General features: G+C 32.2%; 3 protein-coding genes across 7 annotated transcripts; 1 reads left to right on the top strand and 2 right to left on the bottom strand.

Moving 5' to 3' along the window:
* Positions 1 to 1,660: 1,660 nt before the first annotated feature.
* LOC127739301 (DNA-dependent metalloprotease SPRTN-like) lies at positions 1,661 to 21,760 on the bottom strand. 3 transcript variants are annotated; one of them, XM_052250971.1, is made up of 7 exons: positions 21,700 to 21,760; positions 12,041 to 12,288; positions 9,952 to 10,060; positions 9,300 to 9,344; positions 6,284 to 6,358; positions 4,815 to 5,091; positions 1,661 to 2,935 (listed from the first exon to the last, which is right to left on the bottom strand). In XM_052250971.1, the coding sequence occupies exons 2-7, from the start codon at positions 12,280 to 12,282 to the stop codon at positions 1,839 to 1,841; spliced, it is 1,845 nt and encodes a 614-aa protein (XP_052106931.1). In that variant the 5' UTR covers positions 12,283 to 12,288; positions 21,700 to 21,760; the 3' UTR covers positions 1,661 to 1,838. The 3 variants fall into 3 exon arrangements, with proteins under 3 accessions (XP_052106931.1, XP_052106933.1, XP_052106932.1); XM_052250973.1 differs by lacking the exon at positions 9,300 to 9,344 and adding an exon at positions 9,228 to 9,272; XM_052250972.1 differs by lacking the exon at positions 9,300 to 9,344 and adding an exon at positions 8,869 to 8,913.
* A 56-nt stretch (positions 21,761 to 21,816) lies between these two features.
* On the top strand, positions 21,817 to 43,496 carry LOC127739300 (uncharacterized). 2 transcript variants are annotated; one of them, XM_052250970.1, is made up of 9 exons: positions 21,817 to 21,933; positions 29,542 to 29,655; positions 30,175 to 30,322; positions 31,526 to 31,740; positions 32,773 to 32,943; positions 33,687 to 34,057; positions 34,767 to 37,421; positions 38,601 to 38,615; positions 42,163 to 43,496. In XM_052250970.1, exons 2-9 carry the CDS (start codon positions 29,599 to 29,601, stop codon positions 42,164 to 42,166), a joined length of 3,636 nt encoding a protein of 1,211 aa, XP_052106930.1. In that variant the 5' UTR covers positions 21,817 to 21,933; positions 29,542 to 29,598; the 3' UTR covers positions 42,167 to 43,496. The 2 variants fall into 2 exon arrangements, with proteins under 2 accessions (XP_052106930.1, XP_052106929.1); XM_052250969.1 differs by lacking the exon at positions 38,601 to 38,615 and having other exon boundaries at positions 39,103 to 43,496.
* Positions 43,497 to 49,033: 5,537 nt separating this feature from the next.
* On the bottom strand, positions 49,034 to 64,095 carry LOC127739299 (peroxidase-like protein). 2 transcript variants are annotated; one of them, XM_052250967.1, is made up of 12 exons: positions 63,898 to 64,095; positions 63,508 to 63,739; positions 60,245 to 60,438; positions 59,805 to 59,993; positions 58,948 to 58,996; positions 57,979 to 58,079; positions 56,109 to 56,210; positions 55,611 to 55,697; positions 54,587 to 55,301; positions 52,557 to 52,726; positions 51,804 to 51,906; positions 49,034 to 49,180 (listed from the first exon to the last, which is right to left on the bottom strand). In XM_052250967.1, the coding sequence occupies exons 1-12, from the start codon at positions 64,091 to 64,093 to the stop codon at positions 49,105 to 49,107; spliced, it is 2,214 nt and encodes a 737-aa protein (XP_052106927.1). In that variant the 5' UTR covers positions 64,094 to 64,095; the 3' UTR covers positions 49,034 to 49,104. The 2 variants fall into 2 exon arrangements, with proteins under 2 accessions (XP_052106927.1, XP_052106928.1); XM_052250968.1 differs by having other exon boundaries at positions 63,508 to 63,700.
* Between the last annotated feature and the right edge of the window lie 58,803 nt (positions 64,096 to 122,898).

Genomic DNA, 122,898 nt, shown 5'->3' with positions numbered 1-122,898 from the left:
ACCACTCAGCCACCGAGGCCCTTTTGACGTTTTGATCATTTTAATTATATCAAATGCAATTGTTGAAGGTTTTTCTCATCAAATTAAATCACATACATGTATTACATAACATTACATTTTACTATGCTAATTGATAAGAGGAGATATTATAAGTTATCTACGTTCATATCTGTAGATATGGATATTTTAACACCCTAAAGTATCCAAGTACACCCTGAAGCGCAGCCGAAGGGTGTACAGGGTACTGAAGGGTATTAAAATATCCATATCTACGGATATGAACGAAGATAACGAATTTATCCCCGATCTTAGTCTAAATCTGGCAATTTTTAGAGAAGTTCGTCCACAAAGTTTAACGTGAAAACAACGTTTTTTTCATTTTTTAAATATCTTTTATTGAAATTTGGGAATTTGACATAATTTTCGGTAGAACCCTACAGGTAGACAAATATAAGACGTTTTTAATCTAGAGACAGAGAAACTGAAATGGGTTGAATTTGGCGCTCAATGTTGTGAGAGTTACATCATAGACAGCGTGACGTCAACGTGGGTCATTTGCATAGCTAGGTCAGTAGTCCCATTCATTGACAATGTGGCAGCATAGTGATGCATTTACTTAAATGAGTGCAAATAATCGACATATAATAAGATAATATCGTTAGTGGATTAAGTATCTAATTACACAGACATCATGGATAATCTACATAATTCGATATTTCATAAGGAACAACCATGGAACTAAGGAAAACACGTGTGAAGTTCCCCGATGTAATGGGTAGCAACGTCCTGGGATATGGGTTAGCAACACCCAGGGGCTATGGGTTTTGTAACGACGTGTGTTAACCAATCAAAATCCTAGAAATATACTAAGCCGGGGATAAGATAAGTTGAACGGTTTGCTAATGACTTCCTACGAATCTTTAGGAGATCAGTAGTGAACTGTATAATGAATTTATCTTACACCAGACTTTTCCTGCCAAGTTTTGTATAAAAATAAACAATGAAATCCATTAACATTAATAGATGATGTCACCATTAATCTACTGAACATTTTTCTGAACCCCAACGGATCCAAAGGGAGTCACCACTTGATGGTGTTTAACCAATCCCCAATAAGAGCCATTATTTGGCCGCTGAATTTGCAAAAATAGGAAACTATTCAAGCATTGATAAATACAGATTAATATAATCTAGACACTTAAGTGTAGAAAGGTCAATTATGATGCCACTATGACATCATAAACATGTCTTATATTATATATTGGTGTGCAGCAACTTTACCAAAAAGATATTTTACACATATAAATATCTTTGTAAAATACATTTGTAGAAAAATATCTTTCTAGGTAAAATGGGTAAAACGGTTGCTCATATCTAACTGTTAATGACAATATAAAGGATTTTTGATTTTTGCGAATTCAAAGGGCCAAAAACGTGGCCTTATCATACCTTCTACTTAATTACTTTGATCAATGCTTTATTTTACTGTGTTCAATGATGGCATTTTCATCACTGATTATTAAAGCCAAAATATGACTACAGCTAAAATATCCATATTAACTATATTGACACATACTGATGACATGTTGCAGGTTTAATGAACATTTTTTTCATTTCTTTATCTTGCATAACCTACACTATTCAGTACAAATGCCCTGGGACCAGTATCACATTTATTAGAAAATGTAGAACTCACATTAAAATTAATATCTCATTAATCATGTTAATTTATATTGCATTTATGTCCCATGTTCAACCATCACATAGATCAGGAATGTACATAATAACTCTAAACATGTACCATAGCAGAGGTAGAAAAACAAATGTTTTAATGAAAGCTAGTTCATCCCTAAACATTGATCTAAGTGTTGGTTTATATTGACAGAGGGTACAGATTTATTACACACCGGACAATTGGCATTACTAGGATCACAATTCTCATTTTGTTTGTTGTTTATTTTTCTAAAAACTTCATCGATTTTTGATTCCTGATCAATTTTCTGTTTCTTCCTGCTCCCAGTCATATCATCGCCTGATAATCTCTTTCCTGATGAATATTTTTCAGATTTATTTTGTCCGTTTCCTGATGGATAACTTTGAGATATATAATTACTGTTCTCTGATGAATGACCTTGATAATGATCGTTTCTGAATGAATGACCTTGAGATTTATTTTGACTGTTCACTAAAACCTGGCTTAGGGATATATTAGGTATTAATGAAGGACTGTCTGCTTTTGGATCTAATATTTTCAATGATGACCCAAACTGTTTATTTGCCCAGACACTGCGTACTTTAGAAGCTACCTCACTGTCCACTGAAGAAGTTCTAGTTAGTTGACTTATTGGGTCAGAATTTAATTTTGGTAAACTTTTATCATTATTTTGTTTCGAATTCACCTGCGTCATTAAATCCTTAGTTTTTATACTTTCAGTATGATCCATATTTGCTGAAGAGTTTGAATCATAATTACTTTCATCAAAACATTTTTCATTTGTAGAATTGTTCAGATAATTCTTCTGTTTTACATCTGCATTGTCATATTTCCCGTTTGATTCATTAGATTTTTCCCTTATTTCTGGCCCATCACATAGAATAAGGTCATCATCATCGGAGTCAGATAACATCAATTCTGCAAATTTTTTCTGCCGTAATAATTCTTTATCAGAGATTTCCCCTGATGTTGTGATTGCGTTAACACTTGTCCTCACAGTCTTTTTTGGCGAGTCTTTTACAACAGACTTAGAAGTAATGTGTTTATTACCATGGTTATCATTATCTGGCTTTGATGTTGATGGTTTACCAGTTTTATCAACTGTTGTCAAGACCCCATTAATAACCATCTTTTTCTGTGAACCTTCTGATTGTAACCTTTGCCCTTTACCAAGAAATGACCTTATATCAGGATTTGTCTTTTTTCCTGCTTTACCCAAATCTGAAAAAAATATATGATAAAATGAATTCCAACATTCTGACACATTTACTTTTACATTTGTGATTTGTAATATTAAAGACTTTACTTTATTGAATGTAAATCAGACGATTGGTTTTTTCATTTAAATTGTTTCACATTTTGTCATGTCAGGGCCTTTTATAGTTGATTATAAGGTATGGGTATTAAACTTAATGCACATCCAAAAACAGGCCCCAAAGATGTTTGCCAACTTTTCCCACACTTGTTCAAGTATAATCACACAAATATTTTCTATTACCGTAGTGATTTATGATAAGTTGTTGATGTGAGCTAACAAGTAAAACTGTGAGCTACTGCTCACTGATGATACCCCCGCCGAAATATTTCAGTAAACAGGAAGTTGTTGAGTGATGAATCTGAAAACGCATCACATGGTATAGCTGACTTATATAAACCCTGAAACCAAATTTCAGAAATCCTTGTCCAGTAGTTCCTGAGAAACTTGGCTATCATGTGTAAAATAATAAGAGTGTTTGGTAAACAGGAAGTTGTTGAGTGATGAATCTGAAAACGCATCACACGGTGTAACTTACTTATATAAACCCTGACACCAAATTTCAGAAATCCTTGTCTAGTAGTTCCTGAGAAAAATGAAATGAAAATATTCATGAGACAGACGGACGGACTGACCGATGGACTGACGGATGGACTGACGGAAGGACAGACAGAGGTAAAACAGTATACCCCCCTTTTTTTAAGCGGGGGTATAATTAAAAAGAAGTGTTTATCGTGAAATAAAGAATTTATTTGTGATTTTTTTTTTGCAAAATATTTCTGTATATAAATTATTCTGAATTAGGTGAGGGTTTTTTAATTTGTTGGTTTACTGATCTGCCTACCAAATTTTTCTGATTTTCAGAAGAAGAAAAAAGAATTTGAAATTTCATGCTTTTTTTATTTCTGCCTTTTCTACAAAATTCATTATTCCTGAAAATAAATTAAAATATCTGCAAAGTAGTATTTACCAAAAATGTTTTTGAATTATTTTACATGTATCGTGTTTAAACATAAACAGAAATGATAACGCATTGTCCGCTGGGCTTGTGTTCATAAAAATAAAAATGTAAAGATTAACGATAAAAACAAATCTATATATAGATCTGCTAATGTTAGCACTTACAAAATTTTTAGAACAAAAACCTATGTTCAAAGCCCTTTACAATAAGTTAGATTTTCTTATATGTCATACCAAGATTTTAGTTTGAACCATTTTGGGATAAGCTGTTTCATCCTCTTAAAATGGATCCATCATATCCAAATGGGAAAGATTTTTTTCTTTTAAACTATATAATCTGACAGAACAATCATCAGTACAAATAGTTATCAAAGGTACCAGGATTATAATTTAATACGCCAGATGCGCGTTTCGTCTACATAAGACTCATCAGTGATGCTCAGATCAAAATAGTTATAAAGCCAAACTCAGGGTTTAAGCTAGGATTTTGAGGACTTTAGTCACTTTTCCGCGAGATGAAAATCAACCTTATTTTGGGAAGCAGCAAAGGACCTAGGATGTTTATTACTATCTATACATCTTTGTCAGACTTTGAAGGACTTAGGCATACTAGGCAGTTACTGCATGATTTGACTGATGTGGCACTTTATATAAGAAGATTAGGATATAAGATCTAGAAATCTAGTTCACAATTTCACTTCAGTTAGTTTCAGGGTACATTCCTAATCAGCAAAAGTTGGGATCAATTTCTTTTAAAACCAGGAATCACAGCATAAATGAACTTGTAAGGACTATTTCACTGCATACAAGTACAAAGTTGAAGAGCATTGAGGACCAAAAAATTCAAAAAAGTTGTGCCAAATACGGCTAAGGTAATCTACAAACCTGTCTCTTTTCTCTCCTTGTTTGTCTCTTTCTTCTCCTTGTTTTCACTTTTATCTTTTGACTTCTTTTTCCCATACCCTTCTGGTTCCTTTATCTTAACATAAGTTCCATTACACATGTTCTTATGGTCCTTCCACCAGGGGTCTCTCTCTGACGGAGCTCGGTTCATGGCTCGCTTTACATAACCAAAGTATGGTTTTCGAGTTTGACATGGTCCGTTACATCTCCACCAGTGTTGTCTGAAATGGTCCACCTCGTCATGGAAATTATGATATACCTGTAAAGAATGAGAAGACACCATTACTAATGGAATCTGCTATAGTGTTAGGGGGAAAGTAGATAGAACTGAACATTCTGAGCATTTTTACACTATCAGATTTTAAACACATACTTGCATTTTACCCTGATGTTCTATAATTAGCCATGGCAGTGCTAGCCATGGTTGTTCATTGGCAGGAACAAGAGCCATGGTTGTTCATTGGCAGGAACAAGAGCCATGGTTGTTCATTGGCAGGAACAAGAAGCATGGTTGTTCATTGGCAGGAACAAGAGCCATGGTTGTTCATTGGCAGGAACAAGAAGCATGGTTGTTCATTGGCAGGAACAAGAGCCATGGTTGTTCATTGGCAGGAACAAGAAGCATGGTTGTTCATTGGCAGGAACAAGAGCCATGGTTGTTCATTGGCAGGAACAAGAAGCAAACAAGAATTACTGTGGATTCATTTATTTTCGTGGGTACCAATTTTCGTGGATTAAGGAAAACTTACATGTTCGTGGATATTTAATTTCGTGGTTTTGCTGAAGTCTGCATACAAGCCTATAGAACATTTGTTATTCGTTGAACATTTAATTTCGTGGTTAACCTGTACCCACGAAATCCACGAAAATTGGTATCCAACGAATAATAATGAATCCACAGTATACAATTTCATATAAGCTCCTGTTTGTTTGAAAATAATCACATAATTTCTGGCGTTCTAAAAAAGGTGAACCCACCACATTTTGTATGTTGTCTTTTTTTTTGCACATAAATTAGGTTTTTATCATTTAAATTGTTATACATTTTGTCATTTCAAGCTTTTTTATATATTACTAAACAGAATGGCTTTAGCTATTTGTTGAAAGACATACAGTAACCTATAGTTGCTTGCATCTCCATCATTTAATCTCTGGTTGATAAATTTCTCATTGGCAATCATACCACATCTCCTTATTTTTATATTCATAGAACATTTTTTATAGTTAACAAAAACAACTTTGATGACCAGAAAAAACACCAAGTGACAGTTATAGATCATATCTTAAAATGAGCATATAATAAATCTCTGATTTATCCTTCTTATGAACTTTGAAATTGAAGCAAAAAGAAAAAAAATACCAACTTCAATTATATATATAATGGTATTATCAATAATGATGCTCCCCGTTGAATCATTTAACCTTTACCCTCCTAACATAGCTATACTCACTGATATTTTAGTTCCTGTGGCATCATTAATCCTATACATGTGTTTATGGAATTCTGGCCCATGTCCATCATGGTCCTGTGAACAAACACATTAAATACAATACAAGCATTACATACAAGGAACAAAGTTATCTCCTCTCCATTAATATTGTGCAATACTTATCTTTTTGTTGTACAATTTTGGTAAATATATATATATTTAGTGTTAACCCTACAGATAAAGAGGACTCACTAACAGACAGTAAACAGATCAGAAAATATATAGATTCAAAGTGAATGCAAACATGCTGAGTGGTTGAATTGCTTTCAATTTGCATTGCAAACTTACAGTGAGGTGAGAATAGTTATCAAAGGTACCAGGATTATAATTTAATACGCCAGACGCGCGTTTCGCCTACATAAGACTCATCAGTGAAGCTCAGATCAAACTAGTTATAAAGCCAAACAAGTACAAAGTTGAAGAGCGTTGAGGACCCAAAGTTCCAAAAAGAGAGTTTGGTTTTGTTTTTTTTTGCTCCAAGTTGAAAGTCTCACTGTGACTATGATGAGGAACTGCAATAAAAGCGATGTTCCTTTGCTTTTTGTGTGCTTTTTTGCTGTGGATGTACTTATTTTGTGTCCTGGATATACCCCATATCCTTTGTTTTTCTATTACAACCAATTCTATTACAACCAAACATTACATTATATTGAGAAAAGAAATATATTTTGGCAACACTCTTTCAGTACTTTGTGCATATTTTGTCTTTTTGTTAGATGTTTTTGGTGCCTTAAGTCAATCTGATGAGTAATGCATTTTCAACTGATTTTTACAGTTCATGTTGAGTTGTGTCACCACTGACATAGATAAGGGGAGAGATTAGTGTTGCAAACATGTTTAACCATGCCACATTCTGTATGTGACTCCCCCAAGTCATGAGCCTGTAATTTAGTTTGTTGTCATCTGTCAATTATTTTTTTTACTGTTTTATGTAATTGTCTTTTACAGAAATCAGGGTTTTAGTTTTTTCTCATTTAAATTGCTTTACATTTTAATATCATTTTAAGGCCTGTTGAAGTTTAATTTATGGTATGATTATTGTTGAACGCTACTTTCTTTGGTGACCAATAGTTGCTTACATGTACATCTACGTCATTTTAGTCTCTTAAGGATAGTTATTTCATTTGCATTCATACCACATCTTATTATGTTTAAATCTTAATTGACTAGAATTGTCAGTTTTCCTATCGAAGGTCGGTGGTTTTCTCCGGGCACTCCGGCTTCCTCCACCAATAAAAGCTGGCCGCCACGAAATAGCCCAAAAGCGGTGCTTAAAAGTGGCGTTAAAACTTAAAATACCAAAAATCAAAATCAAATTATTATGTCTAATATATTTTGTTTGAGTTACCTCCCTTTGCAGTCTTCACAATAAACTTTTAAATCTACAAACCCCATGCTCAATATTTTGGGAAATTTAGTTAAGATTTCTATTGGCCTGTAAAGATGATTTTACAGGCCCAAAAGCAATTTTACAACCCTGGGCCACCTGGCCTGTGGTTAAGAGTGAAGACTGCCTTTGTCAATAATTGTTGATACAACAGATATTCTGTAGTATTTTTCAAAGAAAATGATGTTCTTGATATATAGTTATATAATTATTTTGTATCTATTCTAACTAAAAAGTTATATTTTTAAAGGTAGACTGAAAACAGCAGATGGAAAAGGGAAATTGCAGTCATTTAGAAAATGTTTAAAAATAGAAATCTGGATTTATCAGGGTTTTAAATGTTTGTACAAATCCACAAAATCAAATATTAAGGTAGATGGGGTGTCTAAATTATAATCCATAGAATTTTTTAATAATTTGCCAAAATGTAGTTTATTTCATGCTTTTTTAAAAAAAATAATAAAAAAATGGGTCACTGGGCTTATTTTCACGCTACAGGTTGTGCAAAATTGACAGATTTTTGTATAGATTATGCATGCAAAACCCAATTTTCTGCCATAAAACGTAAACTACACCATAGAATTTTGAGATAAAAAATGTGAAAATAGCTCTAATATAATGCTTTCAGATAAGAAAACGAAAAAATGGGGTCATGGGACCCGTTTTCTTGCTACATAATAAAATAGGTAAATTCCTAACACATTCTATTGTAAAAGTAACTTTATCTGAATTATCTGCCCTTACATTTGAGTTGCCTCCCCTTATGTGACAAAGTTGGAAAAAATTGAATCAAACAAAAGTATTCTGTTTTTTGTAAATTACAACCATAAATATGATAAAATATGTCATTTTCTATATTGAAATGAAAATTCTTACACATGAATTACCGACTACTCTCAAAATTTGCACATTTTATTAAAGATCAAGACCGATTGTTTTCTGGTATTTCAAAATCCAAGATGGAGGAAGACACCCTATCTACCTTAAAGAAAATATAAGTTTTCCATGAAAATCAATGAATCTGACATCATCTAATAAGTGTAGGCATGTATCATCTCATTCTGTAATAAGTGTATGTAATAACTAACCTTATTGTTATCTGTAATAAATATGTAGGCATGTATCATCTATGCTGTAATAAGTGTATGTAATAACTAACCTTATTGTTATCTGTAATAAACAGGTAGGCGTGTATCATCTCATGCTGTAATAAGTGTATGTAATAACTAACCTTATTGTTAACTGTTATAAACAGGTAGACATGTATCATCTCATGCTGTAATAAGTGTATGTAATAACTAACCTTATTGTTATCTGTAATAAACAGGTAGGCATGTATCATCTATGCTGTAATAAGTGTATGTAATAACTAACCTTATTGTTATCTGTAATAAACAGGTAGGCATGTATAATCTCATGCTGTAATAAGTGTATGTAATAACTAACCTTATTGTTAACTGTTATAAACAGGTAGGCGTGTATCATCTCATACTGTAATAAGTGTATGTAATAACTAACCTTATTGTTATCTGTAATAAACAGGTAGGCATGTATCATCTCATGCTGTAATAAGTGTATGTAATAACTAACCTTATTGTTATCTGTAATAAAAAGGTAGGCGTGTATCATCTCATGCTGTAATAAACAAACAAATCAATAAAAACAGGAAGTAGACAAATGTTAAATATCTTAACTCAGTATAAAATACTCATTTTTAGAAATTGCTTTCTAGTAATGAAATATTAGTTTTAGACTGCTGGCAATAAGGGGATATCTGTATTGTGCTTTTCTTTGCAAATGTAAATTTTTAAATTTTAAGTCTCATATTTGTTTACTACATTGCTGCCTTGCATAGCAGAGATGAGTAAATAAAAAATTGGGACAGTAAAATCAAGTCTTACACAAGCTCAATGCAGTACATTTATCTCCATTTAAATGCACTTCTAGAGCCTTTTGCATTAGTCCAGTTCCTAAATGTCATTAACACTGCATGTAAAGTTAATGTTGAAATGGCAAGATATCATACAATTTCATTTCAAATACTTTTTTTTCAAATTTCAATGTTTCACATTCTTTAACTTTGAATTAAATCCAAAAGGACCAACTTTTATATCAGGATAAAACACTATACATAAGTCTGTATGTTGACCTCTAGATGTCTTCTGGATATTTGTGCTATTTGGTTAGTATCTTTGTGACATATATCCCACATATCAATTTATTCATATCAATATAAACAAACCAGTAATGTTTCTACCAGATCTCTTCTAGGTCGTAACTTTAACAAAGGTAAGCTCAACCTGACAGAACATAAACCTCCTCTTCTTTCATAAACACAAAGTCCAGCACATCTGAAATATATAAAACATCATCATCAACACAAAGACCAGCACATCTGAAATATATAAAACATCATCATCAACACAAAGTCCAGCACATCTGAAATATATAATAAACTGTTAACACAGAGATATGTCTCGCCTATTTGTTATTTTGATAATGCAAATGTTGAAATTAAAATAGCAATACTTTAACATGTAAGTTATGCAAATATTCAAAGTCAATGAACCATGACTGAAGGTACAGGGCTAAACAATCTCCATGGAAATGAGATGTGCCAATGCTAATACAACTGCAAACCAAATACCACTGACTTTTCGTAAGTCGTTCCCTTTAAACAAACCTAAACACAAACATTAACTTGTAAACTATGTAAAAGTTTCAAAGTCAATGAACCATAATTAGGGGGTGGGGTTATATAATCTCCATGGAAATGAAACTTGCAAATGCCAATACATTTGAATACCGAATATCATTGACTTAACATTAGTGGTTCATCTTAAACTGACCTAATCACAAACCAATACATGTAAACTAAGCAAAAGTTTCAAAGTCAATAGATCATGACTGAGGGGTAAGGACCAAATATTCTCCATGGAAATGAGATGTGCTAATGTTTACAACTGCATACCAATTATCATTGACCTACCACTAACAGTTACCCTTAAACTGACCTAATCACAAACTAATACATGAAAACTAAGCAAAAGTTTCAAAGTCAATAGACCATGAATGAGGGGGCGGGGCCAAATAATCTCCATGGAAATGAGATATGCCAATGCTTACACAACTGCATACCAAATATCATTGACCTACCACTAGTGGTTCCCCATAAACTGACCTAATCACAAACTAATACATGTCAACTAAGCAAAGTTTCAAAGTCAATAGACCTTGACTGAGGGGGCGGGGCCAAATAATCTCCATGGTAATGAGATGTACCAATGCTAATACAACTGCATACCAAATATCATTGACCTATCACTAGTGGTTCACCATGAACTAGACCTAATCACAAACTATTAATACATTTTGACGCCGCCGCAGACGCAGACAATGGCATACCTATGTCTCCCTTTTTGACTCCTTCAAGGTGAGACAAAATCCTCATCATAAACACAAAGTCCAGCACATCTGAAATATATAAAACCTCATCATCAACACAAAGTCCAGCACATCTGAAATATATAAAAACCTCATCATAAACACAAAGTCCAGCACACCTGAAATATATAAAACCTCATCATAAACACAAAGTCCAGCACATCTGAAATATATAAAACCTCGTCATAAACACAAAGTCCAGCACATCTGAAATACATAAAACCTCACCATAAACACAAAGTCCAGCAAATCTGAAATATATAAAACCTCATCATAAACACAAAGTCCAGCACATCTGAAATATATAATACCTCATCATATACACAAAGACCAGCAACCTTAATTTCTCTCCTTTGCAAAGAGACATTAATGATTCCTTTGCAATTGCTGTTATCTTCAATCAACATCTGTCCTACTTCCATGGTTTTTCTTTAATATGTATATTTATGGATGGAGAGTTGTCTCATTGGCACTCATACCACATCTTCTTATATCTATATGTACTATTGCATTCAGGGGAATCCGATTTCACCATTCCTTATCATTTGTCCCTGACACAAAAAATCTCATCATGGATTAAACAAACCTTGTGAATTTAAGGTAATTCCACAAATAGTTTTTCTTAATGATGCTTGAACCAAAATATTTGTAAACCCAAACATCCAATACAAATGCTGAAGAGATGACAAAACCTAAAAAAAATCCAAAGTATTGCCAAACCCAGACAGTGAATCAGTGCTCTGCATAAGGGAGAAACTTTGCTTCATTTGTGTCATTTCAAATATATATGTTATCACTGCTTCCGTAACACAATATTCTCATGGCAATATCACAGAACTTTGATATAGTAATACCCTCTCAGACTAACAGTCCACAAGTATACATACAGGGTCATTCTTGGGCTCCATTTCACCTCTATTCCTGCTAATCTTCCCCAGAAGAATTCTTCATTAAATTGTAAGAAGAGTTCCCTGATGTCAGGGTTAGGGTCAATTGTTTCCCAACTCTCATCCACTATAGACAGGTTAGCACTGGGTTTAGCTACTGATTGTGAGGGCTGCCATGAGTCTCTGTCTAGTTGTTCTTGTAGTTCAAGTGCCAATAAAAAATCATCATCAATAAAGTTCATCTCGTTCTACAAAAAAAAAAAAAAATATTCTATTAATTATCATATACATGTAATACATGTATTATGGTATTGATGCCAAAGTACAATCATGACAATTGTTCCTTCTAATTGCTCTGGAAACTTTGTGATATTAATAATGCTATAATGTCTGTTCTTTTTGGAATAAATGTTCTATAGCCTTTATTCTGAAGGGAACAAAATTTGAAATACTGTTATATTTCTTCCAGTTTATTCAGAAGTTTATGGACTCCATATTGGACAAAGTTCGAGGAGACATGGTGCTGAAATCGTGTCTGTTTCATTGTCAGATCTATTCATTCCTTTGAAGCATATCAATCAATTTCATTAACAAATCTGCATGTTGCATTAATTATATTTAACAGCCAGGGGACTTATTGAAATAAGTGATTTTTAAATCACTTATTTAGGTAGCAAATTCGAAGTTTTGTCACAAATTGTGATTGTGTAGTTTTACCAAAATTTTAAACACATAGGTTTAGATAATATCTTTTCATTAGTAAAATTGAAAAAAAATGAACTTTTTGCTTCTTTTAAGCAGCAAGGTTTATGCCTTTGGTGCAATCATTTAGCTGCAAATTCTATTTTAGTTGAAAAAATGCTATAAAAATGGCTTTACATAATGAACTGATACTTTCTTAACAGATTTTTCCCAGCAGTGGGTGTATTTTTCCTGTAAAATTCACGGTTTCATCTTATAGATTATGTTATAAAATTCTACTGTTCCCATCAAAATTTCACTGTTCGGGGGGTGTTGAAATTATTGGGGGTTATTAAAATAATGATACTGAAAGAAGTGATATTTTGGAAGGAAATTGAGGTATGATACTTAAACAAGTGATTTTTATGTCATTATCCTAGATTTAGTACAAGGTCATCACCTGACATGACTCGGTCATCCTATCAACACAGATGTTGGTTCTGATAATTTTAGCAACATAATTAGTCCCTGGATCATTAGAATTCTATATTTAAAGCTACAATAAAATTAAATCACTTAGTCTAGTGATTAATTTGTACTACTTAAATAGGTGATTATTAAAGAAAGACAACTCTTACTTCCAACCTTTATGGACAAAATGTTACTTGAATCAGTGATTTAGAAAATCACTCATTTAAGTAAGTCCCCTGACTGTTTAAAAAGAGGCAAAAAATCTTAAAAAAAACGATTGCTTGTTAGAATTGGTTTCAAAGAGTAAATAAAAATTACTTGTACAAGTAGTACCCCTGGCTGATATTGAACTGTTATCATGGTTATGTTAACAGTAATTTGGACATAACCGATCGCTCACAACAGCTAGAAGCAAGATACCAGGAGACTATAAACGTACACTATCTTGACGTACATTTTCACTGAACTAGTACACATTTTTGTTTAGGGGTGTCAGGATTTTATCGTTGCTACCTGACACTTATGTATTATGACGTTTTATTATACAGTATATCAGTCAAGGGTCTATCTTAAATAAGTTATTAGAGAAAAGTAACATACATGTCGTTATTGTGGGCTAAAATATAAAAAAACTGTGATAACATATGTATGTTACATGTTTCAAAGAGGCAATATACTTCCTTTACTTTGTTAAATTGTATACAAGTTCTATAGGTATTATTATTGTCTTTATGTATACTAAGCTTTAGAAAGATATAACAGTTCATAGTTTGCCAATCATGTATAGTACACCTATGTTATTACAGAAAATATATGCCTGTAATAACTAAAGGGTGTTATTACAGCTTCTCTACATCTCTTCAAAGCCGTTTCTCAGACATATATCACAATATATTTTAATTCATTGTAAGAAATAATGATCAGAGCATGCAATGAGGTTCTGCGCAAGATTCCAAGTAATTCCCTAGTGTCTCATTTTATAAGTTACATGCCTGTAATAACTAAGCCTTGTTATTACAGCTTAAGTGTATCCCTTAAAAGCCTTGTCTCATTGATTTACCATGGTTGATCAAAAATGTATTAATTGAATTGGAAAATTAATTATTAAGGTTATGTATTAAGTTTCTGCTCAAAGTTTCAAGAAATCCCAAGAGCCCACTAAAAATAAAAATATTTTTGGTGTATTAACTAATAACAAACATATGTTACTACAGATTGAGAAAAAAAGAGCAGACAACTCTTGAAAGTATATGTAATAACACATGTATGTTATTTTTCTTTAATAACTTATTTAAGTTAGACCCTTGACTGTATATAGCAACCCTTATGGAACTGAATTGTTTGCCGCAAACTTGCAGCAGACTTGCTGCAAGCTTGCGGCAAACAAAAAGTTTGCAGGAACACAGAAAATAGTGTTTGCAGATGTTTGCCGCTAGCTGCAAACTTCTGGCAAACATTGCAGCTTTTTGCTGCAAGCTTGCGGCAAGTTTGCAGAAACATCAATGTTTGCCGTAAGATTGCCAGAAAGTTTAAAATTATAAAGAATGTTTGCCGCAAGATTGCAGAAAACTTTGACCATTCTATATGTTTGCCGCAAGATTGCTGAAAACTTTGACCATTCTATATGTTTGCCAGAACATTGCAAGAATTACACAATATTGACTGGGCATGCCTAGTTGGCACTTCCTGGAAGTTATCAATTTGAAATTGTGGCTAGGTCATGTTGGTTGTGTTTGGAAAATGCATTTCACAAATAAGAGATCAAGGAGGCATTTTGGTTCAATAGATAAAGATATTCAGTATGTAATTTTGTAAGTACAAATTATTCATAGAATGTTTTAATAAAATAATTAATGTTATCATCATACATAATAAAGTAAGCAACTATATATACATGTATGTGTGTAATGAAAAACTTTAGCTATTATAAGTTTGAATTTTGTAACTGATGTACTGTACCATGTTTATTAAAACTAAGTTCAATTCTGTTATGCAATTGTTACCTAGCTTTATTCTCAATACACATTTGAGATTTATCCTTTTTCATTTCTTAATACAGGTATATGATGTCATTTGAGAATGACCCCTGCCCCCTTTTTCAAAACTCAAATGCATGTATGTATTTCCTTAAATCTCGTAAGTTTGCAAGAACTCTTTCAATGACTGTTTGTATACAGGCATGAATTGATTTTTTAAAAATGTTGCTGTGTAATTTGAAAGAGATAAATTGAATATGTCTACACACATGACATTGATATAATGTGTAGTTCCTGCAAGTTTGCCGCAAGTTTGCAACAAACAATTGCCGCAAGCTTGCAGCAAACAATTGCCGCAAGCTTGCGGCAAATCTAATTTGCATAATTATGTTTGCAGCAAGCTTGCCGCAACCTTCATTTGCATGGTAAAATGGTTGCGGCAAGTTTGCAGCAAATGTTTGCTGCAAGCTTGCGGCAATGTTTGCTGCAAACTTGCGGCAAATGTTTGCCGCAGAGCTTATTTTTCGGTAAAGGAATGGCTAGACGTTGAATAAACACCATCTATACACAACACATTTATCTACTTTACACAACATTTATAAGGTCAGCCAGATGAAGCCTGCCTCTTAGGCTGAGGGATTTTCTCACTGTGATGAAGACCCATTGGTGGCCTTGGGCTATTTTCTGCTCTTTGGTCGGGTTGTTGTCTCTTTGCCACATTCTCCATTTCCATTCTCAATTTTTTTTATCACTTCATGTTATCTGTCAAACAGTATTTGTGTAGTAGAAAGGTCGATAGCAGGATTACCATTAACCATGTGTTAGAGGTCTAAATTTTGATTCATAAACAAATTCTTTTCTCACACAGCTAACTCAAGAAATTAAAGACAACTCTGATATTCTGTCCTCTACGTGTTCAGAGTTTTGAGTTACAAAATATCCTATTAATCTTCCTGGTCCAGCCAGTGGATTAACAAGTGAAAGGTTTATTATTCTAATGGCTTAGTTATGTCCCTTAGACATTCAGATTTTTTTACTTATACAAGTAAAAAAGTGATACTATCTTCTTTTCTTGAATTTCTCAGGACTTCTTTGCTCTAATAGAATTTTTAATGGTCTGTCCTTTGCAGATGTCTTTACTAATCATTTAAGTGTAATTTCATGGACAATAAAAATCTCATTTGTCTGTTATCTTCAGGACACTGCTCATTTACAAGCCTCCAAGGGGCAATTTTTGAAGCGTGCACGCAATTACTTAAGATCTTTGCGCAATTAGTTTCTTTGATGAATTAATGAGATGAAACGTTGAAATCTAATAAAAAATTATGAGCTTACCAGAAAAAAATTGTTTATTAGGCATGTTTTTACATCCCAAAACTTGAGAATTTTAGGGATTGTAAAAAAAAATTACTTATACATGTACAAGTAAATTTTTTGAGAAAATTAAGGAGAGATTATTCAAACTTTAGAAGAAAATATTAATATAATAAATTTACTTATATAAGTATATTATTATTTACTTCTTCAAGTAAATAAAGATAACTTGTACAAGTAATACCCCGGACTGACAATATTCATTTAATCATTTCGTCAAAATAACTCACAAAACACTAAAGGAACCCTGGTTATGTTTTTAGTATGTCACTTTATTTAAAAACAATATAAAAAACTTATCTTTATTTTATACACTTACTAAAACAATGTAAAACACAATTAAAAAATTAATCAAAACAAAACCTTTGAAAAAAAAGGGTGTGAATGGACCCAAGGGCGAACATGATTTTGAGAGAATGGACCTGGATTCTACTGAACATGACCTGTCTAAGAATGGAACAGTTCCAAAAATGGGGAACAGAGAAAATGCTGAAGTACTTTACAATATTCATGTATTTACAAAATCTGTGGTTGGAGCCACTTGAGATTATAATTGTATTCATATTTGTTTAACAGTTTTTTATAAGATTTCTAGAAATCTGAAATTTGTTGAACATTGCTAGACTTTATTCAGTTGTGTGTTTTGTTTACATGTCATAGATATAAGAAGATGTGGTATGAGTGCCAATGAGACAACTCTCCATCCAAGTCAAAATTTATAAAATTAAACCATTATAGGTCAAAGTACGGTCTTCAACTTGGAGCCTTGGCTTACACCGAACAGTAAGCTATAAAGGGCCCCAAAAATTACTAGTGTAAAACCATTCAAACGGGAAAACCAACGGTCTAATCTATATAAAAAACGAGAAACAAGAAACACTCATGAACCACATCAACAAACGACAACTACTGAACATCAGATTCCTGACTTAGGACAGGTGCAAACAAATGTAGCGGGTTTAAACGTTTTAATGGTACCAAACCTTCACCCTTTTTCTGAAACAATAGTGTAACATCACAACATAGAAAGACACACTATAAAATATCAACTGATTTAATAGCTTAACTCAATCAAAGGACATATTAACACGAGTGAACATACACTGAACAAATAAATTTCACCTATACAAAATAAATAAACTAAGGGAAGAATAATAAAAGTAACATGTTATATCGGTATGAAATGTTAAACAATTTAAGAAAAACAATATGCTCGAACAAAAATATCAGCCATTTGCAATAACTTTAAACACAGGTAAATGAAAATAATTTTGTTGTTTACAGGTATACGTGTACAGTTCCAAAAGAGAAAGGAAATATTTTTACAAAATAAATAATTTTGATGTTCATAGTACGAAGTGAAAATTTATAGTAGTACCAAACACTTATCAAAGCTGGTATATAGACCAGATATAACCCTGATTAACATTAAATAACAAAAAAGCATTACAATTAGTATCAACAGGTCAAATAAACAAGAAAGTACGATTTGAGAGTACTCGCAGTTACTGACAGCTAGTTAAAAGCCAAAACAATTAATAATAAAAAATCATGAATCAGAGACTAAAATCAACTAAAACACATCCCAAGGATTTAGTATTTTAACGTCATGGACAGTCAAAGAAGACATGACTTGTGCAATGCCAAAAATAAATGTATCGACAGACAGTAGGATAGTTAGGAGTTTAACCTCTTAATTGTAACTAAATATGCCCGAAGGACTAGTAACAAAATATTCTTGGCGTTTCCAAAATACAAAGTGGAAAATCCCTTTATCTCTATTCTATCTTAGCCAATCAAATTCAATTACATCATCAGGGATTCCAAGAATTTGATTTTGATTTTGTATGTTTTAAAAATAGAACAAATCACTCTGGGTGGACCGGTATCAAGTATTGATTGCAATTCCTGTACTTATAATCATTATCAATTTCTCCGTACTTAGCGTATTGTACATTGCTCAATCGGAGACTTTCAATTAACGGTACTGGGTGCATTGATTGATGTGAACTGTTACTTGTAAGAATGATTTAGCCTGTTCGGAAATACATATGAACATAAAATTCTAAATTAATGCTCAAATAAAAAAGAGTGAGAACTACATAAACTGAATAAACAACTTTGACAGCGTACACGGAGTTTTGTGTCCCATCTTTGGTCCGTGTTTTACCATTGACAAGTCAACATCCGGTAATAAGAAAAATGCTTTTTGAAAAAAGAAAGCACAGCTCTGACAGCGTGATATTGCAATAATAAAGAGTTTAAGGCAGATTTTAGTTCACTAATTTTTAACATTTCTTACATGTACATATGTATGTGGACTGTCAATTTAACAGTTTACATCAGAACATCAAAATTATATCAAAAATCTTCTGAAGTTTAGTATCGTTTTAATGTCAATTATTCAGGCATTGTGATGATGCCAGAATTTTAACAATCATGACAATGATTGCCTTTGTAACTAAGTCTTACAGGATTGAAATTTGAATCAAAAGAAAATATCCAACTGATTCAAACACTTATTGGAAGTCCGGGCTATCAGGTTTGATTTGCTGGGCTAGCAGTTCTATCAACAGGACCAGTAACTCCTGCTACCAATAAGTCCTGGGCTAGTGAGCTGTAACAAAATTTTTTAACCCCTGTATGCTTTTATATTCAGTAAAAAGCTCACCAGGACTTTTGTTTGTATGCCAATTCAAAATAAAGTTTTCTATATATATTGAAGTCTCAGCCTCAGGCCTGTCAGTTGTTTTGTCCAATATTTTTGTTTATTTCCAGGATACTCTTCTTCTTCTTCTTTGGGTATATATATATACAAAAATGATATTCAATCGACATCTGATGTTTACATATATATAGTTACGATACCGTTGTCAAGTCATTAAGGATTGCATACTTTGGTATTAATATTGATTCACTCATAGCCAGGGTCTTTGCATAGGAAATAAACACATTTATTCTAAAACCAGTTATTGGCATATGATACGGGTTATGACTCTTCTCATATATTTTATGATGGTATGATACTAAACCCCTTACGGGAGGGATTGTACTTGATTTTCAAATGATAGTTTCTTTTGTTACCTATTCCGACATCGGACTTGGACTTTTTTAGAACTGAGTTTTACTGTGCGTATTGCTATGTTTCTTTATTCTACATTGGCTGAAGGTATAGGTGTTAGTCTTGTATGTTTTTTAATTTTAGTTCATTTATATGTTTTGGAGTTTAGTTTGACGTCCATTTACACTGAACTAGTACACAATTTTATGTACGGGCCTTCTGAGGACCACCTCCAGGTGTGGGATTTTCTCGCTGCGTTGAAGACCCATTGGTTGACTTCGGCTGTTGTCTGCTCTTTGGTCGGGTTGTATGTCTCTTTGACGGAAGCAGGACAAATCGCCCCACTGGCAAATCGCCCCACACCAAATCGCCCCACTTTTTCACCAACTCGCCCCACTTTAAAAAATATCGCCCCAAACTGGTTTACCAACTCTCCCCACTTTTTAAAAAATCGCCCCACTTTAAAAAAAAATCGCCCAACTTGTGAAAAGGGTTAAATTCCGTTAATTTTACTCCTGCCAACTCGTCCCACTTAATGAAAAAAAAAGGTAAAATCTAGATGAATATATAATTTTCAGGTCTGCCAACTCGCCCCACTTAAATGAAAACTTATCTACACAGAATACATAAAAACGAAAATTTATTAGATTATTATTATTGAAATTAAATGATGTTTTACTTTCTAAAAATATAATTGTAAATACATTATTCATTATCATGTAATTTTCGTATTAATGGAGAATAACTTTATTCTTGTAAGCTTAGTTATTTGCATACACTTGAAAAGAAACCTGTTAATTGTTTCATAATCCGATATTTTATCATAACAATTGAGGGATTTCAATTTGTTTTTATATCACTAAACGGATTGGTTACTTTTGTCTTTGAATTAAGAATAATTAAACACTAACGAGCAATCAGTGAAAGGCAAATGTTACTTTCAAGTAAATATCAAAGAGAATGTCCATTCATTCTAGTCAAAGCAGGTTTTGTTGTTGTTGAAAAATTGATTGGTAAGTTTTGTTTATGGTTTGAAAACAATAAAAATTGAGAAATTTATGGCTTGGTTTCAAAATTATAAAAAGTAAAGTAGCCTCGATGAAAACTGGAATTATTACTCTCAGCTACAAGAATAAAGGAAATTTTATTCATAAGTGGGGCTAGTTGGTAGGCTTTAATTCTGTACATACTTTTATTTATCAGTGGGGTGAGTTGGCAGACATAAATTCAACGGCATTACTTCCTTTTTCATAAGTGGAGCGAGTTGGCATGACTCAATTCAGGATTTTTCTATTTTTCATAAGTGGGGCGAGTTGGCATGACTCAATTGAACAGGATTTTTCTATTTTTCACAAGTGGCATTCAAGTCGCAGAAATACTGATACTCACTTCTTTCTGCTTTATTTCAACAAAAAGAAAAAAACTACAAAAACTTGTTTATCTAAGGTTTTTATAGGTATTGATCAGAGGCAGATTTAGAGGGATTTTCAGGGGGCCCGGGCCCTCCCTTATGTGGAAAAAATTGATTGGTTGATTATATAGGGAATCACTGAAACATGACTGGAGCGGGCCCCCTCTTAAGCAGTCAGTGGGCCCCCACTTATGAAAATTTCTGGATCCGCCACTGTTGATTTTATTTATAAGTGGGGCAGGAACATAGATATACAACGGGATTGCATCTTTTTTTCATAAGTGGGGCGAGTTGGCAATACTGAATTCATCGTGGTTTATCTATTTGTCATGAGTGGGGCGAGTTGGCATACCTTATTTAGCGGGTTAATTTTCATAAGTGGGGCAAGTTATCCAACCTATTTTCAATGGGATTTTACCCTTTTTCATAAGTGGGGCGAGTTGGTAAACAAGAGTGGGGCGATTTTTTAGAAAGTGGGGCGAGTTGGTGAAAAAGTGGGGCGATTAGGTGTGGGGCGATTTGCCAGTGGGGCGATTTGTCATGGATTCCTCTTTGACATATAATTTCCCCATTTCCATTCTCAATTTTAAGCTTTTTCAAAATGATTAACTTTTACATTATTTCGTGGTCTTCTGTCTTTTATCTTATATTATTTATATTATGTAAAATTAAATAGTTAGATTACCAGAAAATTTAAAAAGTTCTCTGGATCTCAAAAGTTCATTATGTAACAGTTACGACAAGTCTGAAGAACTTCCGGGAATATAAAAAATAGGATTTCTCGGACTTTTGCCATATGTTAATTATATCGCCGGAAGTTGATTTTTGGATTGGAATGTTTTGACCAGCCAAAAAGATGTGATAAATAAGGATGTTTCACCTTTATCATCTACAGAAATACAAATTTGATATAAATAAGGTAACACATGAAAGTTTTCTCCCTGTCTTACACTCACACCATTATTGGTTACTGGAAATTACGCATGTAAAGATAGGAATAAGACATGCAGATGGTTACTAAGACAAAATAATTACACAGCAGACGGCGAACCGATAGATGATGACTGTAAAATCCCAAGACCATTGAAGATGTAATTAAAAGTATACACATCGAATTCTTAAATCAAAAATTATATGATTGCTTATTTCATCTAGCTTGTATACAATTATATAAGAAATTGTACACTCCTTACTGTTAAACATGTTTAAAAAGATGTACAATGTAATTGGACACAATTTTGCTGGAAATTATATGTCCTTTGGAATGCATAATACCAAAAATCATGAAAGTTTTTCAAACTTAACCAATAAACAAATGAAAGCTTTATTGATAAAGTCAGCAGGATAAATAATAATACATTGAGCTTGAAGGTACATGTACATACATTGGTAGTCCAAATAATTATCATTGATTATGACGTGTTGAAAGGTTTTTTCAATTTTTTTTCTGTGACTTCGTAGGAAGGCGTCACAGAAAAAAAAAATTAAAATAGCCTTTCAAGACGTCATAATTATTTAGTCTAATACCTTGGTCATGTTGGTAGCAAGTCATTTCGTACCCCACATTACCATTTCGTAATGATCAAAACCATTTGTACCCTATCGGCAACTGTATTAACCATTGTGTACCTCATAGACTATAATATATAATTAAAAACCAATTGTTCAGAGAACAATTAAAGTCTTTCCACAGCAATTTTTAAATTTATTGAAAAGAAGCTAGTTCATGTTTACTCAAAGTTAAATTGGCATCTTATCATCAGTTTCTTCATACTGATGCGATAAATACGTGGTTTCTATATACTTCTGAGTGAAATAAGGGAGATAATTAGCTACTTCCGGTGAACTTAATGTCACTTCCGGTCTCATATAATAGTTTCTTTCACACTGATTCCAAAAATATATAGTTTCTATATACTTTTGCTTGTAAACCAGGAGATAATTGGCCACTTCCGGTTTATCGAAAGTTATTTCTAGTCTTCAGTGATAAGTTAATGTATTAAAATAACAAAATATATGGATTCCTAGTACTTTTCCATGAAGAAAGTGCAAAAATGGCTACTTCCGGTTTTCTCAAGGTCACTTCCGGTTGTCATTTTTCAAGGTCATGTGTCATCCAACCTTTTGTAAAAGGTCATATGGCTTTATAATTATATAATGAACCAAGTTGAAGTAAAAATCAATTAACCTTATAATTGGACATTTCAGGGGCACTTACTCCTATAAGATGCCATTAGATTGTTTCAGACCAAATGTAAAATATCTTCATTACAATAAAGCAAACATTTTGCACTTGTTGTTTCATATATATCTTTAAAAGTGTTTGAGAAAATGCAAAAACAAGGAAAAGTCAAAATTGAGAACTTGACCTTGACTTGACCTTGACCTCATTTTCTAAGTTAGGACCTAGGGACTTCAAATAAAAAGATTCCAGGGTGATACCGTTAACGGTTAATGAGTTAAAAAAACATAAAGACAAATTTATTTCTTAAAGGTAGATAACTCCTTTAAAATTTCATCGGATCACTTTGATCCAAATTAGCCAAAAATTCCTGAGGATGTAACGAACAATTTAGAAAAAGAATTTTGTAGATATCTTTTTTTGTTACGAAGGAGATGCACACACTTGATAAACAGTGAATAGGGAGATAACTCTTACAAAGAAAATTGTTCGGCTTAGAATGGGTGAAAATAGAAAGCGCAGAAACTGTATGATACTATATAAGAAATATCTTAGCGACATATTGTGAAACAAAAATTTTACGCGATAACAAAATTTGGCGGATAATAATCAGAACAAATACAATAGGTCTTTCCACAGAAAAGTGGAAAGACCTTATTAGTATTTTTAATCATATATTTGCAAATCTTTGAAATTTTTCCCCAACATCGGTATTGGAGATTTTGTTAAACAAAAATATATAATTAGAAAAAGGAAAGACTGGTTATACTGGCCCATTATAATTTTTTTTAAATGTTTTATATTTAATGCATACCATGCATACTGGTCCATTCAAAAAACTAAAAAAAAGCTATTCTTTTTTACATGTTTTAGAGTATATGTAAATACATGTAGGTAACGATATGTTATTTATCATGTTTATAAAATTATAAAACATTTTGAGATGATTTTAATTTAAAAAAAAATATTATAGCATAAGTAAACTCTTCCAGCAGTTTTTTGAGCTCTAAAAATATGAGGCTGATTAACCAACAATGGAATAATTATCTGCTACTGTTTTATAGTTACAATGTACTAACATTGGTTTTTTACCAGGAAGTGTAGTGAAAAATAGTAAGGGACACAAGCTGATATTCACACACGAAAAAAGCCACAAAATGGCATATAAACAAACCTTCTGTGAGGTACGAAATGGCATACATCATGTACATATAAATCTGTCATATGGACTTTTTTTTATTAAGGTACAACATGACATGCAAATAAATATCCCATGAGGTACAAATTGGTATACATACATGTACAAAAATTCCATGAGCTATGAAATGGCATACATACATGTATTATTCCATGAGATATGAAATTACATACATCAATGATCATGTACATGTATAAATATTCCATAAGGTACAAAATGGCATGCATATGAAAATTCCATTAGGTACAAAATGGCATACATCATGTACATATAAATATTCCATGAGGTACGAAATGGTTAGGGCACCAAATGACTATAATTCCATACATTCATGATATGTACATGATGTAAGACATTCATGCAAAAACTCTTCTCATGAAAACAATACAAAGGAGACAACACATGCATTGACATGCATGTACAGCATCTACAAGGCAAATATAAAGCACACTACATGTATTATGAATATTAAGATAATTTAAGCTCGTATAAAGAATGCACAGCACGTATCTCAAACAAAGCACTTAAAAAGAGCAGCTAAAGATTCATCAATTCAACATGGCCAAAGAGGCTTGAAAGAGAAAAGGAGAAGCTGATAACACCATGACAAAAAAAAAAGATTTTGAAAAGACAATCATATACAACCACTTTTTAGAAAACCAAAGAAACAGGAATCCACCAAAAACTGGGGGTGATCTCAGATGCACCAGAAAGGTCAGCAGAACCTCTCTACCTGTGACTTATGTTGATCATGAGTACTTACTTTTAAAATTTAGCCCCCACCACCCCTGAAAAAAACAAAAATAAGAACAAGACAAATCCATTGATTATGCATCTTACAATACAATAATGGATTGATCAATACATGTCTATGTCTAACCCTATGAAATCACCAAATACAAAACCTTCAGCACATTTTAAATCTCTAACCCTATTTAGACTTAACCAAATGAAAAAGTTTACATGCAAACTAGATTTTCCAGGACGACAAACACACTTTTAGACAACACAGACCTAGAAAAATACAATTCAACACTGAAAACTAAGGCAAAAGTAACATGAACCCTTTAAGAAAAATCTATGAGTGACATCAGATGCCCTTTGAGCTGTTCCATCATCTTGTTCATGATAAGAGCAATGTAAAAATACAGTGATGTCACAACAAGAGAGACAAAAAGCACATCTAAAATATTCAACATGCTCAAATATAAAAATAAGAAGATGTGGTATGATTGCCAATGAGACAACTCTCCACAAGAGACCCAAATGACACAGAAATTAGCAACTATAGGTCACTGTACGGCCTTCAACAAAGAGCAAAACCCATACCCCATACTCAGCTATACATGCTATAAAAGGCCTCGAAATGACAAATGTAAAACAATTCAAACGAGAAAACTAACGACCTAATTTATGTAAAAAATAATGCACTGATTATATATGCGTCTTACAATATTGGATTAATGCATGTCCATGTGTAACCATTAGAGATCTGATCAATGCATGTCCATGTGTAACCATTAGAGATCACCAAATACAAAACCATCAACACAGTTTAAATAATAAAGCATACTTTTTAAAAACATGATAAAGCAAATGTAAAAAACAAAATATGCACAAAGACATGACAGAGACATTAAACATAAGCAGTTAAAACAGAAAATATAGAAATAATAAATGGATCTTGAATTTCACATACATGTATTTGAACTATACATGTACAAAGCACAAAGCATGAAATATAATTATGCATTATGCTTATAATGCGTTTCAGATGTAAGCACCCCAATGCAATGTGTGGAAGGTTCTCTACATGAAAGTACAAAAAATGCATTCTGAAATTATATAACATGTATAATGAGATTAACATTTTTTTCTCTCAGAACTATTGATAAATAAATATATGTCACATTAAATAGCTAAAACTGACTATTAATAGTAAATGAATAAATGATATTAGTTTTACCATGTTTACTAGGTTAATTTATAATTAGACAAATAAAACAATGCATTTGCATTAAATTCTATAGTATATATACTGAGTAAATGTTTGTAACTAATTGATTTTAACAAAACATTTGAATATACAGGTTGTATGCAATTTAATTCATTTTCTTTTCATTATTCTTCCTTCACTTGCATCAGCTGAATTCATTACTGTTTTCATTGTACAGTGAGGTTTTAGTTCAAATCATACCTGCATCAGATTCGTCGTTAACTTAAAAATTTTGCAAATGATCATTGATGGCTTACAAAATTTTCCTGAGTGCACATGTAATTTAGAAACTTTTGAAACACAGCAGATCAATAACATGAATAAGAAGGCAATATAACACATTTATTTCCCTTCCCTCAGGGAGATATTATATAAATAACACATAGCTGAGAGGGTGATAGAGCAGATTGGTACCCGAGAAAACATTGTCAGCTGCGGCGAAGCCAAGGTTGACATTTGCTTTTTCAAGGGGTACCAATCTGCTCTATCACCCTCTCAGCTATGTGTTATTTAATTTATTTTACTGAATGTCCTATAATTATTGTCTTTTACAGATGAATTTTATTCAAAAGTATTTTCTATGACGTCACATACATAACAACGTTACGGGGATTAGAAGTGAAGCAAGATGTTTTGTTTTTTATTTTGACAGTCAAATACTAGAATCTGAGCCAAAACGTAGAACTTAAGCATTGTCTTAATATAAATAACTTGGTGTAATTTCAATTCATTGTCCTTTAAATTATCAATTTTTGATTGGTCTGGACGAGAGGGTGACATTCAAAAAAATTGTCACCCGCTCAGCCATGTGATAGAGTAAATTTACACCCTCGTATTAGCCAATCAAAATATGGCATTTTTACGTGAAGTATAATAAAAAGATTTGTTCACCCCTAATAATTTGTATTTCCCATTTAAAATTACATGTACATTAACTGGGCACAATGTCACACAAGGTAGTCCTGATGTTTAGAGAGGAATATAAAGTTTTGTTCAATGTCTCAACCAATCAAATGTTGATTTTGCTATCAATGTCTACATACAGTGGAATAAAATGTTTTACTGCAATAAACGTGTCAAACATTATTTACAGATAGTTTTAACCACTATTTAATGTTTCGTGTTTAAAATTGAAATTGTTCAGTGTACACTTGTGACCAAACTTGAAAGTCAAGAAGCTTTTTAATAAAGACAATTTTTAAATAGAAGACCTCGGTGGCAGGGGGCAGGGGGCTTGTTACATTTTGTTGTAAATTTCTAAAAGCCCTTATTTCATACAATTTTGTACCTGTTTTTTTGTGTTAATAAAATAATTAGGTAAGCAATTCAGGCACTTGGCAGCCTCTAGTTTTGAAATTAAGGTTATTAAAGTTAAGTATTGATTAGATGAAAATGCACATTAATAAGGGATGTTAAGACAGCAAACCAACATTTATTAATAAGGTATTACCAGAAATATTTTATATATACATGTATATGTGCATTCCATCCTTATATTGTCACATTTGTATACTACATGTATTTGCAGTTAGGACAAAATTAAATATCAATAAATATTGAAATCATATCAACTGTAAACAATCAACATGATCAAGAACTAATTTTGACATCAGGTTTTTTATAATTCATGATAAACAAAGAGACAGGGAAACAAGACTATATGAATTATATAATATTGGTCTGTCACAGCCAGTGTAGACTGGAATCTCTTGATGACTAATATTGATTGATTTCTTCAGGTGTTCTACATTAATCTTATTGATTCTAATGTCAATGGACAGGTTTATTTTTAACCTTATTGATTCTAATGTCAATGGACAGGTTTATTTTTAGATTGATTCGTAATATTTGTCTTCATTAGTAATTGGATAATGTCATGATAATATTCTTTAATAGTAATAATACTATGTGAATGTACAAATTTGCTTGACAATAAAAAATCTCTCTGACTTTGCATAAAACATAGAGAAAAACTCAAAAAGACAGATTGGGACATGGCTTACTAAATATACTTGACACCACAGAAAACTTGATAAATGACCAACAACCAATCTGTCCAAGAACATGAAGAAAGAAAAGAACTTTTCATTTACAACATAAACCATTCTTCTGTTAGCCAAGGTCTTTTAACATTGTTCAGAAGACTTCTTCAATGAACTTTAGCCCTTCAATTTAATATGGATCAGCTGCTGGACCTTAGATTTACTTTAATCTAAGAAATTTTCATTTCAACAGGCTCAAGTCAAACTCAGAATAAAAAAAAAAATCAGAACAATTTGATTTAGAAATAGATTCTTCATTATATTAAAAATCTTCACATTAAAAAATATAACTAGAATTAATTATTATTAGTTGGAAATTTGAGTTATTTTCCTTTTGCTTGCTTTTTATAGTGCATTCCACAAACAATGTTCCATTCAATATCATTAAAAGAAAGAAGAAATGGAAAGAAAAAATATTATTTTGATTAACACATGATTAAATCATATGTTAATGAACAGAATTTATTCAACTCAGAAATTCACTGATTTTTTTGCAACAGTATGTATACATAGAAATAGAGAAAATACAAAATCTGACACAAAAAAAAATATAAGAAAGAACTGCCCTTCAGAACACAAGTACTATTAAAAATAACCCCTGGTTTTCTGGAAATCTTAAATTAGTATACTATGGAGTGCATTAATCCTCAATTTTTAATTCAAACTCAATGACAAGTAAATTTTGGCTCAAAATGGTCTAAAAATATTTCTCTTTCACCAAAAGTTTCATTTCTACAAATTTGTTGGTTAGTTTAAGTAAATAACATGAATAATGACATCAAAAGCACTATTTTTTGTCCGAGTAGGGCTACTTTTACATACGTTCCATACGTTCCAAATTGGAGGGTGTGAATTGGTGGTCTGACACCAAATCTACCTCAATTGGTCTCTAGTTGACAATAGTGGACAATGGTATATATCTTTATTTCTCAACAAACCAAATGGTGGATAGTTCTCATTGGCAATAATACCAAATCTTATTTTATAATACTCCTGCAAAGAAAACAAAATATCCTAAGTGCTGAACATACATGCTACCATATCTTAAGCTTACTTTACAAAAGTTAATTTGTGAATTTAACATTTAGTAAATTTTATTTTAACTTCAGGTCCACAAAATCTTAAAGATGGGTTAAATACACATATAGGTGTAACAGTAGGACAACATGACCACTGAAGATCTACTTATTCCAGGTGTGGTCATCAAAGAAAGATGGAAAGTGGTTAGTATTCATCAACCTTAGAATGTTTTATACCCATATTACATCATCTTGCCAATTTTCTTTTCACATGTATAAAGTAAAAGTATTAAGATAACGACTTTGGAAGATCTGCCTAATCCATGAAGTCAGCAATACAATAACTGATGTGCCTCTGATAGAAAATGTGCAATGTTCAATGCTGCAAAAGTGATTAAATAAATCATTAAGGATTTGTAGGTATTGGTGAATCTCAAATTTAAATATTCAGCAAAATACAAATTTCATTTAACTTGTATGCAGAAATTGTCAAAACTACAAAATAAATTTGTTTACAAAAATATGCTTTTAATAAATCCATGAAAATTGGTACCAACAAAAACATGAAAATCCACAGTAATACTGTTATGTATTTCATGATTTTTGCCAAGCAATCAAGATTGGTGCCAATGTGTTTGAGGAGATATATGAAGGAGATGAACTAGTAACCAAGGAGCCATAAGTAAAGGGAGATAAATGAACCATATATTATATTTTTTTCAGACCAAGAAGATTGGTGGTGGTGGTTTTGGTGAGATCTATGAAGGGATTGATCTAATTACCAAGGAGTCTGTGGCCCTTAAACTGGAATCTTCTCAACAGGCAAAACAAGTCCTTAAAATGGAAGTTGCTGTATTAAAAAAGCTTCAGGGTAAGGAAACAGTTTATAGGTCAAACATTCTTCAGTTACATCAAAGCCAGTTTATAGTTTCAAATTGTGTGTGCTTTCCTCAAGTGTCATTGAATTTATCCATAAAGTATAAAAATCAGGAGATGTGGAATGATTGCCAAACTTTTCAGCAGAGACCAAAAGACGTTGATGTAAGAAACTATAGGTCAATGTACGACCTTAACCAATGAGCAAAATCAATACCATAAACTATTAAAGGCCTGACATCACAAAATGTACAACATACATACATGTATCAAACGAGAAATCCAATATCCTGATTAATGATAAAACATTAAAGGAAAATCAGAGAGTATGACAGATGGCAACCACTTAATATACAGTCTGACTGTGGACAGGCACATACAGAACATGGCAGAGTTAAATATATTTGCTAGAGCTCTACTTTCCCAAAACCAGAGACAGTGGTATAACTGTAACACAAGATCAAACTTTGAAAATCTGTTGGAAAGTGCTTGATAAGCCAAAGCATAAAAAACAAACCACAAAAGACTTATCTAGTTGAAAGATAAATACTGTCTTGAACAAAATTCTTAATGAACAATGTTATATTAAGCATGTTAAGAATGTACTTAGGTGAAATTAAAAAAAATCTAGAATTTAAGATTGATACTATAAGTCAGAAGAACATTAATTACTTATGGAACAAAATAAGCTAAAAATAATGGAGCTCCTTTTCGAGATATTAAAGGTTTAAAAATGGCGGGAAAAAGCTGATTCAGACTTTTACCTTATATTTGCATTGGTTTTATTTGAGTTTCAAATTGAAAGAAAAGAAATCTAGATTCTGCTTAAATTTTGGTAAATGACCTAGCTTTTATCATGTTTATTAGCTATATTGAAGACTTATATGAAAAGAAAAATGGGTGTTATGGGGGAAATTATTTTACACTATCGTAGGAAAAAAAACAAGGAGTCCCAACATCTGACAATAATTCCTAACCTCACCTAACATCCTAAGTAATCCTCAAGTCACTCCAGAAATTATTTAAAGTGTCACAACTAAAGGGTGTTATTCCATAGATCAATGATTGTAATCAGCTTGTAGCTTATGTACCATGTGTCACAGATTTAATTCCTCAGTGGACCTACATTTTATTTTTTGTGACTTATTTAGAAATATGTTTTAAAACAATTTTTATAATTTTGTTGACATATTTATAGGTCGAGATCATGTATGTCGATTTATTGGCTGTGGTAGGAATGATAAATACAACTATGTAGTGATGACATTACAAGGGAAGAACTTAGCGGAACTGAGACGGAGTCAATCTCGTGGATGTTTCTCACTGAGTACTACACTGAGACTTGGAGCACAGATATTAAAGGCAATAGAGGCTATACATGAAGTTGGTTTCCTTCATAGAGATGTCAAACCAGTATGTATTATCTTCACTTCCTAAAGGGACAGGTGAACCCATGGAAGTATTTAAATCTAGAGTTTGGTTTAGATTATAACATTAAAACTTAAACATGCTGACAATCTTGAAATATTGTGATACTTTGCAAGGGTTGAAATTGATTTAAATTTGAAAGGTCCAGGACATTTAAATTTGCAAGTGAATGGTCCCCTTAAGAAAGTCCTGTATAAAACATTAGTATACAACATGGGAGGTTCAATTTACTTGACTTTTGTAATTCGAAAAATTAAAAGTCTCCTTTAAATGACCTATTTGGACCACAGACCCACACTGCTTTGGCTCCAAAATAACAAAAAAATTGGCAAAAATACCTGGCTCTGGCAATTATGATATTGTGAGAGCTTCATCTAGTCTATCACAGCTCTTGAAGAAATAATTTGATTTAATCAGCACCGCACTATGCTGAATTATTTACATGGAAAGTTATATGATTTATTAGCTGAAAGATTTTATTCATGTCATCAAACCAGTAGACATCTTAAAATAAAAAAAAATATTTCTGTTATACATTCTGAGGCGCGATCTTCACGCTTAACCACAGGCCCAGCAGCCCAGGCTTGTGAAATTGCTTCAGGGCCTGTAAAAATCATCTCTACAGGCCAACAGAATCTTATTAAAATTTTCCAAAAATTGAGTTCCGGGCCTGTAGATTTAAAAGTTTATCGTGAAGACTGTAGAGTGAGTGAGGCATTGTAATAGGTTATGATTTTTATAGGGGCTGAGGTAAAAGTTGTTTTTTTTGGTAAAAAGAAAAAAAAGTAAAGATTGAGGAACATGAATCCCTCTCAAAACCAGGCTTAAAACAGGTGCTCTGGAAGGATTAATCATCTTCATGATGTTGGTATATTTCAAAGGAAATGTCCCTATAGTATAATTATTCTACCTGTGTAATCAGAACACAGTTTAGACAGGTTTTACTGTAAAAGAATCATAACTGTCCTGATTTTATGATATCAATTTATTCTTTAATCAGTACATTTTATTTTGCAGTCTAATTTTGCAATGGGAAGACTCCAGAAAGACTGTAAGAAAGTGTTTATGTTAGATTTTGGACTAGCTCGACAGTATACTACAGCCACAGGAGAAGTACGGCCTCCTAGGACTGCAGCAGGATTCAGGGGAACTGTCAGATATGCTTCGGTTAATGCTCACAAAAATAAGGTAAATAAAAATTAAATCTGTTAGTTTTGCTTTGTTGAACCTTTCATGTATGTTTGTTTATGCTTACAAAAGTAACGCTAGAAGTTATGGTTCTTTATATATACATGTACATTTGTACATCTTATCCTTGTTTTTTTCGTGGGTTGTTAATTTTATTGATTTTAATGCAGAAACTTTTCGCAATGGGGTTAAATGTATGCTTTGAACAATAAGTTAGTCCTTCACACCAATATTGTTACTTTCGCAAACTATTTGTGCTGGGAGATATATTTTTCTTATTTTATGGGGTTGTGAAATAATAAAAATAAACCCAACCCAAAATTTTCCAAGTTTACTTAGACAGTTTTGTCATAACCAGTTTTCTATCACATAATTGAATATAATCCCATGAAATATTACTTCAATCAGACAATCAGACTTGAATCAGTAAAACCTTTGAGCTTTTTAATATTTTTCAATCTGTTGTTCTGGAGTTCAATGGTTTCGGAATAATGTGGAGAGGTTTAGTATGACGTCCATTTTCTATGAACTAGTACACATGTTTGTTTAGGGGCAAGCTAGCGCTCAAGCCCGCCTCCAGGTGCGGGAATTTCTCACTGTGTTGAAGACCCATTGGTGGCCTTGGGCTGTTTTCTGCTCTTTGGTCGGGTTTCTTGTCTTTTTGACACACTCCCTGTTTCCATTCTAAATTTTATTATTATACACCATTTTCACTACAGTTTATTTTGTATTTTTATTTGCAGGAGATGGGCCGCCATGATGATTTGTGGTCACTGTTTTACATGTTAGTAGAATTTCTATCAGGACAGTTACCATGGAGAAAGATCAAAGACAAAGAACAAGTTGGGACAATGAAAGATAAATACGATCACTCGTCACTTCTGAAAAACATGCCAAACGAATTTGCCACCTTTCTTGAACACATATCTAAGTTAGAATACTTCGACAAACCTGATTACCAAATGTTACACACGTTACTTGATCAATGTATAAAGCGTAAAGGAATAAAGGAATCGGATGCTTATGACTGGGAAAAAATCTACTCTGATGGTTCGGTAGCTACGACTATAACAACATCACCTCCGATAGGAATTAAACAGACTCATGGACAGGGGTAGATATATATATATATATATATATATATTAATTTTTTATTGACTGAATGTTATATTCAGTTAGTTGTAAATGTGTTGTGCCTTCATTATGCATTACTTATCATTGTATATATGTATTTTGAATCATGAAAAAAATAATTGCTTATTTGTGCAATTTAGTTCAGCTCTCTGTTGATATTAAGTTTCCAGTTACTAGAAGATATATAACACTGGGCCACTTAAAACATTGACAGGGCTACAATTAGAAATTTTGAATTATATCCCTGGGTATTAGTGCTGTTCTGTGAAAACATACATGATACCCAGGGAAGGCACTTTGAAAATTATTCTTACACTTCACTGAACAAAAACTACCATCCATAGATAAGGTCTGAAGTGCCTTTCATGGGTCCCAAGAACAGCCATAAACATGTTTGAATAATAAGAAGGAAACTTTGGGTATATGGCAATGAGACAGCAACCCAATGATACAAATAAACGAAAGACATGTAGCAGTCAGTAATCAATCTTTAACACATATCATGTATATGTATAATAATATACACTGTTCAAAAGGTAAATTTCCAATTCCACAATATTAGTATTGACATGGTTCACAAATAAGAATAAATCCAAAGTTAATGGTCAAAGTTAAACTTCAAAATGTACATGTGTTTATATATATATTATTATACCAATGTTAATTTTCACTGTATCTTTCTTTTTAAGGCTTCAACCAGGAGGACCTCACACCCCAGGGCATGGAGCAACAGAAGCCATGGATGAAAATCTTAGTCAGGACGAGGTTGATGACAAAAAAATCAAAGATTATATCATTGACAGTAAAAATATTGATAACAAATTACGTGAAGAACATGGCATTATGGAAAACCAGGAACCGAGAGGCGTGCTGGAAATACAGGAAAAACATCAAGTGGAAGAATTAGTCAAAGAAGAAACTGTTGAAAATATCGCAAAACCTGAAACTAATATCGATATACTGGCTGAACGGTTAAATAAGATTATGAAAACTGAGGTTAAAGTTGAGGAACAAAAGATGGACGTGGAAATTACACAAGATAATAGAGAGAGTATTCCACAAAAAACACCAGCCAAAAAAGTTATGATAATGCCTGAAAAAGATATAGAGAATGATGATAATGATAAACATAGGGATGAAACTTTAGGAAAAAGAAGGGATTCTGGGATTGATCATATCAGTAAGGCAGCCATTACTTTTGCTGTCATGGAAACAGAAGATAAAACACATGATGGAGTCCTTGATGAGAATGCTACTCGAGCAGCACCATACACAGTGGCTAGTCAGTGGCAGTCGGCCTTTGGTTCTAGCTCTGATAGTTCTAATGATGAGAGTGAAGGTGATAATAATGCTAAAGCCAAAAAGTTGTCTAAACATAGAATGAACACTTTAGCGGATGAGGAGGAATGGCGACCTGATAATGCTTTACGTAATTCTCTTGTGATACAGGATGAAACTGATTTTCTTAAAGGATCTCTGAACTTCTTAGACGATGAATTAAATGAAAGTGATAGTCAAGGGAAAAGAAAAGATTCACATATGAAAACTAGTTCATCATTGGGACATATTGGTGATAGATATTTGTTGAAATCTAGTCCCGGGAAAGGAGCTCTTAAAGACAAAAATACTCTAATGTCGTTATTAAAACAAGGAGGTAGGTCATCACCCCTGGCATTCAAAGAGGGTTTATTACCTTCCTTAGGCCAGTTTAAAGTGGGTCCGTACGGTAAACCACCAACACCACAATCAAAAAGGGACAATTCACCAGCAAAGAAAGGAGCTAAAAGGGAAGAAAATTCAGGTGTTAAAATGAAACGATCAGAAAGTGAAGGGAATAAATTAGATAAAAAAGACAATTTAATGAAGTCTTTATTGGAGGAAAGTGATAAGTTTTCTATTGTAAAGTTTGACAATGATAAGCCTGACATTGCTCAAATGGACATTGATACAATAGACCCAAAACCTGAGATTAAACCTAGTCAACAAATCACTGCCCCTCCTCGTCACAAAAGTGCAATAGATCAACCGGATCAAATTACCTCTAATCCTTACAGTACCTTTGTAGATTTCAATTCTATAGGCAAACATTCGGAGCCTAGTACAAAACCAAAAATATCTGTCGATAAAACAATTAATCCAGTCAAATTTGATATTACAGACACTTTAAAACCAGTGGAAATAAGTGTAAATAAAAGTGGAACTAATATTACTGATAAAACTACGGATTCTATTTTAAGATGTATTGACGATAATGTGCCGACAGACAAAGTAGGTCATGTGACTGATGTATCATATCAGTCACCTTTATCAAATCTCTTGTCAAATCCTGGACCACAGTTACACATACCCACTAGTCTAGAAATTATAAATAGTCTCCCATCATCGCCAAAGAGAAGACAACTTCCTGTAATACAACAAGATACTGAAAGTAGGAAAATAACAGTTAGTAAAAATACTGAGTCATTAGAAAAAGCTGTGAGTAAAAATAGTGAGTTGCTTAATAAAGTCAACAGTAAGAAGAGTGGCTCAGTTGAAAATTTAGTCAAGAAAACCGATGAATCATTAGAAAAAGTCCTGAAGAAAAATACAGAATTGTCTGAAAAATTAGTCCATAAAAAGTTTGAACTACCCGGGAAGGTAGTTAAACCTGCTGTACCTAAGAAACCTGCAATAGAAATAAAATTAAATTTAGATGAATTTGAGTCTTCTAATCAGACTTTAAATATCATGGATATGGATGATCATTTAGATTTAGACGATTTTGAATCAGCGAAACATTTATTTGATAGTGGAGCTAAGATAGATTTAGACAATCTTGATTCCGATCGTCAAAGTTCACATAGTTCACATCATGACGATAAAGCAATAAACAAAAACAAAAAGGAGACTAAGCCTGTAATTTCTAATCTCAAATCTGAATCACAACGGGGGAAAGTTAGAAAACATAACAAACTTCATTTTGGAGTAAAAGATGGTAAATTAGTCAGGAATACCATGTCCCCCATACTGGAAGATCCAAGTAAATTAGTAAAGGATCAACTTAGGTCATCTTCATCAAAAACATCAATTAAAAAAGATTCTAAAGAAAGTGACTCCAAAGAAAAATTAAAAAGTGATTCCTCGAATGAGAGATTAAGTAGGGCTGATAAGCCACCAGACCAAAAGCGTTCAAATTCAGTTAAACTTAAACGTTCCTCTTCTGCATCACGATTGGATCGCACAACGAAAGATTTAGAAGATGTTAAAGACAAGCTGTCAAGTTTATCACCAAACCCACCGGATGCTGATCGTCTTCCTAAACCACCACCTGGCCATGCGCCAAAAAATGCTGCAGTATTAGCAAGGTAAGATAAAGAAATATAATTAAGTCAAGGGATTCACATGTACACCTTATCACTTTTCTAAGGATCCACTTGTACACCTTTCACTTTTCTAGGGATCCACTTGTACACCTTTCACTTTTCTAGGGATCCACTTGTACACCTTTCACTTTTCTAGGGATCCACTTGTACACCTTATTTACATCTTATCACTTTTTATTCCTCTTCCATGTCCTATCTGTCACTCTAATTTAGACTTTAAGAAATGTTGATATCAAGGATTACATCATCAAATGTTTTTAACCTTGCTTCAATGGCTTTCCAGCATGAATAAGGAATGCAATAATGTTTGAACTTATGTTGATTATTTAGTCTGTAAGTATCAAATGGTACTGTTGGGTTGCATGTTAAACTGTACATAGAGTATAAACAATATATATTTAATGAGTCGTGCAGTTAACAATTTTTAAATGTAGAAATTGTAATTTTGCAAAATCTTCGTCATAAATTTGACCAAAATCAGTCATGGTAGAAAAAGATGTGAAAAATACCTAGGGGACATAACTGGATCAAAACACACTGAAATTTTCAAGAGAGACAATTTGCAATCATAAAATGATAAATGTGTAACGGTAAATTTATACTTGTAAATATTGAACATGTTGCAAGTGATTTGAAATTTTGGTGTAGAGGTCGATTCAGTGACTGATTATAAATTGTTTTCTTATACCAAGTTTTATGGTATTTTGTATGCCCGACCTAGGGGCATTATGTTTTTCGGTCTGTGCATCTGTTCATCCATAGTCTGTCCATCAGTCTGTACCGCTTCAGGTTGAATTTTTGGTCAACATGGTCAAGGTAGTTTTTGATGAACATGAATTTGAAGTCCAATCAACTTGAAACTTAGTACACATGTTCCCTATGATATGATCTTTCTAATTTTAAAGCCAAATTAGAGTTTTATTCCCAATTTCACGGTCCACTGAACATAGAAAATGATAGTGTGAGTGGGGCATTCATGTACCATGGACACATTCTTGTTTATTTTATATCAAGAATATTCAAGTAAAACAGTTTTAATGATCATAAATAAAGATGTAACAGGATGTCTCATTATTTCTATTTCATGTCTATGTAAATTTTATTTTTTAAGTTATTCCATATATACTGCATGTTAAGTATATAATTTATTTCATATAATAGCTCGACTGAATCGTTGTAAGTATAATCGTAAGTGTGGTTTTATATTTCTCTATTTTTCAATTAGTTAATCAGTCACACTGTGTCCGTATATTCTGTAATAGAGAGATTGAATAAGGGCTATTTTTTTATGCCTTACTATCCCTACTCCCCACCCCTAAAAAGTAAAAGCGGCAATCCCATTCAAGAGCTACTGTGGATTCATAAGTATTCATGGTGTACTTATTATAATGGATTTTGTTGGTTTGATGTACGATGAATTTTAAGTATTCAACAAAATACATGTTTCAAAAAGACTTTATTTATTTGTCAAAACCAAGATACAAAATATCCATTAAAACAGAATTTTCGTAAATCGTAAAAATTGGTAAATGAATCCACAGTAATAATCATAATTTGTAATTTACATATATCTTGTAAATCCTCATGTACCTCTCCTGTATATATTTTGTATAGCTTTGCTTTTTATGTTTTGCTTATTGCATGTTTTTATTTTATTTTGCAGACGTCGTCGCTACAAAATGGCCTCCACAAACACAAGTCCAAGAGAACCTTCCTCGCCCAGGGCTCAATAAAAATGGTGGACCATTTCTGCTTAATATGTGATCACAATTCAAAATGTGATAAAACTGATTTGAGCCAGTCTTGCCTTAAAATGCAAGACATATGTTCACAGCATGTGTTCAGTTTTAACTCCTGCATTTACAATGTATTAAGATCTGTAAAAGTGATTTTAAGTATTGTTTTGAAAGATCTGTATTATTTTATATCAAATTTTATGAGTCATTCTGGTATAGGCCTAGTCTATTTGTATGTTTTGTATGAATACAAAAGGTATTTGTAAATGCCACTGCAACCAAGAAACTCTAAAATACTTCAAAAAGATAGTACTTGTAAAATTTTTTACTTTTTTTCCCCATAATTAAAACACTTTACAGCTCATGTTGATCTTGGTTAAATTTTTCACCTGTCAAAAGTGGGCGAGCAGCCAACACATTTCAACTCAAGTTTTGATGTCATTATAGAAAATATTGATGACCAATGCTTTAAATTGTTCTTGTAATTTAAATGATAAAAGTAGAGTCAGCATGTCCAATTTATAGGAAGGTCAAAGTTGTAAAGGTCAAAGTTTACCAACCCTTTGCACCTCTCACGTGGACTAGTTGAAAAAGCAAAATCAGCATGTTTTATCAAAGTTCCATGAACTTAAAGTGAAAGGGACGAATTCAAGATGAAATAGCTTGGGGTTGTTTTGAACAGTATAATAAATTTGACAACAGGGTGTTAAAAATTCATATTAAGGTGTCATTATTCCAGGACAGCATTTTTCAAATAATAAAAGAAAAAAAGAATATAAATTTTCTTTCAGCATGTAATTAAAGCTGCTGCCTTTTTAAAAAAAATTAAAACGTCTGACTGAACTATAAGCAATGAAAAATAAAAATAAATTCTGGCAAGGATACTATGTATAATGCAACAATTCATTTAAAACGTCATATGCTTTATATGAATGTTTACTTAATGTTTAACCCAGTGCTGTTAGTTGTAATTGCAAGATATCTTACATCAAATAAGAATGGTGTATTACTCATTACCGTCAAACAAAGTAGGATGCACATGTTTTGTTTCATTTTGCAATTTGTGTTAATGTCTTTCAGTTTATAATGAAGCATTGTGTATGGTTGTTTATTATAGATTATATACTTCTACCTCTTTTTTCAATCAGAATTTAGCAATACTTTTCTTTAATTCTCCCAAAAAAATACTTACCGGTATATAATGTAGGGGATAACCCAGTTTTTGTAATTCAAAATGTATATATACTTTAGAAACATTATATTTTGAGGGTTTAAAATTTCATAGTTTTGTCTCAAAATTGATTTTCTAGGGATTTATTTTTTTATTGTTTTCTAGATATGAAAGTAATTTTCCTTAAACATGTTAAAGGGTAAAATTTCTTTGCGATTCTAATTATATAGAAAACATCTGTCCTCAAAATAAACCAAATAAAGTCCCCAAACAATGCCAATTTTTAACCTGGGAAACCAGTTTCAATTGCACTTTGGATAAGCAAAGTCATTGATGGTGGTTTGCAAAAATTAGACTACAGATCTGAATTTATCAGGGGAATGGATTAATGACTTCAATTTTAATTTTATTCATTCAGATTGACTGTAATTGAAGGCTCATAATTAAATGATCATTTTACAACTTAAAATTTTTAAGACCCAAAAAATTTGGTTATGAATCGAATAATTTACAAGATTTGTTGATATTTGGAAAAGACAAATTTAAGTAGCATTAATAAAAATGTTTACTTTATCGGCTTCTAAACATTGGTCTATTTTTAGTGTAGAGGTTGGTGGTTGTCTTGGTAGTACTGTCCAGTATTTTGGTAATTCATATTATCTTTTATATATATGATTGATTGGTTGATTGATAGTTGGTGTTTAATGCCACTTTCAGCACTCTTGTCAGCCTTTTTTTTATTGGTGGAGGAAGGCAGATTGCCAAGAGAAAACCACAAGCCTTAAGCAGGAATTTATTTCTGAAAAATAAAGGATTTGAAAGTATTGCTAAATTCTGATTTAGGAAATAGTAGCTAAATTCTGTGATTATTTTGTTTGTAGAAAAGTGCTAATATGCTTTTTAACAGATCTTCCTTGTTTTTGTTCATAGTAATTATGTTTACATTGTATATTTAAGATAATGAAAAACCATTTATTATTTTCAATAGGAAGAGTTACTTCCCCTAGTTAAAAATCAAACAGACTGTGTTACACAGTTGGTTAAAAACAGTTCAGATCATGTTTTGAAATTAATATGATTTAATGTCTAGGTTAAGTTCAGATTTTTTGTTATTTTTAGGGGTTTTATAAGGTTTATTACTCTTTGAATGAATTGAGAACTTTTTATTTTGAACTAAAGGTAAACAAACATGTTTTAAAAGAAGAATTTCACAATACATTTAAAGAATTGGTTTTCAGAATATAAAGTGCAGAAATACAAAATTTGCTGTTTGTCCAGATAACTAAAACTCTATAACTCTCAAGTAATGTGCTACTGGAAATCAAAATGTTTATATGTGGGTTTTAAAGAAGTTTAGGTGAAAAAGGTATTGTTTTGTCTGAAATTCCTGTATAAAAGGATCATTTGCAAATATTAAAAAAACAATTTAACGAATATTCTTAAATCATTTATTCATATTATGACGATCAGTGCTATAACATCTGAGACATAGATAATCATTTAAGAACTGTAAATTCAGAAATTATTGCGTGCATTTATTATTGCGATTTTTAAAAAATGGACAAGAATGCGAGTTAAATTATTGCGATTTCAGCAAAATCTACATACAGATCTATGTTCTAGTTATCAAAATGCGAGTTCTTATTATTGCGATACTCATCTAGTCGCATTATTCGCATTAATAAAAACCTCGCAATAATTTCTGAATTTACAGTAACATGATCTGTATAATTTTTCATTGTCATCTGACACAAAGTGCTATCATTTACATATCACATGATTTGTACATTTACCATGTGACCTGTTGTCATTTCAGATAGCTAAAATGGAGGATCTCCAGATTCTGCAATATGAAAAATCAATACTCTGTGAAAGTATGATTTGTGATAACTAGATCTTGGGCAATATGTTATGGTTGTATTGTGATCTGCAATGGTTGTTCTCACAAGATTATGATGTTGTTTTGATATCTTTTGTATGGTTGTGTTGTACAATGTCTGACCATAAACAAAGGCTTGTTTGTACTTGGTTGTTGACATACCAGTGAATCTGAATTGTATATCTTTTTTATATTTGTATTATTACAATATTTTAAGAATTGTATCTAAGGTGTAGTCTTTTTAGATATATAATCTTTTTACATTTTTGGAGCTATGACCCAGATTGTTTTGAGAACAAGTTTATAGCCAAAAGTAATTCCGTCTTTCCTTGAGCACACTGATTTTGTTGAAAAGCTGCAGCATCAACAGTCTTAATTAGACAGAAAGTCTGTGAAACCTGAGAGTTCTTATTGATTTAAATATTTCTTAATATGCAAGAAAGTATTTTGAATTGTTCCAAAAATTAAAATTGTTATCTCCCTATGCATTTTCAATTCAAGGACTACAAAAGGTTCTGTTCTCATTTTTAATTTTTTTTCAAACCTTAATTCATATTTCAGTAGACTGCCTTTAAAAGTGTCTTTGTAATAAACATAGTATGTCTGTATCTCAGTTTCATATTATTCTTACTTACAGATTTCACTGTCAGTTCAGAGCTTTGGTGATCACATGTTGTATTATTCTGTTGTAAGGCTTTCAGAATATGTATGGTTTATTGTAAAACTTTAGAATGAATGGTGAATCTTATGGTAGAGTATTGAAAGTAGTTAGATTGTGTTCTTGAACTTTTTAATAACTTTTAAGACATAAATAACTTTGATTTAAAATAAAATTTGATAACACATCATTAAAGCAAGATTTTTTTATAATTTTTATTCATTTCTTTAATTTTTCTGAAATCACTCATACTTTTTTGTCACCCTGATTTCATTCTTTTGAAATTTTGACGTTAATTTTGCTTTAGATTTCAAATTCGAGTCTTAAAACTTTTAACAAAACGATAATTGTTTTCTGATGTCATTTATTATAGATAAGTTAAGTAGTCATATATTATGAAAGGCTGCAGCTTTGGTTATTTCTCTAAACAACTTATTACATTGAAGATTTAAGAAAGTTCTAAAACACAATTGTTTACATTTTTGTTATAATTTGATTGGTCAGAGTACTGCCATGTTTGTTTATGTTAATGATGCATTATGGGAAGCATTTTATTTGCTTTTCAAAAGATTACCATGCAATCTTGTTACTGTCAATAAAACGTTTATGCTCATTTGTGCTTCAATTTTAAACTACCACCCTTACCCTTTTGTCGAAGAATGTAATAAGCAAAACAAAGAGGTTACTTTTTCCATGCTGTGATCATCATTTTCAAAATAAAATAAAGAGTTGTGGTATGATTGCCATAAGACAACTTTCCATAGACCTAAAGGATGCAAATTTAAACAACTAAAGTTCACCATACAGCCTCCAAATATTAGCTTGAGGTCTTCTGGCCATATGCGAAACAATATTTAATTGAACCATCTCAATAGCATGTACAGGGATCACCACAGCCTAATCAATGGTGGAGGTCCTCCACCCCTGATTTTCCTCAGCACCATCCTTAATTTTTCTCCTCCACCATTGATTTTGTCAGCACCATTCTAAATTTTTCTCCTCCACCCTTGATTTTCTCAGCACCATCCTTAATTTTTCTCCTCCACCCTTGATTTTCCCAGCACCATCCTTAATTTTTCTCCTCCACTCTTAATTTTCTCAGCACAATCCATAATTTTTCTCCTCCACCCTTGAGTTTCTGTGCACCCTCGCTTAATTTTTTTATCCAGGTTTTTGTCGAGCCTTCGACTTTTGTCGAAAAAGCGAGACATAGCGATCCTACATTCCGTCGGCGTCGTCGTCGTTGTCGTCGTTGTCGTCGGCGGCGTCCACAAATATTCACTCTGTGGTTAAAGTTTTTGAAATTTTAATAACTTTCTTAAACTATCCTGGATTTCTACCAAACTTGGACAGAAGCTTGTTTATGATCATAAGATAATATTCAAAAGTAAATTTTGTAAAAAAAAAATTCCATTTTTTCCGTATTTTACTTATAAATGGACTTAGTTTTTCTGCCAGGAATCATTACATTCACTCTGTTGTTAAAGTTTTTAAAATTTTAATAACTTTCTTAAACTATCCTGGATTTGTACCAAACTTGGAAAGAAGCTTGTTTATGATCATAAGATAGTATCCAGAAGTAAATTTTGTAAAAAAAAAATTCCATTTTTTCCGTATTTTACTTATAAATGGACTTAGTTTTTCTGCCAGTTAACATTACATTCACTCTGTGGTTAAAGTTTTTAAAATTTTAACAACTTTCTTAAACTATCCTGGATTTGTACCAAACTTGGACAGAAGCTTGTTTATGATTAAAAGCTAGTATCCAGAAGTAAATTTTGTAAAAAAAAAATTCCATTTTTTCCATATTTTACTTATAAATGGACTTAGTTTTTCTGCCAGTTAACATTACATTCACTCTGTGGTTAAAGTTTTTAAAATTTTAACAACTTTCTTAAACTATCCTGGATTTGTACCAAACTTAGACAGAAGCTTGTTTATGATCAAAAGCTAGTATCTAGAAGGAAATTTTGTTCCATTTTTTCCGTATTTTACTTATAAATGGACTTAGTTTTTCTTCCAGTTAACATTACATACAGTCTGCAGTTTAAGTTTTTAAAACATTTATTAGATTCATAAACTATCCTGGATTTTTACCAAACTTGGACAGAAGCTACTTACAATCAAAAGATAGTATAGAGAGGAATATTTTTATTAATTTTTTTCCTCATTTTTGCTGAGCCTGTGATTAACAGCAAAAAGTAGGCGAGACACTGGGTTCCGCGGAACCCTTACGAATTTTTTCGAATGAAAAATCTGGTTACTAATATAGTGAAGTACGGAGGGCGCTCAGGAAGCTGCCAACAGTTTCTGTGCATTAACTTATGAGCCCTGCAACTAATTCTTTTCAAATTTTAATATGTTGTTACTGATGAAGAAATGGAGGTCAATACATTTATTGATTTTTTTTATTTTTGCCATTGAGTAGTTATGGTTCTAGATAGATTGGAAAATGGCATCTTATGTAGTTTCTGTGCAATTACATAAGAACAGTATAGCCAATGCTTTTCAAATTTTGCTATTTTGTTACTGATGACAAAAGGGAATTACCTACCCCTTCTTAATTTCAACAATGGTTGCCTTCAAAATACAGAACACTTAGCTTCCTGTCAATTGCAGCTCATTTCTTGTAAAGTTTTATCTTTTAAAACTTTTTTCACCATATGATGACCAATAATAAGCTTATAAACATGTCTACAAGCATAGCAAAAACTACACAATTCGAATCAAAACTGTATCAATTCGATTACAGTGTTTACTCTTACATGCCGTGGTGATACATAATGTAGTATATAAGACCTGTACCCATTTGCATGCACCAGTGATTTCAAATTTAAATATTAAGTTTAGATGAAGTAAAAAAACTTATTTCCGATATCAAAATTATCTAATTCAATGAGTAATGTCTTACATCACCTAAGGATTTTAAGGTATACAGATATTGATTGATTGATTGTGTTTAACGTCTAGCGGCAAATATTTAATGCACGTTCAGGACGACAGTACACAAAAATGGATGGTACACCACACATTGGTAGTAAACACTCATTTTGGGTGCCAAAATTAATAATTTAATACAGATAGACACGAAATAGGGGAAAATTCACATGGCAAGGATTAAGAACATATATGACCACTTTATTTGGATAACTTGAATATCATGGGTCACTAGTCAAATTTTAATGTACTTATTTCCCAGCCGCGGTGGAGGGGGCATTAAGTTTACCTTTGTCAATCTGCACATCTGTCCGTCCATATACCCCAAAGTTAGTTTCCGTTCTCTAACTTTACTTTCTCTCAACCAAATGTTATGAAATTTATACACACTACTTATTACCACCAAACACAGATCAAGTTTAAATATGGGTAGCGTCACTTTTGCCGTTCTCGAGTTAAGTCCTTTTATAAATGGGAAAATTGGCAAATTTGCAGTTTCCGCACTCTGACTTAACCTTGCCACAACCAAATTTATACACAATGCTAACATCTACCAAACACAGATCAAGTTCGAATATGGTAACGTTACTTTTACCATTCTCAAGTTTATAAATACCTGTCATTTATCATTGACACAGAGGTATGCACTAAACGTCGAATGTCCTTTAATTTAGACAAAATACATCTCTACACAAACAAGATATTACAACTTCGTTGTCAATTACATGGATACAAAGAATTAAGGCATAAACAAATGTCGACAAAATATATCTTACAGTAATATTCAAAGAAAAAATAAATGTAGTTCATTTTTACAAACGAAATCCGTATACAAATTTACAAGATATTTTTTGTTTCCTGTTGTTAATTTTCCTTTTTCGATTGTGATTTGTCGTTCGCCCCTTCTTACCTTGAGTATATTAACCAACTCGTTCGCTTTGCCCGTGTCTGAAGTGACGTTTTTGATTTTGAATGAACGTAGTCTAGGTTTAACTGGTAATTCATAAAGTTAATGAATTCGTTACACAAAATTACTTAAAACATTTACTTAATTCTTTCATAGATACAAACATTTGGTTTAGAAGTTTGTTTGTACCTGTAGAAACGGGATATTACATCCTTATTTACGGAGATGAGTGTGAATTCGCATTGCTATACGACGTGTCTCGTATTTATAATCCAACATTCATGTATTTAGTTATGATGTTTCTTTTGTAAGTACGGCTTATATTGTGTTATGTCTTATCGTTTGTGGTTTGAATTCTGTATTCTCGGTACATTTCACATACGTCTTATTTGTCAGTATAGTCGAGTTAATTTCCATTTTCCATGGATAAAATATTGTGTTAGTCCAAATAATTATGACGTCGTCACAGCATTAATTTAAAATAGCCTTTCAAGACCGTCATAATCATGATAATAACTTGGACTAGTATTGTTAAAATAACTGTGAATTTTTGGATTTCGTTCCATATAATTGTATGAATTTCAAGATTAATATATACGTCACAAAAATACGTCACTTTTTGTGGCGTTGATCCATTCTTGTGACGCGCAGTTTGTGGTGTCCTATGCAGCGTTAATTTATGGGAGATGTCCGTTGTTATTCTGTATTTTACATGTGGTTTTAATGTACTATTATATTATATATTTATGTATTTTTCTGTGCTGAGTGTTCTTGTGTTTGTTTGTACTGTATTCTTGTCACGTAGTGTTGTCATTTTAGCGGTATTTTTTAACATTGCCATATAAGCGGGAGGTTTGGCTAGCCATAAAACCAGGTTCAACCCACCATTTTTTGCTTAAAATGTCCTGTACCAAGTCAGGAATATGGCAGTTGTTATCAAATAGTCCGTTTCTATGTATGTTGGCGTTTATTTTTGTTGCAGTTGAGTGTTTCTGTTGTTCCGTTGTTTCCCTCTTATAGTTGATGTGTTTCTCTCGGTTTTAGTTTGTAACCCGGATTTGTTTTCTCTTAATCGATTTATGACTTTTGAACAGCGGTGTACTACTGTTGCCTTTATTTATATAGCCTTTAAATGTAGATACGATACACCATTTGAATACACCCACAGGTTGGCAAATTGAAACAGTATTGTAAGACCTTTAAATTTAGTCTTTATCGGTACATACATATTGATTTTGTTATTAATAAATTAAAACAATACTAAAGTCTATTGCTATAGTCAATCTTTTCTCATACTGTTTAATGACGTCTGTAAGTTTAGTATGTTGGACATGTGCTGAGTAATATTCTAGTATGGGAAATCTTGGTTTATTTATTAATCGTAATTGGTTTAAAACTAGCTTTCAGTAACTGCGAGTACTCTTAATTTTAGTTTTTTTTTCCTGCTTTTAGTTTTTATTTGTCGTGCAGATATAAGAGAAAAGCCTTTAAAACTATTTTCAATCGTTTTGTCCATAAGTTGAACTGATACACCTCTGTCCTAGTTCAGGGGGCGTTGAACTCTCATAAACATATTTAACCCCGCCACTCTATGCTTATATCCAACGTCAGGACCCTGTAATTCAAAGTTTGATATTTGTCACTGTCTGTCATACTTATTTTTCGTTGATTCATTTATTATAAGTCAGATTTAGGGTTTTCTTGTCTGAATTGTTTTATTTTGTCACGTGGAATCCTTTTAATGCTTATTGTACGGTATGTGTTTTGCGCAATAAAGCCGTACTTGTTCAAGTAAATGTTAAAAACTGAAATGTGCGTATGCTAATTACGTTTTAATTTTACGATTTTATTATTTGTATTTGCAAAAGGGGAGGATTGTGAACATACAACTGGTTTAATCCTAACACATAAGTGTCTGTACCAGTTCATGCTATCTGAAACATATTTGTTGATTGTATTTTCCCAATGGTGTCTTTAGTTGGTGTTCTGAGTGGCTGTTGTACTGTTTAATGTTTTAGTAACTCGAATTATCTTTTTATGTATTATTAATACATATGTCACAGTTATACATATTACTTGATGTAAACATCATATAGTATAGGTATTATATTTTTTGCTACTCAATGTACATTTTTTTATTCAGTAATATTTTCTTGTTCCACAGGAAGTCCATTAACACTTCCAGAGTAGATAATTTCCGTCCCGGTCTTTTGATTGGGTTTGTGTTGCTGGATTCTTGATTTTCTGTTTATTTGTTCAGTTGTTTTTCCTCTATTATAATGCAAAATAAAATGAAAACAAGCAAGTTATACTTTGACAACCTTTAATATAATTTTTTATTCTTTCAGCTTCTGTTTCTTTTACCCATCCCTCTTTGTTAACCGGAAGAGTTTATTCTACTCCATGGTCTTAAATCCAGTCTAGGAAAATCTTGACAAGGTAAACGTGGAGCTCTAAAGAAAACATAACAAATTATATTTAATGAAATTATGATTTCTAATAAAACATCAAAACAAAAATTGTTTCATAAAATTAGGTAATAAGTCTCTACCGAGAACGTGATTGTAGGTCAAACACTTATGACGATAAATTTTCCGACGGCAGTGTATTTTGAACCGGATATGGTCGAATACATACTAGACTAGTTGGCTTGATCCGGCTTATAGCATGAAATGCATAACACGATGTATTGATTCTTGACTCAAAGTTCCTCTACACAATCGACAAATCCTAATTTAAATGAATAGCGCGAACTTACTGCTGTTCTTCATTTAAAGTCATATTGACGCCTTTATGACTGGACAAACTCACACCTCTCAGTAAGGTTAATATGGCTCATATTACCGGTTCTTATTAGATATTGGTTCTTCTTTGAATTGAAGCTAACATTTGTGGTGTTATATCGCTTATTTTTAAGACAATACCGGGCAAAAGCATGTAACATTATTCGATAAATCTACATTTTCATTTACTTGATATACATATAATACAGACACAGTACAGATCGCGTAACAATGTCGATGAACATACATATCTAACGGAAAAGTGAAGCAGAACATATAGAAACAGATGTTTCGAGTATTAATACGCACTACTAAAAATATGAGAGCATAAGAAATTTTTGTCACTGGGTCTGTTGTTAAAAAAGTAGTTAAATTTAAGTTGAGAAAAAGGAAAACATATCTATAATACTGACACTTGTTATGTTTCTGAATATCTCTGCATTAGACATTTTTGTACCATGTACCCTCTTGTCTCGCGTCTTCCTTTTGATTTTTTTTGTATTGCAAGTATGATGAAAGAGAATTCCTACACTTGAGTATATTTTTCAGAGAAAAGGGGAATCTTTACTGCAGATGTTTGAACAGTCAGATGCACATCTCATACTAAATGTACAGTGCTATGGCAAAACTAATTAAATGTGAATCAAGGATGGGACAATTCGAAAGCGTTTCGGTGATTTACATTACACTGACCTTTTACTGGTAGGTGTAATAATGTTTTTTGTGTGAAATCTTATAAGATTAATCATGTATGAAGTTTATATATTTCCTCAATTCATAATATATTTACCATTGTATTGTTATACATTTAATTTTCATTTCAGAACTGTTTGGTTTACATAAATGTATATTTTATATGAACAAGTAAGGTCTTAAACACTTGAGTCTTCAATTTTGAAGAAAGATCCAGTTGAATAGCAAATGTTTAATGTTATAGCCGTTTGACCAAACATGACTGATAGCCACGTTGCTGTTTAGTCGAATTAGGCCTTTTTGACTTGATCAGACTTAATAAAAACTGTCTCCTGAAATGAGTTCATATCTTGGTCGTTTGTGTTTGCTTGTTTCACAATATATTTTGGTGTGACCCTTAATAGTTGATGAAGTAAAAGCTTTTCGGATGCACCAAATTGTTGAATTGTTAAATTATTATTTTCGTTCTCAAAAACTAGGTCGAAAACGCTGTTGAACAGTTAGTCAACGAGGGTATACATTACACAGTAGCCTGTGCTTCAATACTTACATGATTTATAACATATCTTCCTTAATTAACCGTTGATAAAATTGGAAATTATTAAGAAACTAAGGTTCCAACTTTCAGTTACAATCATTTGAGCGTTCCTGATGAAGGTAAATCCAGGAAAGCGCTTCGGATACACCAAATTTATAAGGCCTTGTTTTCATATTTTAGAAATGGGTCGATACCACTGTTGGTGGACTGCTAGACCCCAAGGATTTTAACGGCTCAAGAGGTAATTCTTCGGTAATGATATGATTTATTGAATAACTATCTTAAATTCGCCGTTGAAAAAGCTGAAACTTATAAAGACTCACTGAGGCAAAGTTGCATAAGAGTGATTTTGTTATTCTTATGGTCATCAGTTTCTCTCACATTGAAGTAGTTTCGGGTTGAACGTTCCTTATGGTCATAAGTTCCTCTCGCATTGAAGTAGTTTGGGGTTGAACGTTCCTTTTGGTCATAAGTTCCTCTCGCATTGAAGTAGTTTGGGGTTGAAGGTGAAGGTTAATGAAGAAAAGGGAGCAAACTTTTAAGGGTTATTTTCTGCTTATGAAATTCAGATTGGATTTAAAATCAAATTAGTTAGGTGTCCTACAAAACAAGGTTCGAACGTCGAATTTATTTATACATACGGGTTTCCATAGCGAACAAATTGTTATACTTGACTTTGTGTATTCAAGGTTGATATTTGTTATAGCAGGATCGTCCAATATCTTGTTATAGATAAATAGTATTTGAAATGTGATAGAAAATCAGGATATTCCTGTATCACATTTCTGAAGACAATTTAGGAGAATTAATGTCTTGCAACAAGGATGGAAAGGTTCTGAAATAATTTCCATGTGCACCAAAAATGTGTTTATTCTATTATTTTTTCTGTTTTATATGTTTGTTCGAGTACCTGTTCATTTTTGCTTGAAATTCGACTGTTCCATCAATCTTGAAACCTTTAGACTAATATTATCTTTATAAATGCCATAACAGGACTCAACAATTTTCTGAAGTTTTCAGTTCATTATACATTGTAGAATGTATAAATACAATCTAAATTACCCAGTCAACAGAGACACAAAAGAATTTGCAGGCATTAAATTCACATCCAGAGTCCTACAATAAAGTGCTGACAATGACTGTCTTTTGATCTGTTGCAATTGAGCTGAAAAAAATGCAAAAAACATGTTTTTAAAGTTTGTGTATACCTCGTTTTGTCCTCATGTGATTCTTGCACGTGACGAATAACAGTTGACGTAAATTTTAACTGTTTACACTTGGTAATTTCCTTTATAGACAAATTAATGCATTCATTTCCGTTAAAAAAATGGAATTATCGATTGTGAAGAAAATATATGGACGGTTTTGTTGAAATGATAGTAGAAAAAGTTATCAAATTTTACTGACATTTTACTATTCAAATGTGAATCAAAAACAATTTTTATATAAGGATTAAACGTTTATTTAAGTTCTAATTTTTTCACCACTTGTTTCATTACAGGGTAATGAACAACAATTTAATTGAGAAATAAAACAGTTAAATTTTCCGTCAACTTTCCAAAAAGTTATTTATTTGTTTAAAACATATTTTATTGTTAAAAAACCAAATGGCCCATATAATGTTCATGTAATTTCGACATAGTATTGTAATAAAAAATGAATAATGAAAAGAGACATCATTCCTATAGGAGAAATAAATGGTCATCTTCAGCTGTTTTTGGCTGATATGCTATTGTAATATTAGTTTAAAGGTTACATTGTATTAACAAATAATGACAAGACATACATTGTGATTTATACAACATATATACTAACCAGCAGTAAAACCAGTGGTAGCGAAATCGTTCTCATAAAAGAAACGGTCACCAATCTTAAAAAACATGAACTGAAGTCCAATTATACATCTGAATGTTGGTCCCACCAAGGCACCTGCTACTATTGTCTCTGACAGTCCACCAGCAAATAAATCAATATCATCAGGGTGGCTAAATGGAATGAAACGTGATTTCGATTACGATTAATAATATTGTCACACTAATATATGTATATCGTTGCAGTGTAACATTGATCTTTGTCAGGAATGCAAACTTCAAATACTGTTTCACCTGAAAATGTATTTCCTAATAACTACATATCAAATAAACGATAAAACGGAATATAGAAGTTCAATCTTCTTATTCATTGTCTTTGTATCTTTTCTGACTTTAATGTCCTGCTTAGAGGTTAAAAGAAAAGAAAACTGAGAATAACGAACATTAGATGGGATGGAATTAATGTGGTTGCCACAATATCAATAGTATACACGTACATATGAACTATTAACATGCATGTGTATGGACTCCTTGGTAGATCAGAAATACAAGGAGTCATGATATTGCCATATCAATTCGATTACAACACAGGCCACTTGTTGGTCAGAAATCTGCACAGGACATTTTAAACGACTTGGTATGACATAAATGCTTCCCAAATTTTGCCATTTGATAAGGAACTTACCGTTTTGAATTTTCCTTGGAGTTCGGTATTTTTGTTATTTAACTTTTTCCCAAGGAAGACAATGACGTTAAATAGGATACCCTTGTGTCAAATATGACTGAAAAATCCGACAAACCAGAAAATTATCAAAGTCATAAACGAGTCTACATTCACCAATCCCAAGAACAGTACTAACTTTGTAGTAATTTGGTCAAAGCATACTAAAGCAACTAGCTAGTGCATGGCATTTAAAGAGTGCCTTTATTTATCTGATGGTCAAAGTCCCATACCTCTGAAATGACATATCAGAATGCTTTTGATAATCGAACAACGCGTTATGTACACTAAATTCCAACAATTATGTAAGGTTTCAAGAAAATCAAACCAGCAAACTCGAGTTATGGTATAACATTTGAACAAAATTATTCAAATCTGACAATTAAAGTCCTGTATCTTTGTGTCAACGGACAGGGTTACATTAATACTTCTTATAAACAGACAGTTTATTTGAAATTTAATGAAAAAATATTGCTTTATAATTACAATACATGTATGTTTCATATTAGAATCCGTAGTTTTGGTTGGCTGACAACAATCTTGAGGCACTCCAATATAATATTATGTGTCCTTATGAAATACAAGAGGTATAAATACAGGTGTCAACTGCAACAATGTTAAAATTATGTATTGAAAAAAAAAAACAAAAAAAAAACGAAAAGCTTGATATAACTCTTAATTTCATGATTGTAGCATAGACATGTAATTATAAGAATTGAATGCTCCTGTTTATAATTTTATAGGATTGTAAAAGCAAGCGTTTATCGTGTGCACATTTTTAATATGAAGCGCTTCCGCGGTTCATGCAAAATGTACTTTGGTAAATATTTTAACATAAAATAATGAAAAGAAGCATTCAATTCTTCAATGTATTTCTTTGGTCATGTTGATATGCATATAATTGTAAGACATTACTAATACTTTTTAGTGCTATAGTTAGCTACGTATATTAGCGCTTCTCTAACTTTTCACGGTTTAAAGACTCTATGGTCGATTTAAAGGAGTGGTTCCGTTTTATTCAGAGATTACACACATTCTCCTTCGGAATTGAATGTTACACCTGTATATTTTGTAATGCTAAATCAGTTTGCTAGATTTGTCATTTTTGAATCAAAATCAGATGTTTGTGATCTTAAAACCTTAGAATATATGAATTTGCATTCACCTATGAATCAAATTTCGCAATATTTCAAATTTTAGGCTTTAAAAGAGATTTGAAGCACACTCACCATTCGGTAAGGTTTTTAAATCTATTAATTTGGTTCATACTCCCAATACTACCTTAGAGAAACTGCACAATCCAAATAATTCACCTGTAGACGGATTGTAATGCTCTAGCAGCAGAAACACAATGATTGGTTAAACCTAAGTGTCCTGATCCAAAATGTAAAGCAGGCTGTAATCCACAAAACTGTCGCCATCTGTTATATGATGGAATGCCATGGTCTCTACCACGCTGAATGTTAAGTGAACCAAGGTCAAAGCCGTTTCCTGGCATTGTTTCAAATAGTCTGTTCCTTATTGCAGGAGTCAGAAAACGATCTGCTCTGCTCTTGAACTGTGTTGTCATCCATCTGGCTATTGCATCAGGACCAAAGGTAGTAAAGTTTCTTATTAAACGAGTACTGAAGAAATGGTCTTCCATAGGTTCCTTGTCACGTGGTGTGAAGTCTTGGTTAAACGATTCAACAAAAGAACCAACAAGAGAATGGCCAAATCGGTATGCTGCGGCTCCAAATGCATTTCTTGTAGATGGATTTGCAGAAGGATCATACAATGTATTAAACCCAAATCGATTACTTCGTAGCCCAAACATGTTCATACCTTCTTCTCCAAGTACTGCAGGAAGATATTCAGTGTAAATAATGTGCTGATAAATTCCTGTGAGAATTTTCTTGGCTTCTTGATACAATTCTTCTCCATCATTCCACCCCAGTGCTCTCAACGTTTCAACAATATTGTTATGCTCACGCAGAAATGCAATATGCACGACTGTCAGTATTGGAACTTCTGCTGGTCTATTATCCCCTAGAAAAGAAATATTCCTCTGTTTCTATTCACAAAGTAAAATGACTATTTTTCGTTCGTGTAAATACAGAAGACTAGAAGACAACTTAATAGTAGCAAGGCTGATTTTACATTTTACTCTTCGTGTATTCGAAATTCGAATTTCATACGTCTGAAAATGGCTCGACAAGGAATGACGAAAACTCAAATGTAATACACTTCTATTCAGACGATTATATCTAATTAAATTATTTAGCGGTTCAATAACTTGCTTACTATTGGAAAATGAATACCAGAGGAAAAGAAGTAAAAACTACAGTCATTGCGTACCAGATTTGAAACACTCTTCCCCTGCTAAACATTCAGATCCTGGGGGACCAGTAGGCAGAAGTCTGTTTATGCCTTCTTGGAGTCTGCCTATAAAATCAATATTAAAAAGCATAGTGATGAAACAATAATTCAAACATAAAATGTAATAATATTATCTTTTCAAAAAATAGTTCAGACATAATTTAGAATGCTGAAACTTTTATAACTGGAAATGGGTAAAATTACACTAATTCACTTTTACTTCAGTTTCCTCTCGATCAAATCACAGTCGCTCATTTTAGAAGTTGTAGAAAGCTCAAGAACAAGTCATCTTTTTTTTTGTCACAATGCATACACTTTACAGTAACTGCGAAGACTAAGAACGGAGGAATCATTTTACTGGTTAAAGTAGGGACTACATGAAGTATCTCCTTCCTAACTGTTTTGGTTTATTTTGAAGTTGACATTTTTCTTGCTATAAAGTGTCGAAGTAAATACAAAATTACTTTGTGTAAATACCTGTTCCCAATTCTCGTAAGTCATTTTGTCCATCGAGTGTGTTTCCATACGCCACAGACAGATCAAGAAAAGATGTCCTCTGATTAATTTGATTTCTAGATTCTAATGAAAAATGTAAATAGTTTATTATATATAGTTAGCGTTTTTCCTTATCATATGTTAATCGATACATTTTCACAATTCTGTTTTAATTACACAAAAATCTGGAAGCAAAACCTAAAATCGAAGACTTTTTGCGGATTTGCTAAATCTATTTTGGGCTATGGAAAAGAATAGCTGTTCATCGGTGATTCAAGACTCGAAGTAAGAGTTGCACAACTAAATTGATACCATGCAGAACATGTTATTTTAGAATTCGTTCAATTTTGGAGAAAGTACAATAAAGAAACCTAGCCCCCAATTGTAGATATACCCACACAATCCGTACGGAAAAGACAACGAAGAGGCGAATAATCACATTAATTAATAAATGAAAACATATTAAATTAGAATTTTTTTCAAACGATTTATTCATATCTTATCACAAGTTAAGGGTGATAATATAAATACACCTAATACATCTTTTCTCGATATATGAGAATAAGATGTGGTATGATGTGTCAACTATCCACCAAAGAACAAGCAATTAAGCTGAAACCAATTACAAGTTACTGTACGAGATGAGAACAACTCAGAGAGAATTGTGAGCAATAAAAGTTCCATGAAGAGTAGAATGTAAAACATGCAATTCAAAATGAACAGTTACATGTACCGATATGATTCAATCGAATAACAAAAAAACTATATTTTGCTATTTGAAACCAATAAAAATCCTTTTGGCTACAGATATGATTGGAGATAGATAATGCTATTAGGAAAGAAAAAAAAAAAATCTCTGAATGTTTCATCGAAATGCAGTCTACAGTTATAAAGGCGTTGCAGAAAAAGGACAGGCGACAATAACAATGTTTGTAAGAACGAGTTTACCAATCATTATTAACTGCCTGAACTTTAAGTATAAGATGATTCACTTTTACTGCTGTAACACGCCTAGTAATTTAATTTTCTATTTTTTTCCCAAATGTTTACAAATTGTGGGTACCATATAAAAACCATATTTAAACGGCCAGCAGAAGTAATTTGCAATATTTTTGGCAAAGTGCAATCAAAGGGGTTTAATTTGACAACATATAACTTATTTAAAAATGGCTTGTTTGTTAAAATTTGAAAGATCTATTCTTCTGTTCTAGTGCATGTTTTAATGACGTCATTCCATTGATGTTTTACAAAAAAGCCGCAAATTTCTCAGAAAGACTCACTTTAATTTAGATTTCTTCACAAGTTGGATGGTCGCCATCACGGATTAGTAAACAAGTAGAGGGTCTGTGTATCTTAAATTGCTAGAGTTACGTTTGCTGTTTATCCTTAGACTGGATAGTTCCTTGTTGTACTTGAAACGGATTTATCCAGAAAATACATACTAAGAAGGATCACCATTCTTCTACGTAGAAGAAGAAGAAGAAGAAGAAGAAGAAGAAGAAGAAGAAGAAGAAGAAGAAGAAGAAGAAGAAGAAGAAGAAGAAGAAGAAGAAGAAGAAGAAGAAAAAGAAGAAGAAGAAGAAGAAGAAAAAGAAGAAGAAGAAGTACTAAACCCACATGCAGATTTTAACGGCTTATTCATAGGGTAATATCCCGACGAAAGACATGTCTCCCGCACCCGAGGCGAGCACACTTCCACAAGTCCAACGAGGTGGTTCCGATAAGTTTTCAGAAATACGTATATGTTTGTACGATTGCTAAGTATAACCTATGATTTCTTTCGTCAAATAGTCAAAATGGTTTATTTTGTTTATACTTTATCAACAAAACTTTGAATTTGAAAAATCCTTACCTGGTGGACATCCTGGGGTAACACCAAAGTCCGATCTTACAAAATGCATACAAGTAGTCTGGAAATCACCGGGCGGAGTTCTAAAGGGAAAACACTCTGGTCTACAAAACAAAGACAAAAAAAAACAAATATGTGAATACGCAGCTGTCTTTTTTTTTTTAAACAATGTGTCTACTTTTTTCTTATTCCTTGTACACGAGATATATGCTGACAGAATTGTCGCAAACTCTCAAAATATTAAAAAAAAAAAACTCGAATATTTACATGGTTCATGAGAGAAATAGCAAACTATTTAAATGTTGTAAAAACATTTCTACACAAAACATTTAAGTTTACCATGTTAATCTCAAATTAAAACATAGGTTTTCTTTTATCAATTACCCCTAGAATAATTGTGTATATATTGTTGTGTTTTTACCACTTTGGTTAATTTGACATGGTTAACATAATGTTATTAAATGGTAAAATGTAATCTAATATACCTGAAATGTTCAATCATAGCTTTTAGGTATATTAGTGCGATAGAAAAACTCGAAACTTCCAAGTTGGAACTGAATGATGTCAGGTTGGATGAGAGAAATGTCGTTCTACTATGATCAAGATACTTTTGCAAATCGTTCCTTGTTTTAAGAAAGTTGTTCAATCCCAATAAGTATGTTCATACACTAACTGGGGAAAGTATATATTGATATAAGAAGATGTGGTATGAGTGCCAATGAGACAGCTCTCCATCCAAGTTACAATTTATAAAAGTAAACCACTATAGGTCAAGGTACACTTGACAACACGAATCATGTTGTAGTCGTATGTAACTGAATTAAAGAAATGGAAATTTGCAGTTGTTTCAATTTGATTAACACACGATCGGAAAAATTAAGATAAATGCAAAATGCCGTTCAGGTACTTGTTATTTGAATTTCATCCAAACCAAATATTTGTTTACATGCATTCACATTACAATGAGATTACCTGACAACCGGAACATCTTCATTGCAGCAAATCATTTCTTCGTCACCATCTACAAAAGAGGGACGAACAATACCAGAAGGAAAGTCAAACTCACAAATTGAAAACAAACTGACAACGTCATGGCCAAAAATAAAAAGACAAACAGACAGATGATAGTACAGATGACACAACATAGAAAAGTAAAGACTAAGCAACACGAACCCAACCAAAAACTGGGGGTGATCTCAGGTGCTCCGCAAGGGTAAGAAGATCCTGCTCCACATGTGGTACCCGTCGTGTTGCTTATGTTGTTACAAATCCGGTAAATATTCTAATTCGGTAGGTCACATTCGTGAAAAGGGAAGGGTATTGTAGTTACGACATTAGGACCATATCCGATATCATCTGTGAAACGGTTATTCCATAACAGTCAACCAACTCGTGATGGCGTCCGTAAAATGTACGAAAGGATGATTTAAAATACAAAATAATAGTAAAGCCTAAGTTCATTTACACAAAGAATTAAGATACCTAAAAATACGTTTACTATGACCTTGGATATATATGTGAGATATATGTGTCTTATACATGTTTGATTTGCCTGTGTGTAGAGCGTATTTGCAAACAACCGACTAAAGTACAGACAGTGTTCATTTTCATTATATTTGCACCAAAAAAAACCAAGAAAATTTGAAACCCTAACGTAGAAGTGCTGTCGAAAAATGATCTACTAGTATTCAGGATGTCTAGACGTAAATTATTTGAGTAATGTGGTCACATTAATACTAAAACAATTATATTATAGAGCAAAAACAAATTTTGCTTAAATATTATACGTTTTTTTTAGTCGTTTATACAGAAACAATATTAGAATTTACCTATAAGTGTAGGTGTTGATATGATATCGTGGTCGACAAATTGTCCAAAATGAGTTAAGGATACACTAAAAATTGTACTTCTAGGAGGAGATACACCACCATTCAGGACAGCGTTAGATACGTCACGTGGACTAGGAAGGAGGGGTCCAATCACACTACGTATACGTGGAACAGAGCCAGTGTTATATGCTACAATAAAAAGATAAGTCAAAACTGTGTTATACATGTATATCAATTTACATGTATACATGTTTCAAATTGCATTGAAAACAAAAAATTGTATTGCATTCAGAAAAGTAAGCATTGTACATAAATAAAAGAATATAAAGCTAAATTCAATACATTACTTACTGGTAAATTTTTGAAATACAATCGATGAAATGTTGCATACTTATTTTATATCCTTCAATTTTTCAACTCTGTTGAAAAAATTAACTTACGATCACCGTATGTAGGGGAGAGAAATCTTGCTTGATTTGTTATAGAGGCTCCCCATAATGGATTGTTTAAGTTGTTGCAAGAGCCATCTGCTGTACGGTAACGGTCGTTAGGATTACACACAGAGCGACGATCTATACAGTATGGAGCCATCTGTCTGCTGAATTCCGTTGTGTCGGGGGTAGCACCTCCAGATCTGTAATTTGATATATTTTACATCCGACAGAAGGAGACAGATAGGATGAGGGGTTTAAGGTTTGGTGTAGGAGTAAATATTCTTTTAGTTACCTCTACGTTTCTTTTTTTTTATATCTTTGTATTGCTGTCTCATTTTTCACATACCATACATCTTTGTTACGGTTATTCTGATATGTGAATGAAGCGGATTTTAAATGTCTTATGTTTACTGAATATTTATATGAAATACTAGGTTCTCAGATAAAATATTCGATTTGATTTTCAAATTAGAAATATTGTATTCAAACGGTAAAGGTTATCATTGTTTCATTCCTTTGTCTATTTACTATTTTGTTATAAAATAAGCAAGTCTGAAATTAAACATACCCTCTGGTAAGTTAAACTGTGTGTCATTAAAGAAGACTAGGGGTATACATCAATGAGGTAGCATCATTACGACACAAGAAACCAAAGACTAGATATCTAGAGGTCAAAGTACATTCATCAACAATAGACAGGTGTCTAAACAACATGTCAAGCAATAATGTATGTTTGTACTGGTAGATTTCTCCGTTATTCGGATCACCCCTCGAGAGCTGCAAGGGTACAGTGGAATTTGTGTACACTCCCTATCAGGATGAATGGAGATGTGTCACTAACATATTTACAACAGTATTATTTACAAGGAAAATTCCCACCCTAACACAAAGGGAGTGCTAGGACACCTCTCTTAATTCTTCATCTTTTTAATAAGCTTTGGATTTTCAAATATTTTGGCCTCGAACATCACTGAAGAGTCATTGATTGTCGAAATGCGCATCTGGTGCAGAAAAATTTTATGTTATTAATCCACCCGAGATTCATAATGAGTTGGGAATACATTAAACAGAGACTATCATGAATCTGCCATCAATACACCAGAGAAACACAAGAGTACCACTGAAGAGGCTCACGACATTAAACAGTGGCGTGACCATATAGCGGTGTTCAACCACTTTGTATGACCTCAACCATCCCCAATTTGATTTCGAACAGTGGAATATGGAGAGTTAAATAAAAAAATGTACAACAAAAATAAGGAAATGGAATAAGCTCGTAACTCTCACTCTATTTACGTTTATAGAAAATAAAAGGACAAGCACTTCATGTACTTAGGCTTTTCATTTATGGATTAGTTTAAGTGATGGAAGGACTTTGATATAATTTTGGAAATTAAAAATAAATAATTTAGGTTTAGACGTTAGATGATATTACAGTACGATGACATGGTAGGAACTGTATAAGTTTTCTATATGTGAGTATGAATGTAAGTCATGTAATATTTTAAGGAAAAATTTTCTTTTTGTTTATTTACAGTTCAAATCAATAAATTCAAGATTTAAGTTACAACTAAATAGTATTTCACTGCCAGTATTATAGTCCAGTTCTTTACATCAAATACTACCTAATTATGTGAAGTTATCAACTAAAACTAAATGTTTCTTAAGTTTATACGAATATTGGCAATTACTGTTCTTACCAACAGCGGATCCAGTTTTATAAGTTTTGTTAAGCGTATAAGATTGTAGGTTATATTTAGTTTTAAAACTTTTTTCTTTTTTTTTTCATCGCTTTGATCTTGTATAATTTTTTTGGAAAGTTTGAAGTTAATGCAATTAAAAAAATAATATTCTAAAGTTTAATCCCATAATATCATTAATAGTACCAATCTTACTGCACCAGTAAACTTTCTAGTCAGTTTCAATCACAAATCCTTTCAAGCTAATAAGTGTGTTTCGTGGCATTTGTAATTCATTTATAGAAACTCTTTGTTTTAAACTGTAAATAGGCCTAAATATTAGGATAATCCCTTCCTAAGAACATGATTTACATTCATTCTTCAAAATTAAGAAACACCAAATCATACAATTTAATTAATCGAGAGCACTTTGCGATATTTTAATCTTGTTTTGAAAAGTTTAAAACTGTTTATAACCAAAATTTAGAACCTTTGAGATTTATATATATATAGTATTTAAAAACGAAATTTATTAAATTGTCTGAAGACTGGCTACCAGTCCATCTTGAAGAAAGCCGAGCTGTTCCAAACTAAGGTAGGTGCATTTGTCAAATACCGCCAATTCTGCTATTGCTCCATTTCAATTAATTAGAAAGTTGATATTATAAAAGTTGTATTTGGGAATTAAATTATATATATTGTTTACACTCTTTGTGTTTCATTGACTTTAGATTATTACTTTAGCGTCATTACATTTGGCATTAATTTTCAGTCAGTCAGTAATCTAGCATAATCTGTGATTTGCATCCCCGAATCCCCAGCAGAATTGTTCCTGCTACATTTTGGTGCCGCACGGCGGAGGCGGAATTGGAAAGCAACTTTGAAGGTTATTACTGAAAACTGAAATGGAGTAACGTGAGGATATCATAAAATTTTATTAGTTGTGCTTCAATTCGAGGTAAAGCCCTGTTCATTTGAAAAGGTTTTTTTTCAACTCATAAAAATGAAGATAATTCGAATATGCCATAAATGATATCCTTGTGTTTTCTTGCACATCAAATAATTCTAAATTCTTTACTGATGTGTTGGATTAGTTTTGATATACGAATTATTTATGATAATGCAAGTTTTAGCTGCATGAAGTTAAAAATTGACTGCTTTAAGTAGTAGTATAACCATGATAACATGTGTTTGAAATTGTATTATTCGGATTTGCTAGCGATTTTGCAATTTTTCAGTTAATAAGTTTTAGAGTAAACATGTTTTATTAAAGATTATTTGTTATGTATAGCTGTCTCATTTACGAAACACCCATATATTATCATATATAGAAGAATGATATTTCCACGAATAAAATGCTGCTAAGCCTGATACTTCAACGTGAAGACATTTGATTACATTATTTGGACGTCGTATACGAAGTTGTGCTCTTTAAATTTTGCATTTTGTTCTTATGTATTTACAAATTATGTAATATGGAAAACTTGATTTATTTTTTTACTAGAATTATCTTTTAGCTTTCAATATTAAGGCCATTGAAAATTCAGTCAACAATTACGTTTGAAACATCTAAATCAAACATATAAGAACCTTATGGCATAGTAAGCATTTGCAGTAGTTGATATATCTCCTGCGAAGCCAAAAGCTGTAACTGCCGCATGGGCTTCCCTTCTTCCGCTGAACATAGCATACATAGATACTGGGTTGTGTGCTACGGATCCTGATCCTGATGCGGCATCTTCATCAGGTCCACCGACAGTACCGCCATAGCCAGCACCACCTCCTGCAGGACCAACACCAAAATAATATGAGAATGTAATGTCTGGAATGAAAGCTAATTTTCATAATATTGTTAAATGTAGTTTTTGATATAGACATTAAATATGAATAAATGCATTATTGTATTATTGCTTTAAAGATTTAAATCATTTCTTTATCACTTAATTCATCAACATATTAATCTATCAAAAAACTTATTACCAGATGCTAGTGCAGGTCCACCATTTCGTCTATTACTCACTTCCGTAACAGCATCAGCGATTGCTGCTGCAATGTCTCCTGGACCTGGGGCGCGAACGAATATTGTCGTCTGAACAAGAATATATAGAAGAACATAACTGAGGCCATTCATTGTTAGTCTCCGAATAATGGTTTTAAATTTCTGTAAAATTATCATATATCTAAATTTTTTTAAGTAAATAATTTGCTATTCATCATAGTAACCACAACATGCTCATAAAATACACTTGATGACTATTTTGATTTGAACAAAAACTTTTGACGAATCATGCCAAACGTATAATTCAGAGGACTGCACAATTCCTTTCGTTCAGAGGTGAAACGTGGCAATCAGCAAACATTTTTGATTTTACATCAAGTAGAATACATGATGATCCAGTCGATTCGTGCATATTTTTTGAAGAAATGTGGGTTTGATGATAAAAGCATGAAACTTTGCACAATTGTGGATATATATTTGGTAGTCAATTTAAACTATGGACCCACTCTTAAAAATTCAATATGGCGGCCATTTTCAAGATTTCTGTCAATCAGTCCAAATTTCACAATTATGTATTATTTAAAGAAAATAGTATTCAAACCAATTCTTTTAAAAACATATAAAACATACTCCAAAGTGTTTAGTCAGTCATGACGTTATATTTGACTACTCATTCTTTTTTATGAATGGCGGAAATTTCAAAAGGGCCGCATTCTTTAAATGTTACATAGTTCTCACCAGGGTAACGTTCCTCAATAAAAATTATGTCAGTATATTTGCATAAGAATGAAAAGTACATCTACTGTAACCTCATGGAAATGTCTTGTTCGTGATGCATGAAAGCCTCTTATAGAGAATCTGCTGTTCAAGAAGTAATATGTTTCCTTGATTGAACACTTGTTCAACGACTGTTTTCTAACCAATCACATAAGGATATGTAAAATAATCATATAGTTTATCTAAAAAAATATAAATAATTTGCTATTCATCATAGTAACCACAATATGCTCATAAAATACACTTGATGGATATTAATGTGCACAAAAACTTATGACAAATCATTCCAAACGTATAATTCAAAGAACTGCACAATTCCTTTCGTTCAGACGTTAAACGTGGCAATCAGCAAACATTTTTGATTTTACATCAAGTAGAATACATTATGATCCAGTTGATTCGTGCATATTTTTTGAAGATATGTGGGTTTGATGATAAAAGCATGAAACTTTGCACAATTGTAGATATAAATTTGGTAGTCAATTTAAACTATGGACCCACTCTTAAAAATTCAATATGGCGGCCATTTTCAAGATGTCTGCCAATCAGTCCAAATTTTACAATTATGTATAATTTAAAGCAAATAATATTCAAACCAAATCTTTTAAAAACATATAAAATGTAATCCAAAGGTTTTAGTAAGTCATGATGTTATTATTGACTATTCATTCTTTTTTAGAATGGCGGAAATTTCAAAATGGCCGCCAAAAAGTGAAAATGAACTAAACCAAGACAAGGCTTTGCAGATACTACTTCTATCGAATTGCATTTTGCAGTTCATATATACAATATTCTTGGGATTGCATTTCCACGAGACATGAATGCCGCGTACATGACAGTTAAATTAAAGATCCCATAAATGGAAACATTCGAAGGTGTTCAGGACGCCATCAGCTTTGTTTGACTGCTAAGTACCATCTGAGTCACACATGATAATGCTTATGTTCCACTTCTCCTTTCTTTTTCCTCGATGGTGGTAACATCAAGATGATCAATAAAAACGACTTATCATCGAATTTCATTTGCAATGGGTTACATCACGAATGCTACCAGTTGGCCAGAAATTGCACACCCTTCCGGAACACTTGCGTTTACTTCTAGTTTTGTTAAAAATGGACTCGTGTTGTTTATGCTTTCAATGTTGTGTTATTTTATCTTTATTTTTCAATGTCTGTGTTGTCAACCTGTGAAAGTTGTGTTTATCCATCGTACAGGCGTCGGAAATTTTTTTTCATTTCAAACGTTCACATTCTGTCAACTTTTAGAAAATTTACATGTACCAAGGGTTTTTTCATGTTTTAAATTTTGTGATTCTAAGGATTAGAAAAGTGCCATTTATAAATCCACTATTATATGATATATGACTAATTACTGGATATGACTCTTCAATCTATTTAAACAAGAGCACATCGGCAGGTGTAACTTATTGAAAAGGGAACTGCTGACCCTTCTTGTGCACCTGATATTCTCCCTGGTTTTTAGTGATGTTAGTGTTGCTCAATTTTTAGATTTTTGTGTAGTGATTTCTTGACTGCTTTAGTATTTTTGCGTGTTTTATCCATTTTTTTATCTGGTTTTGTTTTACTAATGATTTTTTAGTGCTTATATATCTTCTCTATCTTTTTTATCCTCTAAACAACAACATATTTTCAATGCAGTTTTCGAAATCTTTCTTAAGGACAGCTCATTTAGTCTTTGTCCCACTCCCAACAACACTTTAAACAGCACTGTACATAACATTATTGTCGTCCTACATTTTCACCTACCGTGGCATCCGTTTTATATCTGTCAACCACATTTTATTATCTCATTACATAATGCTGATACCTTTGTGATAAATGTCCAATAGAGTATATGTCATTCACATTCACTCGAAGTAGCACTCTGGGTAAAAGGCCGAAATATTCCTTCGCCTGACGCTTTCACATGCTTTGAGAATGTTGTGTGTTTGCTTTTAAACCGTTCCTGATGTAGAACGTCATATTGAAATTTAAGATGGGTTAATAGCTAATATCTTCGAAACAACCAGCACTACTACCATGGCAGATTTGACATTAAATGTGACCTTATATAAGTGATATATGTTGATTTTGATAAATTTATGGCGGCCATCCTGGAAATAGCCGCCATATTGAAATTTCAAGGTGGGTCCATAGCTAATACTGTTTGAAACACCCAGAACTACTACCATGCGAAATTTGGTGATTTTATCATCAAACCCACAATTTTGTCACCGATCTGCAGGACTATTATTGTAATAATGCTATAAACAATCTATGAAAACCAAGTAAATCGACATTACATATTTCTTTCTTTAAGTTGCCTTTGGTTAAACACTGCGCGGGACAAATTTGCCACTCCAGAATTGGTAAATCTGACTTTGTTGTTTTACGAAATAACAAAAATATTTTTGGCCAAGCGTTAGATAATTAAGAAAACTTGATTTTCCTATATGTCCCACCATGTCACTGTTGTCACTGTCCCATCGGAGATTTAGGCATTCCCATGGGAATATTAGAAGTCCACATGGGAAAAAGAACATTAATACATTGTTTGTTCCCATGGGAAATTTAAAAAATTTCCAAATGTAATTTTTGTTCCAAAGGGAACTCATTTTTCCTCGCATGGGAATTTTTTTCCCATGGGAACATTTTTATGTAGTACCCATACTCCAGGACTAAATAAAACTAAATCAAAATGTTAATTTGCCGACAGCCCGTCAAACGTGATGAAGACCGTTTTTAATTGTATCTCAAATAATGTCCAGCAGTACACATTTTACAGACATCAAACATATACAAAGTATTATATATCGATGTGTCAATAGTGTATTCGCTTATATCTCTGATTTTTTTCCCGTCATAGATAGTCAAGGCAAAAACCTGTGAAATCATTATTTATATAAAATATGAATGGAAACCTGTATCCGATGACAATGCTCGACCTATCTCAGGATAAAGTGTCAGACCTCACCATTAATTAGCAAATACGTATATAAATAAAACAATCAAAAGTTTAATTGGTTTAGTAATTTGAAAAAAAGCTTATTATGTTAAACGACGGCTAAAAGTGTAACGCTTAAAAACACCAAGTATATCGTTTTACAAAATTCGACTTCCTGAATGGTCAATTTTGTTATGCCTTATGAATATTTATGATAAACGTACCGATAATACAATATTTCCCCGCTTTATTATTGGAACCGCGGACAAATACTCAAGGACTAAATTGTAATGTGCCGACAGTCCGTCGAACGTGACAGAAATTTTCAAAGAAAGGGTACACGATCCAGAATATGAACTATAACCTAAAACTTGAAAAATTTTCAAACGTTTCTCTGTGGGGTCTACGATAAAACCATCTTTCCTCGAGTCAGATTTCCATCTGCCGTATTTTGTCTAACACCTGTCGCTAACGTCTGCGTTAGCAATCACTGTGGCACCATCTGATCTGAACGAGTGAAAATCTATGTTACAACTGGGACGATTTCTTATTCTTTGAAGAAGACACTCTCTAGCCGCCATGTAACTGAATTTCTTATCCTTATCAATCAATTTACATAACTCTCCTGACCTATATATAGGTCGAAATTAAAAAAAAAAATTCTCATGACTACGAAAACCAGCCATCCGTGTGTATTTCACTGACATATTACAGGGGCATGCGTTTGTAGAATCTTTTGATATTATCACTTAATGGCTTTGCCAGTATTGATCAGTTTTGCTCTTATTTATATGTAAAATCAGAAAGGAATCTTGTATTTCAATGTAAAAAAAAAACGTAAAGAACTCCGTTCGTCATATCTTAGGAAACCTGCAAAACATAGTAGCATCAAAGTCAGATCTCTTAACACAAGTAGATAAGAAAAATGTTTGAACGTATCACATAGTTCTATCAAAACGTTTGTAGTAATTGGGTCTTTCTTGTTCGTCTTTTTTGGCGCAAATCTTTTAGATGCTTCTAGTATTGATGTAACAAAAGTGTTCGTGGTAGGATCTTTTAAACTGTTGATTTCGTGTGCAAATTGGAACCGTTGTTAACTAAGTTGGTAAGGTATAGTGTGACGTGCACTGTTTGAGCAACATGTCCATGAAGAGATATACAGCTTTCCCATCTTTTAAAAGCATTACAATAAGATTTGACTGTGTTGTCACTTCTGCTATTAATTAGAAGTTCGCAGATTTTTGGATAAAGCCTATATAGATGACTGTCACCATCAATGCTGGTATTTCTAATGGCCTCCTCTACTGAACGATCTAATTTGGTGTCTGTTAAAAAAAGAGAAGAATCATAAATACTTCGGTCTGAAATTGTATTCTTATACCATTCAATCTAGATTTTAAAAATTGTTGTCCAAATATGCCGCTTTGACTGCGGTTTTTTTTGGCCAAGTTCTCTCCCTGAAAAAAACTGTGTGCAACTATGAAAACTTTCATGTTCTCGTTCTCGTCTATTATCATAGGCCAGTACGGTGCAGACTAAGGTAGTCTTGCATTTCACTTGTTGTAATTTGTTTACCACCGTTTGAATCAAGGTCGATGGTGATACAAGCCAATTATTTTTACCCTACCAGTCAACCGTGAAAGCGTTAATACCTAATGTTCATTTGAATTAAAGTGCTTACATTTCGTTTTGTAGTCATGCGCAAACCTATCGGCGTTATGACGACCCCACAAGTGATCTAGATATGTACAAAATTCGTCCTGTACTGTCTCCTTAACATGTCAGCGTGTCAGTTTTGTTCACATGAAATCCAAACACAACTTAATTTAATCGATTGATCTCTACAAATTTCATGAATATACATTATGTTTTCATGTAATGAAGTTTTTCGGCATCCGACTCTGTATAAAAATTGGGGTACAGTAGTCAGAATTGTAAAATAGAGGCGAAAGATACCAGAGGGACATTCAAACTCATAAGTCTCAATAAACTGACAGCGCCATGGCTAAAAAAAGAGAAAAAGACAAACAACAGTACACAAAACACAACATAGAAAACCAAGGACTGATCTTAATCTCTATTAAAAACAAATAACTATTTCAACAAAAACAAAACGGCATACAGAAAGTCTATTGATAAAGTTTAAAGCAAGAATGAAAGACAATAATACAAAATTGACCAAAGCACCATAACACAATGGCGAGATGTATAAGTACCGAAAAAAGTAAAATAACAAAAATACCGAACTCCGAGGAAAATTCTTAACAGAAAAATCCCTAAGTAAATGGCAAATTCAAAAGCTCAAACACATCAAACGAACGGATAACAACTGTCATATTCCTGACCGCGACACAACAAAAGCATATGACAAAAAAGGACTAAACAGTAAAGGTTAAAAATATACAAGGACAAGCAAAAGGACACTATAACATGTAATTAAGATGATAAACAACGTCAGTACCTATAATCTATATTTCAAGACCATCATGTATTATTTGTGAAGTTGATACGGAATATTTATCAACAAGGTCTTGTTATATTCCAATGAACATTTGTTAAGAAAAAGGACGAGACGTCAAACATTGGGATCTATAAAAACAAATAACTGTTTCAACAAAGAAACACAAAATGGCATATATACAAAGTACATAATTACGTAAAACTGAAAGACAAGTAATCAAAATTGACCATAGAACAATGGCAGGATGTATAATTACCGATCCACGTCATAAGCATATAATCAAAAATGGATAAACAGTTAAAGTTTAAATTATATACAAAGACGCAAAAAGGGAAACTTTATCACGTCATTAAGATGATAAGCAACGTCAGTACCTAGAATCTATACTTCAAGACCATCATGTTTTATTTTCAAATGATTTTTTTCAGGAACAGGACGAGACGTTCTATGATATAACTTTGGCTCATTAACTTTCTGGTCAGACACTGGTGACGTTTTATAAAGTCTGAGTAGCAGCTAAATGGTATCTTATACCCGTTTTCAATTATATCAACCACGAACTCTGTAGCACCTTTCCAAGAGTTTACCTTTTCTTTTAAATGTCCTTCGCCTGTAAAGTTACCCAGACATACTTTATTTACTACAACCAAATCGATGTCAGGCCTCTTCCGAGTAGCTCTTTCCGTCTTTTTAAACCAGTAAGATCGGAACCATTACATATCGAAAATAGGAAATTCCTTCCAATTCAGTTTACATATAACGGAATTGATGCTATCAACACCAGCAACGTTCTTCATCATAAAGAGGTAACATCTAAAATTCCACTTTATTCTCAAAACCAGTCTGCTCTTATTTTGTCCTACAGTTTAACCAAAATCATTGCACTTAAAGTATTTAACTATAAGCAAGCATTGCAGGACCTTGATTTAGAAGAATATCTAAAAAAAAAAACCTCTGACATGTGACTGTTCCCATTCGCCTTATATTTACAGCCCCTCTGGCCATGTTTTTTTACTGGGGATCTAAACATAATTCAACATGAACATCTCCGAAAGGTGATATCTCATGGTCCTAAGTTCAGAGAACACCAACACTTCATTTTGAACTATAACTTTAAAATTATTATAGATTCCATTGAGGACTTCGCCAGAGCATAGGCTAAACGAGAAGAAGTTGAACTGGACAATTTTTCAGAATGGGTCAAAACAATCAGGTCTCTGATAAAACGTCAAATTCATAATTTGAAAAACTATGTGACTGATCGACCATAGTCCGTGTTTAGAGACAAAGCTGTGAAATGTCTATCATCTCTTCTTGATTATATGTTGTTGTTACTGCGGACAAAGCTTCAAATAATATTGTTTTTGTATGTACATCGTACTACTACGACTGTCTTGTAAAAGAATTGGGAATAAATGAGCACTCAGGTAATTCCACATACAAAAACATATCATTTGACAAGGATGAGATTTTGGCGAATCATAAGTCCTTCATGGGTTCAATGAACATTACAATGAACAGCAAATCTGAGGACTTACCTTGTTTGTATTTGAAACATAAGCTTCACAAACTTCCGTACAAACAAGGGTACATTGCAGGCTCATCTGCATGTTCTACATAGGAATTGTCCATCAGATTGACAAATATTGTGTCCGCAGTGAAAGAGGGTTTTCAGAAAAACTGTGAAACTGTTTACTCGCTTAGTGGTATTAACCATATGTGGATTTTAAAAAACTCTAAAGAATTTCTTGATAATTTTAAATCTCGATCCTTCTCTGAAATCAATGCTATCAAAACTTTTGATTTTTTTAATCCTGTATGACCCCATTCCCCATGTGAAGTTGAAAAATCGTCTAAAAGAAATAATTCACAATGCTTTTCAATATGAAAATGGTAGCAAACGCTTTACATTTATTACTTTGGGATAACATACGGCATATCTTGTTAATAGTGAACAAAAAGGTAAAAACATGCTGCACAGAGGAATAAATGATCAGTATGCTGGAGTTTCTCAATGAAAACATATTTGTTGAATTTGGAGGTAGACTTATTGAACAAACTGTTGGCATTCCTATGGGAACGAACTCTGCGCCTCTACTTGTCGACCTCTTCTTATTTTCATATGAGTCAAGTTTCTTCAGACAATTGTCAAAAACAAGAAGATCAAAGAAGCCAAAATCATTTAACTTCACATTCAGATATATTGATGATGTTCTTTCCATTAACAATCCGAACTTTTCTGATTGGGTTCCATTAATATATCCCCAAGAACTAGAAATTAAAGAAAAAACAGACACGGCTTCCTCTGCCTCATTTTTAGACTTATACCTCGAATTTGACATAAGCGGTCATCTCAGTACCAGAATCTATGACAAACGAGACGATTTTAATTTTGAAATTATCATTTCCCCCTCCTTCGTAGCTATATACCGACTTCACCTGCATATGGGATATACATTTCCCAACTCATTCGGTATTCAAGTGCTTGCAGCTGCTACTCAGTCTTTATAAAACGTCACAGTGACTGAGCAGAAAATTGCTGAACAAGGGTTATGTCAAAGAACGTCTAATCCTTTTTCTAAAAAAGTTCATCCGAAGATACCAAGACCTAGTTGATAAATATTCCGTATCAACTTCACAAATAATACACGATGGTCTTGAAGTATAGATTCTAGGTACTGACGTTGTTTATCCTCTTAATTAACTGTTATAGCATTCTTTTATTTGTCTTTGCAATTTATTTACTTTACTGTTTAGTCCACTTGTGGTAATATCCTCTTGGCATGGCTCGGTACTTAGCCGCCATTGTGTTATTGTGCTATCGTCATTTTTTGTATTCTTGTCTTTAAGTCTTGCTTATGTGCTTTGGCTTGATGCCATTTTGTTTTTCTTTGTTTACATATTTGTTTGTTTTTATAGTCATTAAGATTATACAATGTTGACTGATGTACCCCTATTCCTACTATGTCTGTTTTTTTTTGTTCACACATTGTTGTCAATATAATGGAATTTTATGCGACTGTCAGACAAGTGAGAGGTTTAGCTAGCTATAAAACCGGGTTAATTAGAGAAGTGCTGTGTTACTAAAAGTGCACATATCATTTGTACTTATCTTATTTTTTTTTGTTTTGCTGTGGCTTTTAAGGCTGATAATCAGTTGAAATTAAACAAAAGTAACGGAACTCTTTATTAGAGAAGGTGAAAAAGACAAAGTTGGTATACTTGAACTGTTTACATCTGTTTTTATGGGCTTTAAAAGTTTGTTATATTTGCATAACCTAGGATTTTTTGCATCTTATATACGTGTCTTTACTTAAATTATAGTATGGTTCTTCTAGATATTTGTAAACTTGTAAATTAGAGACAAATTTTCACAAAACAGTCAATTGTGGTAGGTGCAAATATATGTGGATCTTATTGTGCATAAGCACAAATTCTGCTGGAAAAAATTCCACAGAATGAAAAATGAATGACCCTTTGAAAGCATTAATTTGCATCTCTGCCCCTGGCGACAGTTTTATGTGAAAAAAAATCCATAAAAAGGAGGAATAATCTCATCAAAAAGAGAAAGTCGAGTTAACCTTTTTATGTTCAGGCGTGTTTGGGTTGACTGTTTTGTGTTGAAAACGTATAAAGCAAACATGTTTGATACATCATCTCGCTTCAGATTCTATTATTTTTATATATCAAGGCTACAAGTTGATATGATAACATTAAAAATTTCAGTATTAAAAAATGAAATATATGGGTTATGTGAAATACCTTTCAAATGAATCATAATAAAAGTGTAGGTGTGTTTGAATAACAAATTTTTACTAAAAGTACTTGACGACAGACTTTACAAGTGGATCTTAAAAATGCATAACCTCAAACAAAATATTTTTTTTGTGTGTGGTATCAAGGGTAATAAGTCTTCAACCTTTATAAGTATAAATATTTAGTCTGCCCTTCCACGAAATATTTAATTAGAATTTTTTTTAGTAGTGCTTTCACTTTCAAAAATCCCCTCTGACAACCGATCAGAAAATTGTTTTATGTTGACAAAAGGCCTAAAAGTTCATAAAAGATGCTGAATAGTTAGTATATACATCTGTCTTTTAACAAGTCTAAATTGAAAACAACGTTCAAACCTATGATTGCGTTGGATTAAAACGGCAATTTTTTATACGTGTGCATGCAAAACAAATTTCTTGGTAGAGGGGTCTAAATACAGCACAAACAACATTTTCCAAAAGACCAAAAAGATGAAAAAGTATATTTTAACAAATGCATTTGACTAGCAGGTCGAACAACAGATGTTCTTAAACACTGCTGACTGCCGTAGAGATTGCCAAATAAACGGATCACCAGATGTAACAAATCTGTCTTTTACTATACATCTGTCATGTAAGAATTGTAATGAAACTATGTGGATAAATCTATCGCTTTTCAAGAGCTAAAGTGACAGAGCGTCATCCCTACAATGGCTTCCATTTTCACTATTAACAAAAATGGGTATCGAACTCCCCGCTGAAGTTGTTGTTGTTTTTTATATGGTGTTGTCTTCTGGTATGTACGTTTTTTTCTGTTTTTTCTGTTTTCATCCTGATCTCTGCCCTTGATTGTGCCTTGTACATTTTTCTTTTGTCATCGGGATTCTCGGCTTAAGGATCAGCAATGTATTCAGCTAATACACACAACCCTGCGTTTGATGAATCAACTAATTTAATTAACCGTCGTCTGTTCTTGATAAGGTCCATACCTTCAGTTATCTTCCGTTTTGCGTTGTTGATATTCGTCTGATTTATATTATCTGCTTCCGTCTCAATACTGGCCTCCCTCATTTTTACAAACACTTAATGATTATGTTTGTACTAACTGCATTTTTGTTTCCTCTCTTACGAAATTGATAGGTGTCTGACATATTTTCATCTATCTTGGCTATCTGTGTGTCCGAAAAGGATTTCTGGTTCTCCTGAATTTTTCTTTGAAAACTATCTAGATGAAACTCTATTAAAGTTGTCATATTGGCCAATAACTGTTCTTGAGTGTTTTGCACTGCATTATGCACTTCGGCACGTTTTGTTTGTTGAATATCGGCGTCCATGCAGCTTACTATGTCAAACGACAGCTAGAAAGTGTAACGCTTGAAAAACACCAAGTATATCGTTATACAAAATTCGACTTCCTGATTGGTCAATTTTGTTATGCCTTATGAATATTTATGATAAACGTAACGACAATACATTATTTTCCGGCTTTACTATTCGAATCGCGGGAAAATACTATTCCCATCGGAACATATATTTTTCCCATGGGAACAATTATTTTTTCTTTATGATTTTTTGGCATTAGTAAAAGAGCTATATAGTAACGTAACGAACTGACGTGCACTAATGACCGAGAGCGGTTTATAACATTTTCATTTCGATAAAAAAAAATGTGCAATTATACTAAATTATAGGTATTTGTATCATACTTATTCATTCAAATTTGTTCTGCTAAGATGTTCAACTGATTCAACAGAAAATTAAAGTTGGATTCAGTGAAAATGCAGTTCATTATGCTACAGTTGTAACCTTTAATTCAGATCTTTTAATATTTGTGTCGAGAAACATATAAAAGTGGCATGAATATGCATAGCTTTGTTCTAGACTGATGAGCGTATATGTTATATGTTATGCCTACCAGAAGACATTTTTGTGAATTCGAGCCAAATTAACCTAAAATTCAATTTTACTCATTAATACTGCGTGATTTGGGAAAAAGAAGAAAATACCAATCTCGATTGAACGTGTTGGGGTTTTGAATAAAAAAAAACTGCCTAAATCGGGGAGAGCAAGCTGCCGAGACTACCGTTGCTAATTGTTAGAAATATCATGGAAGTAAATTAAAATCAGAATATTAAGTACATAAGTCGTATTCATAAATCAAAACATGTGTGCTGCTGTTTTCCAAAAAATAATTTGAATGTTGAATTTAAGGAATGCTCTGATTTAACATATTAAATCTGTCTCTTTTGCTTTCGATTGATATCATCATGCATTTCATTCAATATTGTTCGTTGAACGGCCAACGATCAGAGCCAAGTCTGTGTACTTCGGAAGGTAATTCAAATATAACAAAATTATAAATCTGAATGAATTTATGTACCTGGGAAATCTTGATTCGTATTTTAGGTCGTTTTCTAGCTATAATGCTTGAATTTATGAAATAGACATTATAATTAATATTGATATAATTATTCTTTTTCATTTACGTAACTCGGTATGCGTGTTTTTGCCTCTTTATGTGCACTGATTTAAAAAAAAGTTTATTTCATTTATTAAACAAATCCGTACGTTCGGAACAAATCTTAACTTAAGTAGTTTTATGCATATCAGCCCTGTCTTTTATGACCTCTCAGGTAAATATCAAAAATGAATTCACAGTATTGCACGTACAAGTACGGGTGTGAATTAAGGATTACAGCTCTTCTATAAAAGCATGCAAAGCAAACCTTTGATCAACTTGCTTGCTATGTTTGTTTGGATGTTTGTAAACAAAAGGTAGGTAATCTGTTTCAGTCTGTTTACTATATAATGGAATTTGATTGGACAATAAACATTAACTTCATTGCATGTCAATTTTTATTGTCCAATCAAATTCCAGTATATATAAAACAGACTGAAACTCCGACTACTTATTGTTTGCAAACATCCAAGCAAACATAGCAAGCAAGTTGATCAAAGGTTTGCTTTGCATGCTTTTATAGAAGAGCTGTAAATACTTTATGGAAAACTTGTTTCCCTGGATGATAGTACAAATGTATATATACACATGTATTTCACCCTTAGGCTGTCTTCAGCTTGTCTTTTGAAAATTTACAGTTTAAAGGAGCATCATTCGTCTTTTGCAACTAGATTAAAGACTTAAATGATTTTTTTCGCGACTGCATAGTACAGGTAAAAAAATCATTTGATTTCCTAATTTAAAATAATTGCTAGTGATTTTTAGTACGGATATAGAACTTTTATTGAATTTGGTGGTTTTTTTCTGCACTAAAGGTAGGTAAAAATGTTATTATCTAGCTCTGCCAAATCTTTTAATATGACGATCCCAGAATTTACACGTCGATGTGTAAAATTTCTTTTGTAAAATAGCGAAACTTGCAGTACGGTCATATTTTGTATTTCTCGGCTAAAATAGAGTCTCAAAAGAGGGGATTGGGGGTGTACACAACAATTTCCTGCAATTTAACTTCGGACGTTTTATAACACAATGATGACTAGATAAACTTTTTACAAATATTGAATACGCAACCAAATCTCTGTGACTTTATCCTTGTTTCAGTAATCTGTGTTTCTGAAGGCAGTTGATTGGACGTCAGTTTTATGTAGGCGCGGCTATCTGTCATTTTTCTCTAATCAGCAACCCTTGTGCGATGATGCTTGAACACTGGCAATGACATTGTAATAGTTATTGTTTTAAAGATATAAAAAAATGATGGTGGTGCTACTGTGGGCTTGTCGTTAAAAGGGGAACTCCGCAAACAAATAAAATGCACCCAGGACATACAATTCAATTCAACTTCAAAATGTATGTTCACTATTCAAAAGAAAATCTTATTTGTTATCAGAGACGTTACCTATAATAAATTTTTGTTTTAAGATTTATAAAGCTATGCAGGTTTTTATCGACACATGCCATACTTCTTGTATTTTTCATGCATGACCAATGTGTATTGTAAATATCAATGATCATGTTGATTAGAAATTATTATATAGACATTAAGAATACAGAAGTTTTGAAAATGAAATATTACTACACATTTGATGGAAATTTAAACTTACTCAAAAGGTGTGATATACAGAAGGTTGAAAACGTTAACGAAAAATAAACTTTTATAAAACGATTCATAATTGCTAGTTTATGCCTTAAAAATCGCAAGTGTTATGAAATTAAGAAGTATCACGCCACTGGAGAGGTTCTGGATGGAGCTAAAAGAATATAGAATAATGGGCCAATACAACAGAAAAATGGGCCAAACAATACAGAATAGGCAAAACTAGACAAAAAAAAAGGTAAAGAATAGAGAAAAGTAGGGTGCTATAATATAAAGAATAGAGAATAATAAGCAACAAAAATAAAGAATACAGAAAAATGACCTGAAAAAATAAAGAATACAGAAAAGAAGGACCCCATCAAGATCCTCATTAGATCGTTTTGATCACTTTCAATAAAACAATAATAAATCAAAGTTACATCGTAAACATATAATTAAAATTAACTTCAAAATTAAGGTATATTTTTCGATAGAAAAACAAAATGTCTTAAATTGAAATGTTTGTATTAAGCTTTTCAAAGCAATATTTTATAACGTTATACAGGTTTTTTATCGGCACGTGTCGTACTTCGGAATATGTCATGCGTGACCAATGTTTCTTCTCGTATTTCTAGTCATGTTGGTCTAATAAACAAGTTTTGAAGATGAAAATAATGGCAATACATGTGTATATGTGTTTCGAAAAATTTAGGTGTTATGAAATTTGAAGAATTTCGCAATTAGCGCATATTGATCACTTTTAACAAAACAGTAATGCATGAGTGTTACATCGTGGATCTTTAATGTTTAGAGGTTATTTGTGGCCGTTGTATACACATACCTGTAAGCTTCATAGTAAAATGTCGAGATTTAATTGCTTGCACCATGATCTGACTGTGAAAGTCATTCATGAATTTCCGACATCACAGACCAAATATAGAAACAGTTTTAGCGGTACAATCGGTTCTTTGAGAACAATTGTTGCTACAATTAGTTTTAAGTTAAACTGATTGAAATACAGACAGTGTGTCCACGCTTCGCTTTGTATCTGTATTTTGATCAAATTTATTGAGGATCTTAAAATCTTAAACTGTCCAAACCTTTTGAAAGAGGAAAAAGAGAGGGTGGTAGTTTAAATCTGAGACAAAAGATCTCTCACATGAACTGCTGTACTCCAGTGTTATGTACGTTGATAGGACAATTAAGTTTATCTGTTGCTACAACATAATTGTTCTACTGAATTAATTGTTACTCAATTTCGCGTGTTTACATTTGAAATATAATATAGTACTTGCAATGTATTACTGGAAAATTATCCATCTACCGGAACAGATAATGTATATATTCACCAAAGACAAATAATACATTGTATTATATGTCTCTGATTCCACACTCTGTGAAATGAAAATAACACTATAAATTTGGTGCGTTCGAAGGGCTTTTCGGTATTTAGTTTCATCGGGAACGCTCAAATCCAAAATATAAAAACCAATATGTTTAAATTCTTGAGGAAAGATGTGACTAAAACTGTAACAATTTTAACTTTTGTTTGTTTGGCTTTTTGATGATCATTTATTAAACCTGGATTTTCATTTTTTTTCTACAGACGTCACACTATATAAATGAATTTAAGGATTTGTGGTTCATAAAAGTCAAACACATAGCAACCCAACCACACAAAAACAAATATATACAGGGCATTTATCATGTGTATAGATCTGTTTGGTCGAAGCACGTATAGAACTACAGTTATTGTAAGATATACTCCGAGCCGTTGTATCAACAAGGTAAATGGTAATTATTCACAGTAAAAAAAAAGGTCACATAAAATAGTAACAAACTTTCACATTATGCCACACCAATTTGATTAATAGTTCTTCGGACAAAAGCTCCAAAAAATATGGGGCGAGCGAGCGATTTTTTTTTGTTTTTATATATTTCTTGAAAATGAGTTTTTTTGAGGCGAGTGCTCTACAAGTGAAGCGAGCGGTATACTTTTTTTTTAAATTGTGTGATTTAGAAGTTGTACAATTTATGTACATGTTATGACTGGGTTATTTCATTGAAAAACGAGGAGCAACAGATGCACTAATGCATATAATTTGATTCATTGGTGCCTGTACCATATCAGACTTTCTTGTCTCACTGTGGTTTAGTTCATTTGGGTTATATTCTTCAAGTAAGCTTTGTCTATGTGAATTTTCATTTAAATCCATAAATATATTTAGGAATAAAATTGAGAATGGAAATGGGGAATGTGTCAAAGAGACAACAACCCGACCATAGAGTAGACAACAGCCGAAGGCCACCAATGGGTCTTCAATGCAGCGAGAAACTCCCGCACCCGTAGGCGTCCTTCAGCTGGCCCCTAAACAAATATGTATACTAGTTCAGTGATAATGGACGTCATACTAAACTCCAAATTATACACAAGAAACTAAAATTAAAAAATGATACAAGACTAACAAAGGCCAGAGGCTCCTGACTTGGGACAGGCGCAAAAATGCGGCGGGGTTAAACATGTTTTTTGAGATCTCAACCCTCCACCTATACCTCTCGCCAATGTGGAAAAAACAAACGTACAACAGTACGCACAGTAAAACTCAGTTTAAGAGAAGTCCGAGTCCGATGTCAGAACAGGAAACAAAAGAAAATAAACAAAATGACAATAATACATAAATAACAACAGACTACTAGCAGTTACTGACATGCCAGCTCCAGACCTCAATTAAACTGATTGAAAGATTATGTCTTCATCATATGAATATCAGGCACAATCCCTCCTGTTAGGGGTTTAGGAAGCATAGCAGATGCAGTTTTACAAGAGGAAGTATGTTAGTTAGGTAAATGACACATGTTGAATAAAAATTGAAATATGTGTATGTATCTAGAAAATGCCCCTGAAAGATATTTGATAGTTTTCATTATATGGTTATTATTGTTTATTGTTGTAGTTCAGTGTTTCTGTCGTTCCGTTGTTTTCCTCTTATAGTTGATGTGTTTCCCTCAATTTTAGTGTGTTACCCGGATTTGTTTTTAATCGAATTGTGACTATTGAACATCGGTATACTACTGTTGCCTTTATTTATTGGCTGCTTGACATCCAGTTGGAACTATTTTCTAGGATCAAAATAATGAGTGAGGTGAATATTTGCTTTGTACTAAAACAACATCCTGAGTAAGATAGTTATCATATTACCATGCATGTAGATCCAAATAAATATTCCATTAAAATACCTCACTAGTAACCAGAATTTAGCTTAAACGGCCAAATAGGTATTAACCCTCTATAAAAAAGATTACTGGAATATTGAATCAGATTAACAAAAATTAAAAACGGTTTTCTATCTTATTCAATCCATCTTAAACTATTTTAAATAGATTCCCTTGCGGTCATTCAAGTTATTTTAAGACCCGGTTTACCTCCGTCAAACTAATAAGCCACGCCCCCGTTAAACTTATTCAAACTGATGTTAAGTCCTTTTAAACTTTAATGTGTCCACCTCCTTGTAAGGTACATCACTCAAGCAGAAAAGCAACCCCGAGAGATATATATTTATCTGCAATCCATTCCATACGTTATCGGTTTTCTTTACAAATATTCACAATTAAAATGACTCAATGACAAATACATAAGAAAATAAGTAACTTAAAGTTATATCCAAGATATATTTTTAAAATGCAGCAAGAAAAAAATCAAGTTGGCCCATAAATGCCAACATATTTATGGGCCAACTTGAAAAACGCCTCTTGGCCAGTGCTCCATACCAGCCATTATCATGGTTTCGATTTATTGACGATATTGATTTTAAATGGACAGATTCACAAGACCATCTAAATGAATTTATAGAACACTGTAACTCTTTCCACCATTCAATTAAATTTACACACGAAACATCTATGGAGAAAATAAACTTCCTTGATACTACGAGTTACATCCAGAACGGAACCATTATAACGGACCTTCATACGAAAACAACGGACAAACATCAGTTTCTTTCTCCTAAAAGTTGCAATCCTAAACACTGCTCCCGTGGTATCCCATTCAGCCAGGCATTGCGAATCAAGAGAATATGCTCTACCGAAAATAAACAAAATGCTAGACTTGGACAACTACGCAAACATCTAGTTGTTCGAGGATACAATAACAACATCATTGATACAGCTTTCGAAAGAGCAAACAGAACTAGTTGCCAAGAACTTCTGGAGTACAAGGATAAGAATAAAGGAGTCAACAGAACACCACTTGTACTCACTTACCATCCTGATTTTAAAAATGTGTCATCTATTGTTCAGAAGCATTGGAAAATTATAGAAAATGACTCCAATTTAAAAAAAATATTTTCCTCACCACCAGTCATGGCCTTCAGAAGACCTAAAAATATCCGTGACAAATTAGTGACATCTGTATTAACAAAGCAACCTACTCCAACTCCCGGTTGCTTCAAACAATGTGGTCGAAGGAATTGCTTATGTTGCAAAGCTGCCAATACAAGCAGTTCTTTCATCAGCTCCGTCACTAAACAAAGTTATACCATCTACTCAAATTCCAACTGTAAAACGGAGAACTCTATTTATATATTAACATGTAACACTTGTGGCATTCAGTATGTGGGAGAAACAATGGATAAATTCAATATTCGGCTCAATAACCATCGTTCATGGTACAAAACCAACAAAAACTGTCCTCTCACAAGACATCTTCGCACAAAAAAACATCCTTTTGATAATGTTACTTTCCAAATCATAGAAGTCAACACCGAGTGGGACACCACGGCGAGAAGGAGAAGAGAAAACTTTTGGATCCACCACCTCCACACTTTAGAACCTGATGGTCTTAACGAAAAAGACGAGAAAAGATACAGGAAAGATAAAGAACAATTTAGTACACAGCTTCGTCCTTTTTATCCTGTAATATTGGCCAATGGACGTTGCAAACTTCAACCACCAATTTTGTATATAATCTTGAACTTCATCAAAATTGTGTATTATTTACAAGGCAGCTAAATTCATGTGCAACATGTACATTGAGCTGCAAAAGTTTCTTATCATCTACATCCGATTTCACCTGGATAGATGCACGTTTGATAAAGCTAGTTGGTCTAGCGAAATATTGCGTTTATTTTTATCGTTTTGTAAATATTTTAAACATTCTAATATTTACATACTAAATAGTGTGTTAAAATTTCATTGTTAGGCAATCTTATATATATATATATATATATAAAATGACTGAATAATAGCCAACGATAAATCTTACGGGGCGATGGATCATATAAATATGATACAGTACACTACAAAATATAATATATAACCAGTCTAAAAGGGTACAACATCACCAAAAAATGACAATAAACGAACAAATGTAACTATAAATATTTCGGATAACAGATATCCTTCATCAATATGAGCACGATGTAAAATGAATCAGATAAATCTATTCTGATTATTAAACTATAGCAATCTTGAATTCTATACAATAAAAAAAGTGAAACAGTTTCACCCGAACATCATATGTAGAGACGCTAATAAATTTTTAAAATTTCCAAAAAACGACTCAAAGACATGCCTAAAATGAAAATAGTAATTATAGATATGAACTGGCACACCTTTAAAATTCCAAAATGACGTCAGTTAAGATGTTACAACAACTGCGTGTAAATACATTCCCAAAAGAACAGCACTGATCGATATAAGCTGGTAAAATATGACAATCCGAGGCTGCGTATTTATCATTCCAAATAAATAGCTAAATAATAAATGATGTATAGTAGTTGTTTTTAACAAGTAAAATTCATTTCATATATATATAAAAACAACTACTATACATCATTTATTATTTATCCAACACGCGAGAATATGCACTTGAATTTCTTAACCATTCCTACAAAAGTAACAAATCCCATTGAATTGTTGGATTTATTTCTTATTTCTTCTTCAGTATATACAATATAATGAAATTTGTTCGATTGTAATTGGCAAGCTTATCTAGTTGCATCATTATTTTGTTTATTTTTACTTATATCACAATTTTTTTTTAATTGATGATGATGTATAATCAGTTTTACTTCACACGAGGGCCACACATCGTTAAAGAACATCATGTTCTTTTTAATTCCTTTCGATTGATTGCCCGCAATAATACAGCAATCCATCAACAATTTAAAGGTAAGGATGGAAACTATATACTACATGAAACCGTTACTTTAAATTTTTGTGCGTATGATAAAATTCTCTTAACTTTGGGAAAAATAAAAAATGTTTTCGTTTAGTTTTTCGTCGACAGGGTACCAGATACTGTAATCATGTTTTTTGAGTATAATATAAATATCGTTAATCAATATTTTTAACTGCTAATATTTTAATAGACATGTGTTAACAACACAATATTAATCTGGCTTAAAGAAGTTGCAACCATTCTAACGTCCAGGAATTATTATCAAATATTTTTGAAAATGAGTGCGCAAAAATTGAGGGCACGTGACAACAGTAAAATCTATTTAACAAAATCGAAAATCGTCATAACTGTTGATAAAAAGTTTTGTGATCAAGACAAAATCGAGACGAATACACCTTATGAATAAAAGGAGATGTGATAGATACGTCAAGGAGACATCAACAACTCAACAACACAAATAACTAAAATCCGTCAACATTTGACTGCACTACTGGCAATTCTCACTTGAGGTATATGTTCAAATTTGCAATAATTAAATAAAAAGCAAAAAAAAAAAAACAAAAAAAACACACGACTTAATTAGTTCTTAAAAGGTTCTTTATCAAAACTCTAAATTCATGATACAGGCTCCAAAGTCAACACATATTAGTGATTGTGAAAATATGATGGTTTTGTGCATTGTTTGGACACAAAAACACGAATAACTCTAAAAAAATAAGCAAATGTATTCTTGCTGTCAAATCAAAACCCAGAGATGCCGTGTATATTCCTCTGAATTTATCATGTCGATAATTTTACATTTGTACTTATTACGTAATAAGATGTGTGTCCAGGTAAGGTGATGATGGTAGTTTTTAACGACCTTGACTGGCTATACAGCCCTTGCACGGTCGGTAATCCAGGTAAGGTTTGGCAGCGGGTGGTATATATACTTAAGTGTGTGTCATCTTCAATTATACATCTGATGCTGACATTCTGCTTTAGGGCAATTCAGTGTATATAGAGAAGGATGTATTTTAGAGTATATAACATTCCGTCATAAAATAATTCAGAAGGTACACGTTATTAAGGTCGTTCGCGAAATTGATGAAAATATAGTGACGGATCCAGAACTTTTCATAAGGGGGCCCGCTGACTGACCTAAAAAAAAAGGGGGGGCGCTTCAGTCATGCTTCAGTGATTCCCTATATAATAAAACAAGTTTTTCCCACGAAAAGGGGGGGGGGGGGGGCGGTCCCCCAGGGCCACCTGGATCCGCCTATGAAATATTAAGAGACTTATCAAATTTCATGCCATTCAATTCTAATATTTAAAGTTGTACAAATAAGAGTTTAATGTCTTGCATGAATTATAGCAAATGGGTTTTGTCTGCAAATATATGTACGTTAATCAAAAACTTGACACCGTGGCTTCTGGACATTCATTATTGCGTTATACTCACTGTACTAATACGACAAATACTTCTAATATATTAATTCCCCGCAATTTTTCCATTCCCAATTTAAAACTAATTTCTTAAGTCTAAAACATAACTAATTAAACTAATCATGGAAGTATTACAGATTCAATATTTTATTATACAGTATAATACTTCCTTGCTCTATATTACTGTACACCCGATTTGTCTGTTTGACAGTTTCACACATATTAATTTTGAATGTTGGAAAATAAGTCAAAGAAAATGCACACTTAAATACACAGTTCCATGTAACTGTATAGATTTCTCACTTGAAATGTTTTACATATTATATTATATTTGGGTCTATGATAGCTGACTATGCGTTATTGGTTTATATGTAAAACTTAAAATATTTTCATGCCATTTTTTCTTCATAATATCCAGCTTTCAAAGAATTTTTCGAATTAGCGGCATGCATATGTCTAACCGCTTCATTGTAATTAGATTTTCTATTCAAAAAATCATTCTGTATTACAAATCATGACAGAGCGTTAGCAAATACTTTCCTCTCAGTCAAGTATTAATAGTTTACAACGCGTCAATGTTTTTCGAGTATCAGATTCAGCAACCGACGGCAACTCCACTAAATATATGCCTCTACAAAGATAACTGCAGAAGCTATTGTTTGTTAGCGTGGCTATACCATACGGATAATTCCCTACCCCTCCCCCGCAAAAAAAAAAATGCATTCGGAATAAAAGGAAGATCAAAAGTATACCAAATCATTATAGAATTCGATGTTTAGAAACTGCCGTCGTCAAAGTTTTACTTTAATATCAATAATTTCCAAAATGTGACAATACAAATCTTTGAAATGGCTTAAATGTTTTAATATCTAAATATTCAGTTATATAATAAGATATTGGAATAACAAATCTCTTTATTCTGTTTGTTCTTACGAATATTTGGTATGTTGTTCTCATTGTTGCAGACCGCGGAAGGTGACCGACATAACATTTGGTGATCGTTATCTCATTGGCAATCATTCCGCATCTCCTTATATTTTCATATAGAGTAAAAGAATGTCTCAATCCATTTCATTAAAATAATCTATGTTCCAATTTCTAACTTTCATACATAACATGACTTCGGAACAAAAAAGAAAAAGAAAAAGGCTAACACTATTAATTACAGGCTGCTTGTAAAGAAGATACATATTCGGCTTTTGAAAGTTCACGAAATTAACTGCAACACAAGTGATAAGCTTACATTCGAAAAAAAAATCATATAGGAAAAGTTTTATAAGAACTTATTGTATCATAGTATAGGGTTATGATATTTATCTTGGTGTTTGTCTTATGTTTCCTGAAATGAGATTCGTATTAGTTCTACCAGACTGTTTAAAATTATGACGTTCTAGTATAAATCTATCATCACATATTCATCGATTACAGTATCATTTTGTGTAACTCAGCAATAACTTTTTTCTAGATAAACATTTTTTTTTCATTTTTGCGTTCATTATTTACTAAAATCAGACTATTTTATTAAATGTTTTATATTTGTCAGTTCGGGCCTTTAATAGCTGACTATGTAGTATGGGTTTTGCGCATTGTTGAAGGCCGTACGATGACCTATAGTTGTTAACCTCTATGTCATGTGGTCTCTGGTGGGGAGTTGTCTCATTGGCGATTAAACTGCATCTTCCTATTTTTACATTGTCACTGGCAATTAATTAGTTTCAGACGTTAAGAATATGCTAAGATTTAACAACACCAGTACGTATACAGTGCACGTGACATATATATTAGATTTCAATTACAACAAACTCAGAATAGTTAGTGCTTTGATGGTTGTGTAGAATTGGAAATCACTTTCTTCTTGCTTTTGAAACAAAAATAACGAATAAGCTATAAAATTCTCTATACTATACGATACAATTGTATAGGGCTCTGGTTTCCTTTTCTATTTTCTTGATAGAGGCTTGCTACTTGCAAGGACGCTGTGTTACCACGCGGTACGTCTAAAAACCGCTCAGGACCTCATGAGTGCACCCAGGACACACAAAGTGCATTCAGGACATGTAATAGATGTTTTAGTGAGCGTTGAGGGTATGCATTCGATAGATAATTAATTTTTTGATCTGTTATAGTTTTATTCCAGATACAATCTATTCAATATTTAAGAAATAATTGAAGTTTTAAATGGCACGCGCCGTTTCCTGGGATATGTCATGCATGACCGATGATTATTATATACTGAATACAAATTATCATGTTGATTAGGTCCTTTGATCTTAGAAGTGACCAGTAATGGCAATAACCACATAAAAGTAAGCTTTGCAAACAAACAAACAAAAACTTTCCTTGGGAAAACAAAAAAAATAAAGATTTTTATTGTTTTAGCTCAAATGTTTAATACATTTTTCGTTTTGTTTGTAATAGGTGAAGCCAGTTGAAAATTTAAGAAATCTTCACACACGTCTTGTCTTGTCTATAGTCTGGAAATTTTCCATTCAATTAATTTCGTTTGAAAACGTAAAAATTGATCTTTTTTATTGCAAACCGTGGCTTCCTTTGGAATAAAAACCCTGTTTCAACTATACAATGAAAGTCCTATAATATAAAACTTCGTAGGTATAGTTCAGCATTGATAGTAAAAAAACACCGGATAATGCATCAATAGAGCGCCTAATACATAAAAGAAAAATACCGAAATATATGTATATAAATATCATTTTATTAAGTGCGAGTTTTGTTTTAACTTCTTGTAATGAAGATCCATTTAAATAAATAACGTTTTGACTATTAAAAGTGTATCCACATATTTACAAGACACTGTTGTTTTGGCGTTTTCATTTTTTTTTACTTAATTTCTTTAAACTCCTCATGTATTATAGGTTAATATTATTCATAGACAGCTTTTGTATGCAAATTTTGTTTAATAAAAAACATTTTTCGCCATTTAAACTTGTCCAGTACTACATTTCTTTAACGAGTGAAACTGTGATTTTTTCTAAGCTTTTATCTTTATTGCGTAAAAAAAACGTACGATACGTGTACATATTTTCAAACTTTATTGAGTAAGATGTATTCCCCCCATTTACACTCGTTCTTTTCCAGTAATAAATTCCTCAAACGAATTTGAATAGGGCCTGAACAAATTTCAATATGAAAATAAATTCTAAAATGAATTTGTCTCCGTTTTACTGTCAGTTGTCTATCCCGATCAAGACCCCCTTTCACAAATGGGTTAAAATAATGCTAGCGTACATTGAAATCCCGTCATTTATCATATTTGGGTATTTGTTCTTTACAAGTAGTTAGATTTGGTTTTACATCGAACTCATGGTAAATTATTAACTTTTGGTCTTACAGAAAACATGTTATTTCACATCAATGTTGGATTTTGCAAGCCTCAAGAACAGCGAAAAAGACTATTTCGAAGACTGTTGAATGTTACTCAGTCCGTTCTTACAACAATTAAGACCTCGTGCACAGATTTTGAATAAAAAAAACCAGAAACTTGCCCGTTAGCCAAACCAAGGAAAGCACGTACTCTGCCAAGATATTAGACTTAGCCAAAAAAAAAAAAAAAAAACAACAACAACACGTGTTTGCCTTTGTATGTTTAACTTTATATAATATAAAATCTGATAATCGTTTATTCATTTGATGTCATTGAAAAACTAAAACGAACTTGTAATAGGCAAACTATATAACAATATCAATTCTTATTTCTTTTAATTGAGAACTGCGCATGCAGAACGTACAATAACAATATTAATTAAGCCGTCCTCATTACACATAAACTACACATTAAAATACATTGAATGGGACTTTTGATTTTTTTCTCCATTATATTAAAATTCACTTCACATAAACCAATTCCGAAAAACTTTAAAATATTGCATAATTAAATTTAAATTACACTGTTCTAATAACATGATATTCATGAGCAATAAGGATAATCCATCAATTTTGTTGATTGCATTTTCCACGGCTGAGTAGTTGTGTAGTCAGTGAAAATGTCAGTGACTAGTAAGTGCCCTCATAATTTTGTAAACATTATAAATCTCTATTTAAGTTCGTTTCAAATGGTAAAGTTGGATGTATCCCTATGAAGGTTTAACGGAACCTTTGTTTTTTTAAATGGATTCGTGTTCTTAACAAACTTTATAAAATAGACTTCGGTAGTATATTAAAGTGTAAAGTGCGATTTTTGTTTGGCTTTCGTAAACGCGGGGAATCATGATAGATGAATGTAGGATTTTGGGGTTTTGGGGTTTTGAATGATCCTTCTCGGCTTTCGTTTAAAAGATATCAAGACGGTACGTTTCAAAGTTGATATGAAAAACATGAACCTGGAAACCAGAACAATTGAAAAAATTACGTTTTTAAGTGCTGCCTACATGGACAATAAATTCATTAATAAAGATAATTAGAGAACACATTATAATCAAGTTTTTTATGTGGCAGTTTTTTTGTTTGAGAATCTTCAAAGGTGTTGATATAGTACGAAGTTTTATCGTGTGATGACTTTTTAGATTGCTAATTTAATAGACTCGTACCATTTCCTGTGTATTAGAACAGGTCAATCAAATACGTATTCACAATTGTCGGTTTGAGGAATTGATACGGTTTAATCTTAACTGTTGCGCGTTGACATGTAAATGTCTTGATGAATAAATTAAAACGATATGATGTGGCTTTACTGTGTTAGATATTCATGCGAAATAATTAGTTTATATTTGGCAACATGAATACTAGTATTGTGAAAAGCTATACAGATTTTATATTAATAAAATAAAAAAATAAATAAAAACGCATGTTTTGATATGAAATTCTAAAAGTTCGAAACTGATTATCTTTTAAACTAGTTCATTGCAATTACATGGAAGATCCTGGTTGGTAAAGCTTCCTTTGAATTTATCTATGTTAATGTAACGTCTAGTGGCAATTATATATATTTATCAAGCATATTCAGTTCGTATAAAAATCAATTCTAACGTTTGATTCATAAGTCACGTAAGTGATGTTGATGGTTCGACCGAAATGAAAGTAACTGACACGTACAGAGAGAAATTCTGACTCGTTTGGAAAATACTGAGAATATTTAATTATAAGTTACTTAATATACTTAAACTACATGTGGACAAATTTCAATTATATTATTTAGATATTTAAGTTTTATTCTACAAATTTTCTTTTTTGTAGCATTATAAAAGAAGTCTTGCATCAACAACTAAAATTTACTTAATTTATTGATATGTATTTTTAAAGGGGAATATTTGATGGAGATGTATTATCTAACAAAAATCAATAACGTTTGAAATGGATGATGATGGGAGTTTTTAACGACCTTGACTGGCTATACAGCCCTCGCACGGTCGGTTTGAAATGGACAGACGATTTTAGATATATTTATAGGAGCTTCTTTTCTGCTTGAGTGATTTCGTTTAAAAGGACTTAACATCAGTTTGAACTAGTTTAACGGGGGCGTGGCTTATTAGTAAGACGGAGGTTAAACGGGTCTTAAAATAACTTGAATGACCGCAAGGAAATCTATTTGACTGGTATTAAAATAGTTTAAAACGGATTGAATAAGATAGAAAACCGTTTTTAATTTTTGTTAATCTGATTCAATACTCCAGTAATCTTTTTTAAAGAGGGTTAATACCTATTTGGCCGTTTAAGCTACATTCTGGTTACTAGTGCCTGTCACCCCATTCACATGCATTTTTCTTACTGAGCAAAATACTTTTTCCTTTTGCTCCCAAAAGCTGTAATGCATTTAAAACACTATTAACTTGACTAGAAGTGGTTGAACCAATTACACACCCCTAATTATTATGAGCATGCCAATCACAATGTCTCGTTGGAACTCTTTACATTCCCCACACAAAAGAAGAGTTCTGCTTGCAATCCAAAAGACTAACAAGGGGATATGGGGTTTCATCAACATCAAATACTTCTGTGATTGTTTGAAAAGTCCATGGGAATTTACAATTCATTTCATCCAAAAGATAGATAGGTCTATGCATGTTGAAACAAGGATCGGGAGTGACGATGATTCTAACAAATATTGATGTGTTTGTGGTCATCTAACGAAAGATTCTTAATTTTTGCATCCTAGAATAGGTCTTTAAAGGTAAAACGAGAAGCATTCCGGATAACAGTTTGTTAAATAACTACTTTTCCACGGCAATGAGCTGACACAACTGCATGATGGCATCCCGATTTTTGACCTTTTATTTACAAATCGATTTATCACACGTGCGTTTAAAACGATAGGAGCATTATATGCAACAGAAAAGCGTCATAAAAGTGAAAAAAAATTTTCAAGGAGAAACTAATTTTGGAGTGGCATGCGGACCAAAAATTTGCGGAAGTGTTATTTTTTTTTTTTATTATTGAAAAGATAATTTCTCCAAAACAGGAGCGGGAAAATCCAAAGTACTATTAATCAAATTGGTGTGGCCTTAGGTACATGTATATTTAGGAAAAAATCACAGAAAACATCACTAGTCCATGTCTATTTCAAGTTTTTAAAACAATACAACAGAGACTAATAATATGGCTTCAAATTACTATTTTTATTTTCTGTCAATCATCTATATAAACTGCCTAGATACAAAAAAAGTTAAATCACAAAAAAACTAAACTCCGAGGAAAATTCAAAACGGAAAGTCCCTAATCAAATGGCAAAATCAAAAGCACAAACACATCAAACGAATGATATAATATAATACGAAAGAAATTAAAATGATGAAATAATAAGGTCCATAGAAATACCGCAAAGGACCTTCTTAGTGCACTAAGAACAAGATTTTGCTCTAGGGACCTGATTATATGATATGGTCGGCACAAATGACGAAATATATAAGCAGAATATGTTAAAATAAATAAATGAATAATAATTCAAAATCTTGTAACCATATCTTTAGTTATTTAATGTTTAATCAGCATGGTCCACACTGAATTGATTGTCACCTGTGTAGCCAGGACCAGTGGCTCTTTTTACAAAAAATCTTAAGACTAGAAATACTCGTAAGTCATACACATTTCAGTATAACTTACGATTTTTTGTGAAAAGAGTTGAAGTTTACGTGTTTATAGGTTGAACATGTATATTATTTAAGCATGCTCTAGATTTTTTGTTTTATGGGTTTTGTATTATGTATAAAAAAAATCAATATTTGAGGTATTTCTACGCACCTGAAATAAAGTTGTTTTTGAATATTTTTCCATCTATTTTCCAATAAGTTCCATAACAGAAAACAAATTAAACACAATTAGCCGTTTTTGAAAAAAAATATGATTTAAAAAAAAAATCTTAAATAAAAGAAAGTACAAATACAAGGTAAAATTATTTAACTATAAATTAAAAATTTGTTATTGTGACCTTTTTCAAAGACTTTTTTCCGTGACTTTTTCCTAAAACTTTTATCCCTACATTCATCAATTAGAAGGTAGGAAAGAAAGTCAAAAGAAAAAATTGAAGGACAAGACGTCACAGTTTAGTTTTCAGATGATTAATTGGTAAAGATTAAAAAAAAATCTTCTTAAACTTTTACACTTTTGAATACATTTGTATTAAAACATCAATAGTGTTTTTTTGCAAGGAAAACAAAATGTTAAAGGGTATTGTTGACTAGCTTCATGGCACAAAGAAATATATATCCGTTGTATGGTTCAAATTTATTTAATCTCAGTTTTCTCTAATGATATTTCTTATTTCTGATCAATAAAATATGTTTAAACTAATTACTTAGAAGAAAAAATACAACAACTGCCTAGGTCGGAAACTATGTTTACCCAGAATTTTAAAACATATTTTTATAATCAAGATCAAAGCAGTATGGAGCACTTCAGTACCATGAAAAATGAATATTTTCGTTTGCAGGAATTTTAAAACGGGTGTGCTCTAGTTTTAAAAATCGTTAAAAGAGGGGGTCATTATTTTTTTAGACCATTTTTCGAGTATACTTTCCAACGTAACTTTCGAAACGTTCGACAAAATTCGTTCTATTTCACTTTGTCGCATGGTGGACTTGATATTGAGAAAAAAATTAGGCCTTTATCGTACTTACCCTTCAAAGCTAAACATGCTGAATTAACATATTCTTTTGTGAGAGAGCGTTTATATGTTGACATGAAGATGTCTTTCTGTTTTATTATCATAGTGATTGTATGTGTATACATGATTTTAAATTGCTCTAGAAAACATCCATTTTCAAATAATCTAATGCCAACAGTATTTTTGTCTTTTAGATTTATATCTATTTGCTTTCTGTTTTTCATATAGCATGATTAGTATAAATGGTCAATAAATCTCAAAAGCAAGTATAAGACGTTTTTTTCTGACTCTGTTCATTGTTTTCAATGATTTATATTAATTCATTTTTTGACATAATTTTTTTTAAACATTTTTTTAAAACTATATTATATCTAGCTAGACCTGGGAGGGTTAAAAGCTAAAAATTGTAATGACATAATATGTCCATTGTAGAAGACTTCATAACTTGTAAGAGGCATGCGCTGTTTCAACTTTAGAAGTACTTAATAAGCAGTTTTGTGTGTCAATTAATTGGGTTGCCTGTCTTAATTATTAATGTACACTTGACATCTCCTTTAAATCATATTTAGAAATTAAAATATTTTAACATGCACAAATAATTGCTTTTATAGTCTGAGAGTCGTTTTTTCTTCTTGTTATTATACCCTCGTTTTATGTTCTTCACATTCTGCTATCTTGCCGCAGTAAGATAGCTAGGCAACGTCTAGCCCAGCACAAACCCTCCTCTAAATTATTCCCGTATTAATCCATATTAATTTTAATCGAAAATAATTGATTAATCATTTGGTCAGTTGGATTTGTTTATACTCGTTTTTCAATTAAATTGTTACCTTCGGATTATCTTACTAAGTATCAATATGTATAACCGAGGAAAAAAAGCATGCACGGTGTGTCCTCAGGTTTTCATATACGTTTCAACTATAATGACTCTTAACATTCATAACAACGAGCGACTGGATGAAATGTGGATTATGGAATGATCACGTGTGCGTTTTTATACATTTACACAATTGCAAAGAGTTTCGGTTATATATAGAATCATGTTCCTGTGTACCGATATGCATGATTGATCACGATGCAACTTTAATAACTAGAATAAAGAGTTAAAACCCGACACTCTGTGGGATTAAAGGACATTTACTAGGTTTCGAAATGCCCCAACCAATCAACAGACTATTACTATGAAAGAGTCGATCTTCCAACCAGGAAGTAAGAAAGCATTCAGTCCGAAGACTGTTCATCGTTCAACTTCTTATTAGATCAAAACGAAAATAGGAAAATCATCAGCAGTTCATGCCCTACGTCAGTCAGAGGTAATACTTATACGAGTAATTTTTGTTTACTTGAAAATGTAAGTACTATTTACTTACAGTATAAGAGAGGCGACGGATACCAAATGGACATTCAAACTAATAAGTCGAAAATAAACTGACATAAGTATAAGTGAATTTGTAAGTTTTTTTATTTTATTATCAAAGTTTGAATTATCTCCCCTTAGTCTTCTTTAACAAGTAACTATTTTTTACAACCCCTTTAATTCTCAAGTTTTGGGAGGTCAAAACATGTCTCAACAGATATTTTCTGGTTTGCTAGTTAATCTTTAAATACAGTTCAACAGTTTATCTCATGAACTAAGCAAAGAAATCTATTGCGCACTGATGTTAAGTAACTGCGCAAGGCCTTCAAAAATACACCCCTGGAGGCTTATAAATGAGCAGTATTTTAAAAATAACAGACAAATGAGATTTTCATTGTCCATGAAATTTTACTTCTATGAATAGTAAAAACAACCATTAATGACAGACAATTAGATACTCAATTAGAGCTATGTAGTCAAGAGAAATCAAGATTAGAAGAAAATAAGACATTTTTACTTATACAAGTACAACAAGGGATATAGCTCTACCTCCAAAATAATTTACCTGAACCAGAAAATAAAAAAAAAAACCTGTATATAAGTATTACCCCTGACTGTACGTACATATATAGTATAAAAGAACTAGAATATTTACAGTCCCTACATCATGTACATGCACACCTGACTCTATGTACTGATCACAATACACGTTTGCAGCCACCAGATGCTATTTTTTTTATAGTTTTGTATAGATTGTATTGGCCGATAGTAGAAATTCCTGATGTTTCATTTAAAGAACCTGTGACATTTCAAAAAAATCAGATCAGTTTAGAACAGTGTAGATCGTTTATAGTGATCTATAGCTGGTGACCTGATGCAATTTTTAAACTTGACCTTGTGACCTAAGTAGGGTACCATACTAGCCCATATGTTAAATTATTTTATTTAAATCTTTGTTCAAGTTGTATTGATTTTCAAAGTACTGCTTATGAGTGAAATTCTCATAATCATGTGTCTGCAAACATACATATGACTAAGCTTTTCAATCCTCTATCCACTTTACATATCACCCCAAGGGTGACTGCGGAATAGAAATATGGTCACTCTTGATCTTCTTCGAACTGACTTTTAAACCCTTGGCCATGTGGGGCATTTGTTTGGTTGTGCGAGATGCCCTATTGTAGGACGTACACATTGTATATTGATGTATTGTTAACTGTCTCGTCCTAAACACGCGTGGTAAACCATCAAATCTCAACTGAATTGTTAAGCGAGAAAAAAACTTTACTGGCACTTCCTGTTAGCCTTTCTGGTACAAACTATAAAAAAATATAGATACGGTAAGTCGAATTTTTATCAATTTATTGTCAATCAGTGAATATTTTGTTGAATAAGAGAAAGTCATGCCATAGATAACTGAATGATAGCTTGTCTCGATTATTATTTGGACCAATGAGATTTAAAATGACATCGGAATCACTTTTCTCCCGCAGGTAAGTGCGGCCAGCTCAGTGAGTTTTTGACAAAATGACAGTGAGTTCATCAATAAAGTAACGTAAACATCAGTTTATTAGTGTTCTTCTTTATCAATATAATGGTTGCACTTCTGTAAATATAGACAAGGCAGTTTTCCATAGGAACTCCTTTTACGGCTAAAACAGTGTCACTTTTACTATGAAGTTTCCAAAAAATTACATCCTAGAATGGAAAGTTCTTATGTACTATTATTTTTTCAAAGGTCAAAACATAGGGCTGTGTGGCATATTTTCAACATTTATATACCTAGAACTTCTAAGAGTTTAAACTTATACTAAAATTCTGTACTACCCCTCCATTTACTTTGGGTCTTCCTCAGAATTCAATTAGGCCGCTATCCATGTGTATTTATAATGGTAACATTCCCAAATTGTGTTTCTATGAGATGAAACATAGAGATCATATCTGGGAACCAATACGTAAACAAAACAAAATATCTATGAATATTATATATCTCCCCAAAAGAGGCGTGGTTTTTGAAACAGCTGTATTTACAAAGTGCAACCTAAACGTATAATAACAATTTTTTTTTCTATTTCTTTACGAATATAATTTTATTAAACTGAATGTATTATAGAGTATGTCAGATTGAAATTGTCTGGTATCGGTTGTTATAATCTGGAAAAATGTTGAGATCTACTTTTGGAATAAATCTTTAAACTAGTAACAGAAATTGTCAATCGGATACAACAGTCAAAATTCATAAACTTTATGTTTAGTGGTGGTCATTTAATTTGTTTCTAGTTTTGACATTAGTTTTATATGAAGCCTTGGTCTTATACAGATACCAAAGAGATGTTTTTTTTTAATTATAGCTAATGAGATGGAAAGTCTAGCACTGTAGAATTAAAGTCCAGCGCTGGAAAAGTAAAAAGTAAAATAACAAAAATACCGAACTCCAAGGAAAATTTAAAACGGAAAGTCCCTATGCAATTGGCATAATCGAAAGCTCAAACACATCAACTGTTATATTCCGGACTTGGTACAGGCATTTCCTTATGCAAAAATGGTGGATTAAACCTGGTTTAACAGCTAGTTATACCTCTCACTTGTATACAGTCATATAGAATTCCATTACTAAATATTGACAACAATGTGTGAGCAAAACAAATAGACATAATAGGAAAACATGTCAAAAGTTGGGGTTCAGCAGTCAACATTGTTGTATAATCTTAATCACTATAAAAACAAATAACTATTTCAACAACAAAAATAAGAAATGAAAGTGCTGAAGATGTATAATCCAACGAAGAAGATGTAAAGACGAGTGCAGTTGATATAAGATTAAGCGCTGTACGTATTAATTTCGCCGCAGAAGATGTCAAGTCCAGTGTTGTAGATCTAAACTTTCAGAGCTGTAGATGCAAAGTCCAGCCGCTTTAGATACAAATTCCTGCACTAAAGATTTAAAGTCGTCCACTATTACTGTCCGCTAGAGTTTATATCTTCAGCGCTAGACTTTGCATCTACAAGGCTAGACTTAAGAATTACAGAGCTGGGCTTTTCATCTCCAGTGTTGGACTTTGCTTCCCCAGCGCTGGAGAACAACAAAAAAGTTAAAATGGTGAAAGATAATCTTTTTTTTGTGTAACCATGGCAACAATCTGCATTTATTTTAAACTGGAATCCGCACGTATTTTGCTACGCTCAAAAGTTCAAACTGAGCATCGTTTGCAATGTGACCTGTAAAAAGTCTTTAGAATTAATCATACATGTATATTTAGCTCCACAAGCCCAGCCCCCCCCCCTTACCCCCTAAATCCACCTCGGCTTACCTAGTAGATAAATAACTGTCCTCCATTAGCTGCTCGGGTGAAGTACTTCTTTAGCTCGCTTGCTAGACACCTTCCTTCATTTGAAGAAATCCAAGCAAAAATTCAAAAAATAGAACTAAATTTCATTATTTGTTCTTGTATGCACCTATTTTTAATGTTCTAATCTAGATTAAAAAAAAGTGGGAAGGTTAAGATCTATAATTTAACAACAGTGTACAAGCTGAAATGTCTCGCCTGCTTCACGTATGATTGAATATATGTTGAAAGTCTGTAATATGAAGGTTTAACTACAAGCATTATATAAACTTAACATTATCCATGATCCATGAAAATGAGGTCAAGATCAGATGAACCATCAATATAACCTGCTCAGTCTGAAAAGACCATATTTTTACAGATTTTACTTAAAAAGACTCAACATAGTCTCGACAGTACTTAAATGTACTTAACTGTACTTGACTTTGTACTTAATAATCTTGGTATAGTATGAATATGAATATGGTCTCGACAAATGCCCGACCAGTCTCGACCATTCTTGACCTATGAATTAAGTCTCGCCTGGTCTTGACTTGGTCTGAATCAGTACATCTATCTATATATATATCAATATATAATTGAAATAGCTGTAGAGTTTTATTAAAATCCAAGTTGATTTGAAAAATGTATAGACATTTTTAAAGGTGACTATCTGAATTAAGACAGAATTGAAAACTCTAGCTTTTAAACCTATTAATTAAATCCTTAAATTTGACAGCTACCAAATAACCAGGTATTAGTAAAACCAATATATAATTGAGATAGCTGTAGAGTTTTATCAAAATCAAAGTTGATTTGAATATTAAGTAACAGAAATGTTTAAAGGTGATTACACGAATCTAGTCCGAACTGAAAATTCTAGCTTTTTTACCTTTTAATTAAATCCTTAGATTTGCTAGCAATAAACCAAAATACCAAACATTCTGACATATTGTAAGATCAATGAATATGAATGAGATAGCTGTAGAGCTTTATTAAAATCCAAGTTAATTTGAAAACATTATAGAAATTTTCAAAGGTGACATGAGACATGAACACATTATTATCATTCCATATGCAAAATATACTGGCCTATTTTGCTTCAAGTATCTGAAAAATAGACCAAACCATAGAAAATAAATGTCGTCTATTGTACCATGAAAAAGGTCAAGGTCGGACATGTTCACCTTACAATCATTCCATACGCCAAATGTAGAGGCCCTATTGCTATAAATCTGAGAAATAGACAAAACCACAAAAACTAAACATTGTCCATTGAACCATGAAAAAGAGGTCAAGGTCAGATGAAACTGCCAGTCAGACATGCACACTTTACAATCATTCCATACACAAAATATAGTTGAGCTATTACTTATAGTAACTGAGATACAGACCTGACAATAAAAAGTGAGTATTTCACATGAGAAAAAAGCATAATTTTTATTCAAGCAGTCACTGAACCATAAAAATGAGGTCAAGGACAATAGACATTTGACGTAAGGTATCTGTGTACAAGGTATGAATCATTCAGGTCTTCTACCTTCTGAAATATTAAACTTTATTCAAATAGTGTACACTTCCGCCTGATTATGCTAATTGTAATCCCTATGTATCGCATTCTGTGACGAGAATCTCAGGCGACACAAAAACTAGTTTAATCCTATTACATTTCATGTGCCTGTCCCAAGCCACGAACCCTGTTGTTGTACATGTTGTATGACATATTGTTATGTTTTTAGTAATTTGTAGAATTGTGTGTAAAATGCATATGGCAGATCTATATAAAAATAATGTGGTACATGTATGATTGCCAGAGACACAATAAATAAGATACATGTATTTCTGCTAAATTAATTCATTACTTTCATAGACACAGGATACTTAAGAGCTTGACACATTGTAAGGACAATTTTCTTTCCTTCTGTTGAAGACTTATATATACATGTAGATTTCATTCTAGATGTCACTGAATTATTTTTTGCTATTTCAGTTGCTGTCTTATTGACATATATATATATATACATGTATGATATCTCTTATTGTTTATATGTAAACTTTGACCTACTGCTTTATATACATTTTGTAGAATCTGAGAAATGGAATTGACCACAAAAAAATCAAATTGATCACTGACAGGTGAAATGAGATTGGGGTCAGATGAAAACTGGCATTTGTTTGAAAAATATTTTTTTACCTAGTATATACCCTTTATGTTATATTTAGATACATGTATATAGGACTTATAGGTAAAAAAAATCAGAGACAAGTTTAACCTTGTCTGACAGACATGTAAACCTTGGATACCATACATGTATCCCAAATATAGATATCCTATTACGCATAATATGCCAGAAATTCACATGATAAAATCATTACATATGTAGTTTTAAAGGAGTCGATGAAGCATGAAAATGAGGATGAGGACAATAGACAAATGACTTGACAGAAACTTCTTAACATAAGGTTTCTTTATACATTTTAAGTATGAAACATCCGGGCTTAACATAAAGTTTCTTTATACTTTTGAAGTATGAAACATCCAGGATATCTACCCTCTGAAATATTAAACTTTATATAAAAAGTTACAGCTGTCGCCCGATTAGCATTCATGTCTTGTATTCTGTTCCTAAACGTGCAGAATGCTATAATGGTGGAATGTTCAACTTCACTTTATACTCCTCAACATAACTTTGAATATTAAATCCTATATCGCCTTCATTGCTGATGATCATCGTGTCATGTACATGTAAAACTTATTTTCAAACTTCTATTGGATACCAGATTGGTCAAATATGTCTTCATAAGGAGTTGAAAATATGAAATGTCTTGGACTAGGTTCCACTGCTACCAAAGATTTTCAGAATTACAGTTGGTTTAAAATCTGTATACGACTTTTACAGTACAAGTACATAAATGAAAAAGGCTTTTATATCTTTGCGTTTTGTACACATCTCATAGACATTGTTAACAAACAATTGGCATTTCTTAGCATATCTATTTATTTGGTGGCCGAACATTGCTAACTGCATATTTCACAGAACCTGAGAAACACATAACTATTAAATCCAATCACAAAAATGGAACTGTTGTGCAAATCCATACAATTATACAACATACATAGATATAAGAAGATGTGGTATGAGTGCCAATGAGACAACTCTCCATTCAAGTCACAATTTGTAAAAGTAAATCATGTACATGTATGCAATAAGGTAGTTATTCCTCTATTTAACCACTGTAAAAACTTATTGGATTTTCATACTGGTTTTTTTTGGCATTCATAGTCTTTGATAACTTAACAGACTTGTAGAATTTGTACATGTACTTTTTACTTTTTTACTTTTTACTTGCATAACATTATAACAGCGGTACAAAATGTGTTTAAAAGTTCATCCTTATTCTCTAAGTTTTCTGATGAAAATGCTGTTGCTTCCAGTTGATACAGATTCTAAAGCCGAGCCTGTGTCTGACCATTTCTTTATGTCTGGCATGTGTGTGAATTACTCACATTGACACTCAATGTTCATTTCCTAAACTTTCTGTGTCTTATTCCTTGCCATGAAGCTGAATAGACAAGAGAAGAATGTCTACAGGATCACCTCCTGAAATATGAATTTAAATATATTTAAACAATGTTCAAAACAATGTTGACTTCATTATAACATGTATAAAGCCGATTGGAAATTATTTAACTTCCATTTCAGAAGGATCTTAAGTCATTAAATTATTTTTTTATAATTATTACTAGCTTTTCCAGGCTGAAAGGCAAAGAAAAATGTACATGCATGTTTGTTTAGGGTTTCCTTACCTACGTACCCCGTTACTTAATACTAGTGTTTATCCAAACACATTTTAATTGATATGTTCTTCAGGTTGATGACAGAATGTTAAGGGGGAAATGTAACGTATAGAGATAGGTTAGAGGAAATTTATAAATTCACATTGTGAGTCCATTTCTTTGACTCACATCTTCTTATCTCTGTTAGTTCCTCCTTGGATATTTTTTGGGGGGAATATAATCACTGGCCCTTGAGTAATCCATTTTTTCCCACAGCATTATTTAAACTTATAATTATTTACCCTTGCACTTTTATGAAGGTTGTGCCTCTGAATGCAGGCTTGATTTCAGCTCCAGGCTGTGTTTGATACTTTGTCTTCAAAAATGATGCCACAAGGCAAACAGAAAATTTAACAGATGTCCGTGACCCGTTTTCATTCATTTTTTTGCAAGTTAACAAAGACGATTCTGATTGGTCGGTATAAATTCTTTGGATGGTCATCTGTTACGTCACAACAGGTCACAAAAGTGAAACCTTTTACACATCGATGTAAGATCTCTTATGAAGATAACGAAATCAGAGGTCTATATTTTAAAAAGATTGATTTATTTCATACACACATTTTGCAAAATGGGAAGTGAAAATGTCACAAATGTTCCCACAATTTGGTCCAAAGTAGAATTTCAATCCATCTTAGTGATGCCTTTTCTGAAATCATTGATACTTATCTATCAAGATGTCAAAACAAAAGCATATGCATTTCAACTCATTTTTCAATAAAATTGAATTGAAAAGTTCGAGCGTAAAACATTTATTGGAAAACATGATTCAATAATTTCTTAACCTATGGCCAGTAAGGATGTGAAAATACGGACTGTCAAACAGAAAATGGCCTATAAAACATGCAAAAACAATCTCTAATGGTCGTATAAACCCCCTTTAAAGGCTATATTATACTATAGCTATTGAAGAATAAACTTTATTGCACAATAACTTTTATATTTGAAACAGTAACAGGGGCAAAATCGTAAAACCAAACTCGAAACTGTGTATTGCTATCTTATACCTACAGAGCTCGAATTTATATCTATACAGCGCTAGACTTAACATCCTGGGCGCTAGACTTTAATTATACGGCTCTTACTTTACATCTTCAGCTTTCTACTTTAAATCTCCACCGTTAGACTTTACATCTTGCCAGCTGGAATTTAAAAACCACTACTCTTTAGTATCTGTATTAAACCAACAGGGCTTGATCATACAAAACTAATGTCAAAACTAGAAACAAGTTAAAATGACAACCACTATACAGAAAGTTCATGATTTTTAATGTCTTGGTTGCACTTTTTAAATATAGCTGTTTCACAAAACACTCTTTTGGGGAAATATATGATATTCATAGATATTTTGTTTTGTTTACATACTGGTTCCCAGATATGATCTCTATGTTTCATCTCTCATCATCAAACATAACTTTGGAATGTTACCAGTATAAATACACATGGATAGCGGCAAAACTGAATTAAGAGGAAGACCCAAAGTGAAGGGAGGGGTAGTACGGAATTTTAATAGAAGTTTAAACTCTTAGAAGATCGAGGCATATTTATGTTGAAAAATGCCACACAGCCCTATGTTTTGACCTCTGAAAAAAATAGTAGTGCATATGAGCTTTCCATTCTAGAATATAAATTGTGTTTCAGTATTTAAAAAAAAAATTAAAAACCAGTAAACCAGTATTGTACAAACAGGTATTGTACACAAAACTGATGATATGGTTGGGATATTTACCGGGCAATACGATTTTAAAAGTTCTTTAACACAAAATAGTTCAGATATATTGTAGTTTCATTGTATTATTGCTATATATTTACATTTAATACAAATATAAATTGAGAGTCATGTTCAGGGGATACAAATTTTAATTTCTTCCTTTCCTCTAATACTTTCATTTAAGAAGAAGTTTTGCACATGTAGGGATACCTTGATTATTTCTCAGCTTTGTTTGAATCAATCCATAGTTTTAGAAAATTGCAGTTTGATTTTAGAACAATACTAATATATGAGTGAACTCTAAAAGGAGTAGGTTCGATAAGGCCCAACAATGGCCCCCCTTTTTAGCTTAAATATCAAATCAGGATTTATTGACCAATATCACAATGAATCATAGCTAATACAGTGATTAGATAGGAAATAAACCTTTTTGTTGAATATTTACGTTCCTGCGTTTTATTCATGACGTCACAAATAGTACTCATTTTGATTTTCCACGAAAAATCAATGAAAATGGGTAAATTTCTATTGATTATTGGACAGGAAACATAGAGCGAATACGTCGACAAAAAAGATCTTTTTAAATAATGTTTGTAAAGACATCTTACATGTCTAACTCGAATATTTAGTTTGTCGACGCCTGCGCTCTATGTTTCCTGGTCCTAAATTTGGTTGAAATCCGGCTGATGTTTTCAAATTTCGCCAATATCTCTTATCTTGACCTATTTAGGATGTAAAAATCAATACTTTAGAAGAAAACTTTGACACAAATAGATAAAATTGAGAATGGAAATGGGGAATATGTCAAAAAACAACAACCCGACCAAAGAGCAGATAACAGCCGAAGGCCACCAATGGGTCTTCAACGCAGCGAGAAAATCTCGCACCCGGAGGTGGTCTTCAGCTGGCCCCTAAATAAAATTGTGTACTGGTTCAGTGAAAATGGACGTCACACTAAACTCCAAAACATATAAAGGAACTAAAATTAAAAAAACATACAAGACTAACAAAGGCCAGAGGCTCCTGACTTGGGACAGGCGCAAAAATGCGGCGGGGTTAAACATGTTTTGTGAGATCTCAACCCTCCCCCTTTACCTCTAGCCAATGTAGAATAAAGAAACACATAGCAATACGCACAGTAAAACTCAGTTAAAAAGAAGTCCGAGTCCGATGTCTGAATAGGTAACAAAAGAAACTAAGCAAAATGACAATGACACATACATTAACAAAGGACTACTAGCAGTTACTGACATGCCAGCTCCAGACCTCAATTAAATTGATTGAAAGTTCTATTTAACTTTCTCACATGTCTTTAAGTCGACTTAAAACATTTTTTATCTTCTAACATTGAACTTTATAAATGGGGCCAAATATGGCCCTTACCGAACTTACTCCTTTGATTGCTTCCTATTATATTTTCGAATAAACAACCTAAGGGGACAGACAAATTCCCCACACTCGAATAAATTAAAATACTAATTATTGATATATGATCAAATCTGAAAAATTAGTTTATCAATTAATGATGCACACATTAGTACACTAAAATTACACTTTTTAGCAATGATAAAACGTTTTTGAATAGTCAGTTTCATTACATTGAACTATATATTTTTTTACTCTAAATACTTGTTTTATTCCATATATAAAAATAGACAAATTGAATCCTTTTGTTTATGTTAACAGTTTAACCATTTCAGTTCAGACAAAATGGCAATTTGATAAATATTAAGGAGAACTATCTATCAATCTTATTTTAAAAACTGTCAGTTAACATGCTTAAGAAAAATATGGTCCTCACAAGATAAAGAAAACTGAAGATTTGAGACTTTCTTTGATGAAAATTGCTAATTAATTATCATTTAAACATATATCGACCCTTTTTCGTATCAATCATAAATATGAGTATTAGTGCTAAAAAAAATTCATTTTCATAATATTTGTATTATCATGATTACTTTTTTTTAGATTTTTTTCCTTAAATTTGATAAAATTGTCATGTCATATTTCATTTGCCACCTGATATAGTCTTTTTTAAACCACAATGCTGGTACAATCCAAAAATGTATTCAAGTATTGTACACAATCCTGGTAAACCAGTATTGTATTGTGATCGCCAAGTACATGAGATCCTGAAATTGACACAAGCACAAACTTGTGCAATTTATGGTCGTATATTGAGAACAAAAGTCGGCCAACGTTCACAATGTATTATAGCAAGACCTTAGATTTATCCCAAGGCTGTCGTGTTTTTTTAAACTGCAAACAGCCTCTGTCCCCAGCTATTCAATATAGTCATTAAACAATTTCTTCTATTTGGTTGTTCATGTTTTACATTGCAATTATATTTGCACCTTGCATTAGAATCTGTCGTCAAAGTTTTTGTTCGACTGCAGGTGCCAGGTAATAAAATTACTGATCCATGAAGAAATAAAGAAACATGGCACTTACACATAGCTATTATATAGTTGCAACTTTTTGTTTGTCTTGCTTATGATGATGAATACAATTACATTTTTTAATTGTTTAGCTTTTGATGACTGCAGAAAACATTGGTTTAATGAATTCCAAAACGGTTGCATCCTGTTTTTTTCACTTTTAATTACATGCATATATAAACATTTGGGTATTTGTTGTTTTAGTAAATAAAGTTTGTTTCTAAATCGTTCTTGCGTTTAAATTTACCTGTAAACATTAAAAAACTGTCTTTATGATATAATCTTAATGATTTTTTAGAAACAAAATTATAGAAGTTATTTGAAAATACATCTGCCTAAATTATTTAGTAAAATACATTTGTGAAATGTTCAATAATAAAATAAGGATTCTGTTATATTCATTTTCTTGTTGAATGATACAAAAAAAAATGTCACCAAAAATTAAGATTTAAGATTAATTAGAAATAATAAGTGTCATGAAGTGAGCTTAAATCTGCATCCAAGCCAATACATTTATAGATAATTATAAGAAGTTTCCCTTAAGAATTTCATCTTTTAAGTTCGTTAATGAAAGATTAACCAAGCTCTGCATGTGTAATTGCATCATAATTTTACACCAACTTCAATTCCAACCTAACACAGTTTTTATCGATTAAAGGACAGCCACCAAGAATGCAGCATGTACAGTTTTCCCAGGAATAACAGTTAAGAGTTGTTTCTTCGACTTCATTCAATGTATTTGGAGAAAGGCACTGAAGTGCGGACTTCAAGCCAACTACAAGAAGAACGACGGCACTCAACTAGTTAGAAGAGCAGCAGTCCTTCCACTCGTCCAACAGCAACAGGTTGAAGATGTTTGGCTCAACGCATTGGAAGACATTGGTGAAGCTGACAACGTCCCAGACACATCAGTTTTTACTGACTACGTGACAGAGTATTGGGTTGAAGGCCACAGATTCTTTTGGAACAACTTCCAGACTGAATGACCCCGTACAACCAACCACCCAGAAGGATGGCACAACCAAATAAAGAAGAAAGTGCAGCACGCCCACCCAACCTGTACAACCTAATCAAAGTCCTACAAAATACCCAGGCCTTCACATAATGCACTATAATCCAGTATGCTACAGGAGGTGCCCGTTAACTAGACACAAGTACAGAGTTCTCAACAAAAGACTACAGTAACCCAAAGACAGATACAAGCAAGGCCAGATAGATGTATTAACTACTCAGATGCAATTTCCTACTTTCTACATTTAAACTGTTTATGTTCTATATTATTATGCATACTGTTATATTGAAAGATGATGTTTTATAATATTACAATGTATGTTTCAATTAAAGACTGATTTATTTATTTCATTATAATGCTTACTGTCAATGATGATGTAATTTGAATTATGTCAATACAACGTATATTATGATTTTTAGTGAATATATGACTTTAATTAAAAAAAATATCACATGTATTCCTTGTTGTTATTCAAACAAAGAACAAGAAGCGGAAAATAAGTATAAAAAGTATAAAAAAACACACGAAATTGCCTAATACCATGAAAATAATCAAGTAAAACATTAATTGACTTTTTATATAATAAAGACACAATAAAATACATTTTCTTTCCAAGAAAAAAACCCAAATAAGCATTCAAATTTTCCCATGTAGATTGCATAAATTTTATCTATTTAAACACGTATATGTTGAAATATATTTGGAACAGACTATATTGTTTTATGGTCAGTAAGCCCATTGTCTTTTGTGTTTATTTAACTGTATAATAATTAGGGTAGATAAAAGTGGGATAAACAGGTCTAAACCATCCAAAAAATGTTCATAACTAAATGAGCTGTGTAAACTAAGTAAGGAGATCAACAATGAATTGAACTTTTCTGGGTGATTTAATGTAAATGTCTCTATCTACCATCGTACGTTATTTAGAACCAGATTCAATAGTTTATTAAAGTCTCACCACATACAACATACATTTAAAAAAAAGACACACACACACACACACACACACACACACACACACACATATATATATATATATATAACACTATACAGTAAACATATATATACAAACAAGTAAAACATATGTATGTGTCATTCTTAAAAGAATTATGTGAGACTATTTAGATACATATATATACCAATGTATATATAAAAAACTACAAAGATTAATTAATAATAAGATAATACTGTTCCACCTTGTTAAAATGTTATTGCAGGTTATTTATGTATTTTTATTGAAATATGCATAATTATCTCTAAACCTTTGTATATATATATACAAATATTAGTAACCGTAGACTTATAGAGCTCTCAATTTGTGCAAAACTATTCAACCTTAAGGACCAAAAAGAAAAGAATTTTAATGCCGTTGTGTATTATTTTAACAAAATGGAAAAAATTTTCACCTTTTGTTGATGCTAAAACAGATTTTGCTATTTTAAACTTAAATTCCTTCCCTATAATGCCAAATTATCCATCTGGAGATATAAAAAGTACTAAATTTTCAGGCTAGTACAAGAATATTAATAAAAAAAAAAAGAAATATTGTTACTATTTTATTGTTATCGACATAAATATTAGTAACCGTAGACTTATAGAGCTCTCAATTTGTGTAAAACTATTCATCCTTAGGGACCAAAAAGAAAGGAATTTTAATACTGTTATATAATAATCTAACAAAATGAAATATATCAGCACCTTTTCTTGATATGACAACAAATTTTGCAATTTCAAACATAAATTTCTACTCTTTTATGTCTAAAATCCATCTTGAGGTGTAAACAGTACTCAATTATCAGGCCAGTACAAAAATATTGATAAAAAAAAAAATTGTCACTTTTTATTGTTGTTGACTAAATATTAGTAGCTGTAGACCTATGGAGCTCTCACTTGATGTAAAACTGTTCATCCTTAGGTACCAAAAGAACAGAATTTTAATTCTGTTGTATAATATTATAGAAAAATGGAAAATATTGGCACCTTTTTTTATGCAACAACAAATTTTGCAATTTCAAACTTAAATTTCTTCACTTTTATGTCTAACAATCAATTCTGAGGTATAAAAAGTACTCAATTATCAGGCCAGTACAAGATTTAATTAAAAAAAAAAGAAATATTGTCACTTGTAATTGTTATCGACATAAATATTAATACTCATTCTCTGTAACCAATTAAACTTTTTCGGCACACATAGTCACCGATCTTCCTGAAAATTGGCTGATATGTAGATCCTATTAGACTAGTCAGAAAAATAATGCCAACCGATATATATATTGGTTGGTTACCATGGTAACAGCAGAGAAAGTTGGGATTTTTGAGAAAAATACAATATTTGGTGTAGTGTTGTGAAATTATGCGGCTACATCTATTAAAAAGAAACACAAAAACAATTAATTTCAGTCTTGTTTTAGTCAAAAATAAAAAAAAGTTACGGGTAATCTACCTAGAAACATGTGAAATTAATTTCTAAAAAATGATCATTGTGCAATATTCCTCACAATACGAATTATCTCCCTTTGGTGGGTTACTCTAATGACTGGACCAAAACGAAAATGCTAATAACTTTTTTGTTTCTAAAAGGATTGATGTCAAATTTAAATTGTTATAAATTTAGACCATTCAATACATAAATATAAAAAAAAAAATATAGAAAACTTTTTTTAAATCTTCATAAAACGTGACCTGACCAACGCTGACAATGACAGGACCAAATGAAAATGATAATAACTTTTTTATTTCTTAATGGATTTATGTTAAATTTGAAATATACTAAAACTTGATCATTTAATATATAAATTAATGAATAAATATTGAAAAAAATAATAAAAAATTACCTTCCTAACGTTGATAATGACCTGACCAACAACAGCAATGACCTGACCGATGAAAATTTCTGTGTTATTTAATATTATTAAAAAAAAACAGAGAAAACAATATGTTTTTGGGTAAAAAACTTGACCTGACCAACGTTTTACTGTGTCCTGGTCGTTGTACTACCTAAAACTTATTAATATCTTATAGGACAAAAATGTAGGATTTGCTTAAAATTTATGAAATTTAACATTAAGATTGAATGGTAAAAAACTGGGAAAAACAGTTTAGGGTACTTTGACGAGCACTGGATTATTTAAACTTTTTATGGTATTGAGTAGTATATTGTATTTAACTGTGTTGTAAATTATGTTGTATGTTACTGGTTATAATTTGACACGTTTGATCACAAATATAAAGTAACACACAAAAGGTGTGATTGAAGTAGACCATGCATAAATACATGTAAGTTGATAAATCCAATATAGTTTGTTTTTTAATATTTTCTTACAGTAAATAATTATTTCCACGTACTACTTAAGGCATGCCCGAGCCTTGTGTTGGATATCTTGGTATTTTTAAATATTTTCATAAAAAACAAATAAACATTTCGCGGACTACTTGCGGTATACCCGAGCCCCTGCATGCACGATATCCTGGTAGTTTAAAATATTTTCATAAAATATAAGTATACATATTCGCGGACTTTACTTGAGGGTTGCCAGAGCCTTGTCTTAGTTTTAAATGTTCCCGAAAGTCAATACATTTATCGTTTGCTAATATGTTTGTAAGCATTTTATATTTTCTTATTTGAAAAAATGAATGGTTCAATCTAAGTGTTTCTATAAATTTGATGGAAAGCCTATTATATATAAATAGGAATCAAGTCATTTTTCCTGGTCATGATAACGGTCAGAATGAAGGACAGAAAGTCACAGACAAAAAGTCGCGGACAAAAAGTCACATGTATAATTTGTTATTTATAAACATTGACTCCTGTTTCAAAGTAAAATGTTGGTTTTTTTTTGTTAAAAGAAAGACAATATACTTATTTTGAGAAACATCTTTCTGTAATGGGCTTTCAGTGAAAATCAAAGTATATGTACATGTATATAATTCTTTCAAAGTTACCCTGTGTAAAGATCTAGAGTTATCATATTGTCAATATTTTTTAATTTGCTGCTAAAAATCCATGAAGATAATTGTTATTTTCTCAAATTTCAATAATCCAATGCCTATTAGTAGTGTATAGTTCTACCATAGGCGGATCCAAGGGGCCCTGAGGGCCCGCCCCCTCCTTTCATTGGAACATTTTGTTGATTACATATGGAATCACTGAAGCATGAATGTAGCAGGCCATTTCATAAGACAGTCAGTGGGACCCCTTATATGAAAATTGTCTTGATGGTATATTTTCCCCCTGTTGCTCGTTGTAAGACCCGCAGTCACCCACTGTCAGATTGTCCGAGGGTCCTCGTAGGGAAACCGTATTGTTTTGAAAATCTCGAAAATTCTCCCCAGCCAGAACGTCAAACAAGAAATGTGTCGGGTGGATAGCAGGAACCATCGAGTAGCCGACTATAACCGCCCTTGCTTGTTACGCCCTTTGTTTGCTAAAGAACCCTCGTGTTTATTCTTTTAGGGGCTCCCTAGTTAACCTATTGAAATTTCTGTCCTTGTCCAATTGATCCCGATTTCCAGTGATATTTTTAATTGTCTGCCTTCATCCCAGCCTAGCCCTATTGCAGGACCTTTTTGAAATTTTCTATTTTTTATAACTTCACCTCAAAAATTATCTTCATGTAGATACTCATCATCCAATAATACAATATTATTCAAAACGTATAGCTATACATGCTTTGCCATTTCAACATTGAGTTTAAAAGAATGAATAAGAAAATAAACAGCTCATAATAAAGGTATTTTTTCCTTTTTAGAAAGTTTAGATGGTCATTTATCATTTATTTAGAGGATCAACGTCTGACTCTTTTGGTTCTATTTTTTATTGTGTTGAATTGTATCAAATTATTGACTTTAATTAATTTTTGGTCAGTAGACTAGCACAGAACCTACAATGTTCCTATTAAATTTATTGATTTTGTTCTCTTCTGAAATATGCATGAGATGTTTGACACTGGACATAAAGCAAACCACAACTAATCGATTATTTCTTTTTTACAAAATCTTTCCAGCCCCAAATATTGCACAATTGAATATTTAATTTTTTAAATGATTTTACTAGTATTTGTTTTTTCTAGTTTTTCTTGTATATTTTTCATGATCATGAAAACAGAAATTTCTTCATAATCAGCAATTTTATCCACATTAGAGAAATTGTATTTGTTTCCTTCAAGTGGTAACACCATTATCGATATACTATACTAGCAAAATTATTTATACATACACATGTGTGAATACAGTGACACTTAATAAGTGTTTTAGTTTTCCTACTTTTGTGCACATTTAAGAAACTAACTGAAACTTTTTCAAAATTGTTTTAAACTTATGTATCATCATGAAATTGTTTCCATAGCAACAGAGTTAAAACTATTATACCTATATAAATGAATATGTTTAAAATTTTTATGATTACAATAATTTCCAAAAATTGTATATTTATTTTTATTTCTGACTGAAAAATTAGGTTTTAAAACATTTTTTTTCAAAATTTTTCAAAAATTTTTTTTTTCTGAAAAAATGAAAACTAAGCATTTTGTATCCATGGTAACAAAAAAATGAAACATACTTCCCCATTACTTTTTCGCATCATTGATAAGATATGACTATGGTATTTATGAATTCATGGTTGACTTTAACTGAGGTGTCCGCAAAAAATTATGGTGAGCATTCAAAAATGACCTCAAAAGGGTATTTTTTACCTAATGCAAACCACATAAAAAGGGGGGTATATGTGATTATGATTGAAAATGAATATGAAAATATCAGTTATTAAATTACATTAATAAAATGCTTATATTTAATAAAATCATAAAAAATTAGTCTTTCTCTTAATCATTTATTAGGAAAAATTATGTTGAAAATAGTCATTTTCAGCTTAAGATCATAGATATCCAGAAGAGGTAAAACTGGTCATCGGTTGCTATGGCAACCGATATGCTTAGCAACCAAAATTTTGCCATTTTTTGTTTGTTTCATCAAAACTAGCTAGTTTTTGAATTTTGAAGAAAATCCATGACCATGCGTGCCACACTCCCTATGTAAAAGTTTAAATAGTTACAGAGAACCAGTATTAATAAGGAAGACTTAAAGAGCTCTAAATTTGTGTAAAACTATTCATCCTTTAGGACCAAAAAGAACAGAATGTTTATGTTATTTTATAATATTCAAACAAAATAGAAAATATTGGCACCTCTTGTTGATGCCAGTACAAGAATTTTGATAAAAAAAAAAGAAATATTGTCACTTTTTATTGTTATCTGCTTGAATATTAGTAACGTAGACTTATAGAGCTCTCAATTTGTGTAAAACTATTCATCCTTAGCGACCGAAAGAACAGAATTTTAATGCCGTTGTATAATATTCCAACAAAATAGAAAATATTTGCACAATGTTTTGATGCAACAACAAATTTTGCAATTTCAAACATAAATTTCTTCACTTTTATGTCCAACAATCCATCCTGAGGTGTAAACAGTACTCAATTATCAGGCCAGTACAAAAATATTGATAAAAAAAAAGATTGTCACGTTTATTGTTGTTGACTAAATATTAGTAGCTGTAGACCTATAGAGCTCTCACTTTATGTTAAACTGTTCATCCTTAGGTACCAAAAGAACAGAATTTTAATTCTGTTGTATAATATTATAGAAAAATGGAAAATATTGGCACCTTTTATTATGCAACAACAAATTTTGCAATTTCAAACTTAAATTTCTTCACTTTTATGTCTAACAATCAATTCTGAGGTATAAAAAGTACTCAATTATCAGGCCAGTACAAGATTTAATTAAAAAAAAAAGAAATATTGTCACTTGTTATTGTTATCGACATAAATATTAATAAGGAAGACTTAAAGAGCTCTCAATTTATGTAAAACTATTCATCCTTTAGGACCAAAAAGAACAGAATGTTTATGTTATTTTATAATATTCAAACAAAATAGAAAATATTGGCACCTCTTGTTGATGCCAGTACAAGAATTTTAATGAAAAAAAAAGAAATATTGTCACTTTTTATTGTTATCTGCTTGAATATTAGTAACGTAGACTTATAGAGCTCTCAATTTGTGTAAAACTATTCATCCTTAGCGACCAAAAGAACAGAATTTTAATGCCGTTGTATAATTTTTCAACAAAAAAGAAAATATTTGCACAATGTTTTGATGCAACAACAAATTTTGCAATTTCAAACATAAATTTCTTCACTTTTATGTCCAACAATCCATCCTGAGGTGTAAACAGTACTCAATTATCAGGTCAGTACAAAAATATTGATAAAAAAAAAATATTGTCACTTTTTATTGTTGTTGACTAAATATTAGTAGCTGTAGACCTATAGAGCTCTCAATTTATGTAAAACTGTTCATTCTGAGGTACCAAAAGAACAGAATTTTAATTCTGTTGTATAATATTATAGAAAAATGGAAAATATTGGCACCTTTTTTTATGCGCCAACAAATTTTGCAATTTTAAACTTAAATTTCTTCTCTTTTATGTCTAACAATCCATTCTGAAGTATAGAAAGGACTCAATTATCAGGCCAGTACAAGAATATTAATAATAAAAAAAAAAGAAATATTGTCAATTTTTTATCGTTATGGACATAAATATTAGTAACTGTAAACTTATGGAGCTCTCAATTTTGTGTAAAACTATTCATCGTTAGGGAACAAAAGAACAGAATTTTAATGCAGTTGTATAATATTCCAACAAAAAGGAGAATATTGGCGCCTTTTGTTGATGTCTACAAACAATCCATTCGTAGGTATAAAAAGTAATCAATTATCATGCCAGTACAAGAATATTGATAAAAAGTTGTATCTTCAATTACAAATGTTTATGTTGCAAATAATAAATGAATGGCTATCGCTTCACACAAAATTTTGAAAAAAAATATGCCAACATTAAATACATGTTACGCAAAAATGTATGTAGATGTGCAAATAATATTTAAGATAGCGCAAGGAGAAAGTGGTCAACTGTTGACAACATTTTTTACGGCAAATTTATCTTGGTCAGGCTCCAAGAAATATCATGAATTTGAAAATTTTGTTTGCGGACCATGTAATTGCTTTTAAATCCATGCCCACTGAGAAAAAAATAAATTAAAAAGGTTTTAAGCTTCCGGGAGAATTATCTTTTTGTTACTTATCATGTACATTTTTGAAATTTCAATAAATTTAATACGTGTCATATCATGCATTGTAATCGTTAATCTGTTTATTTGTCGAAAATGTGCAGCTAAACCTTTTTACGTAGCTTGTCATGTGATACGATAGGTAAGTGCATTAATGATACATGCCAATCTGCGTTAAAGCGCGTTTACTACAACCAGCAACCGTGCGTTTACTTTTTACAAAAATAGAAGTCGCGCCTCATTCACGTTAACGCGGAAGTAAACGCGAAAGTAAACGCGGAAGTTAACGCCCGTTTACTCTTTACAAAATTAGAAGACGCGCCTTTTTCGCGTTAACGCGGAGGTAAACCTGAAAGTAAACGCCCGTTTACTTATTATATCTACTAAAATGTTGGAGTTGACGCAGAATTAACACGGCGTTTACATTAAGTGCACGCGAGTAAACGCCGCGGTATAAAATGTAGAGCTCTTCTGGAGGAATACTGTATACACTGTATGTATGCAGCTATCTCTTATCGTTTTCTTAAATTGTAAGCTTGAAATTTCAGCTTAAAAACGTTTTTGCATTCGGTGACCTTTGACCTTGGGTGCAAATCAAAGGTCACATGAACTTAAGATTTTTAGTAAAGGTCCCAAGTCTCCACGACTTCCGGTTCTCGAAATTGAATTTTTCATAAATTTTGTATAATATTTCAAGGGAAATTACGCTTATAAGGGTTGATAACAAAATAATTGTTTATGTTTATTAACATTGCCATCTGTTCTTGTACATATTGCCATTTTCAAATCGATTCTATCTCTAATACTTTTTAAGAAAATAGCAGATAAAAGAAATTGCTTCAAAGGAATATTACTCTCAAATGGGATAATGAAATCCTACGCAGCCTCATCTGGTAATACTTCATGATGAGATCTACCTGTTGTCCAAATAAGGTCGTGATATCTTCAAAAACAAAGAGGGGGCCATGTCGAAAAAAACAATAAAAGGGAGATAACTTACAAAGGGGATGATGCAATCCTACACAGGTTCATCTGGTAATATTTCATGATGAGGTATATCGATGGTTCAAATTTGGTCTTGATAACTCCAATAGAAACGGGGGGAGGGCATGTCGAAAAAAATGTTGGAAGAAAAAAAAGAAAAAATAGTTAGGTCTTTCCTCACGTAGGGGAAAGACATTAGAAAAAAAGGTCTTTCCTCAAGTAGGGGAAACACCTTAAATACAATATGGTCTTTCCCAACGATTTTAAAAGACCCTAATTGATCATGAGTATGTAGGTAATTTTTGAAATAACTATTTTGACCACGTCAGCTAAAGTATGCATAGAAGTAACAGTCTCAAAGTTTCGTATCTTTTTGATATCGTTTGAACAAATACGAAATGTACCTGAATGTTCATATCTATAGTATGTATCATATGTTTACCACAATGTAATTCAAAACATATGAGATCTTGACAGGTTAAAGTCGTGATAGTGCACCACAGTTTTCCATAGCATCTTTTTTGGAGATAAAGCTTCTGAAAAATGTCTGATAATGTGCTGCAGTTTGCATTTCTGACGTCGGTGTAATGTAAACGACATGAATTGCATCAGAAATTATGAATTTGCACCTACAACATATCTGTTTATAATGTGCATACTGTTTAAAGAACCTCCAGATGTGAGAAAGAATGCAACTGACCTAGTCAGACGTAAGATGTGACCTACTTTAAATAAATCAAATGTGTGATGGTATGTTGTTCTTGTTTTTTGTAAGTTATCTCGTTTTTTTTATCGATCGTTTACAGCAGAATTTAATGAGTCTGTATCTAATAACTTAGTTGCTTTGTGGTCCATAAAAGCAGACCAAACAGACGGGTTCAAAACAGACAACGTTATTACACAATCTTGGAGCTTATCTACTCAATTCGTCTTGCCTTTTTACAAACTTCTAATAGTTAAATTTGGGTTTTTCTCTCTCCCTTTAATATCTCCTTAAAGCACCAACACTGTATGCCTTCTGTATGTATTAGACAAAGATAATTTTTTACACCAAGATAGTTTTCGGTAATTTTGGAGGGGGTCTTTAAGCGATTTAATCATATGTTATTGAAAGGCATGATAAATGCAGGATATCCTATTTCATTTAATAATATCTTGGTGTATATTTAACAATCACAATATACTTCCCTGGTGCACTTGGGTTAATGTCAACATAATATGAGTAAATAATATTATAACATAATGTGTACAACATTTGTTTTAATATGTTGTTGTTTTAAGTTTTTTTACAACATATCTATTGTCTAGATTAATTATAGTATTGTTCTGCAATTTTTTCTTAACAAATTGTTTATGTGTTATAATCCCTTTTCGTGTCGTTTCTTTAATGTCTCCAAAATTAAAATGACAGTTTATAAATTTGGAGCGTCCGAAGCTTTTTTCTGGAATTTACCATGAAATAATTATGAAGTCCTAGTACTTCACAGTTTTGACCTTAACTTTAATACAAATGTCATATAGGGTTACTTTTTTCAGATATCTAGTAAATGAACACAATATATACGTTGCAACATTCAAAATTTAGACACAAATCACTTTCAACATACTTAAGACTCTCAGATTTTTAAAATATGTTTTCTGACAGAATTGCAATCAACATACATTAACCCCAAATTGAAGGTCTTAACATACTGATCAGTTTTACAGTTTAAAGAAGGTTGATATCTGTTACCATTTAATAGATATGCACAAAAAACTATACTTAAAAGAATTATCTCGACGTAACTTTTGAACGGATGGTTTGACAGTTTTGGGTCCAAAGTATAAAATGTAGATCTTCGAGAGGTCATTTTATACGATGTGTGTATGCATCTATCTCTTATCGTTTTCTTAACATTAAAGCTTGAAATATAAGCTTCTTTTTTTTTTGCACTCTATGACCTTTGACATTTAGTGCAAATGAAAGGTCACATGAACTAAAGATTTTTGGTGAAGGTCTCATGTCTCTACGACTTCCGTTTCTCGAAATATAATTTTTCACAAATTGTTTATAATATTTCAAGGTAAATAACTCTTATAAGGGTTGATAACAAAATGATTGTTTATAGATATTAGAAGATTTGGTATGAGTGCCAATGAGACAACTCTCCATCCAAGTCAAAATTTATAAAAGTAAACCATTATAGGTCACAGTACGGTCTTCAACACGGAGCTTTGGCTCACACCGAACAGTAAGCTATAAAAGGCTCCAAAAATTACTAGTGTAAGTGTAAAACCATTCAACGGGAAAACCAACGGTCTAATCTATATAAAAAACGAGAAACGAGAAACACTCATGAACCACATCAACAAACGACAACTACTGAACATCAGATTCCTGACTTAGGACAGGTGCAAACAAATGCAGCGGGTTTAAACGTTTCAATGGTACCAAACTGTTTATAAACATTGCCATCTGTTCCTGTACATGTTGTCATTTTCAGATGGATTATATCTGTAACAATTTTTAAGATATATGCAAAATAAAAGAAATTTCAAGGATATATAATTCTAAAAGATGGTGATAAAATCCTACACATCGTCATCTGGTAATACCTCATGAAGATATCTATCGGTGGTCCAAATTTGGTCATGATAACTTCAATAGAAACGGGGGAGGCCATGTCAAAAAATGTTGATAGAAAAAAAAAAGACATTAGAAAAACAATAAGGTCTTTCTTCACAAAGGGGAAAGACCTTAAAACAATATGGTCTTTCCCATCGTAGTGGAAAGACCTTAATTAATCACCAGTATGTAGGTTATTTTAAAAATAACTATTTTGACCACGTCAGCTAAAATATGCACAGAAGTAACAGTCTCAATTGCAAAGTTTCGTATATTTTTGATATCGTTCGAACGAATAAGAACTGTACCTGAATGTTCATGTCTAAAGTATGTACCATATGTGTGCACTTACCATAATTTAATTCTTAACATATGGGATCTTTCCAAGTAAAAGTCGTGATAGTGCACCACAGGTTCCTCTTGTAAAGTGTCTATAGCACCATCTGTGTACATAAAGCGTCTAAAAAATGTCTGATAATGTGTTGCAGTTTGCATTTCTGATGTAAACGACAAGAATTGCGTCAGAAACTACGAATTTGCTCTCACAATATATCTGTTCATAATGTGCATACTGCTTAAAGAACCTTTCAATACGAGAAAGAATACAACTGACCTAGTCAGACGTAAGATGTGACCTACTTTAAATAAATCAAATATGAGAACATATGTTGTTCTTGTTTTTGTAAGTTATCTCTTTTTTTTGATCGAACGTTTCCAACAGAATATAAATAGTCTGTATCTAATGGCTTACTGTTTTGCAAACAACCAACGTAATTACACAACCTTGGAGCTTATCTACTAAATCTTCTTGCCGTTTTACAAACTTTTAATAGTTGAATTTGTGTATTTTCTCTCACTTTAATATCTCCTTAAGGCACCAGCACTGTATGCCCCCCTGTATGTATTAGATACACCTTGAGAGCGTTAGCATGAATAGGTGTATCTAATTTACAATAAGATATTATTGTCAATGCAGAATGATAGTTTCAATAATTTTGGAGGGGGTCTTTGAACGTTTTAATCAAATGTTATTGAAAAGCATGATAAATGCCGAGTATTCAAATTCATTTAACGACATCTTGGTGTATATTTAATAATCACAATACACTTCCCTGGGTTAATGTCAACATAATATAAATTAATTATATTATAAAATAAAGTGTACAACATTTGTTTTTATATGTAGTTGTTTTAAGTTTTTTTTTATTACATGTCTATTGTATAGATAGGGGGCTTCGGTGGCCAAGTGGTCTAAGTATTCCAACTACTGTATCACTAGCAAGTCAACACTGATGTTGTGAGTTTAAATGACGTAAATTATATGACCTTTGGTGATTCATTTCTTATGTTGGCATACGTTGTCCAGTGTCACTGTTGAAACGTCAAATAGCATTCTAGAAATGTTTTCATTGCATATAGTTGAAGTATGTTCGAGGTAAATATGCAGACTATGTATTTTTCCAACCGAGGGATCATCGGTTAAGATAAAAATGTAGGATGGCAAAGCAAGCTGTTAACAACAATGTAGAATTTACATTTGAAGCCAAATGTAACAAGTGGCTGCCAGGCGATTGACGAAACAATTGTGTAAAGGTTATTGTTTATAAATTCGCATAACATGTCAATAAAAAGTGTACATAACAGAAAAGTAAATAAATATAAACATGTATGTTGATTGCAATTCTGTCAGAAAACATGTTTTAAATATCTGACTCTTTTTAATATGATGAACGGGATTTGTGCCTAAATTTTGAATGTTGCACCGTATAAATATTGTTCACTACTAGATATATGAAAAAAGTAACCCTATATGACATTTGTATTAAAGTTAAGGTCGAAATTGTGAAGTACTAGGACCTCATAATTGTTTCATGGTAAAATCCATAAAAGAGCTTCGGACGCTACAAACTTATAAAGTGTCATTTTCATTTTGGAGACATTAAAAAAAGCGACACGAAAGCTACTTCCGTACAAAAAAATCAATGAAGTTTAAAAAAAGAAACTGTCCAACTTGGGCGATAAGATAAGATAAGAATTTTACTCACCAAAATAAGGGCCTGGGAGGGATTATAATATATAAACAATTTGTTTATAAAAAAATTGCAGAATAATACTATAATCAATCTAGATTGATTGATTATAGTATTATTATCATGGACCGCGTTCAACATCCCTTAAACCTTGAGCATCATCAGCTTGCCTACCGACCAATCAGAATGTTGCATTATTATGGACAGAACAGAATGGACAAAATATGGCTTGATTATTTTTGTAATTTGTTTTGTATGTGTTTGTGTAATACATATGTGCATTTTGCTCTGCATTTGACATAATAACATAATAACAAGACATTCGATAACCAATCACGTGGTAAGACCAGCTTCAGTAAACAGAACAGGCGAAAGCGGCATCGCAGAAACCCCACAAACAAGTTATCACGTACTTTACAAACTGAGTTGGAACCTTTCATTTCTTTAAGAAATCAGTGGGATGGGAATGTGCTAATTTCTCGTTGGACTTCCTGTCAATATAATACTTCCATGGTCAGACTAAAAGGTCATAGATAATAATCCGTAGGGCATGGCTCATGACCATTTTATACTAATGTTGTAGGCTTTTTTGTAATTTTTCTTTCCATTTAACCTACATTGTGTTTGGGGGGAGGGGGGGGGGGGGGGGGGGGGGTTGTTTTTGCTTTCTAAAGTTTCTCTCTAACTCCTAAGGTTTTTGACAAAAATGCCAAAAATCGATTAAAATCATCAATCAGGTGAAATAACTTCTACACTACCAAGAATTTACTCACACTTTTCTTGTATATTTTTACATCTCTTGTAAATCAGTACTGAACGGCTACATGATAAAATAGTAATGTTGTACTTAAGGTAAATTCAGTACTGCTGCATTTTATACTTATATGTGTACAGTAACCTATTTTTTATAATCAGTCTTGTGACAGTATGGATTTTTTCAGTACTGTAACAGAAGAAGGGGGGAGATAAATGTTTGACAGCCTAGAAGTAAAGGGTAGTGAAGTGAAAATTAGGGACCCTCTGTCAACTCCTTCCCATTTTTTTACCTTGAAGTTTCATGTTTCCGGACAATAACTTGTGTAAAAGTCTATGGATCTCTATGAAATTGTATAACAAGGTTCCATACAAAAAAAGGAAGTTTGAAATTGATTTTTTGGGAGTTATGACCTTAACTGTTTAGGAAAAAGGAACCAAAAACATTACTTTGCTAATACTTTGTATATATTAATTATATCTTGACCAATTTCAATGGGGTTTAATTTGAAATTTTTAATTCTTTGGGTTCTTTGATATACTGAATCTTACCATGTAATTTAGATTTTTGATTTTGGGTCTGATTTTCAAATTGGTCCTTATTAAGGCCCAAAGCGTCCAAAAGTAAACTTAGTTTGATTTTAAAAAACATTGAATTGAAGGGGTTGTTGATATCTTGACTCTAAACATATATTTAGATTTTTGATTTTGGGCCCAGTTTTCAAGTTGGTCCAAATCGGGGTCAAAAAATAAACTTTGTTTGATTTCAACAAAACTTGAATTTATGTGGTTCTTTGGTATGCTGAATCTAACTGTGTATTTAGATTTTGAATTTTAGGCCCGGTATCAAATTGGTCCTCACTTGACCAGACTGTTTAGGGTTCGATCTCTGCGGCCGTATCATTCTGCGCCTCTTGGATTATTTTATTACAAATTAATGCAAGATATTTGATGCAGTAACTAATGTTGATGGTATCCAAAAGTTTATTCCACCAGAACACAAAGAATAAATTGTTGAGAAAAAAAGTCTTAAATTAATGACTAAACCCTCTAATGAACAGATAAAATACCTGTTTGAGATTAAGCTAGCACTGGCATGAAAGGTGACAGTGGAACATTTGGAAACAAAAAAGGTAGGTATAGTTTTACACCAAATTATGATTTTCTTTTAGGTAAAAATT

The sequence above is a fragment of the Mytilus californianus genome, unplaced genomic scaffold, assembly GCF_021869535.1.
Source record: "Mytilus californianus isolate M0D057914Y unplaced genomic scaffold, xbMytCali1.0.p SCAF_4, whole genome shotgun sequence".
NCBI lineage: Eukaryota > Metazoa > Mollusca > Bivalvia > Mytilida > Mytilidae > Mytilus > Mytilus californianus.
Note: the sequence above shows the minus strand (reverse complement) of the source record. Positions and strands in the feature narration are given on the sequence as shown.

Bases quoted from the DNA above. Each gene is read 5' to 3' on its own strand.
- LOC127739300 (XM_052250969.1), top strand. From the start codon at position 29,599: ATGACCACTGAAGATCTACTTATTCCAGGTGTGGTCATCAAAGAAAGA. The intron at 29,656-30,174 runs GTTAGTATTCAT...TATTTTTTTCAG, and splicing joins TCAAAGAAAGATGGAAAGTG to ACCAAGAAGATTGGTGGTGG. The intron at 30,323-31,525 runs GTAAGGAAACAG...ACATATTTATAG, and splicing joins TGTATTAAAAAAGCTTCAGG to GTCGAGATCATGTATGTCGA.
- LOC127739301 (XM_052250971.1), bottom strand. From the start codon at position 12,282: ATGAACTTTATTGATGATGATTTTTTATTGGCACTTGAACTACAAGAA. The intron at 9,345-9,951 runs GTTTGTTTATAT...TGTTTATTACAG, and splicing joins ATCTGGTAGAAACATTACTG to CATGAGATGATACACGCCTA. The intron at 5,092-6,283 runs GTGAGTATAGCT...CATTCTTTACAG, and splicing joins CCACAGGAACTAAAATATCA to GTATATCATAATTTCCATGA.
- LOC127739299 (XM_052250967.1), bottom strand. From the start codon at position 64,093: ATGATAATTTTACAGAAATTTAAAACCATTATTCGGAGACTAACAATG. The intron at 58,997-59,804 runs GTAAATTCTAAT...CCTCTTTTGTAG, and splicing joins ATCAACACCTACACTTATAG to ATGGTGACGAAGAAATGATT. The intron at 56,211-57,978 runs GTAAGGATTTTT...ATTTTTCATTAG, and splicing joins TACCCCAGGATGTCCACCAG to AATCTAGAAATCAAATTAAT.